This window comes from Alligator mississippiensis, chromosome 7 (genome assembly GCF_030867095.1).
Source record: "Alligator mississippiensis isolate rAllMis1 chromosome 7, rAllMis1, whole genome shotgun sequence".
Lineage (NCBI taxonomy): Eukaryota > Metazoa > Chordata > Crocodylia > Alligatoridae > Alligator > Alligator mississippiensis.
In genome coordinates this window covers 19,674,045-19,813,529 of record NC_081830.1, presented here as the reverse complement: position 1 = coordinate 19,813,529, position 139,485 = coordinate 19,674,045, and the positions used below count along the sequence as shown (strand labels likewise).

The following is a 139,485-nucleotide window of genomic DNA, read 5'->3' as shown; positions in this document are numbered from 1 at the left end:
TCCCAAGTAAGTCTGTCTGCGGCACTGGTGGCAGAGTTATTTTTGCCCAGCCTCTCAGTGTGTTCACAGAGGCGCTACGCCCCCATAAATGACAGGCTCTGTGTTTTGTTGGGGTAAGGTAAATTGTGTGTTAAGTTTAGCACAATAGGCAGCAAAGGGCAGTCTCCCCTTTGAGTTGCCAAGCACCAACATGATTTTCAACTGCTGCCACTTAGGAAGTACCTGGGAGTGATAAACTGCACCCTGAAAACGCAGCGGCACAGAAAAGGACGTACGTCTGCCTTGCTCCTCTGTAGTGATGATGAGCCTATTAATTGCCCCTGCTCCAGGGCAATCAGTAAAAGCCAGGAGACTAGTGCTGAAAGGAAGTGGTGCCGGCAGCTGCAAAAGGTAACAGCAATGGTTGAAATACAGATGGTGGCAGCAGTGGCAGTGGTCGACAAAGTGGTTATATCCCTGGTGACACTGGTAGGTATGGCAGCCAATCCTCAGGTGAACTCCCCTGGACTTCAGACACCACCGAAACAGGATGTGAGTATGAAAGAAAATCAGGCAACACTGTGTTAAAAGACCCATCCTTTTTCTCCTAGCTGAGCACCATACATCCCACTCCCCTGTCTGCCTCAAATTGCACTTAAGCAAACACAGGAGGAGGTTTCTCTCCACGGTTTCCTGGGCTGAGATGCCTGCTCAGATGTGAAAAGTGAGTAATAAACTGCTTTACTATTTCCAAACTCACAGCCAGGTCAAGGGAAGGAGTCAGCAGCTGCTGGATGGTTTTATGAGCTAATTTAATTCTTCAAGTCTATCAGCCTGCAGTTCGTATAAAGTCCCTGACATACAGACTGGACCAAGGCCTATAAACAGGAGTGAGTAAGCCTCCGTGTAGCTGCAGAGGAGGAGAGAATAGAGGTCTCATCAGGCCCAGAAAATAATCAACCCTCCATCGACTTGAATTCCTTACCTGGGCCAATTCTTGGGACACATCTGGAGCTGGTATGAAGTGGAACTATTCATACCAACTAATGCTCTGACAAGCATAGCCCTAATTTTTAGTGGGAAAGAAACTCAACTAAAACTCTGCACTGATTCTGTGGGGCTGGGGTGCAGGAGTGTGAATATGCCTGCAAGACTGTGAGTTACAGACTAGGGAGGGGAAGCTCCACCAAGGCCACCAGAGACAGAGGCTGGCACAAATTGTCTTATTTACAAATTGTCATATCCAGTGTTTTCAACATGCTAGCACCTAGGCTCCTCTTTCTGAGCCTGATCACTATTAGTCTGAATCTTGGCCAGTGTTCACTTAGAATCATAGAAAATGAGGGTGGAAGGGACCTCAGGAGCTCACATCTAGTCCAACCCCCTACTCAAAGCAGGACCGTCTACAACTAGATCATCCCAGCCAAGGCTTTGTTTAGCCAGGTCTTAAAAACCTTCAAGGATGGAGACTCCACCACCTCTCTAAGTAACCTGTTCCAGTGCTTTTACTACCCGAGACAGCAGAGGTGCTTAGGGGCTGCAACCTCCACACACAGCATCCATTCTTGCACTTCTACTGTCCTAAACTACAACTTTTTACTTCCCCAAGAATAGCCCGCGTGAAGCCCATGCGAGACCACCCAAGCAACTTAAAAGAGAAATTCTACATAACACGACTGTTGGTGGGGTTATGTCATTTCATGAAAGCTATAATTTTCCTGCAATTGATTTCCTAAAGATAACTTGTGGTTTGCGTGCAGCGAAAGCTAATTTAAACAAGACAGATGAGTCTCTCCAGCACACCTTGATTGGCAATCGTGATAAATTCCCATAGTTATTATTGACTCCAAGGAGGTTTCTCATTTGTTAAAAACATTGCCAAAATGACAATCCAGAAATGGAACAAAATGGGGAAAGCAGAAATCTGCACGCAGCTCCTGTGTTTGCAGAGTTACCCAGGTCTTTGACAATGAAAAGATGAACTTGTGGCCATCACATGGCTTTTTTCTCCTTGCCGGCATCTCTCATCACCTTTTGGGTTTGTTTGTTTTTTTCTAACAGGGAAGATTTAAAAGTGATTATTACTGCAGGGCTCTCTTGCTCACTGGCATGGGACACAACAACTCTTCTGTGCCTGTGACTTTAATCCTCAGGAGTAAAATATTTAGAATTATTAACCATTTTTGCAAGCTCACTACTGGCAACTTCTGAAAAGTGAGAAATTGAATTTAAAAAAACATTGTGAGATGAGCTTAAAAATCAAATGCGTTTCAGAATGACAACTTTGGGGCTCTTTTTATTTGCCTTCTAGTTTCTGGCCTTTAGAATTGCACTCATCTCACAGTGGGTGCAACTACATGTGCATGCTCCCTCAGACTCAATTAATCCAGCCGGCTCCAATGAGCTGTAATTACAGTGCGTTGGAGCAGCCTTGTTGCTCGTGTATAGGCACCCTAGTGCATCACAAAAAAGTGCTCTTTAGCTAATGCACATTAAAATAGGCTAATGTGCATTTTTCTAGTACCTCACAATGGTGTGTGGTAGGTGTGCCCAGTTTCAAGGATAAGTGACATGTGGGGGGGGGCACAGGGGGCACACGTCCCCCCAAATTTCTACACCGATGATGGGGCATGGGGCTGCAGTCTTGGCTAGAGCCAGGGCCCGACAGCAGCGGGGGCAGTGGCGCAGAGTTGTGCCCCCTCCACTGTCAACATTTATGCGTCATGTACGGTTTCAAGTGCATGTATGGTTTCTTTTTGTTTTCTCTGAAGCTTTTAAGGCTGAGATTTCCAGGACTTATCTTGGTTTCAGCAAGCTGAGGTTTTAACAAAAAACACCCGATATGATGAGACTCGCAAGAAAGTCACAAGAGTTGGCAGTGCTGAGAGCTTTCTCCTCTCCCTTCCCACCCGTACACGAAAGGTTCACAAAGCCTCGAAATACAGGAAGATTGCCCAGCTCTGTTTGAAAATGATTCTTGCTGCACTTGTGTCTCGGGGATAAAGTGGAACGGGGGGAAACATTAAAATAGAGCATTCCAGAAAGCATGCTTTGCCAGGGCAAAAACTTCTCCAACTTCCACTGTAAATTGGCAGGTTTTGAGCAGGTTGCCAAGGATCTGGTCCATAGGCCCTTGGACGTCAAGCAGTGTGGGGGGGGGGGGGGTCTCCCCTCTGACTACAATAGGACTTGGATAAAACCCCTGAGGGATACATTTTTGAAGGTGCTCGGGTCTGACTTAGGCACCAGAGTGTATTACTCACATTGGGTACTGAGTGCTTTTGAAAATCTGGCACCATGTCCATTAAAACAACTCGTCCCTCTCTGCCTTTCAGTGGTGCCCCACGGTCTGCTCCACTTTTTAACCTTTCACACACATGGGAAGTTTTAAAAGTGCAAGATATGCACTTCTTTGCAAGATGTACACATGCAAAAGGGCTAATCCTCAGTGGCCAAACCTGAGTACGTTGTGACCCTTTTTTATCCAAGCTTCCATTTATTAATACATTTCCATGACAATGAGGGGGCATAATCATATGCTGGAGAACTTTGCTGAATCCAGGCCTACATTTTCTTCCACAAGTATGTGGTCTCATGGTGCTCCATGATCCCTCTCTGCATCACAGTGCTGACCACCGCTGCACAATCAGTAATAGAGTCACTTTGTTAGCCCAAAGTGATGCGGCAGGCAGGCAATGTAGGAAAGAGATCTTATCCTCAATGTATTGATCAGCCAGGGGATGCCAAACTATGTGTTACCAGCCTGGATTGAATTGTAGACCCCACTGAACGCACATCTATGTCCTTTCTGAAACCTGCCCCTCTTTCTCCCCATCCTTGCATCACACTACATAAATGGTGACCCCCGCAATAAGTAAAGCATTAAAAGAATAATGAGGTTAGTGGGTTGAGAGACAGATCCTCAGCTGGCAGTCAGGGGAGGTGACTTAATTGAAGCCAGATGAGCTGTTCTGACTGATACTAGCTGAGGCTCTGCCCTTCTGCCCCTGAGTTCAAAAGAGTCCCTCTCAGATGGGCTGCACTTCTGCACCAGCTTGATTCGGCCAACTCCGACTGGAAACTGCATGCAGCCTCTTTGGCCTAGGTCAGCAATTCTGTTGGGAGAACAGAGCTGCAAGAACTCAGAGCTAAATGGAGTGAGGGGAAGATGGCCAGATGTTGCCCATGCCCAGTGAAGGTTCATCTGGGATATCAGCTAGAGGTTAGGTTGTATTTCTGGTCATGTTTTAATACACATTTAAGGAAAAGGCCTTTCCAGAAATTCATGCATCTGATATGCACAGAATTAAGAGTCAGGTTTTTCTTTCAAAAAGAAAGAAGAATACAGCAGATGCTTGCTCCCAGAAAGGATTATGGAAGAGAGAGTGAGAGACCTCCCTCTTCTGCATGGCACTCATAGATGCCATGCTGGGACATTGTAGGCCACAGATAAACTGTGTTCTGTATTGTAAATTGTGTCTCCTAAACCTGGCCGCTTGCGTGGGTGTGGAAACCTCAGCCAGGTGTCTTGCTACTTGCAGCCAAGAGGTACACAAAGCAGCAGCAAGAAAAAGAGCAGCAGGTAAAACAAGTGCTTTGCAGGAGACCTCCTCTCATTATTGAGGCGATTATTTGGCTCATAGGCTTTTCCTTTCTTATTTTTTCCCCTCAGAGGCTGAATGCTTAATGATAAAATACAGCTCTTATAAATGCAGAGCTAGTAATTAACAGTTGCAAAGCCATTATTTTGCACAGGATTTGGCTTCTTAAATAAAACAGGAAGGGAGAAAATGTCAAAGGCACAGCAGGTCCTGCAGTTCCCTCACTGCCCTGCTCTCTTCTGAGTTTGAAGGCAGTGTTGCATGTGTGCGCCTGTACATATATACCTATATGCAAAATTTGAACATTCACTCTTGCAAGCATAATCATGTATGCAACCACACATGAATACATATTTGCGCCCCTGCATGTGCAAAAGTTAAGATAAGCTGTCTTAGGCACGCAGGCATTCATGTACAAATAGGCACACATATGTGCATACTTAAGCACACACCTCATCACCCATAGCTAGATGCTCAAATGACCACAAAAGAATTAATGCAAAAACAAGTGCATGCCCTCACAATGTATGGCTGCTTGCACCTGCACACTACATAAATATCTCTTCTCATTTCAAAGACGGTCGAAACGCTGAAATGTAAAACACGTCAAAGTCTCTGATATCAGCTCTGGAGATCTGTGCTGTCTTTCCAGGCTGTAGCCAAAAGAACCAAACAGATGGATCATCCATCAAATGAAATTCTCTGCACACTATGAGCACCTTGGTGTGGATTCTGAACTGCGGAGGGCCTGCAATGCTTTGGATATGGCACAAGAGGCAACCAACTGGGCTGTAGGTATGCGCATAACAGATGCTGAACTCCCTGATAAGAAGAAAGTTCATGTCCTCCCTACAGAAATATAAGACAGAAACGGTCACAAACTGGAAGGATTTTGTGGGCAGAAAAATCACTGGAGTATTTCTTTCTTTCAAGAACTGTGTGGTCAGGAAAAGAACATCCCTTCCCATAAGAAGAAGAAGGTATTTTGATTCAAGCTCTTCCAGCGATTGCTGAGATTGTAATAGAGGTCCCAGCACGGGTCCTTTAGCACTTAACCTTTTCAGTTAATCAGTTATTATTCTCTACAAGCTTCGGCATTTCAGGCCTGGGACCTGTTATTTAAAGGGGAGATGAAAGCTTCTTTACTTGCCTAGACTTGAGATTTCAAGGGGCTGATCATGCTCCCACACCAGTTTTACACCCCTGGCTGCAGCAAAATGATTCCTGATGCACAAGTCTAAACAAAACCAGGGTTCAGGATGCTGTACCTGACCACAGATGATCTACGACAAGCCCTGAAGTACAAGGAGGGTCAGTTTTCCTCCTCCTGCCTCTCAGGTCTGTGACACGGTTGTATTTGCTGAATCAGGGCATAATTATCACAGGGGAAACCCACTCTGCTCTTGCTCCCAGCACTGCAAATCAGGAAAAGCCAAGTGGCAAGAGCAATATTGGTACAGGCAAAAGTTAAGTCAGGTCCAAGCTATCATCTCTGTAAGGAAATACAGAACCCCAAATTCTAGTTTCTTTGCACGTATCATGATCGATTGTTTTCTTTTTAACTACAGTCTTCCTTTTTTGCTCTTTAACTACAATCCTCCTCCCCAGCTGGCCTTTACTGACAGGATACATTGCATTTCCATTGCCAATACAACTCGCATCAGGACACGATACCACCCCTCCCCTCCCTGCCAGTTTTAACATCAGAGCAGCTCCATGGGTTTCCCTAGGGCTGCTCCCAATACATGCTGTTTTACGGGAGAGCAGGATTTGGCCCCATGTGTTGTTGGCCTAAGCTTTTCTTGGTACTGCAGTAAATTAGTTACAATAGTATTGCATTGTCAGAAAGGTTATATGCTTCTGGTCTGGTTCTCCTCTACAGTTGACTTTTTATTAGTGTCACTCCATTGGCTTGCTGGCTTGAGGATCCAGCCTGGGATATTGAGGGCCTGTTTCTGCATATTATTATGCACATGCTTGGCTTTCATCATATAAGCAGATACTTTGGAATCCATAGACCAGATGTATGGGAATAGCCAAATGGGTTTATATCAACTGAGGATCTAGCCAGTGAGATTGTTCATAGGCGCCTATATGCCTGCACGTTTGCAGACCTGATCGACAGAGAACACCCTCCGCTCCCATGAAGGTGGATGAAGGTTGGTATGTTCAACACTTCTAATAAGCAGGTTTACGGTGGGTCTCACGATGGACACCCAAAATCTGGCTACTTGAAAATGAAAAGGCCCAAGTCTTTAACAACACTGTGCTGGGCCTTTTTCTCCATTGTCTTCCTCCCTGTATGTCCTAATTTGGAAGTATGTACCTCTACTTTCTGCCAGTTTGAATGCTGCCTCAAAGTGCACGGCAGTGGAGAATACATGGATTCCCCCCGCAACGTTGGCTCTGTCTTGCATTCAAGTCACTACTTGATCATTTAGTCTGAGCTCCTGTGCAACGTGGCCCAGAGAGTTCCAGACACAGCTTCCTGCACCAAGCCAAGTGTCCCAGGGAGCTGGAGTTACAGGAGGACCCCAGGCCAAAATGAAAGAAAGCCCCCTGCAGGGGGCTTTCTTTCCTCCTGCAGGGGCCAAAAGGCATGGGGAAACATGCGCAGCAAAACCACCCGCGTGGTTTGTCAGCTGCGCTTATATCCAGCTGGGTCTGGGTTATGTCAGCAGGAGACGCCACCCAGCAGAGATAAAAGGCTGCCCTGAGGGTGCAGGAAAAGAGTGGGGAAACAGAGGCTCCACAGGGAAGCCCATAACCTGAAGGGTGCAGCCGCAGTGTCCGTCTGTCCGAGAACGCAGGGGCGGAGCCAACACTGGCAGAGAAGCTGGCAGCAGAGCCGGCACTGGTAGAGGAGCCAGCAAAGGCTCCAGAAGAGAAGGTGGTAGAGGAGCCAGTGAAGGCTCCAGCAGAGAAGCCGGCAGCGGAGCCGGCACCGGCAGGGAAGCCAGCAGTGGAGCCAGCAAAGACTCTGGCAGAGGCACCGGCAGGGAAGCCAGCAGCGGGGGCACCAGAGCCGGCACCGGCAGAGAAGCCGGCAGAAGAGCCGGCGAAGGCTCCGGCAGAGGCACCGGCAGGGAAGCCAGCAGCGGGGGCACCAGCAGAGAGGCTGACAGCAGGACCAATTGGCAAGCCAGCAGAGGAGTTGGCAGGGAAGTTGACTGGCTAGCCAACAGAAGAACAGACCAGCAAGCCAGCTGGGCAGCTGACAGGGAAATAAGCTGAGAAGCTAACGTAGGGAGCAGCCCTGAACGGGGCCCGCCACTAGGTTTGGGGGTACAGGGGCACCGGGATAACACAGTGCCCGCAGACGGATGGGTACTGCGTGTTCCTGTGGGGGACTCCGGGCCCGCTGGTTCCCATCGCTCCAGCAGTCACTGTGGTGGGGAGTGCATGGTGAGTCACGGTGTGGGTGAAATAGGGAGCTGGGCCAAGGGAGAGACGAGGCTAGGACAAAGGGCCTCATTGCCTACACACCTGAGCCAAGACCCAGGGCCACTGGAAGCCCATGGCCGGAGAGCCACGGGAGGCCAGGGTAGAGTCCGAGAAGAACTAGGGGCACTAGAGGGCCAGAAGACCCACGATCGAAGGTGGCGAATGGCCGGGGTGTTGGGGAGGTCGGAGTCCTGTGAGTGTCCGCCACGTGGCATGACAGCCCTGAAGGCTACCTCAAGGGGGAGCCCCTCCACTGAAGTTCCATTCAAAGTCATGGCAGGCGAGTTAAGGGGAACCCCGGACGTCAGCCAGGGTAGCCTTTGGGGTCCACCCCCAGGCCTGGGACAGAAAAAATCAATAGTCCGGGCCAGGGCTGCAAGAGAACACCCGATAGAACAGAGGCAGGCACAACAAGTAACCCGGGGATGAGCTACAATACAACTTTTGCAGCCATGAAACTTCAACTTAATGACTTCCAGTAACAGAGAATTCATCACATCCTGGGTTAGATGTTCCCAAAGGTTAATTACCCTCCTGGTTAAAAATTTGCACTTTACTGCCCATATGAATTTATCAGTTTCCAGCTGCTTGGCTTTGCTGTGCTTTTATCGACTGCATCAAAGACTTCTCTTCTATTAGAGATCATATCCGCACCTCGGTTTTTATAGACTGTAATCAAGCTACCTCTTACTATTGTCTTATGCTGCTCTAGGAGTGTAGGTTCAGATACTCACTGAATAAGACAGTAATAACAGGCCCTTCCTGTAGCATCTTTCATCAAGATTAATGAAGCCTGAAAACACACCTCAAATTAGGTCAGTATTGTTCTCATTTTAAAGACTTAGAAATTGAGGCACAGAAAAATATACAATCGCCCATACCAGTGACAAAGTAACACAACTGGGACAACAGCTCCTAGGTTATAGCACGCCACATATTCTCTCTATTCTCTCCTTGGAGATTTTAGTCCTTTAATAAAGGGGGCCAAGATATTAACTCTGCAATTTTCTTAAAATCCCCCAAAAGGTGCTTTCCAGCTATAGTCTGAGCCCCAGCTGAGAGCAGAGAATGAGATGCTTATATCTCAACAGTTACTCCCTGTGGCATGAGTAAATTTGGGAAGAAGGGAGGTGAGAAAGCGAAGAAAGAAAATATTTCCCCAAATCCTTCAGCTCTTCACTTGGACTCCGTGAATGAGATATTTAAATATGTTACCATGGAAACAATCCAAGCATGTTTTTTTTTTTGTGCATGTGTGTGTTTTAATAATCCCAAAGGGGGTATTTAATTGGAATCAACCACAGCTTTTTAACTGTGTTTTAAATTGGAGAGAAATAAAAACGAAGACGCTGCCAGAAGAACATTAAATAAAAGGAAAAAGAAACATGAAACAAGGAAAGGAGGGGGGAGAAAAATAGGAAATCAAAAGAATAAATTTACTGTAACCAGCAAAGGATTCATTAGGGTTATAACAAAGCCCAGTTCAGTTTCCCTCCTATTGACACCAGCGAGTTTGATGTAGGTCTGGCTTGAAAGCCGAAGTGAATGGCTCTCTCTTCCACTCTCTCTGCATGGTCCCCAGGGGACCTAGCAGCTGTCTGCAAATTGTTCCACTCTGGGGAATATGGCTTCCTTTCTCTCCTTTACATCTTGCTCCATCTAACCACACCTGCACTGAGCAGCCATTCCAGGAGCCTGCTTCATCCCTTCCCAGCCATTGCTGCACGCCCTCTCCTGTCCTAAACCTCTTACCTTGGATGGGCCTATTTAATTGCAAGTGATTCTGAGATGGTATTTGTTATCACACCCTAGCTACAGGATGGTTTGGACCACTGCCAGGGCTATTTTTGGTGCTAGCAACAGATCCCGAGCCTATTATTAATGATTATTATTAATACCAGTAATAATAATTAGGAGAGCTGCTTAAATGAAAAGCAAATCCTGGCACAAGAATAAATGAGAAAAAATGGCCATGAATAAATTTAAGCTGGAAATTAGAAGGTTTCTGACCATCAGGGGACTGAGATGGAGGAATAAAACACAAGGAAGAAAAACACTAAATGTCATTTATTTAAAGAGACAAGGTTCTTTGGGTAAATTTGATCTCTTTTATTTGACCAACTCAAATAGTTGGAAAATTCTTCTTTACCGAAAGAGCCTTGTCTGCCTATGTCCTTGGACCAACATGGTTACAACCTACACCCCTGAATTTATTTAAAGAGGAATTTTGATACAGTTAGGAGAAGAGTTATTTGCCATGGCTGCCTATGATAGCAAGACACTAGTACAATAACTTTCTGAGTCAAAGAGACAAACAAAACTCTTGGGTTAGAGGCGATATCTTTTAATAGACCAACTAAACAGTAGCAAAAAAAATGCTTTCTTTGCAAGCTTTTGGGTCCAAACACCCTTCATCAGGCTGAGGAGAATTCAAAGTTTGTAAAAGTTCTCCCAGGTAAAAAAGAAACTTCATTTTGCACAAGGGAGGTAGAGGCTGGAAGTTTTTTGCTCTGGGTTCCTCAGAGTCCTTTTGTGAGAGAGTTGCTCTGTGATCTGCTGATCAGATAGGCTTCTTCCCTGGAGGTATCTGACATCAGGCAGGTATGTGAAAATTCCTTCTTTAGGGTGTTTGGACCTGAAAGCTTGCAAAGAAAGGAAATGTTTTGCTACTAATTAGTTGGCCTAATAAAACATATCATGTCTGACCCATGAGTTTTGTTTGTCTCTATTTCTTAGACCAACATGGCTAGAAAATATATCCCTGAGTCAAAGAGTGGTAGTTATCCACTTTAGTCTGAAATCCGGCAGAAGGCAAAGTAGATTTGAACTTTCTAAGTCAGACTGAAGTTCCTATAGTTTATTATTGGAATGGAAGGAGTTGCCAAAGACCCAGAGCACAGTGGAACCTGAGTGTGCAAGGAACCACATGCACGCACATGCAAGTACACAGAGGAAGAGGTAGCTTTTGCCTTAAAGGCTAGAGACAGACATTCAAAAAGCCTGAGCCTGAATTGATTCAATCTTTGCAGGTTAGTCTGGCTAGGTTAAATCACTTTGTAACTGCACAGACATCCCAGACATGCAGGCACATGCCTGCAGTGGTTCAACCTACAAGCTGGGGGGTGGTGCTAGAGCAGCCCTCCCTTCCCTCGCACAGTAGTGAGCTGAGGGAGGCATGGCCAGGCCCTGGCAGGATGCTCTGATTAGCCCATCAGGGAATTGATAACAGTGTTTATCACCCCATTAAGAAAACAACAGAGGGACATTACCAGCTACCTGTTGATTCAACTGTTGATTCAGCATGGACCGTAGCCAGCATGTGGTCTGCTAGCTAATACACAGACACCTCTGGGCAAGGCAGAAGGGAGGAGGGAATTCCTGCTTAGCAGGGAGTGGTGAGGAGGAAGCAGGGGGAGCAAACAGCTCTTCTTAAACAGCTTTTCCGTGGAAGGACATTAAGCTACCTGTTGATTAGCTCCAAAAAACCTATCTGCCTTGGTTGTCTCCCATGGCACAAACTGTAGCCAGCATGTGGCCTGCTAGCTAATGCTGAGGTGTCTGTGTAAGGCAGAGGGGAGGGGGAATAATCCATGCTTAGCAGGGAAAAGCCAGGCAGACACTGCTGTGCCTGCAAGTCTCTGCCAAGCTGCAGCCAGGGAGCAGAGGGGAGGGGCCAGCCCTGCTGTGGAGCAGAGAGCCCTGCTCAGCCCAGAGAACATGCCAGAATGCTGGGGTAGTCTGGTTTATCTTAAACCAGCCAGGGGTCTGGGGCAGACATTGCATAAACCAGTTTGAGCCAAAGCTGATATACTACATTCAACCAGGTTCATCTCAAACAGGTTTCAGCCATTTTCAAACTGGTTTATATGCACTGAATATCTGTTCTGTTACAGGCTTAAACCAGTTTCTGATCACTTAAACTGGTTTATGTGTAATGTCTGTCCCTAGAGCCTAAAGAGACAAGACAGACCAAGGCTGCGAGCAGCCCAAAGCAGGGAAGTGGCTTGCTTTTTAATATTGTCTTTGCACCAGCTTCTAGAGAGGGAATAGCACAGTACTCCTTCAGACTGATCTCCTTTGTAAAGAGCTTTGAGGTCTGCGGATGGGAAGCGCTGTGTGAGAGGTAGGCATTACTATCGTTGCTGCTGGAGTGCTGGATGCAGCAATCCCCTGGTTAACATGGACAGGGAGTCGGGTCCCCAGACATTCAGCAAGGCATTACCAATTCAGCTTAGGCGCTCATTGGAAAAGTTATATTATGTTGCTATAACAACAGTAGTGGGAAGCCCTGGCCAGGATTGAAGCCTGTACGGTCAATGCTGTTCAAGCACATAGTAAGCAACTGTCCCTGGCCTGAAGTGCTCATAGTCCCACGCAGGCTCGATTCAAATTGAGACCCTCCTGCTTTGTAGGCAGCAATGGCATCCAGAGAGCTACAAGAGTAGAGTTGTGCCCAAAACCACTGTGTGAAACCTTTGTGGCTTTCTGTCCCTCCTCTATCTGGTCCCCAGTCCATTCCTAAACTAACACACCACCTCTGCAAGATGTACCTGACGATTAGAAATCTGAGTCCTTTTTGTTACCCTTATTGCAATCATACAGGCTCCGTACTCCTCCCTGCACCTGGTCCCCTCTTTGAAAAAGAATAGCGCGAAAGAAAATGTATAGCTGTAATAGATTTTCCCCTCTGGAGTGTACATTAAATTTAAGGCTTCACTCTGGACACTGAATGGTTGGTCATTAACGCGCCTCGAATCAGCAGCATAAAACAATCCTCATAAGTGCTGCCATGAAAAATGGTGACAGAGATCAGAAGTGATCAGAATGCAGACGGGAGCCTCTGCTCTCAGTGTAAAAATGATTAATGAAAAATCCCCAGCATCCTTTCTCCTCCTTGCACGAAGGGAAGCGAGCGAGCTTGACAAGAACAACCGCTCCTCGCGCGCAGAGGATAATAGCAGGAATGATATGTCTCCAGGAGATTCCCAAGGCCTCCTGTGCACATAATAAATTGCCCTTGTCACTTCCAGGAAACTTATGAAGAAAGATCGCCAGAGCCAGGGAGAGGAATGAGGACAAAGAACAAAAGATTCAGCCCAAAAGCAGCTTTGCCAGCGAGACGCTCAGGCTAGGCTCGCCCCTTACCTCCATTTGTTCTGCAAAGTGTTTTCTGAAAGGGAGTCAGATCCCCAGGCTCATCAAATACCTGTTGTCATGTAACAGCAAAGCAGCTTGCAACAAGGCTCTGGTCCTCAAACCTCACGCTGGCCAGACTGGAAGAAGCCCCTAAAATATTGCCACAGGTGTTTTTAGCAGTGGACGTTCACAGGCAGGTAGTGAGTCAGATATTATACACCTTTGCGCACTCAGAGCTGAGTTCAAGCTCTGACTCCTGTATGGCCTCAAGCAGGTCACAGTCTCTCTTGTGCCTCAGTTCCCCATCTGTACATGCTTCCCTTTCTACCTGTCTTGATTGTCATGATTTCCATTTTTTTGGGCAGGGGCTCTCTCTCTCTCTCTCTGTATGTACAGCGCTTGTACACACTAGCATGGTACAGATAATAACAGCAGTAATAGGAAACACCAGCTAAATACAGACAAGGTTCTTTGGGTAAATCCAATAGTTTGTATTGAACCAACTCAAATAGTTGGAAAAATTCTTCTTAGCAAGCTTTCGGGTATAAAAACCCTTCGTCAGGCTCAGGAAGCATCTGCGGTCAGCGTGTGCTCTTCCTGGATGGAAATACAGAGGATTTAAAGTCAGGGCTGGAAGAACTGGAAGTTTAGCAATGGAAGAAGTTACGGGGCTGATGATCCTGGAGCATTAAGGGCCTGATTTTCATTTACACTGAGGCCTCTGCTCTGCTATAGTATATTGCCACTGCCAGAGCATGGCAAAGGAGCTGTAGTATAAATGAGAATCAGTCTCCTATTTATCCACTAGATGAGTACAGTGTGGGCAGAGGCAGGACAAGCCTCCGCAGCCTGCACACATATACCATCCATCACCCAGCCTCAATCCAGACCTAGGGAGGTGATAGGAGCCAGAGCACATTTAAGTCTCTATGGTCCATTCACTCATTGCTACTGTGGCTGCTAAGTAAGGGGGGAAGTTTGGAGTTGTGGTTTTTAATCATTTGCTCCCTGAGAGCTAGACTGAGACCCCCTCCTCTCAAAGGAAGATGGTAGAAGAGCCATTATCTGGGTCATTTAAATCTAAATTGGATGGAGCACTAGGAAATACGCTTTAGGGAACCATCCTGAGTTGGCCAAAGGGGACAGGCTAAATGACCTAATAGGTCTTTTCTGGTTCAGGTTTTTGTGAATCATTTTGCATAAGGCGCTGAGCATATGCCAGGTGGCATTGCCTCTGGTCACACATACTGAGGCAGTAGAGGAGACAGAGCTCATGGACAGCATATTTCTTCCTCATGCAACTGGCTTCCCAAAGGAGTTAGTTATATTTTAAGAGAACAGTGTAGCACTACTAATAATGAGGAGGGTGTGGGTGAGGAATGTACCACCTCCCTTAGCTGCCGCTTTGGTGGAGGGGAGGGATTGGAGTTTACCACCATCCCATCCTTTGTCCTTCCTGACCTTTTCTTTTCTTGCTAAAAGTCACATTTGTACAAAAGCCATAGATGGGAAAAGAGCCTCTTCCTTCCCACAGCACCACGTATTCCTGCAATGGAAAGGTTATTCCTTTCAGAGCCAAACTGCATGACATATGCATTGGAGTGAGCTGCCCTTTCCTAGCCTAAATTATCAGCTCTAATATGTTTTTTCCCTTTTCTTATTATTTTTCCCCTGGAACAAGATGCTTTTACATTTCTTCTGTAACATCGCTTTCTCCATGGGTGGGGACAGAGAACCAAGTCTGAGGCACAAGTCATGTTACCATGAACAAAAAGCAGCAAAATGTAACAGGCTCTGTTGTAGTAACCCTTAAGAAGTTGCTTCTCAAGATGCCTAAAGTGGAGTGGAAGAGTAATATCTTGGAGTAAAATCCTGGCTTTTTATTGATGTCAATAGGAGTTTTGCAACTGAGTTCAGTAGGATTTTATCAGGAGTAATTAGATGACGTTTGTAAAGTGTTCTGTAAGTATTATCATCTCAACTCATCCTTCAAAGGACACAAAACACCTGATAGCATTGGGTGAATTTTTTCCAGATAAACCTTTTATTTCAGTGAGAAATGCAGATTCTAGGACGCTGAAATGTTCGTCGCTTCATCCTCATTTTGCCAAATTGTTGGAGCCAAAGAGGAAAAAAAATAGAAAAAGTCTAAATGTTTTGATATTTTCAAAACAAGATTTCAGTTTTTTGAGTTGAAATGATTTCCCCTTTCACAATTTACTTTGGTTCTATTTTAAAGGATGCAAAACCCTGCAGGGGAGGAAAAAAAGCTTGAATTAGAAAAAATACTGTTTTATTTTAGGTTAAACAAAATTGTTCGACCAGAATGAATTAGTTGCAACGTTTTGCTTTGCTTTGCTATAAGTTAAAAAAAAAAAGGTGGATCTCACCCAGAAATGAATTCTGGAATTTCCTATGAGGCAGAAAGCCAGCTATCCTGATTGATCTACCTTCAGGTGATTTCAGAGGAAGTAAACACAGGGGGTACTTTGATCTCACATATGTTGGTTTCAAATGAGTGCAACCTCATTGGCTTCAAAGGGGCATTTCTAATTTACCCAGCTGGAGGTAAGGAGCAAACATATAGCTTGGTTTTCTGCTCTACTGTAATAATGGAGTTATTTCAGATTTGCAGCACAGTGGTTGAGATAAGAGTCTGGCCCATTAGCTGGACATCCCTTCATCTCCTGTACATATTACTTTTATGCATCATCCGCCACTGCACGGGAAGCATGAGCCGGGGACTCTGGGAGAGCCAGGAATAGCCGGGCTTGACTTTTTTAGCTTGCAAATGCAGTAAGTTGTCATGTTACATCCTCACAAACCTTCATGCAGCTCGGGGATCTTAAGGAGCTATTTCTATTAACCCTTGCTCCTCTGCATCATCTCAGATCCCCCCAAAGGAGCTCCCTCCTTCACCTTTAAAGGAGCTGCAGTGAGCCTTTATTCTCTGAATCCCCAGCAGCTGCCATGGCTGCTTCATTCCTCAACAAAGAGATACCTTATCTTCTGATGGACACATACAACACATTCACAGTGACATTTAAATCTCCCTTTGTAGCCGACTCAGATATTTTTGCTGTTAAAAGAAGCCCGCGCAGTTGGGCGATTTCATTACTGCAAATGTTATTACAGTGAACGCCTGTTTAAAACATAATGTCATTGAAAAGGAAAAAAAAAGATCTAGCAACAAGTGGAGCCTTACCTTGGGCCTGAATTCATCAAAGAGTGGGAAAGGCTTCTTCAAGTGTCAGACCTGCTAATGCAACAATGCTTCCCTTCATCAAGCCAAGCTGCCTGCTTCAAAGCCCTAACGTGCTAGGGCTGGGAATTTCGGAAAAGGTTAGCACTAGATCAGTAGCCAGCACTTTCTCACTCTGTTTTTTGGCTGTAGTTTACATGGCAGCCAAACGGATTTAGGAGCCCAAATACTGTAGCCTATTCTGAAGGCACTAATATAGTAGATAGCTCTTATGCCATATCACGGTTTACCTTTTCAGATGGCTACACCAGAATGGCAGACAGACCGATGAAACCTGAATTAACAGATGTAACTTAACCCTGATTTACCTTGATTCCTTTGGGATAAGTCTTCACCAGATTGGACAAAGTAATCCTGGCTTACAGGCTTATGTCATCTAGTCGCTACTTTTCCACACCCATGTAATGCCAATTATCCCAGTGTAAATGTTTTGTCGGTCTATGAATTAAATGCAAGAGAACAGCGTACAGTCATGACTGCAAGATAAGAGGAATTATCAGACTAAGTCTCCTACTCAACAGCTTGATCCAAAGCCCACAAAGGTCGAATCTTCCCAGTGACTTTATTGAGCTTCAGCTTGGGTCCTGGTCTGCTTATTAACAAGACGTGAGAAGCTTTGGTGAATGCGGAGGCAGAAAGCATCCAAATTTTACATTGCATTTTGCTAGTGACTTATTGCTTCAGTTGTGTTTTTCTCCCCACTCCCGCAGCCCACCCCTCTCCTTGCGCTTCAGCGCCCAGGCAGCGCCTGGCATTAACAAGACAGTGGATGACAGGCACAATGTGTCCACCATCCTCTCAGAGCTTCCCAGCTAAGCAATCATAAACGTTGCAAGTTTTCTACAAAGCAAGCAGCTGTCTTTCTGCCTCGGGACAAAGTTTAAGAGGAGACTGTCTCCTTGCAAATGAAGGCTCCGCAAGCTTCGTGGCTTAAGGACAATGACTTTGGTGCCTGTTTTCTTCCCTTCTTCTCTTTCTTTTTTTAATAGAAAAGATTGCAACATTGCAGGAGAACACGTCAGCTCCTTCAGCCGCCAATCAATACTGCCAAGTGCCTCGGTTTTAACTTCTTTTCTGCCTGACGCTGCTGAAATTGGCACCACGGGATTGAATTACCTGGCCATCCTCCCATCAGAGGGGTTACTACAATCTAGCACATTTCTTATCGGTTTATTTGGGGGGGGGTTCATAACATCCTATTGCCGACATAGCTGGAGAGCATCTGTAATTCATGTGCTTTGGAGCAGTGGGTGTGAGGGTGAGGTTGGTAGAGCTCCAAGAAAAGAGATAACCTTGAGCTTCACTATTCCCTTCTAGAAAGAAGCAGCCTATAAACAGCCCTGAATGAGACACCCAACCCTAGCCCAAGTGTACAGAAGGAGAGAGCAACCTTGCAATGGAAATTAAAGAGAAACTATTGCTTCATTTTGGGACCCAGCACTGTCACTAGGGCACTTGCCTGGTATATAGAAAACCTGGGTAACTCTGCTTCCTTTTCCCCCCCTCTTGTCTATTTGGATTATAAGATTTTGGGGTCCGAGAAAAGATTTTGGGGTACGCCGCCGCATGGCTCATATGCATGTTCAGTGTTCACGCTGTCATGCATATTCACAACATCCACGCTGAGCACATGTGCATGATACAAATGCAAGATCACTGTGCCACCAAGATATGCACCACATGAATATATATGATGTGCACGTGTGTAGCTTGCACACGTGACTGACAGCCCTCACCTGGGATGCATTATACCTATGAATGTGCATAGTGGTCAGAGAAACCTTGTCAGTGCTTCCCAGGAAAGGTGGCAGAGGCTGTCATCACAGAATGGTTTGGGCCTCAATCCCAGGCAGAAACACCAATGCTTTTTGGTCCTCCACATTCCCAATCCTGCCCTGAGGGCATCCTGCATCCCCTCCACATCCCTGAGCCCACACAACACTCAGGTACCACTCCTGTCTTTCAGAAGATTTCACTCTCCCAAGTCTCTGGGGTCCCCAAAAAGTTCAGCTGCTTATTTCCCAAGGGGGCATCTTTTCTTCAACAAGTGACTCACATTCCTGGGAAATTCGGTCCAAACAGTAACACCAAACATAATGCAGTGGCATGCTCTCAGGCCTGAGGGAGCAAGAGGTTCTCATAATGCAAACCCCAGACTGGTCCCTCTGCAGCAGGGAAGGGGAGGAGACCCCATCATGCAGCATCACCTTAGCTCTTTGAAGCAGGAGGTCTCACACAGTGGGTCCTGACACTTATTTTCTTTGGCATCCTACTGCAGAGAAGACTGCCTGAAGGGTGGTAAGTCTGGTCCTGTTGGAAAGTGCTTCCCAGCCCTACTCTTCCCAGCCCCACTGCTGTCACAGGGTGATGGCAAACAGAAAGTCACTCAGACCAGGGCAAAGTCAAATGCTGCTGCAAGGACAATGCACGGATGCACAGAAATTCTTGGAAACTACAAAGCCTTCCCCTCTGCCAGCACTTTCCATCTCAGTCTTAAAGTTGTCAGTGGATTTTGTGACCTCAGCTTTGGGAGGTGTCGCTGCCCGTGCGTAGCTTTGCATAGTGGTTAAAGCACTAGCCTAGGAAGCTCAGGAAGCTTGTTTTCAAGCCCCAGCCCAGACTCTGCCACCCTCCAGCAGTATGAAGGAGTTAGTGGATTAACAGTAGGAGGGGGCTGTTGGTTTACTTGCATGGCATTGGTGCCCTCCTGGGACGTATCTGGTGTTTATAAGAGACTGCGTGTGCATCCATAGGCCTAGGAGTCCATGAGCAGGGTATTAGGCTGTCACTCCAAGCCCCTGCTTTGCTCTGCGGCAAACAAGAGCAGCGTCCATCAGTCATTCTGCTTCCATTTCCACCTCTCCACAGGCCCAACAAAGCCTTCCGTGACCTAAATCTGCAGTTTAATGACAATGACATGTTTTTCGTGGGTGGCCTCCCCTCTCCCTGGCATAGCTATGGGAACCTGCTTGTTTAAGCACTGACCTTGTCTGAGCACCTCTTGCCTGAACAAACATCAGCCTCTGCTATTAGGCAAGCTGGCGTGGAAAGCGGGGGAAACATCTTTCCCTTTCAGGGCCCTCCAAAGGAGCTGGATAAGGATGGGAGCAGGTCTCTTGGCCCTCAGCTGGGAAGTCCAGCCCAACATCCAACCGCGCACGGACATTGGCAGCAATCACTTCTCCCATGTTACTGATGTGGTAAGCCAACTAAATCGGCCTGATCGATTATTCCTGGACTTACCCAGCTGTGCTTTACTTCCCTCCTTCAGGACATGGCTGCCTCCCACTCCCTTTGCCCAGGGTGTCCTGATAGCACAGCATAGCAATGATCTGTCCAGTTGCTAGGCCATTGTTTTACTGTCACATGAAGGAAACAGGCCTTGGTGGGCTCTACCAATGATGCACCAAGTGTCCATTACTGCACCAAGCATGTTCTCTGCACAGTGCATTAGTCTACCCTGTTCATTCCCCCTGCCGTGCAAAGAAGACAGGGGCCCGGATCTTCAGATCCTCTTGCTTATCCTCTCTGGCCTTTGCTTGCACCCCATAAGAGACATCCAAGTCAGCGGCCCGCATTCATGCTGCTCTATTACCCTTCCCACACTCCCTGCCCTTTCTCTTTATTATACCTGCTTCCTAGCTAAGCCATTCACCTGCAGTGTACCTCGCTCCATTGCACTGCAGCCATTTATACCCTCTCCATTACTACTCTTTCTCTCTGCCAGCCCCCTTCTGTGATCAGTCTATCGGATGGCAGATGTTCAATGAAATATGTAAATTCTCTCTTGTTTATGAGTGAATATAATAAACTCTGGCTACTGCGCCTTCCAGGTGGCTGTTGGATGCACAGCGTTTAGCGCATAAATACCCAGTGATTGATCTCTGATCTTTAGAATAGGGCTGCAAGGACCGTGGTAAATCTGCATGCATCTGGAGTGTAAAGCCAAGAAGCAGCAGTTCTAAAACTCTTCTGACCCTGTTATTTATTTCCTTGTTTTAAGTTTCTTGCATTTTACTGCATGCCAGACAATGCAGGCCATATGATTTATGTATAACCAGAGCAGCCCCCAGTGGTTGATCCTGTGAACAATTCCAAGGCACCCTGATCTTAGTCTATCCAGCAGATTCCCAGTCTCAAGTATTTCTGTTAATCCCCGTTCATCCCTGCATAGATGTTGAGCCCCCCCTCAAGTAGGAAGGAATAAGGGAAGTTTGCTGCTTACAATCCCATCTTATCACTGTCCGGGGATGCTGGGGGAATAGTTCAGCCCACAGAGCAGGTTAAAACAGACATAGTGTCTTGATTACAATAGTTCCTCTGGGCCCTGCAATATCTGAGAGCAGTTCAGACCTAAGGATGCCCTAGGCACTCCTCGTCCATCCCTGCCAGCAGCCCGTTCCCTGCAGGACAAGAGACATAAATCATGCATGTCCCTTGGAAGCTTCCTCCCTCAAGTGATATCCTTCACAGCGTGTGGGCAGAGCCTGTCGGGCGTTTTAGGAGAAGCTGGGCTCAGCCTCCCTGTGACACACCAGCTGCCCTACCAGCTAGCTGCTCCTTATCTGCTGGGGACCAGAAGGCCCACTTCATCTTTCAGCTTCAGCTAAGTCAGGGTGATGGGCTGGCAAAGGGCACGGGGATTAACTGAGAAAAAGGAAGTGCAGAAAGGTGGGTGGTATTTGTGAATGAAGAGAGAATCCCCAAGCCCTGAGAGTCCATTCTCGTAGGACAGTGGGAAAGGACCGAGATCTAAACCAGAAAAAAACACCTTTTTCTTTAATGTTTCTGTAATAGGGTTGCTGTGACACCCCTTTCATGACCGCCTTAATACTGTCTGCCTGATCTCTCCCACCTTCATGTGGGTCGCTTTTGCATATGCCCCATGTGGGCTGGTTGGATTTTCCTCCCCCTTCCAGTCATACTTCAGCAGCCCCCACGACCTGGGTCCCAACAAGGGCATGTTCCCTAATCCTCCTCCTCCACTGTGCCTGAGGAACAAGGTCTGGGTCCCCTGTTACAGTTTCCTTTGGGGGTTATCACTTAAATTTGCTACATGTGTCTTGGCTGGTTAGCCCTGAGAAAGGCTGCTGTATTTCTGAGTTTATCTCGAAGCCTTGTGTAAAGAAGAATAAAGATTTCTGGGGAAACTGAAGCAAGATGAGCAGTGCTGGTAGAGCAGAAGGAGGCCAGCCTGGGCATGTGGCATCCTCGGTACTGCTTTCCAGCCTTAACATCCTGGTAGATTTTGGGGCAGAGGGGACACAGACTCCCCTCATTCTCCTTGGTACTATTTAGTACTATTAAAATCTGAAACAATTTGAGAAAGCTCTTGTGATACATCCAAGCAGGGCTCCTGAGCAAGACCTAAGTAGCACTGGACAGCTATGGAGTCCTTTCCTCTTTCCAGGAAGCACATACGAGCATAGGCAGCATGTCCCTCTTCATCCCTAGTGTAGCTCGTACTGACTCTGCTAAATTACATCAATCAAGCGGGAATGTAGTCCAGTGTGGCTGCGGTGTTGTGAAGACAACCTTCCAGCTGGTAGTGGATACTGGATTCTGTAGCACCCTCCTGCCTTTTCCTCCCAGCATCCATCAAAACACCAGGGAGAGGAACTTAGGATCCAAAATTATTACTGCTATTACTTTTTGCAGCCCAGGAGAAAATGGGGTGTCGCAGAGCACCTCGGTGCCCCTGCTCCTAGAGTGGAGAAACTGCCAGGGAGCAAGTGAGCGCGCCCTGGCCTGACATGACGAGCCCAGCTGAGGCTGGCTCAGGTAATGAGCGCAGCTGCGGGTTGCCTGAGCAACCAAGCGGAGCCAGCTGCCTGTAGGGGGCAGGGCCTGGCCCTTATAAAGCTCCGGGCTGAGGCCAAGCTGGCAGTTCTGTGCCAGCAGCTGGAGAGGCAGGAGCTCTCTCTGTCGAGATATGGGAAGGAGCATAAGTTGCAAGTACAGCTCATGATAGCCCTGGAGGCTTGAGCTATGATGAGGAGTTATGGCCAGGCGGCTTGCATTTGTGTTACAGCCTAGGGGCTTGTGGTTTTGCTTTGTGTTTGTATTATTACACCCGGAGGCTTGGGTGAGGCTGTAGGGGTTGGAGGAGGCCTCAATTACTCGCACGCCAGTGTGTGAGCAACTGGCGGCGAGGAGCGTGGCCAGTAGGTCGCGGGCGCAACCCGTAGGTTGCGGATGGGGACCTAGACCCCGGATTGCGTGTGGGGGAACATAGACCCCGAAGGCGCAGCTCGCACGCCACTGTGCAAGCAGCTGGCGGTGAGGAGCGCGGCCAGCGGGTCGCGGGCGCAACCTGTAGGTTGCGGACGGGGGCTGAGACCCCGGATTGCGTGTGGGGGGGGAACATAGCCCCCGGCCCCAGGAAAGGGGCGGTATTACTGAGTAGCCCAGTGTGGGCACAGTGAGCCCCAGAGAAGGGGGGAGCGCCATACTGAGCAGCCCTAGAGAGTGGGGCCATACTGAGTAGCCCAGTGTGGGCGCGGCGAGCCCCCAGAGAGGGGGAATGCCCTTGTATGTTATTGAGTAGCCCAGTGTGGGCGCGGCGAGCCCCAGAGAGGGGGAAGGCCATTGTGTTTTGTTGAGTAGCCCAGTGTGGGCGCACGGGCATAGCGAGCCCGGCCGCAGGCTAGCGCGGCAATACCTCTCAGACCAAGGCAGGGCGCTGCGGTTGCCCCTGAGAAGACGGGGAGTAGCAGCGCGGGGAGCCAGAGTCAGGGAGGGGGTCCGTGCGGTTGGCCTCTAGGACTGGAGGCCCGCTAGAGAGTCCCGGAGCGGAACCACACCGGCAGGGGAGGCCCAGAGTGGGCTAGATAGGAGTCCCAGCAAGAGGCTGGACATGAGAGAGGGAGCCCAGAGTGGGCCACATGAAAGAGGAGGCCCAGGAAGCGGGCGTAAAGACCGAACAACGTCCATTACATCTGCGAGGCTTGGGGCGTGGTATTAGGGGCTGGTAGGAGCCACGCATAGCCCATAAGGCTAGGGCGCTTGGGTAGCGCCCATTGTACAGGGAGACCCACGAGGGGTCCAGGAGCTGACAGGCCCGAGGAAACACAAGGCAGCCTCCCTATTACATATATTCCATCAAGACGTGGCGGGCGAGAATGGAGGGTGCCCTCGGGCCGGAGTAGCGCGGTGAGAGGGCCTCAAGGAGATCACGGCCCTCCGCGAGGACCCCGCCGTGACAGGGGTAAGAATGGGGGTGCTGTGTCAAGCACCTGAAAGCAGCTGGATGGGGACCAGGGCCAGAAGGGGTGGGCCTTACTTGATAGCGACCGCTGCTGCTGGGGTTAGCTCCCTGCACCCTGGGGCTGTTGCTGCCTGGTGGCAGCTACTGGTCCATTCTGGTGCCTCCTACAAACTGGTACCAGGGGCATCCCCTATCCCCACCCTAGTTGTGCTGCTGAGAGCTGTGACAGGACCCATGCCTACACTAGGGTTATCTGATCCATCCTAAGCAGCACCCAGTGCTGCTGCAGCCCTTCCTGGTCCAGGGCTGCATGTGTCCCCTGGAAACAGATATGTGTGGGGTCAGCTCCACATCCTTCAGTGGTCAGCACGCAGGGCTGAACTGGGAAGGGGCACAGTGGGGAAGCACTGGAGGGGATAAGAAAATAAATAACCCACTGGGGAATAAGGGACCAAATCCTTTTCTGCTGTAGCTCAGGGATCAGTGAAGGGTATGGGGGTGGCGGGGCATGCAGATAGCTCTGTTTTCATATTTAAGTGACTTCCCTTAACTTCGTCAAGTGACAGCTTGTTGACATTTTCAGTCTCTGAGGCTGCCCAGGCATTTCAAAATGCCTGAAGATTTCATTATCCGAGAGGCAGTCATTAGCTGTGCTGCGGACTTTTGGCTACTTTTCAAAGCATCTCCATTATTATCACTAGTTTAAAAACATGCAGAATGAAAATCCTCCCGTTTAAAATGACCAGGAAGTGCCCTGCAGACAGCATTCAGCCAAAGCATTTATCCACCTAATTTTATTTCTGAGATTCCTTTTTCTTTGGGTTTACACTTGAGTGATGGGCAGTAGAGACATTTCTTTTTAAAACTGAAGTGCACGCAACTAGAAATGTACTGCGTTGGTGGCCAAGGAGAGTGAAGGCCTCTCTTTATCCATACTAAAGAGACACCCCAGGGCAGCAAAAGTGCACGCTTCCCTTACAATGCTCAGCCAGTATTTCTCTGAGAGGTGGAGGAGCATCTCCAGGCATGAATGAGAATTTCCAACTCTACTGTGATATATGGCAGCACAGCCCTGACACAGAAAGACGTGTCATTTCCATGAAACAGCTGTGAGCAAACATCCTTCTATGTTGCTTGAGATCTGTCCTTGACTCCTTGGTGAGGCCGCAGCTAGAGTACTGCATCCAATTTTGGCTCCACAATTTAAAAAGGATGTGGAAAAGCTTGAGAGAGTCCAGAGGAGAGCCATGCACATGATCAGAGGGCAGGAAAACAGGCCTTATGATGAGAGGCTGAGAGCCATGGGAGTCTTCAGCCTGGAAAAGTGCAGGCTCAGGGGGGACTTAATGGCTGCCTATAGATACATGGGGTGTGCATCAGGATCTGGGGGAACACCTGTTCACCAGGGGACAACAAGGTCCAATGGCCACAAACTCCTGCAAGACCGTTTTAGACTGGACATAAGGAAAAACTTCTTTACTGTCTGAGCCCCCAATGCTTGGAATAGACTCCCCTGAGAGGCAGTGCAAGCACCTACTCTGGACTCTTTTAAGAAACATTTTGATGCCTATCTTGCTGGGATCCTTTGACCCCAGCTGACTTCCTGCCCCTGGAGAAGGGGGCTGGACTCGATGATCTTCTGAGGTCCCCTCCAGCCCTAATATCTATGAAATAAAGGCTCATGTGATCCAAGGCCAGGAGGGAAGGCCATATGAGGAGAGGCTGAGGGACTTGGGACTCTTCAGTCTGGAGAAGAAAAGGCTCAGGGGGGACTTGGTGGCAGCCTACAATTACATAAGGGGGGTACATCAGGACCTGGGACAACAGCTGTTCACCAGAGCTCCCCAAGGGATAACAAGGTCTAACGGCCATAAACTCCAGGAAGGCTGATTTAGACTAGACATAAGAAAAATGTTCTTTACGGTGCATGTGTCCAGGGTCTGAAACAAACTCCCCCCAGAGGTGGTGCAAGCACCTACTCTGGACTCTTTCAAAAAATAGGTGGATATATTTCTTGCTGGGGTCACTCGATCCCAGCTGACTTCCTGCCTATGGTGTGGGGGCGGGCTGGACCCAATGATCTCATGAGGTCCCTTCCAGCCCCTAATGTCTATGAAATCTATAAAATCTATGAATTCAGCAGGGTCTTCAATGCATGTGGGCATCACATAGATGGGATTATATACTGCAAATCAATATTGCCACAGTATTCTGGTCTTCTATATTGAGATTACCATACTTCTAGCCCTCTTCCTGGCAGACACTTGTCTACTAGGAACAGACATGCATATACCTATAAGCTGTGTCCAGACGAGCAGGGGTATGCAGTTTGTGGTGCCACAAACCAATCTGTGGCACCACATATTACATGTGGGGAATGTTAAAACATGCAGTGCAGGGCCAAAATTTGCTACTGCGAAATCCCGGTAGCAAAAAAAAAGTGCCAGAAAAAAATGTGGCATGGTGCATATGACAGGAGTGTGCACCGACAGAGCTTGGTCCTTCAGGGAGACACTGTGGCTGCCGGCCAGACCATCTCCACTTCTTCAGTTGTGTCCTGGCTGGGAGCCGGAAGGAGCTGGGCAAGGTCAGTTTGCCCAAAGCGGGACAATTTGTCCCTCAACAAACGGCACATACTGGGGCATGCGCTGCAGCAAAAAGTAGCAGAACAAATTTGTGCCACTACTATTTTTATCTCTCCAAGTGCACGTCCCCACACATCTGGACACAGCCATAGGGCCCCAATTGCTGCTGCATCTAAGCATTTCCCAAATATGGATGGATCTATCTTCCAAAATTAAATATTACTCTCCCTATTGTACAGATTGGAGACTGAGGCAGAGACAGACTGTGAGACATGCCCAATGTTATGCAGGAACTCAGTGGCAGAGTTAGAAACCAAACACAGCCCTCCTGAATCCAGTCCTGTGTCCCACCCATAACCTTGCCTTGCCTCCATGAGCTGATTTCAGTAACATCCCAGAAGTTGAGCAGAGGGTTACTGTTGTCATGCATTAGAGTTGAACCGGTGCCTTAAATGATAAGAACTCTATTATCCATTAGCAACTGAGCTGGGAGAAAAAAAAAATCAAACAAATATATATCTTTTTTCCAGTTGAGGCAACTAACACTATTTATGAACATGGCAAAAGTGTCAGCCAAAAAAACCAAAAACCCAACAGGAGACAAGTTGTGATAAAGTTGAAATGTGTTATAGTCTCTCCAGTCAACAGTGAAAGTAAGAGGATAGTTAACTGGCTCTGGAACCAGTCAGGCTATCGGCAGCAGGCTGTTGCAAGTACCATTTCGGAGTCAGGATATTTCCATTTCAGATTGATTTGGTCACAAATGTTAGTGATAGTGTCTGTAAGGATCCAGAAAGTCCTACCCAGACAAAAATGGCTGGGGTTTTTCCCCAAAAATATAGTTTAATTGAATCAAAACATTTCATGTCTCAAACTATCTCTTTGATCCACTTGGGCACCTTTTACCTTTTTTACACTTTAATTTCTATCACTTTTTAAACAGCAAAAAAACAAAAAAAATCTGTTTCCAAAGAAAATTTTGAGAATTTCTGGTTTGAAAATGCCAGAATCAAATGTTTCAGATTCAAAATGGGACAGTGGGAGCCAGCTGAAAGGTTTTGACATTTTGTTACATTCTTCCCATTTTTTTGAAAGTGCCTATTCACTCAAGTTGATCCAAATTTGCAAATTGCTTCAGTCTCCCTGAAACTCCATTTTTGGGTGAATTAGCCCCTAGCTAGTTCTGCCAGATGAACTGAAAGGAAAAAAGCACTGAGCTGAACCGAAATGGTTGAAACTGTGCGCGCACAATCATTTCAATAAGCACCGCTGCCAGCCAGATGGGTGTCTTTCTTTCTGTGGCTTGTTGCATACAGGCGTGTGTGAGAGAGAGACAGCACGTCAGGGTTGGGGGGAATTTATGGGAGTGCATTTGGATCAGTGTTATTCTGGCTGTATATGAGTATTTATATGCATGGGGAGGGGGGTGTGCATGTTTGTGTGTGGGGCTGTGTGTTGTGCCAGTCTCCCTCCTCTTCCTCTCTCCCCACCCACGCAGTGTGATCTAAACAAACCTGCCTCTGGACATGTCATCCCTTAAAATAGATGTTCATACATCAGCCTTTCCACGGCAGCAGCAGCAACAGCAGCAGCAACAGTATGAAGACATGGCCGATGGGATATGACTAGAATACTCACCCTGAACTGAGAAATCACTGTCTGCGTAAAGGTAGGGTAATGAGGGTGGGCGTCTCCCTCCTGCGTGTCTGTCTGTCTGTCTCGGTGGGGCTGGGCAGCCTGCTTGAGTGTGATAATGTATGTGCAGAGCCATGTGCGTAGGCAGGGCTGTCTGCCTCTCTGCTTCTCTCCTCCTCCCTCCCAGTGCAGTGTGAGACTGGCAGGGGCTGCAAAGACAGCCATGAACCTGTGAGGCATTGCAGGCTGCAGCCTGCTCCATGTTTTGCTGTGGGTGTGGGTCTCACACCACCTGGGAGGTTTCAGGAATAAGGATGTTTTGAGTGGGGATCTGCTCTGCTGTCTTGCATCTTTTGGGTAGCAACCAGTGACATTTTCCAGCTCAAGCCCCTTGTATCTGAGCATCGCGAGGGTGGGGAATTACATCCCAAACTGGATGTGGCTGGCAGCCTCTTACCCAGTCCCAGGTCTGTTTGTAGCCTTCTATTAAGAGCCGTGAGAAATATCGGACTCTTTCTCCTGAGCTCGCTCCTATGATCCACAGGACACGGACATGGGCAGGGCTTGGATGTGTTGCAGTCAAGGTCAGGCAAGGCTGGCTGTGTCCTGAGCAGATGGACACTGGTGACATAGTAAGTGTGTTGCTTGTCTTGGCCTCCATGTCCTGGCCCAGGGGCTTGCCAGGTATTTGTTTATTCCTGGAACCAGCAAGTTAAATGTTCAGCACAGCGCCAGAGCTGGTGCAGGGTCAAAAAAAGGATCATGGCACATGCTTGGGCGGTTCTTGTTACCTTCAGTGGCAGCTGCAGTGAGCCATGCCAGAGCTGGATTGAGCTTGCTCTTCCAGCACAGACCGGTCTGTAAACCACACAGTTATATTCAAGGCAGCATCTAACATCCTGCACCTGGAACAGGCCACTTTGGAGAGCGATAGTAGAAAGGAGCGTATATATCTTAGGTGTCTCTGGACCCACTCTGAATCTACAGGATCCTTGAAATGTTTCCAACCTCTCTGTCCTGTTGGGTGGGCATCTGGGGAGTGTTTCCTCCTGGACTGCTGCCTTCTGGCCATTGCTGGAGACAGGATGTCACAGCAAGTGGATGGATGGTTTGAGCCAGCCCAGTGGTAAATCTAAGGTCACTGAATTTCCCCCTCCTAGCTCCGGTGCTGAGCTGCTGATGGGAAGAGGGACTGGGATGTGACAGGCTGGACGTGCTCCCGAGTACTTGAAGCCGCTCCAAGCGACAGCTGAGGCAGTGCTGTTGGGGGGCAGGAGAGGGCAAAGTACATTAACGGTGGCGGTTAGTTGGCCGTGCTCAGGAGGACAACAGCAAGCAAGCAAAATGTTCCCACGGCTGAAGCTTAGCTTCTGGGTCTGGGTGAGATTATCTTGGGAGGCTCGCTGGTGGTGGGAGGAAGGAGGAGCATGGTCTGGAGCACAGCACGGCATGCTCTGGCTGGTCATCTTTAAAATAAGTCTCCTTGTGCTCAGCAATTAAGAAGCCTCCCTCTCCCCAGTCACCTCCTGTTCTTTCAGAGGGGTTAAAAGAGCTCCCAAAAGGGGTTAAAATTGCTTCTTGCTATGGGGCTGCTCTTATTGGTATGTGGCAAGACAAAGCTCAGCCAGACCCACGTAGCTCCATATGAAATCTTCCACCTTCTTTTCCTCCCAGCCCCAGCCCCAGCCCCTGGCAACTGGCCCAGAGCTCTCACTGCATGCCAGCTCCTCTGATCACAGGCTGGCACAGCCTGTTCCTGAACTGACCTCACTGTGCTGGCAGAAAAGCTTTGCGGTCTCTTCAGAGGGGGAAAGCAGCAGCTGAACAACTGCATCATCCCCTAAATACAAAACCACAGGTAGCCACTCCGGCCGGCGTGGCACTGCTCGGACATGGCAGAGCTGGAACATGGCAAATGGGGAGTGTGCCCAGGGGCAGAGGAGCTCTATGACCCTGCTCTCTCCTTTTCTTGCTTCTGGCATTATCAAGCTCTCCTAGGCAGGGAGGATGAAATATGATTCCCTTTCCTCATGTCAGGGACCCCTGGATGGAGAGTCCCTGCTCCCTACACCAAGCTCATGAGGTAGAGCTTGCTTGGTAGAGCCAACTGGCTGCTTTGCCATCTTGAAGGGTATTTTGATGAGGCAGCAGCTAACTCCAGTGTCAGTGGCCCCATGAATCTCAGCCTGGAGTTACTGGATCTGGCATCTCCTGGTGTTGCTGGCCCCAGGAAAAACATCTGGATCTGGGAGGGTTTCTAGGGCTGAAGCCCATGGGGGAGCATTTGATGATGTTTCCAAATGGAGCTGGTTTCCCTAATAGCTTCTGTTGCTTCCAGGACAAGACAGTGGGTGGCAACCGCAGCAAAAGCAGCACCCCGGCCACGGCCCGGCCTCGACCAGCCCACAGGGATGCATTGTGGGATACAGCCGCTCCAATGGCTTTCATGTCCAGGTTCTCCAGGAGCAGCTCCAGGTCAGCCAGCCGAGCGGCTCCAGAAGACCATGGCAGCCACCCCATCCTCAGTGTCTTCGAGTTGGAGAGGCTGCTGTACACGGGGAAGACAGCCTGTAACCATGCTGATGAGGTCTGGCCTGGACTGTACCTGGGAGATCAGTACGTATAACCCCAAGGAGACTCTTTCTTGTATCATATGGATGGATCCTGACAGGTCCTGGGGGTGTGGGAGCCCACAACTGAAATAGCAGGGGGCAGTAGGTTGGGGTCACCGGGCATTGGCTGAGTGGCATGGGGAGCCCAGCAATGGGAGAGTAGTGGGGGGCTGTGGATTAGGATTAAAAGAGTTACCTGAGGAACCCAGGCTAAAATCACATGGGGTTGCAAAGTGGAGACAGCTTAATTTACCTAATGTTAATTGTCCCCAAGGTAACTCCATCCCCTTCTGGATGCCCAGCCAAAAATATGCGGCAGGCCACTCTGACCTATACCCTCACTGCCTCTTCTAGCTGATGGTGCTTGCACAAGCCACTTCCAAACAAGCTTTGCTCCATGCCGAGTGTTGTGGAGCCTCCATGAACTTCCACTGCCAAGGACCCTGTTTTAACCTTTTGTCATCTCTTCTCTGCCTACAGGGATATAGCAGCCAATCGGCGTGAGCTGGCTCACCTGCGGATCACCCACATCCTCAATGCCTCGCACAGCAAGTGGAGGGGGGGTGCCGAGTACTATGAGGGCACCGGCATCCGCTACCTGGGCATCGAGGCCCACGACTCGCCCACCTTCGACATGAGCCCCCACTTCTACCCTGCCGCTGACTTCATCCACCAGGCATTGAGCGAGAGAGGAGGTGAGGGGTGGAGATGAGCCAGGGAAGGACCTTATCCAGGAGGGAGAGGAGGCAGTATTCAAAGTCCTTATTACCTCTTTGATCCCCTGTTTCCTCAACCCCAGGAAGCTGGAACAGAGCAATGACTCCCCGGTTTCATATCTGGCTTCCTATAGACTCAACTCCATCAAGGTTAACTAGTGCAGTGGTGCATCCAGATCACTGTCCCCCACCTTGGGAGGACACCCAGCCCCCTGTTCTGGACTGTTATCTGACCCCTTCAAGGGGTGTGCAAGGTGGCAGGCACATATTAGCAAAAAGCCATGGCCTGCTCCAGCTGATATTGGGACCTGACCCACTGTGAAGGTCCTGGGGTATGGAAAGTCAGGAACAGAGGTGTCTGTGGTTTCTTTCCCTGAGTAAGCAGAGCTGAGTCTGGTTCACAGGAGCTGTGGAATAGGGCTAGGTGAAACATGTTCATTAGCACTGCTTTTCAATGGAAAATTGGCTTTTCAACTAATTTTTCATTTCCCCTGGGAAATGTAGATTTTTCACTGAAAATTCAAGTGCCCTGAAAACAAAATATCCTGGCCATGTGTGTGTATGTGTGTGTGTGTATATATAGATATATATATATATATATATATCTATATATCACACACACACATACATATACGTGTGTGTGTATATAGATATATATATCTATATATCACACACACACATACATATACGTGTGTGTGTATATAGATATATATATCTATATATCACACACACACATACATATACATGTGTGTGTGTTTGGATTGAGAAAGCTGCTGTAGGCTGCTGTGGGAACTGGGATGTCATTGTCCTAGGCCCCTTCTTCCTCTAGGGACTATGACCCCATGGTGGACTTTGAATCATAGAAACATGGGAAGTGAGGGTTGGAAGGGACCTCAGGAGGCCACATCTAGTCCAACCCCATGCTCAAAGCAGGCCCAGTCCCAACTAGATCATCCTGGTCAGGGCTTTGTCATGCTGGGCCTTAAAAACCTCCAAGGATGGAGAATCCACCACCTTTCTGGGTAACCCACTGCAGCATGTTTTGCTTCAGAAGAGCCAGGGAAGGGATAGGAAGGAGACTTCCTCTTGCTGCACTTTGTCTCCTAACTGCTGAGTGCCTGCACCGTGATGAAAGCCCTGCTCCTGCTACTCATGTGACAGCAGGTTTCTGCTGAGTGGAAGAGGAAAGAGACTCATGCAAGAGGAAGCAGGCTTCCTTTTCCATGATGCACTGACTCTTATCAAGTGGATGGACCCTCCTGGGTCACTGGAGATATTGTCTGAGCAGTGCATTCATCCCAAAGACAAGAAAGAAAGCACAAAGCACCTGAACTATAGTTCCCACAAGGCATCATTTCTGAAGCAAAACATTTTGGTTGTCAATGTTGGGATGAACTTTCCTTGGATTCCCCTCCTGCTCCTCCATTTTCCACCTGGCTCTGCTACCTTGTCCCACGTCCTGTATCCTAACTAAGATTGGACTGTCTCATCAGTACTGCACTAGGGCACTTTCCTAGGTTCCCTTTAGAGACCCAAATCCTGCTATGATGTTGCCACTCTTCTCTCCGCAGGAAAGATCCTTGTGCACTGTGCCGTTGGGGTGAGCAGGTCGGCCACCTTGGTCCTCGCCTACCTCATGATCCGCCATCACATGACCCTGGTGGAAGCCATAAAGACTGTCAAGGACCACCGTGGCATCATCCCCAACCGGGGCTTCCTACGCCAGCTGGTCACCCTGGATAACTCTCTGAGGCTGAAGCGGAGGGTGTGAGGGGGTGCTGCACAGTGGATGACATTCAGCAGAAACTTGCTGTCACATGAGCAGCCGGTGCAGGGCTTTCATCACAGTGCAGGCACTCAGGGGTTAAAGTGAAGCAAGGGACCCCTCCCTAAGTCCATCCAGTTGCCTGGGGTCCTCCAGGAGCCTCAGCTATGGCAAGTGATCAAACAGATCTCTGCTCCCCCAATTGCAGTTGCAATGGCCTAATATGCAGCCTCCCCCCCACAAGCCTTCTAACCTCAGAGGTGCAGCTGATGAGACTCAGTCCCATGTCTCAGGCTGCTCTCACTCCCTGATGGCTCAGGGAAGCCCTCAAGGGTTGGTCCTCCTAGCCGGCAGACCCATTCACCCAGCTGGCCTTGCCCTTTCTTTGTTCCTGGCAGACCCGAGCTGTGTGTCCATGTCTCTGTGACCTGGGTATGGCCTGGGGAACAGACCCTCTATTGTAGAGTTTGAAAGTCCTTGATGTCAAACATTTACCTGTAAGAATAAAAATACTGCAAGGGAAACAGAAAGTCTAGCTGTCCCTTCTTGGCTGGAGCATCTTGGTCCAGACTGAGAGATGGAGGTGGGTTCCCGACTGTGAGTATTTAGTGGTCACTTCTCTTAGGGCTGCGGGAACTCCGTGTCCCTTGTCGCAGCAACAATGATGATGCAGGGCTCGGGAGGGTCCGGCCAGCAATTTATGATCCTCTCCCAGGCCCTTTGAGGTCAACTTAATGAAAAGGAAGCAAAATGCATCTGTATTAAAGCCACCACCCTACAGGGGTGGGTGAGAGGGGAGGAGGGCATTTGTTTCCCTTTATCTTGATGGTGGAGGCTTTGAATCATGCTACCAAATGGCCCAGCCAGCCTTTCTTCTCAGTAAGGCATGGGCACCATCATTCAGAAGCTGCTGGAGAGAAGGAGCCAGGGACTGTGGGACTAAACACAGAGCACTACAGGGCTAAACACAGACCTATACCTTGAGGAGCTAAGACATATCCATAACTATATCCATATCCATATCATTGGTTTCTTAACCCACCATAGAAACAAGCGCACCCTTTACAATATAAGCACCTGTGAAATGGCACCCCCATGCACCCGTCCACAAGGCATCATCTCCCTCACAAAACCCCTTGTCTCTTAGTCCTGTCCCTAAATACGGGGCTTAAAACTCAGTTCATTCACTTTTGCTTCCACTGGAAGACCGGCTGCTGCTGTTGCTGCTGCTGTCCTCATGCCTGTTTTCTGATCCTATTGTCTCGCCATCCTCTTCACTATCGCTGTCCGTTTCCCCACTGGGGGTCTTGAAAGAGCCTGTGCCAAGTGTCCCTCTGCCAGGTGGATAAGCTTTTTTTTTTTTTTTTTTTACAGAAGTTTTTCCTGTTCCAAGCCAAATCAAGTCCAAATCCATGAGTCAGTCCAGAACCATAAGTGGCCCTACAACCAGCAAACATCCTCTACCCGCACCTGAAGCTTCAGATGTTTCCAAGGTCTTTGACAGGCATCCTACACGCAGGCCCAAGCCCGGAGGCTTGGGGTGCAGATGCCCCGAAGTTTGCTTGCCCTCAACCATATGGCCACAGGAGTAAGCTAGGGAGGAGCCTCCCATTTCCATCAAATGGGCTTAAAGCCCCAAAAGCTCAGTGGGTACAAAGCCATGTCAGAAGAGCAGTTATCCCCAGGCACGCTTAAGGAAAACTGCCTTCATGGGCCCTGATACGTGGTGTTTCCCCTGCCAGGACCTTGAGCTTTTTTTTTTTTTCAATTTGTATTGAGGCCAAATCAAGCAAAACTAATTCCAAATTCACGAGTCCAGAACCATAAGTGGCCCTACTACCGGCAAACATCCTCCACCCGCACCAGGGGCTTCAGATGTTTTCAAAACCTTTGGCGGGCATCCTACTTGCAGGCTCTAGCCTCTGGGCTTAGGGTTTGGATGCCCCCGAGTTTTGCTTGCCCTTAGCCATAAGGCCCTCGGAGCAGGCAAGGGAGGAGACTCCCATTTCTACACATTGGACTTAAAGCCGCTGCACCTCAGTGTGTGCTGAACCACACCAGAAGAGCAGTTCTCCTGCGAGGTGGTTTAGGAAAACTGTCTTCTTGGACACAGATACATGGTATTTCCCTTGCCAGGGTAAGAGGCCACTACACTTGATCTGAGCTCTCAAGAGACCAGGATCTTGAGCATTTTTTTTTTTTTTTTGTAAAAATATATGTCTGTATATATATGAGGTTATATATATCTACACTCTGAGTATCACTCCACAAAAAAAACCTTAACCCATTACAAAAACCACATCCGCACAGCCCGTGCACCTGTGCAAAGGCTCGCTGGCCACCTGGACCCATTACAATATCTGTGTCACGCTCTACACGCACAAACAACTTCTGGTTTCACAGACCAGGCCACCCTTTTTTTTCCTCCTCACCCTGCTTGCGAGGTCACATACTCAGTTCATTTGCTGTCCGTGTTGCTGTCGCAAGAATCTGCTGCTGCTGTTGCTGTCCTCAGTTCAACTTGTCTCTTCCTTGCTGTCACCACGCCCTTCTCTGCTAGCGAGGAGTTGGAAGATCCTATGCCACATGTCTCTGTGGCTGTCCATACAGTGCCGATTCTCTGGTTAGCCAGTTGTCGCTGGTCACTGCTTCGCAGAGCTGCTTCACCCTTTTGCATACCTCTCTGGCGCAGGTACAGAGCCAGAGGAGGTGGTCGATCGTCTTGGTGGCTCTGTGGCAGTTGAGCCACGGGCAGCTGGGTCTCCCCAGCTGACCCTCTCTGTGTCTCTGGGACCTCACTGGCAGGGCTCGGTGGGCTATGAGCCAGTTCAGGTCCTTGTGGTCTTTGCCCAAGTTCTTGTGGTTGATGGGCTCCCATATGGCCTGGCATGTGTCACCCGGGAGCAGGTCCACGAGCGATGTGGTGTCCCTCAGCCTCACTGTCTCCTGGATCTTCTTGTGGTTGCTCATGGTCATGGGGCCTGCGCTCTGCAGGCTGTACAAGCTGCAGCACTGGTTCAGGATCTCATAAAACCAGGGTGCACCCATGATCCACAGCCTGTGGTTGGTCGGGGCTACACTGAAGTGGCCAGGGGAGGATAGGGCAGGAAGTCAATATTTATCCAAGCAACCCTGGACCCTAGAGTCTAGTCTCCAATTTGGGGTGAGCAAGGCAATTTGCAGGCGCCCCAGTGAGCAATAGCAGGAAGCTCTCAAGGCAGGACTCTCATTTACACATCCCCACAGGGATCTATCAGAATCAGAGGAGTTTGGAGGAGTCCTGAGAAGAGCAGGGAGAGTCTTAGCTCCTGCTCAGGCACAGACCTGTAGCAGAACATACATTGGATCATATGGAGAAGGGTAAGAAAGCAAGCTGGGAAGCCACCAAGCTGCAGGGATTTCTCCACTTGGAACGAGTGGCTCCCGGTGCACTCCCACATAGGGATCCAGCCCAGCTTTGCTCCTGCCATGTTTCCAGAGGCCTTGCTACTAGCAGCGTTCATTATTACAACCATTGCACAAGCAGGGCTCAGGGAGCCAGAGACACTGGCCACGAGAGGGCAGCACCGAATTGAAGAACATTCCTTGTGTTCTGCGCCAGGCACTTCATTAGGGCAGGACTTGCCATCCATGTGGGAACATGTCTGAGGGCCTCGTTACATGGTAATTTGGGGCAGCAACTTGAGCTCTTAGCCTCTGGATTGTCTGCACTTTAATACCTTAAAGCGGTTTTAAGCACTCGTTATGTGGCTCAAAATTAAGCCACTGCAGGGCAGGATTATCTCTGATCCGCAGTACCCAGCTCCTGTTCCATTAGTATGTGGCCGCTTCCCACGGATGTGCTGCTCAAGTTAAAGTCCTCTAGTATCCCAGGACCTCTCACACCCCCACCAGTAGAGCAGGAGTAGAAGCCTGTCCTGGGTCACCAGCCCTGTAGGGAAAACTCAGAGGTACATCTCCTAGTCCTGCCCCTGCTCACCAAGGTCTGGAACAGAAGTTTCATTAAACTGGTTTGACATAAATCAGGTAAGTCGGATGCTACATTCAACCAGGTTCATCTCAAACCAGTTTCAGCCATTTTGAAATGGGGTTATGTGCACTGAACTTCTGTTCTGTTACAGGTTGAAACCAGTTTCTGATCACTTAAACTGGTTTATGTGCAACTTCTGTCCCTAGCCCAGGCCTCCAGTGACAAGTCAGAGCTGTGCAGGTTGGGGACTGTCAGAGAAGGCTTTTACATGGGTGTTTCTCAACCCATGGGTCATGATTCAAAAGTGGGTCATGAGAACGCATGAAAGGGTTGTGAACAAACTTTAAATATGGATCAACAAACTTTTTTAAAAATGGCTTTTCCTTTGAAAGGAGAAAAACATGGGAAACTGTGGGGTTTCCCTTGAAGGCTGGCAGAGCTCCGGCCTCCGAGGCGCTGCTTGGGACCCCCCCGGGCCCACACAAGGGGTCCATACACTGCTCCATACACTGGGGAGCTGGGAGCAGCAGGCCAGGACTGAGGGGCACTGGGCCAGGACTGGCCATCAATGTTTACAAATGGGTCCTGATACAAAAAAAGGTTGAATTGAGACCCGCTGTTCTAGACTAAGGGTGTGACAACTCCAAACTCTAAGCTAGCACTAACATCAGTCAATGTTTGTGCCGCCTGCAGTGTAAGGTGCAACACGGCCCTGAAATTCATTTGGTTCCCATGAGAAATCCATGTTTGCCCCTAAAGCGGAGCTATGTGGACGGAGAAGCCAGGGAGCAGCCAGCCCAGTACAGCCAGTACATAACCTAAGTACAGTGGAAGTGAGAAAGGCTGAACCTAGTGTCATGTTTAGCATCTACCACCAGATGGAGAAGTTGCACTCTGCCAAAAGAAGTCGGGCCCCTGCCAGTGAAACCGGGACCAGCAAAAATGAACTTCCCTGCAAGTGATGGAAAGTCCTTTCTGCACCAAGAGGCCTGCTCTAGCCCATTCGTTTCTGGCGCACACCCTCACAGCAGGGACAGAGATTCAGGAGTCTGCGAGGAGCAAAAGGATCATGCACTGGGGGAAAGTTTTCTGAATAAAGGGCGTCTGAGCTGCTCTTCAAAGCACCCACTCTAGGGAAGCACTGGCTCTGTTTTGCTTGTCCTGCCTATGGGAAACCGATCCTTGCTCGGGCTAGGATAGCAAGTCGGCCTGTCGGAGAACCTCTTGCTTGGTTTGATGTGAAACCAGTGGCTAAGCCAGGCTACCTGAGTAAGCAAAGAGCTTACAGAGCCCTCATCTGTGAGCCTAAGAGCTGGAGAAAAAGAAAAAAAAAAACCCAACAGGCGAAAAGTAGCCCCTTCTTAGTCCTCCTCTTTTTTCCCCATAAGTTTCCCAGCCTGGTCCCTATAAGTAACCTCATCTCACTGTGTTCCTACTGACCACCAGAAGGTGCTCGAGGACCAGTTTTTAGGTGGCCAGGCAGCTTCAGTTTCCAGCTTTGTGGATCCTTTCTAACCACAGGGCACTCAGTCCAGAGATATGGGAAGCCAGAAGCTTGTTCATTCACCTCTGGGCCTCCTGAGTGCCAGGGGAAGGAGGGTACCATTTCAATTTATAGCTAGAAATAGGATCAAGCTGCAAAATGTGGGTCTAGATTTAAGACACTGTTTACCCCCAGCCCCCACAAATCAGGATTCATGTGGATAGTTTCATGGGGTTTGCTGAGGTCTGACTCAGGCTGAGGTTGGGTTGGAAATAGCTTGTGACTGAAAACCACTTGGTTTGCAGAGCTCCCACTGAGAGCCTGGAATATCCTTGGTCCGCTGAAGTCTAAGGGGAGCTCACATGCCGCATAACCCTGGGGGGCAGGAGGAGTGGGAAAGCTGGCAAGAGGGTCAGGAAGCAGGAAGAAGAAGGGTAGGAAGGGAGCATCCCAAGTTACAGCTTCAGTGGGCGACGTGGATGCTATTGTAAAAGGCTGTAAGGTCCAGGACTGAAACACTGCTGGAAGAGCCTATAAATAGTGGCTACAATACCATCCCACCCACCCCAGAGTAAGTACATGGAGAAAGTTCAGATCAAATTTAGTTGCACACAACTGGCACCACCGTGCTTCTGGGACTCATTGTCCAGCCGCTCTTAATATAACTCCATTCTTCTTCTACTTCCTGACACCAGTTGGCTGCTTGGGCAGCCCCGTATATCAAGAGCTCGCATCTAATAAACATGTGGCAATGAGGACTCAGAGCGCTTTGAAGGGCGATCTGCTCTGCTTGGATGTTAGCCAGACTGTCTGGGATGCCGCGGTGCACCTGGCTTAGTGTCTCAGCAGGCCTGAGCACCAGGCAAGTAGCAGGCTGGCAAGGTGCCTATCCTGCTTCCAGGGAGACCAGGAGAAATGCTTCTGTCAGCCTTTGTCAACAAGAGACACTGCTGTGTGAGACAGTGGGAGAGTGGGCAGAGGGTCAGGATTGGGGCTAACCATTTTTAAAAGGCATTTGACAGGGAGGGAAATCTCCTGCCCCTAAGACTTATATTATAGGCACTAGACATTCAGCATAAAGAACTGTCCAGAAAAGGACAATGGCACTGGCTCCAAATAGCAAGCCCAGGGCTTCTGGGTAACAAAAAATATGGGGCTCAAGCTGGGCAGGGCACAGAGGGCTTCTCAGTAGTATTGAATGTGGCTCTTCAGCTGAACAGGGCCCTAGGAGGTCCTGGGAAATGGGAAAAGGAATGGGCTGGGCAGAGGCCCCTGCAGCCAGATCCATAGGTGGGCAGGCTGAAGGGATTGTCCTAAAATGTCCCCATCTGATTTTGTAGTTTTACCTCCCATGCTATGGGCCCTGCAGCTGCACAGCTCCCATTGTGTGCCTGGGTGCTAATCAGGCCTTCAACTCAGGGCACAGCCATTGTTCGGTAAAGCCGGGATCAGGGAGGTTTGGAGCACGAGGGGAAACTTGTTTGAGTGAGGATCAGAAAACTAATCCAGAGGCTGAAATCACTGACAGAGCCTGCAACTTGGCTTGCTGTGCTGTGGAAGGGCCTCGTCTGTGTACGTGGAGCAGGGGAGACACGGTGTTGTTTGCCACGAGCCTGGCTCAGAGCAGCAACCCCGTGCCCCCCTGCACTAGGCTCTGTAACAGCATATAATGTAAAAAGAGTCTCTGCTCCAAAGAACTCCCCGTCTGAGCAATTGCCATGCTAAACCAAAGCTGTAGACCATGTATTCCCGCATCCTCTTTCTAATAGACCCATTGTTTGAGTGGGAAGGACAAGAAACCCCACACTAAACCATTAGTTTCCTCCTATCTACTACCACTCAGTTTCCTTTATTCTCTGAAGCACTGTAGCCCTCTCAAACTTTGTCTTCCTCACTTTTGCAACCGTGGTTATGTACACTAGATGCCCTGCAAGCGTACAGACCTATTGACCGGTCCTGACTTCAAACACTGCAAACGGCCTAGCAAGGGATGGCAAATACAAACTCTACAAAATACAAGAATCCTTTCTGGGTGTGTCTACACGTTCATTAATGCACCTTAGTTACTGTTCCTTGCTTAATGAAGTGCTAACTAAAAGTGCAGTAACTAGAGTTACTGTGCAGTAGCACCAGCACATGTTTTTTTGTGATGCTTACCGCACGCTAGCCTAATAACACTGCACGGTAAGCTATTAGCATGGTTTTTATCCACCACGATACTGTGCCGCATTATTAAGTTAATGCGCAGTAAGTGTCTCATGTAGACGTGCCCTCTGGGATGTGAGGAAGGGAATACATCATTTAGAGTTAAGCGTGCTGCTAAAACTATTCAGAGTGCATTTTATAGACTCCGCTCAGGGGAAGGGGCCCTGGGTTGATGGGTTCTGCCTCCGGTTTGATTTAGGTAGCCTTCAGTCACACCCAATGCCAGGATTTCCCATCCCTGCCTCCTGCTGGTGTCATAGGGACAGCTGGCACAGTGATCTGTTGGTCCAAAGCCCCGCATAAGAATCCACACTATTATATTGATAATCTGCACATAGACCGCTGAGAATAAGAGCCATCCAGCTTCTTCTGTGATGCTATTTTAATATAGTCCCCCTGTGAAAAAATGCATGTGCAATCATTAACTCTTAGAGGACTCCTTGGTGACCCTTACACCCATGGAAAGCAAACGGCACTGTGTTTGAGTTTGCTCCCAGGCTCTCAAAAAGTAATTTCAACTTGGGTTGTATTAGCTAAGTACATATGCAGCAAAGCAAACACTGCCTGTTGCCTGAGAAGCATAGGCTGGAGAGGCACTTCAGAACCAGCCTATCACACTCAATCTTTAAACAGAAAGCATAGTAATGAGGCAGGCAGCTCAGCCTGGGATTGGCTGTGTCTGTGGATAATAAGCCAGGAGGGGTGGGGTTTCATGGAGGAGGTTGCTTCTTGTCAGCCCCAGAGCCCTATACAATGTACTAGGGAGTAGGAAACAACCCCTGAGCAGCAGCTAGTGCCTTGCAATTGGAGCAACCAAGAGGCCCCAGTTGCCCAAGCCTTTCCCCCTCCAGCATCATCTGCTTTGGGATTTTTCTGTTGTCACCTCCAAGCCCATCCCTCCTGCTCCCTGGACGGCTGCTGGGAGGGAGCAAGCTCTTCTGGGTGCTGCTATGCTCCCCATCTCCTCGAGTGTCTGACGAGAGGAAGGATCCTCCTCCTCATTTCCCTTTTCCTAGCAAGAGGCATCCTTTGGGACTCATTGATGCACCCATTTCAGTGGTGTAACGGTTAGTATTTGGCATGGGCTGGGAGTGGAGGGGGTGTACGCGTGCGTGTCCGTGGGCATGCAGAAAGTCTCATTGTGCTGAGAGGCTGCGCCCCAGTGGATCCTGCTCCATGCTGAGATGGGCAAGGGCTCCTCTTTATACTGCCAGGCAAAACCCAAAGATTTTTCTACAAGGTAAAACGTCTGTCATTCCCATCAAGACTGGGAGTGGGGAATTCACGCTGCTGCCAAAACATGTGAAATACAAGCTGAGGCTTTGTTTCCACTTTCCTCTCTCTCCCTTTCTCTCTCCCTCTTGGAGGCAGGGAGAGAAAGAGAGCGAAACTGTTTTTCTAGTGCAGCGATGAAGTCAAAACGAAGTGAATCCACATCAGCCAGAGAATCATTTACTCAGTCTCGCTGTTACTGAGAAGAGGGTCATTGGGAGTTGATACTCAGATTTGGACTTCTGCAATCTTAAGGCAGAAACTTTTTTGCTTCTTGTTGAACGAGTTACCAAAATTAGCCAATTCAGTTGTGCTGCTTCCGTCTGAATGCTATCTTTCTCTTGATGTGTTTCGTTTTGGTTTTGCTAATAGTGACAGAAAAATATTTTGGATCAAACCTTTTACCCCTGGTTTTGCTGCTTCTATTTTCCTTAAATATATGCTTAGCAAAACAAATAATTTTTTTTTAAAAGGCTATCTGATGTCTCTCAACAAATAAGTACCTCTACTACAATTCCAAATCATTGTGGAGAAATCTTTTCCAGTTTACTTTTGGGAACTTTTTATTCCTTGTCTACTGTATTCTCCTTCTTGTCCCTCCTCCCTCCCCCCCCACTTTTTTTTTTCCTTGCCAGACTTGTGTTTTTAATAGCTAACAGATGGTGAATGCTCCATGGCTCTGCCTACGTATCATGGTTAATTATAAGAAGAATCCCTTCTTGGATATACTCATACCAAGCTTGGATCAATTATTTCAAGAGGCTTTTGTTTGATGGCTAGTTTGCATTGCATTTCCCCCTCCCTTAACTGCACATAGTCCCATGTAATTTAACTAACCCACAGTCGATTGGCCATGTGCTGCAAAAGACAATGGAAGGGAAAAAGAAGAGGAGTGGGGAGGAGATTCAGTTTTATTTCAAGTGCAGTGAATCCTGCTCAGCTTCAATGAATAAAGCCATTTACTAAATTAATTTGCCATGCATTCATTTTGGCTGCTGCTCATATTGAAAATCCCTCTTTCATGTGTCCATGCAACTGGAATAAACCTATTAAAGAAGGACCCAAGACAAGGCCCTGCATCTCTGCTGTATCCTGTTAAACATACCAAATGTACATGAAGACGGTCACGCATGCATACATTAGTTTGTAAAATAATCAGGCATTTAGTTTGATGGTGAAGTTGTTCAGAAACCATGGTGGGAATTCTCTCATCAAAACTATTCCTGGGTAATAAGGCTGGTTTCTTTTAATTCCTGAAGGGCTGCAAAGTTTGAAGCTTATTATAATGCAACCAGTGGTTTCCTCTTCCGTAACACAGATTCAGGTATTGTGTGTTCTTGTGCAATTTCAGGGACAAGAAGCCAGTATTCTTGCCACATGTTAACAGCTAATGTGTTTAAAATGCCTGCATTGCCTTTAAAATCAGATTCATGGAAATATACCAGGAGAAAATGAGTCCGGCTTGGATCCATCACGTTAGGCCCATAAAGCACAGTTGCTTTTGGTGGTTTTGAAGATTCACGGCATCTACTAGCTTCAGCAGCTGAGAACTGGGGACATCAGAAAACAAAGCCACTCTTATTCAAAAACTTACACGTGGATTTAGGAATGTAAGTGTAGGCACTCAGGTTTGTAAAATCTGGCTTTAGGCCCTGTCTTGACAAGCATTCAAGCATATGAATCCATCTTCATGAAGTTAAGTACATGTGTAAGTGGTGCAGGAAAAGTGCCTTAGTGGGGGTATGCTTCCATCCCAGTTCCCAGTTACATATTTTCAGCATTTTTCCTCTTGTTGAAATATAACTCGAATACCGACCTATATATTTTGTGTAGTCCAGTGGGTACATGCAAATCCAAGGGGCTACACATGCATAGCTTTGTTTGGAGGAGAGGATGCACTGACGCCCATTGTGGGCACAGAGGTCACTCTTTGGGGAATGTATATGCTCAGAAGACTGGTGTGGCACTGAGCAGATGTTGAGTTTAGTTTGCAAGCTCTGTCACCTTTCTGTGGAACTGGGGAACATAGCTTTTATATTTTGACCAGCTGCATTTCTTCTGTCATATTACAAAAAAAAGCTCTTGTGAGGTGACATGATTCATTTGGCTAGAGCCCAGTGAGTGTGAGCATAACCTTGCATTTCCCCTGAGTCTCTTGCTTTGATGAGGCTCAATGTTGCACCCACCAAAGTTGGCAGGGGTCCTGCCATGTAGCCCCTATTGTGTCATGAAGGCCAAGATTTTGCAAGTGGTCTGTCCATTGCTCCCCTATAGTACTGTACTGAAATCCTTCTCACTGTTGTTATGCATTGGTGAATATAGTCACTGTCCTTTCTATGGTCATATATGATAACTATAGATATAGATAGATATATAGATACCTATATCTAGATATCTAGCTATCTATAGATATATTTGTATCTATATATATGGTAGCTGTGGAAATCTAGTCCTTGACTCACAACTTGGAAGAAACAAGGTCAAAGACAGGGTTCCCCCCCCCCCCCCCTTGTCTCCCTCTTAGACTCTAGGAAGGAAAACCTCCACCTGTGCTAACAAGTTTGTTTTCTTGAGCAAACAATATGTTTTAAATAGGATTATTTCTGGTTTCCTTTAGACATTGAAAATACATGTCTCTCATCTCACCGCATCCTCGTTAGTGATCCAGGAATGGGCTGCACAGCTCTGGGACAATTATGTGATTGAGACTGTCTGCTAGGGGAGGAAGTATAGGGTGTTTTTTTCTGTGCTGATGGCCCTATCTTTCTCTGGGCTAACTGGAGCGGGGTCTTCTACATTACAACAGGAGTTTCCTTGTCAGAGAATAATCAGTTTTAAGTCCCAAGTACAAGCAAGGAGTAATTGAGGCTTTGGCATTGTCTATACAGCTTGGGTCTGTGTAGTTAAACTAAAGCAACCCTTACATAAATGCTCTTAATTCAATTTAAGAGCGCTTACTTTAGCCTTTAGCCTAACTCCTTCTGACAGCAGGAGCTAGGTTACTTTGGGGTGTGAAGAGGACAATTCATGACCAACCTCTTTGGCTACAAATAGATGTCACTTTTGTCCTGGGATAAACCATTTTATCCCAGGGCAAAGCATGGCTTGGGACAGAAGTTACACATAAACCAGTTTAAATGATCAGAAACTGGTTTAACTCTGTAACAGAATAGAAGTTTATTGCACATAAATAGCTGAAACTGGTTCAGCCAGTGCACATACGTGGCTGAAACTGGTTTAAGATAAACCTGGTCGAATGTAGTATCAGACTTGACTGATTTAGGTCAAACCGGTTATGAAACTTCTGTCCCAGACCCCTTCCTGGTTCAAGTTAAAACAGAGTCCCCCAGCATCCCAGCATTTTGGGCTGGGCTGGGCTGGGCTGGGCTGGGCTGGGCTGCTCTGTCGGCTCCAGAGAGGAGGGCTGTCCCCACCCCTCTTCTCCCTAGCTGAAGCAGTGAGGGCTGGCTCACTGCTCCTCCCCCCAACAAGTCCTGGCTGGTTTTATAGAGGACAGCCTGGTTTTCTGCTACTCTGTCCTATTGATACAAAACCAGGCACCTTTATTTTCCTCCACAGACTTCCACCTGTCTGACATAAAGGCATCTGGTTTCGTATCAATAGGACAGAGGACAGAATAGCAGAAAACTGGGATGTCCTCTATAAAACCGGATGAATGGCCACCCTAGTCTGGGACCAGGGAGGTGGGTTAAACTTCCCTTCCCCCAAGTACGGAGCTGCCCTACCCCACTTACTTAGTGCTGGTTGCAACTGTGGACTACAAATCCCAGAAGCACCTGGAAGCAGGAAGAGGGAGTGACAAGCAACCTGCAGAGTTCTGCTGCTGTGATTGTGGAATTCAAATCCCAGAAACCTCAAAGGCAGCAAGAAGAGGAAGTGAACACACAGCCCATGCAGGCTACATGCCAGAGAGCCATGTCCTAGCACCCTTCTGGCTTGAGCCACTGCAGGCATATGGCTGAATTTCCTGAATGAAAAGTGAATGTCTGTTTATTTGCTTATTGGTTGAATCTCTGCAGCTTAGACTAATCTGCAAAAACTGAAGCAATTCAGCCTCGGGCTTTTTGATTGTCTGTACTTAGCCTACGGGGTGGTTTTGCTGTACAGACTACAGCTTCACCACTGTGGTTTCAGCAACCTTTGCACATTGCCAACATACTAAGCTTTTATTATGCTGGGAAAATGCTTCTAATGTTGACAAAGCCATTGGTTCAGTTTAAACCAGTTAGAGAAAGGCTTATGCTGGGCCTAAGCAAGCTACTCTTGAAACTCAGCACGAGCATCTTCACATGTGCTCCTTGACTTGAACTGATGCACTCTCCATATAAACAAGGTCTCCTAGCTACACTAGGAGTTCAAACAGTGTGATGAGAATTCAGGCAAGCCCAGACCCTTACTGGCTTCGTTTAGGGCCTGTTCAGGCCTGCGTCACCTCATTGAAATGACACTTTTAGAACATGTAAGCTTATGTTCCCTGACAACACACACCTAAACCCCAAGCTACAGACATCCTTTTGCTGCTTGGAAAAGGGCACTCCCCAGAACCTGATCCAATCTCTGGCTATTCTAACAGGATCTCACAGGTCCCAAATGCCTATTTTTAAAGAATGATACTTGCAAAGTGGGAGTTTCTAAAATTAGTCCTGCCAGCTGTTTTATGGCTGGCGAGAGTAGGTTGATCCCACTCTCCCTTCAGAAAAGGGTGCAGGTTATAGTCTTTATAAAGTTCTTTTCTAGCTTGTTTCTCCTTCAGAAACGCCACCATTACTAGCACTAACTTAATGAAGTCTGCTGCTGCAGCAGCAGGGTTCTGCTATGGCCATATGCAGGGATGGGGCAATCTGGAGACAGAGAGATGCACTAACATGGGGGTGGACAATTATTTTGGGTGGAGGGCCACTTACTGAGTTTTGGCAACCCATCGAGGGCTGCTGACAGGCATCCAGGGGAAGATAAATATTAATTTTCTAAATTTTTTAGGGGCCCCGAGGGCTGGATAGAGTGACCTGGTGGGCCATATCCGGCCCCTGGGCCACATTTTGCCCACCCCTGCACTAACAGAAACGCAAGTTCTTTTAAGGGGTGTTCCATCCAAAGGGAACAAAGGCAAGGTCCCATCTAGACTCCACTTTTTTTCTATGGAAGAATAATGTCCCTGGCTCAGAAGCTTGTTCTGAGACCATCAGAGATTAACAGTCTCCTATGGGCACTCTGGTCAACAAACGGCCTTCACATGAAAGCAGTCAGGTTAAAGAAGTCAGCTCTTTCCTCTCTCCTTAGGAGTACCAGATTCACAAGCACCAACTGAGGGGATTTTCCACTGCCTATAGATGAGTGGTCAGTTAAGAGCCCAAGAGGCTTGCTCTCAAGCCTAGGTCATTTTAGACGATCAGTGATCACCTGCCAAGCAATTAGACTCCTTGCAACTACCCCCAGCTTGTAAGGAGATTTAGGTTGGCCAGGGACAAAACCCTCTTGAGAGTCCCTCCTTGCAACAATTCAAGGCAAGAGATGCCATGAATGGAAAGTTTTTGCTCTCAAACACCCAGCTAGGGTCAGGCTTTTTGGAAAAATGGCTGGATGTTGATGGCAAGAGCTGAGTGCCTTGAAAAACCAGGCCTGAGGTGCCTTGCATTGTCCAAGGTCATGCATCAAGTCAAAAACAGAGCTGGGAATTGAACCTACTCTCTATCCCACTGGTTTAACTGTAATGCCACCCTTCCTCTCTGGTACTTACAGGCCTCAGCCTGTCCTACCACACAGATTGATGCTGCATCTGAAAGCATAACAGAACTGCACAGCAAGCCCCTAGCATGTTCCCAGAGAGCCACTTCACATTCCCTTTCTCTGTGTAATTGGGTGGCAATTTTGTATGTGTGTGTGAAAACCTTTCTGCTGAGCTCCTGCCTGGGTCTAATAGCTGGTGCTTCCCAGCAGGTTCTGAGAATCTTACTCTGCTTCAAAATTGAACTGAGCTCAGCTGTGGACTTCTATTTTTCATCCTCTTTCTCATGTATTTATCGTCAATTATCATTATTAGTCACCACTCTTTTTTTGGCTGACTTCTAATGGGCCTTCCTGTATCCTGTAACAGCTGCTTTCATGCCCGAGTTCCAAATGACATACCACTATTATGTCATTTAGGGTTGGGGGTTTTTAAGTGGCTGATTTAGTTAGGTTTTGATAATTTCTGAGTAGTTTCCATCACAACAGAGAAAAGAGCCCACTTCTCTCTATTGTCTTTTCCTGCCTCTGATGCTCTGGGGTATAGGACTGTGGGCATTTTGGCTGGTTCTTCTAGGGAAAGAGAAGGGACAAGGGTCTGCAGAGACCACAGCTCTGTTGGGCCCAAAAGAAAATAGGTGAAGATACTAGACAGACTGAAACACAAAAGGAGGCAGGCACTGAATTAGATGGAGCTGCCCCATATCCTATTGTACAGGAACAGACCACCACTTTATATTAGCCTGTATTCTCTCTCTGCCACAAAAGGACAGAGCACTGATGCATATAACTAAGTACCCTGTCTCCTGCCATACCGGACAGTGCTCCATCAGGTCTGACAATTACTTAAAGCTTCAAAATAGCGCCCCCCAAAAATTGCCCTGTAAGGCACTCGGTTTGCAGTACAGTCCACAGTAGGGATGGTCCATGAAGTTTCAGTCTCAACCCCCAGAAAGATCAGCTTGCACCCTGAAGCATGAGACCTGACACTGCTTATTTTGGCTTGTAGAACTACAAATTTTAGTACTGGATGTATAATTATCCCTCCTGGTTTTAAACCCAGGTGCAGTCCTTGAGTCTGACCCTTGCGTAGTAGCAGTGTGAAAATGTGGCCTTTAGACCGCATGTTCTCTGGGACAGGAGCCATCTCTTCATGTGTTTATAAAGCTCTGGATATACCTGTAGTGCTCCAAAAATCTTAGCTTTGCCTTACATAGGGAAACCTGGGGCTGCAGAACAGGAGGAGCTGAACATTGTAGACAGCATCTTTCATCTAAGGACCTTCCAAACAGTTAGAAATGCTGATTTCTTCATTCCAACAATGCCTTTCTGCCAGTACAGATGTCTCATTATCCCTGCTCAAAAACAGCTGAAACCAAAGCAAGAAGCAATGACCTCCTTAGGTTCCCACAGTGAGTCAGTGTAAAATCTTGGCGCCACTGAAGTGAATTTTACCATTGGCTTCAAGGACACCAGGATCGTACACCATTCTCCTGGCTCCCAGTTCCCTTGTAGTTTTACTCCCCTCCCTGCTCGCAGTTTCTATCTTACCCCAGGAAGATGCACTGCTGCTCTCTGCAAACAGCTATCACAGCTCCTCTGTGCCCCTCAGCTGCCCGCCTGGGATCAGAAATAAGATGCCATGGTCATTCCTAGCTCTGGCCTCAGTGGTAGAGAGGAAAAGTTGCCCTCTTGCTAGAGGCAGGAGGAAAAAAGGTACTGAACTGTCTGTAATTAAAACCTTAAGTGTTTCTCTAGGAGGGTTTTAATGAGATTCAGCAGAGCAGGGACCCCAAGCACTGGAGTGGGAAGGCAGGAGGAAGAGGCACTTCAGCACGCAGATGGGGCCTCAGTTCAGAGACACAGAGATCTGGAAGGCAAGGTTCCCATTTTCATGGAGTCGGTGCTGTGTTCAGACATACAAAGACAGGGCTTTCAAATGTCAGGGTCTTGCTTTGCATCACTTTCCAGCTGAGCTTTGCCATTTCCCCGCGTTCTCTCTGTTGCGACAGGTTTTTTCCTGTCTTTCCTTCACATCATTGGGTTTGCATCCCTCCTGCACCATTACCCACCTCCCAGCATCTTCTACTCCCACTTAGGACTCCTGTGCTGTTGTCTCTGCAATAGGAGCTGTGTTGATGTTGGCCTGAGTTAGATGCATCTCTTGTGGAACCTGCAAGCATCCTCAGCAGAAGAGAATAAGCCTGTGAATATCATGTGGGTAGAGATGTAAAATTTCTATCATGTGGGATGAGCTAGAGGAGGGGAGCGGTGAGTTTACCTCTGTGCACTTGAGCGTATTAGGCCTGATCCAAAGTACCCTGCAGTCAGCTGAAAGGCTCTCATTGACTACCATGTGTTTCAAGTCAGGTGCACTCAGCAGTCCAGGGCTAGAAGTGGGAATTCATCCATTCCCCAGGATCTCTGAAGAAGCTCATCAGTCTCTGTTTCTGGCACTGGTATGCTAGCACAGTGCTGTGATGACACACCAACTGTCCCTGTTTTTCAAGCATTACTCTGTCCTTCCATAAATCTTCCATCTCAGCATGCTACATTTCTACGGAGATAAGGAGCATGTGCCTGTTTTTGTTGCAAGTGCCTGGATTGCTGGAATGATTGGTTTAATAAAACCAGGCCCAGGGGCACTATGGTCGGCATGCTCTTGGGAGATCTGCACCTATAACCCCCCCCAAAAAATTTGCTGTGCTGCAAGCATACCATGTAGTATCTACACTGTTGATGTGGCAGAGGTTTGCATCCATCCCAGCTATCCATGCAGCTGCATTAGTGTGAAGCTGTAGTGCAGTGGAGTGAAGAAGCTACTTACTGGGGGAGGTGTTTAGGGCATGGCTTGTGGTTTTGTTCTGTGTTTAGGCAATATTAGGGCCAGGTCTGTGACTGGAGTCTCCAGGCACTGCCACAGTGCAAATCCTAGGTGCTATTTATACTGATCGAGGTAACTCCTGCATGGATCTAGGGGAAGCTGGGCTAATACAAGTTGTGGCTCTTAGAAGTTTATCCCATCTAAAAAAGGGTTTGACATCAACGGCTGAAATGGAAGCAAATCCCCATTAAACAATTGAGCAGAATCAGGGATGTAACCTGAGGCTCAGGACAGGACACTGCGAATTTATGGCAGGTGCGAGGGATCACACAAGGCAAGCCAGTCCGCAAGCCAACTCCCAGGACTCAGATCACTGCCCCTGAAGCTCAGAGGTGGATGTGGGAAGTGCTGACAACAGTGCTAGGCTGAGAATCCAGAAGCGGTAGGAAAAAAGGTGTCTTTCTTTGGGTAGTCCCCAACAACCCCTGCCAGGTTTCACATCCCTTATGGGATGTTCTCATTGAGATGGAGGTATCATGTCTAAGGTGCAGTAATCATCATAAAACTAGCTGTAAACAGGATAGAGCAGGGCTGTGCATTTCTTTCTCGGACAACTTCAGGGCAGGACTCTTCCATTTACAGGTCGCAAGATGATGCTTGGTTTTATTTTCTGCCCACATTGCAAAGTCCTTTGGGGATCAAAATATCAATTCTGCTCCTCTGGTAAAGAGTCTGCCATGCATTGGCATGGGCGGTTTTTCAGAGGTTGCAGTAGGGCAGAACAGACACTAGTTTGCTCTCCTGTATCTGGGTTAGAGCTAAGGGGAGAAAGAGCCATGAAGAGAGCAGATGGGACTAGAGACTAACAGGATGCAGAGAGATGCCAGGGGAGCAGAGGCCAATTTTAGAGTCACTTTTCTCTGCCTACCTACTCTTTATGATGCAGTGAAGGGAAAGTCAAGGGAATAGATGCTCAAGGGCTAGAGGGAGAAGTAGGCCTGTCCTTCCCACAAACAGCGTATTCATCTCAGTGATGAGATACCTAGTACACCAGAGAGATGTGAAGGGAGAGCTCCCAAGACTGATACATGAGTCTCAGCAGACTGAGTTGTAGCTGGGTATCAGGGTTAGGTCCTCCATGTATCAGACCCAGTGAAGGACCCAACATGTGACAAGAGGGCAGCAATTGCACCTTCCATCCCATAAATTCTGTACCCCAAAATGAACATTAAGGCTTATATATTTCCCTTGTGCATGCTGCAGTAAAGGGTAAGTTTTCTTTGCCTCCCTCGTCTCTTCCGCATCCCTTTCTTGATGGTAAAGGCTGTTTCTCTCTCTCCCCGAAAGGATGCTTCTGCAGTTTGGGGCTGATTTATACCAATAAATCGTGCACAATGCCTCCGATCACCTTCCAGGACCTGCCTCTGAACATCTACATGGTCATTTTCGGCACTGGCATCTTCGTCTTTGTGCTCAGCCTCATCTTCTGCTGCTACTTCATCAGGTGAGCTGGGGAACTGCTGAGCTCTGCAGACACTCACTGCAGGAGGGTGCAGGGAGCCCATTTATCAGCTGGTGCTTCCTGGAGAAGTATCACCCTCGCCACTGTCTTTTGGGTGGCCTGAAGACTAGCATCAGGTTGGTTGGTTGGAAATTCTTATTTTAAAAAAAAACTGAGTTGTGCAGTCACGCATGACTCTAGGAAGTGGTGGGGCTTTGAGCAGAACTTCTGTAAGTCATGATCAAGCTGCAATAACTCCTGTCACTGCTGCCAGCTGACTTAGCCTTATTTTACCCTTGCTAATCTCTGACCCTAGAAAGGTCCAATTCATGGGGTCGGTTTGATATTCTCTCCTACGGAGAGGTGTGCTTCTCTCTCACACTTTGCTTGGCTATAAAAATGCCTTTCATGTTTCCTTACCAAACTCATCCTCCATCGCATGCACACACTCATTCATTACTGTAAGGGTCAGTAATGATTCCCAGCTGGTAGTGCTGCTATTTCTTTTTTTTTTTTTTTTTTTTTACAGAGCATGACAGCTTATAGAGGGAGCTACATTGCTCTTCCAGGCTTTTGCAAAAAGCAAAACAGAAAAAGATGGGTCAGGCACTAGGTCTGCTGCTGTCTGTGCCCTTTAAGGGGGTAGCCTTAACAAAGCACACTATTCTACCATTGTGTTTTGATGGGGTAACACCTGAAAAAATTACCTCCCCTCCTTGTGTCCCCCCACCCCTGCTGGGAGCCACTGGTTAAGAGCAATCATCCCATCTCCTTCTGTCCCCAGGGAACCAAATGATCAGCCCCAAGGTTATAAGGTCATAGATCTGTGTCTGTGGGGTAGAGAGAGACAGGGTGGCCAGCAAAGGAGCTGACCCTGAGGTCACCCACTCTGGAGAAATTCTGGATATAGCACTAGCTTCATCGGAGAGACCGGGGACTATTTTTAGAAGCCTCTAATAGACTCCCAAAGGCTGCCTGTCGCCTCCAGTCATATTCTGAGATCTATTATTTGTATTAAGCAAATTAGAAGAAATTAATCTCATGTGTGTCACTAGGGCCCATCAATCTGTCTTGAATTTCAGAGCATGGCTAGTGTTACAGATCTTTTGGAGTTAACCCTGTATTCCCCCTGGCCTGGCAGGTAGAATAATACCTGGGGGAGCTCTCCCCAGCAAAGGATGGCATCTGGGAGAGGGTTTCTGGAAGAGAATCTGGCAGGCATGAGGATTTTATCCCCAGGCTGCTCTCATCTCCAGAGCTGCCTGTGACAGCAGTTTCCCTTCTCTTCTTGGAGGTTTCTTCTGTCATCTGATCCTTCCATGTGTCACCTCTGGGAATGGCAGCTGTTCCTCAGCCCTGTACAACACACTGACACGTCCCATGCCCAGGGCCGGAAAGGAGCACTTCTCCTGCCTCAAATACAAATCCCCAAGATAGACAAGTAGCAAGAACAGGTGAACGGGAGCATCCCCTCTGTTGATGGCCACCGAGACAACTTGCATACTTATGTCCAAGGCTGCATGGACACATGAACCCATGAAAGAGGGGTGGGATAGTAGTTCCAGCCCAGATGTGAGAATCAGCACCCCTAGATTTTGTCCTGGCTGGACCTGGGGTAAATCTTTTAAGCTAGACTTTTCCAGCAGCTCCAGGCAGAGGAGCACAATTGGGAGCAGGAACATCTGTAGACCCAGGCAGTTCGAGCACCACATTGTCTAACCCTGCTTTGAGCAAACTCCTTGCCAGTGCCTCTGTTGTTTATTTCCGTAACCTGCTGGGAACCATTTGCCAGGAGCAGTCGCCCCATTCCCCCAAGGACCAAACAATCAGCTCCCTGCAGGGCTCTGAGCCAAGCCAAAATCCCAGTCTCAACAGGGCTCCATCTGAGTACAGAACGGACTGAGCAGAGCAGGAAACGGCAGGAAGGGGGTTCGTATTATTCAGGTGACCGAGCGAGATGGATGCATTGTTTATGAGGGAAGGGGGAGATGCTGTGGCATACAGTGAGAGGATGTATCTTTACATTACCCTTGCCTATTAAAAGCAGGCTATTTTTAAACACTAAGTGTAGCAGCAGCTGGGATTTCTGGAAAGGACTCAGCGGATTAGGCAATGCTGAATTCAAGACTTCACTGCTGGGCTCTACCAGCACTGCTGATGCTTCTTGCACCTGACTTGCCCCAGACCTCGAGACCCTGGCTTTGCACCCTTGTCCGGATCAGCAGCTATTTCCATCCTGGGCTCTCCCCAGCCCTGCTGGGCCCCTCTCTGTCCTGCAGCGATAGCTTCCTTTGTGGATGAGGTCCAAAAGAGTCTTTGTTCTTTGAAAGGGGGAAACCAACCCATAGGAAACCAAGGTCTCCCCAGCAGAGAGGTGGAGTCAGTCCACTCCTCAACCTTTGTGGCCCAAGTCTCCAGCCCCTGGCAGAGAAGTAGCTGCCTTTTAAATGTGCCCTACAGCCTCTGCACTGAGATTTGGTATCACAACCTCTTCTTCCCCAAAATCTGCTCCCTAGGGTGCTGCTTAAGGGAGCACTGTGCCTTTGGCTAGTGCTCGCTCATTGTAAGAGGCCATGGCTAGGACCTGTCCCTCTGCCCCAGCTTCTGCTTCAGCCTAGCGTTTTCATTCTCATTAATAAAAGCAAATAGACGAAAGGGCGCTGGGTTTGGAGGAGGTGCTGAGGGACTCCGGGCTTTTGTGGCTTGGATAATGAGCCTGGTTGTCTCATCTGGCTTGTGTGCGTGGGGGGTGCATGGGGACAGAGGTTGCCTGGGAAATTATTCTGGTTGATAGCGGGCTGTTTCTGCAGCTGTTCCTCTGCTCCCGATGGCAGCACATAAAGGACGTTCTGTCTGTGTGCGTGTGCACGTGGGGGTGGGTGAGAGTGGGGCAGGGGTTTTCAGGCCTTTGCTGCCTCACATTTACTTGGAGGCTGGGAATAAGCTAAGACCTTGGGAGACAGGCCTGCATGTAATGAGATGCAGCCAAGGCAGAAGCACACAACCTCGGGCCGGCCACCCCTACCTCTCCATAGGAATACCTGACATTTTGCTCCCCCAACTCGCATTGAAAATAAAGATGACCTCTGTACTGTTTTACGTCCCTCCTTCCTGTGGCTGGTTCACTGGAAGATAACAGCCTACTACTGACTCCCTTATCTCCAGATGTAGAGGCCTGGGCTCTGTGCAGGAGCATATATGGACTCCAGGCTCACGGCACAGGCACAGAGGACATGCATAGGTATGGACACGGGGGGTTAGATTCATGTTGTCAGCAGTGATCATCCTGCACGTGGAGGTGGTGTGAGCCAGGTAGTCCTGGCCCTTGTTTGCAGTTCGAGTTGTGGGTGGGAGATCTGTAACTCAACAGGGAAATAGTTCCCTGTTCATTGCAGGACAGCAGCTGGGGGCAAGTGAGAGTTTGATGTCCTAGACTAAAGAGAGCAGTGAGGAGGCTGTAAAAACTGGAGGACGGAGGGACCAGGTGCGGTGCCCTGTTCCACCCCAAAGGAGCTGGCTCCATGTGCATGGATCAAAGCAGGCGAGGAGTGAACAGGAAGAGAAAGCCTGCTGTCCCATGATCCAGGGGGGGTCACTCTGTCCCTGATACAAGTATTATCAGTTCACACTACATGTTCCCAGCCACTCGGCCTCCCCCCCACAGCCACTGGGTGTTTGCAGAGCAGCCCTCCTCTCCCTCTGGGGCTGGATCCAGTTTGCAAGAGTCTGGCAGCAGGAAGGGAAGCAATGTACAAATTACCGATACGGCTCAGTCGCTGGGGGAACGGACCTCCCAGGCTCCCGCGGTGCTCAACCAAGATAATGGAAGGGTATCCCCCAGCCAAGAAGCTTTTCCACATCTGTGGGGCTGGTGGCAGCATTTCTCCAGGCCTGGCTGGCAGGGGAGACAAAGAAGCGAGAAGTTTGCACTGGGCTGGGAGTTTCTTTTATCACCGCCATACATCGTGTCCCCCTGGAGTACTGTGAAAGTGCTGACCACCCCCATCCTCAGTCCAAGGTCAGGGCCAGGCCAGGCTTAGCGGCTGCTGGCGGGTCAGCATTGCTCTGGAAATACAGCGCTTCCTGGAACTCTAACTACTTCCTAAGCGAAACAATTAGGGCCGCAGGCTGCATGATCTTATCGGGCCCTGTCCTCCAATTCCTGATGATATTTCAGGAGACGCTAGGCTCTGATCAGTCATAAGCTGGCTGCCTTTGGAAAACAGAAGTGAACAGTGAATGCAAGCTCAGTGCCTTCCCCCACCACCCCTCCCAAACCCTCTGAGCTGCTGCAATGAAAAGGGGAAAATGCAAAGAAGAAATAATGACCAAAATAATCCCCTTCCTGGCAGCACCTTTGGCTCAGAGGTTTCTCTTTCAGAGCAGGGAAGGGACATGGACTCAGGTTGATTTGGCCAATGGAGAGTCCTGGCTTTGTGGTCCCTGTGCTTATGTGGGGTTATCAGTTCTGCTCCCTCTGGCATTGATCCCTACCCCCGACCTTAAACAAGTCCCCACAGCTACAATGCCACAGGCCAGTCTTTGAGTTTAGAGGCTCCTATTGCAAAGATGCCCTTCACGAGGCACCCAATTTTCAGCAAAAACTATTCTAGCTGAAGTGAACCTGAAATGCAGCGGCTGGTATGCCAGAGCAGGCCCAAGGCATCTCTCGTCAGGCTTCCCCAAATGGCAGCACCCTACACTGGAAGTATTTTACTGTTTCCACCTGGGGTTCAGCTTTGAGGAAGGCAGAGAGCAGGGTTGATCCTCAAAAGTGAAAAAAGTGACTTGTAAATGTTAACCGTGACAATCTGATTTTGAGCCAATTTAAGGACATGTGCAGCATGGGAGCATTAATATTGACTTTAGTATTGGCAAAGGGTTCTGGACTGACAACTCTGGAGTTGCCCATTTATCCATGGGACCAGTATTGAGCAGGCAGCATCCTTCATACTCTGCCCCTGTCAATGTGCCTCAACTGTGGCCCCTTGTCCTGTATGATAAAAAATGTCCCTTATTTGTCCCTTAAATGTCCCTTATTAGGCCTGATGTCCTATGACCCATATCCAGTAAGGCCCGGCGATGATGGATTTGGTCAGAAAGAGGTCTAGTCTCAAGCCAGGACTATGAAAAGGCTCATTCACTGTGGTTGCAGTGTAGGATTTTGCTCCATGAATAAATATATTTGGGGTGCCGTCACTTAATAAACACGCATTGTCCCACAGTTTTCATACAATTATCCTTTCTTTCCCTGGGTGATCATCTTGGTGAAGCCAGAAGAAGGGAGCTCATTCTCCCTGGCCCTTGGTTTCTCTGCCAAGTCAGCAGCAAAGGGGCCTGTTGATAGCAAATGGGAAGGTTATTTTTCTGTGAGATAAGCACTCGTCCCAAGATGAGTTGGACAGAGGTTACCAGATCCTAAACAGTTTTCATGGCTAAAGTTGTGATGTGTCATGATTAATTCTAACCCTGTCCTATCCCAGAGTCCAAAGCTGAGCTTCCCATGTGCCTCTGCTGGAGTTTGGGCAGATTTGCATCCATAGATTACTGCAGAAAGCAGGTGTGGCTGTGATTTTCTCATTATGCAGCTGAAATTCCCATGTCCAGTTAGACTCACCTGAAGGCCAGAGCAGCAAAGGTAGCCTGAATATAACTTTGCTGACTGTGGTCGGTTGGGGCTTGAGGGGGAACGGATGATGCGATTGTGTTAGTGAGTTTGTAGGTGATAAATACATTGTATTTCCTGATACATGCATTCCTGGTAGACGCTCTGTCTTTTCTGAGTTTTACTGGTTTCAGCTTTTATCAGTGTCCCTTAGCCTGAACCGTTGTTTTATGCACAGTGGAGTTTATAATGGAATATATTATTTTTTTCCCTCCCTAGCAAACTTCGTCATCAGGCCCAGAGCGAGAGATTTGGATACAAGGAGGTAAAGTCTGGGGTTGATTTCCATTTATTCCCATACAGTTTAGCACTGGGCCTGTGGTATTTACACATAGGTAGATAAGTGCCAGGGAGGGGCACTGGTCCGTAAGGAGCAGGACCGACAATTTTTATATTCTGCACAAGTCAAAAAGCCATCCAAGGGATAACATTAGTGCAAGACTGTTCCACACCTAGGGTTGCACTACCAGCTCCTGGGCTGCTTTCTGCTCTCCAGAGGCAGGGTCCCAGTATATGTTCTCAAGAGGATAAAAGTCACCCCTGCGCAGGGAACCCAGTGTACTTACATCCCACTTACCTCCTTAGCATGCAGGCTTTGTGGCTGCAGAGGAATAGTGCTGTAGTGCAGCCATGTATCAGCCTCTGGCTTCATTTAGGGCTGAGCTATCAGCTCGGCGAATGCCGCTGAGCGGGGAAAACCATCAAAGCTGAGCCAGTGGAAAGGGAAAACCGGCCACACTGAGAAACAAGGTCTGTAGTGGTACAGGCCAACCTATAAGAGACCTTGTTTCCCCTAGCGCCCCCCGGGATAACAAGGAATAATGGCCACAATTTGTTGGAGAGTAGGTTTAGATTAGACATCCGTAGGAACTACTTCACAGTCAGGGCGGCTAGGATCTGGAACCAACTTCCAAGGGAAGTGGTGCTGGCTCCTATCCTGGGGGTCTTTGAGAAGCGGCTCAATGCCTACCTGGCTTGGGTCATTTGAGCCCAGTTTCCCTTCTGCCCAGGCAGGGGATCGGACCTGAAGATCTGCAAGGTCCCTTCCGACCCGACTTCTATGATTCTATGATAATAAGCGATTACAATGTAAAGCAGGGGAGGTAAGCCAAGATGGCCAGTTGCTGCCCTCTGCAGGGAAAAGACCAGCTGTTTCAGAGGCTCTTTGCCCAAAGCCTGCTGCTCAGTCCCAAAAGCTGTGTTATTTGGGGAGAGAAACCAGGGACGGGAGCATAGCAATGCCGGCTGGAGTGGGCGTGTGGAGGGCAGGCCTCACCTGCAGCCCCACTTGCTGTTCAGGATCTGTGACCCCTGGCAGCTGTCGGTGTGCGGCCAGACCAGCTATTCTGGTTCTGCGATCCTGGCAGCATTGTTGCTTTTCCTGGTTCTTGACCTGCCACCCAACCTGCTCTTCCAGTCCAGGCCCTGTCAAGACTCGTGAGTCCTGCCCCACTAACTCCAGTCCCAGGGCTACCCTGGGGAGCAGCTGTGCGGCTCACCCTGGTTGTAAAATATGAATTTTCTTTTCTACCTTGGAGAACTTGTACAGTCCTTGCAATCTCCTATGCCTGATGAAGGACATGCATGCCCATAAGCTTGCAAATAAAGATTTTTTTTTTTTTGCAAATACCTAGTTGGCCTAAGCAAAGATATCACTTCTGCCACCCTCTTGTCTCCAAGACAGCTCCCCCACCCCAACACTCACTCTCATCACCACGCTGGCCTCTTTGCCAGTTGTTTCTGATACTAATCTGCTGCCTCCTTTCCCCTTGTGCCCTCCAGGTGGTTTTGAAGGGTGATGCCAAGAAGTTAAACTTGCAAGGGGTAAGTCTGCCCACCCTGAGCGGTGAGACTGGGGTTTCTGGCAGCATCCAGGGGGGAAGCTGCAGGGGGGAGTCCTTTGAAAGCAGGCAATGCTCTGAGACTGTTTCCTGAGCTTTGTCGTGATGCTTTGTCCTGCCTGTTCATCCCTCCCCTTCTGTTTCCCCACAGCAGACCTGTGCCGTCTGCCTGGAAGATTTTAAAGTGAAAGATGAGCTGGGAGTGTTGCCATGCCAACATGCCTTCCACAGAAAGTGAGTAGCTGCCAAGGACAGCCCACTGCTTGCTCTGGGCTCCCATGCCAGCAGGAGGCCTGCTGTTTGGTTACACCGCTCATGCTCACAATTAGGTAGAGGTCTGGTGCCACAGATGTGCTCCAAGTGTGCAAGAGGCTTGCTCTATGCCCCATGTCACTCCTGGGTGGTAACAGACCCAGCATCTGGACCTTGCTCCCTCTCCGGCAGCTGAAGAGCAGCCTTCAGCAACTTGGATGGAAAAAATTGGTTCACCCAATATTATCCTCATCATCCGCTCCCAGTCTAGCTTTTAGCAAGCATCCAAGCTTTCCCTGGCTGCAGACCCAGCATGGCCAACTCCCTGGGAGGGTTAAGACCCAGCCTGGTATGGTGATTCCCATCTCAGCTGCTCCAAATATCAGCATGAGAACGGACCGGGTTGGGCACTGGAAGGAGAAAGATTCCCCCGGGAGCACTGAGTCCCTGCTGTCCCCGGTGTTTCTTCCTCTCTCTGTGGAGCTCATTTCCAAACTAGTAAGAGGGCAGGGTGCTTCAGCAAGAGGCGCTCCATAGGGCTGACCCTGTCTGGTTAATATGCAGCAGCAATTTGGTAGTCAAGGGAAGGTAATGGAAGTAGAGCAGTAAGAAAGAAGGAACAGGCCCTCAGGGTGGGTACCTGTGAGTGGCAGGAGCCCCATGGGTTCGGTGACCTGGTGCTTGGGAAAAGAGCCCAGGGACCCGAGGAAGGGAGCGGGAGCCACCCACCCACTGTCTTTTTGCTTGTGGCCCACAGGTGTCTTGTGAAATGGCTGGAAGTGCGCTGCGTGTGCCCCATGTGCAACAAACCTATTGCAGGCCCCACAGAGCCCCACCAAGGCATCGGGACCCTCCTGGATGAGCTGGTGTGAGGGCTCCTCTTCTCCCCGCCAAAGCCAAAGCCAGCAGAGCATTTTCTGGTGATCTCTGCACTCGAACCCCACCACTGCATGGATGACTGAGCAGCCCGCAACAGGCCCCTCTGAGTGCTTGGGGACAGACATCTGCCATGCACACAGGAGGAAAGCAAGGCAGACTGGCCTTTCACCTCCAGTGCTGAAGTTGGATGACCCCCCTCCACCCCCCTATTCACACTGAGGAGGGGTTGCCTCAGCATTGGGATTGCTGGGGCCTAAGCATCATGAACTCTGTTGCACAAAGGGCCTGGGAGTCTAAACCTTCCTGGTGCTTGTTGCTGGTACCGAGTCCTTTGCTTCAGGCTTCTGAAATGGGAAGTTTCCCTGAGAAACCAACAAGCTGGAAATGTGAATTGGGCCGGGAGCCTCCCTCACCCCATCAAATTATAGCTTAGACCTAGATGCTCAGAGCCACCCATCACACTGGGGCTAAGCAGGCTAGATATAGCCCACTTGTAACACCAGAAGTGACTCTGGAGGCCCTAACCTCTTCCATAGGACTGCTTTTAAAGGGTGAAAGCTTTAGCATGGCTATAGCCAGACAGAGACCATCCCTGCCTTCTGGAACCACTGCACTGATTCTTCTCTCTAGCCCAACAGCGAGTGGTTTGGTCTTTTCCAAGAATAGCTAGTGTGTATGCATGGGCGAAAACACAAAAGCTGCAGAGGGCATTTCGTGCTAGATGGATACAAGGATGCGCATTTAGAGGCTCACATTCAGCCCTGGGTGCTCGCTTGGGGTGAGGGGGCGAGGAACTTTCCCCTTTGGTGGCAGCAAGGGGCAATGGTTTTGGTGGGGTGGAAGGGGAGAACAGCTCACATATAGAGTGCTATTTTTTTGTAAGAAGGGAAGGGGTTAAATCAGCTGTGGGTTTTCCTGCTCAGAGACTGCACAGATCAAGAAAAGTGCTCTGAGATCTTCTGTTTGCATATTGAAAGTGAAGCTTTGCTTGTGCAAGGTGGAAAGGGTGAAATGAGAGAGAGAGAGAAGAACTGTTGATGTAGTTAAAATCTAGCCCTGATCCCCTCCAACCTCCCTTTCCTGTTTCACTGTAAATAGTATTTTTGTATGTAATACTTTCCTAATTGTCTCAGGCTTTCTACACCCCCCGGAGGGTGGGGGATGTACAGTTTTATGTAAAACAATAATTAAACTGAAGACATTTCAGTCTGTTCCGGCTGTGACTGTTTCTAACAAGGAGTGTCTGCAAAACAAGAGATCCCAACACAAAGAAGTGTTTTGTGTTCATTCCTTCTCCACCTCCCTGAAAACATTGCATTACTTGTATTGTCCAAAAAATCACCTGTGGCCTGAAGCTCAGAGATTTCAGCCTACCATGCATGTTTTAAGGGAATTAAATGAGAAAGAAAGACTGATTACAGCAGCAGGGCAGGAAGCTAGGGCTCTTGGGCTCTGTAGCTAGCTCAGCTGCTGATTCATTGAGCAATCTCTTCGCCGGCCACAACTTCTTGGTGCCTCCATTTCCTCTTCTGTAAAGTGGCCACAACACTTACCTCATGGGGCCTGTGAAGTTCAATTTGTTAAATGCACTGGGAGGGACGTTACTGCCTTGCTGTATCTTACAGTTCACACTGGTACCTGGCAGGGGAGATAACATGAGCATGGTTTTGAGCCCAGGTGGTTTTACTTAGAGATCCCCTTCTTCTCAGCCTTGAATGGCATGGTGTAGTTGAGGGTGCATTGCCTTGTGAGCAGGCACCCCTGCCAGAGTCTACTAAAGCCTGCCAGTGGGAGGATCTCAGCTACACAATTTATGGTGATGTGGGGGCTGCTCTCGGGCTTTCCCTCTAGCTTGCTCCTTCAGCCTTTTGGCTCAGGGCAAGTGAAACTAGGGAGCATCTAAGCTCCAAGGCTTGGGGTCTGCATGTAAGATGCCGGCCATGGATTTGGGAGCCCCAGGCTGAAGAGTCTGGGAGGCAGGATACTTGCATCACACAGGCTTGAACAACCAAGCTCAATAGCATTCAGAACTGATTTGGCCCCAGACCCCAAATTTCAACAGCAAGAGAAAAAAAAAAACAACCCAAACTGGTTAAAAGATACCAGTCTGACAGGATATGGGACATCTGACTTTGCAAATGAAGGCGCCGTGGATGCGATGTGGACACTTGCTTCCTGCCACACCAGAAGGCTCTTTTTTGAGTTTTGCAGTTTGTCAGTTGCTGTGTGTCATCACGCACAAATAGAGACTCAAACAAAGAGAATGGAAAGGCCCCGTGAGTGTACTTTGATCGGGTACCGATCGTTACTTTGCACACAAACCTGTGTGCTAAGCCACTTGATGAAACGTGTCTTTAGGTCAGCGTGCCTCGGAGCTTCTGGGACCCTTTCGTGCAGGGTAATGAGATGAGGGGTTAGCAGCTGCTGGGATTGTTGCAGGATCCGAGTCACTATTCTCACCCTTCCTTAAATCAAACAAACCTTACCGTGCATTGTTTTCCCAGCTCTTCCAGTACTAGCTCTGGCTTTCATTTTTGTTGTGTGAGTGACAGATGAGAACAAGGGAGCTATGCAGGAGAGATGGGTTAGTCCTCTGAGCACAACACGTCCCCAGTGCTGTTCGCTGTATTTATGATCGCAATATTGCTGGCAAGGTTAGGAATGAAGTCATGCCTTCCTTGCTGCCATCTACTGGTTGTAACTGGGAACATTCCTATGTATTAAACATGCAATATATGGAAGAAGCCTGGTTAGCTCAGGAAATAAGTCTCTCTTGGGCTTTCTTAGTGGTTTGACACTGCTACATAAACATATCCAATAGAAACTGCAGGGGAAAACTGCAGAGACTCCCTATGCCTAAAGAAGAGTGATTGCACCCAAAAGCTTGCCAAGAACTTTCTCCCAACAACTCAGCTGGTCTAAAAAAAGAGATCACATCTACTCAAAGCAACTTGCCTGCCTATGTCCTTAGACTAACACAACCAACAACCCAGAGGAAAACTGCAGCATTCAACCCATGTAACTCGGGGGGGGGGGGGAAATCACCGAATTTAGCTACTGTCAAGAATGGTAAGTATTTTCTTCCTTTTACAGAAGTGAAAACTTGAGCGCAGAAAGGGAAAATGCCCTGCCCTATCACCCTTTGAAGAACCTACGTGGGCCAGAAACAAAAATCTTCAAATCGAGTCGCGGCAAAATTTTCCAAAGTGCATACGTGGTCTAGAAGTCTGAGTCCGAGTCTCTTACATGCTTAATACAACGGTGATCGTCCAATTTGGCATCTTTGAAAATGTTTCCCTTGGTCTGGCAGGGTAAACAAAGAGTTTGTAGTCAGGACTCCTGAGCTCTGCTAGTGGCCTGTATGGTTTGACCTAGTCATTTTTCCTGATCTGCAAAGAGGTCTCTGTGGAGACCCTTGAGAAGTGCTTGGAAAGGAATAAGCAGAGTCTGTGCTTATTATTCATAGATTCATAGAGAATAAGGGTGGGAAGGGACCTCAGGAGGTCACATCTAGTCCAACCCCCTGCTCAAAGCAGGACCAGACCCAACGGGCGTGTCCACACATGCAAGCACGTGTACTTACAGCAGCTCAAATAGAAGCAGTGCAAATTTGAGCCGGGGCTCTCTGCCTCAGCGCACGTGCTCGGACATGCACTTTGTTGTGGAACAAGTTGTGCCACTTGGGGCAAAATAACCCTGCCTGGCTCCTCCCAGATCTGCATCCATGGGGAGCTAGAGGCTGGGGCCAGCACCTGTGCTGTCCCCTGCAGTATGAAAACCTGCCCTGTCCTGGCCCCACCCATACAAAAAGCTGCCCTGGCAAGCAGCTTAGGGCTACTTGCTCTCAGGGGCTTCTGGGGCCCAGCCAATTGGTACCTGGGGACACTACCCCTTGTGCCAGCTGGACTGCTGCAGCAGCATCCTATATCCATTTTTAAAAATACCCCAAAATCCATGGTCTTCCACAGTTAAAACAAAAAACTACTCTACACAAACACACATGCACACACATCTATAGAGAGACAGAGAGACAGTGATCAGTTGGGCAATGCTTTATTAGTATATTTGCAATGTTACAGCAACGCGGAAGCCTACCAGTGTCTCTATCATCATGAAAAAACTAAATTCTAAATACCTATACGTATTGATGTGTGCTTTTGGTTTTCTTCACACGTGATGGGTGTGTGATGGGGGATGCGGTGTTTGCAGGAAGCGGGTGAGAAGGGGTGGGTGTGTGTGGAAGGATGTGGGTAGGTGTGGGGTGATAGCTGGGGGGACTGTGGGTGTGGGGGACCTTGTGGGGGGACTGCTCAGGAGGGGTGCGTCCCTGCTGGTCCCAGATCGTGCCTTGCACCACTCTATTGCAGAGTGTTTTTTTTAGACCCCTGCATATCCAGGGGTCTAATTTTCTCCCTGCACTGTAAACTTACAGCACGGGGAACATTTTTTCGTTCCCACACGTGCCTCTTGCCCTGCCTCAAAGGGGTTTGAGGCAGGGCAAGAGATACGTGCACGCTCGTCTGGATGCGCCCAACTAGATCATCCCAGCCAGGGCTTTGTCTAGCCAGGTCTTAATCATGTCCAAGGATGGAGATGCTACCACCTCTCTGGGTAACCTGTTCCAGTGCTTTACTACGTTCTGCAGTCTGTTATCTAGTTGCTACTTGAGAAAGAGCAGTAAGAAAATGGGTCAGAGCCTTGATCCCAGTGCTACCTTTTGGTGCTAGAGCAGGTTTACCAAAAGGGGTGGGAGGAGGATAGGACCAAAAGCATTCGAACACAGCGTGGTGTCACAGACTCCTCCATTGCATCATCAGCCCCTGTATGATCCTCACACTGCATTGAACACAGCATGACATCACAAACCCCTTTATTATGCCACAGACCCCTGTATCGTTCTCACACCACATTTGGACACAGCGTGACATCACAGACCCCTCTATTACATCATTAAGCTCTGTATCATTCTCAATTCTAAACAAGGGTTTAGATCCTCAATTCTAAATACAGGGGGTTATGATGCAACTCTATTACATCATAAACCCCTGTATCATTCCTCTAGACCAATACGGCTATAACTTGGATACCTGACACCTGGACGATATTGAATTTTAGCCAATTTTTTAAATGAAATCTTCATGTTTTCACAAGCAGGAATCAACTGTGACCACCTGGAACCTGAGATCCTGCCTTTGTTTCAAGGTAATTTGCATCATGACAGATCCTCAGAGGAGGTGAGAGGCTCCAGACCAGCTACAAACGGACTGCCCGGAGGAGTTTTCCATCTCTTGACTCCTCTGTGAAATCCTATGAAATATGAACTTTCATTTCTACCCAGGGGAACTTTTACAATCTTTTCTCCACTCCCTGCTGAAGGGTGTTTGTGTCTGAAAGCTTGCAATTAAAGAATGTTTTTTGCAAAAATCCAGTTGGTCTAATAAAAATGTCATCTCTACTACAAGTCCTGATTGCCTTTTCCTCTAGACCAATATGGCTGCAACCTGGATACTTTATCATTCTCACACATTTGAAAACAGCGTGACATCACAGTCCCTTCTATTACACCATAAAGCCCTGTATCGTTCTCACACCACATTTGAACAGTATGACATTGCAGACCCCTCCATTACATCATAAACCCTGCATTTTTCTCACACCGCATTTGAATGCAGTGTGACATCACAGATCGTTCTATTACATCATAAATCCCACATTGAACACAGCATGACAGCAGAGACCCCTCCATTACATCATAACCCCCTGTATCATTCTCAGGGGTGTGCTTGGTAGCCGTGTTGGTCTGAGACAGTGTGACATCACAGACCTTTCCATTACATCATAAATTCCTGTATTCTCACACCACATTGAACTCAGCATGGCATCGCAAACCCTTTATTACCTCATAACCTCCAGTACCTTTCTAATACCACATTTGAACACAGTGTAACATCACAGAGCCCTCTATTACATCATAAATCCCTGTATCATTCTCACATCTGAACACAGCGTGACATCACAAACCCCTTTATTACTTTCTAATCTACTATCCTTCTCATACCACATTTGAACACAGGGTGACATCACAGTCCCTTCTATTACATCATAAACCCCTGCATTATTCTCAGATTTGTACACAGCGTGACTTCACAAACCCATTTATTGTAACATACATCAGCCCCTTCCCTCTCGCTTCCCAACATTGTACTCCTAGAACCGTGACGCCAAAGATAAGGACAACGACGCCAAGAACCCCAGGTTCAGGTCAGATGGGTAATGTGCCCCGTCGTAACAAGAGGACGGCACATATCACGCAGGCGCGTGCCAAGCCCATTCATCACATTTCTGAACCTGAAGGATCGCGGTGTTTTTCCTTCACTATAGGAGACAGTCCAGGCCTGCAATTTGCAAGTTAGGGTGACTTTATGATAGCGGCATTTCCCCCATGCTCTCAATACGTCTCTTCATATTTTTCCAGCCCAGCGATAGGCAGCCGCTTCTGCTCGGTTCCGACCCTAACTTTGCCTCTAATCCTCCCCCGGACCCTCTAAGCGACGGACAGAGCCGGGGGCTCATTACGTATGCTAATATTATTCATCGTCCACCCCGCCTCTCCGCGGCTCGGCGCGGCGCGGCGCTCGCGCTCTGCTTTACGGCAGGGTTTGCGACTGTGCGGGAAAGTGAGGGGACCACGTGCGTGCCAGCTGCTGCGGGTGGCCGGCTGGAAGCTGGTGCCACCCCGCGGTGGGGCTGAACACCGCCCCCCGGGGGGATCGCATGGGGTCCCAGCTCCTGTCCTGCTGCAGGGGGTTGCTTCTGTGCCAGCCCCACAGGAGGGGAGCCAGGACCCTGCCCTGTAAGGGGACCAGGGGCTGACCCCAGCCCAGGGGCAGGGCTGGCTTGTGGGGGCACAGGAGGGATTGGGGTCCCCTCATTGCCCTGGTGCTGCAGGCTCCCTGGGAGCTCTGGGCCCACAGCTGTGACAGGCCTGGGGCTGGGGGGCAGCCACTCTGCCTTCAGGGCGATGGAGCTCAGCAGCCTGCTGGCATCCCTGAAGCTGGAGAGCCAGCAAGAGCCGGGAGATCCCGGGCAGCCCGGTTCCTCCATCCCGCCAGCACCACAGGTTTTGTCCCAACTCCTGCTGCTGCTCTCAGGCGGGGGAGCCTGCAGCAGCACCAAGGCTGGGATGCTCAGGGACTTGAGCACGCTCTTCCAGGCGGCAGACTGCCAGTGGCTCTTTGGAGGCGCCCTCCCACCCCCCAGCCTCAAAGTGCTGGGGGACGTGGTGAGGGCGCTGAGCTGCTATGCAGCACTGCCAAAGCTGGAGCAGGATGCCGGGGACCTCCCCGGCCACAATGCCTGTTACACCGCGGTGGCTGAGCGAGTGGCTGATGTTGGCTTGGTGTTGCTCAGCCTCGTTGCAAAAGTGGAAGCTGCCAAGGGCTTGGCATTGCTGGGTCCCACGGTGGTGGATCCAGTTCTGCGTGACGTGGCAGGGCCCATCTACGTCTTTGCTGCAACACATTGTATGAAGAGGCCGTGGACCAGCCCAAGGTCTCAGTCAGTGGCACAGGAGCTGCTGGCCTCGTTGGTTCGGGCTGCAGGTTGCGGGTCAGTGGCTGAGTTCCTCCAGGGAACGAATGAAGATGAGGCGGGGAGGTTTGCTGCGGTGATGGGGCTCCTGAAACCACAGCTGACCAAGTGAGTAGGATCACAGGGACCGGATGGCAGTCCTGAGGGGTTGCTGGGGGCATTGCAGGGACATACAGGGTGCTGCGGGACCTTAGTCGAGTTCAAAGTCTCTTGAAGCACAGGTGCTTTCAGCAATAAGCTGTATTCCAAGGGCAGGGCAGGGAGCGGGGGTCACTGGGAGCATCCAGATTAGAGAGAATCAGTTTCGGGCAAATACCGGATTTCCCCTAGGAAATATGGATTGGCTCCCTAGTGCAAACTGCTGGCTGCCTCTCTGGCCTGGTTTGGCAGGTGTTAAACACGTGAATAGTGTGCATGTCTGGGGCTGCAGTTCCCTTTGCAATCAGTGGAATATTTGCCACTGACTAAAGCATCCGTTTGCAGGAAACTAGGCCACAGCTACCTCAGACCCTCCCCCTCACCCCCGATTAAATTCCTCAAAATCATTGGTGGCTTGTCAGAAAAAAGAAGTGTTAGTATGAGGTTTACTTGGTGTCTCCTCTCTGTTCTCTTCTTGGAGACCTTTTCATCATTTTCTTGTTGGCTGAAGTGTGAGGGGCTCTGAAAAGAGCTGGAGCTATTTGTATTAACTAGGGAAATGGTTTGATTTAACTGGCTAAGAGGCCAGTCCCGGCTTATGGGCTGAATCATGGTTGATATGAGAGCTGCTGCAAAACACTCACGGTGATTGCTTTTCCCATGTTTCCAGAGAGACATGGAGATGCAACCCCGCCACAAAGCACGTATTCTCCCAGACGCTGCGTCAGGTCACCCGGCCATGGCTGAGCCGTTACCTGGAAAGTGTTCTCCCCCCATCATTGCTGATCTCTGATGATTACCGGGAGGAGAATAAAATCCTGGGTGTGCTCTGCCTGCACCACATCATCCTCAATGTGGTAAGGAAGGATCAGTGCCCAGCAGAGGAGAAACCAGGCTGCTGTTGGGGAACGTGGGGAAATTGGTCAGAGCTGAAAATTGTGGGTGGGTCAGGCCTCCTGATGCCTATTCCTGGCTCTACTATTAAGCTCTGGGATGACATGAGAGATGGCACACCATGTCCTCATTTCATCGTGCTGCAGTGCTCACACTGCAGTAATTATGGCAGCCAGGAACTATCCATATCCATCTGTGTATGAATCATAAGAAACCTGGGTGTCCATCAGGGATATTTATAAGTTGCCAGGCAAATCTCCAGCTGGTATCAGTTGTGTTCCCCATTGCCTGTGCTAGGTTTTGTGGGGTTCTCAGATTTTATGTTGGTTAACCTGGGGCTTTTCATGTGCTGCTGTCCATTCTCATGTGTTTTAAGCAGGAGCTAGAGCTCAAGTTTACTAATGGTAGTAATCCTTTTCTTTTCACTGGCATATTTCAAAGGACTTTGCAGATATATATTTCCCCTCTTACACCCCTGCTGAGCCAGTGAATGTTTTCCCAGTTATAAAAAGATTAAAAACAAAAGGCCTCGGTAATCCAGCAACTTGAGTGAGACCACTCAGTGAGTCAGTGGAAAGCATCGTTATCGTGGGCCCTAGGTCCCTCTAATCACCAGCTGTCTTGCTAACTTTGTCCCTCCAAGGTTCGTTTCCATAACCCAGCTTTGTAAAACCCAAATCTGCAGTTGCCATCTCCCTGTGCTCTGGAGCATGGCTGAGCAAGGAGGCTGTTCTCTTTCTGACGTGGCTGTAGGGATCAGCTTTGTGTGGATCTGCTGAAAGTGGTGCATGGGAATACATGCTTTTTTCCTCTGTTGCAGCCAGCTGCTGAATTGTGCCAGTTTAACAGAGCTCAGGTTGTGTACCATGCTCTGTACAACCACCTCTACTCCCGGGAAGCCCAGCTCATCCAGGTAAGCTGCTGGAATTGAATCTAAATCTTCATTGACTAAAATGGCAGCAGGACTGGCTGGCTCAGAGCATTGGGAATGGGCTCTGAAACTCCACTTAGACAACCATTTCTAATCTCACTTCAGGTTATTATTAAGGGTTGCAAAGTGAAATGAGTTGGATTGTGGCTAGTTCTCAAGGGTAATGTTCCTTCCTGATCTGCCTGCTGGCAGTTTCAGGTGAGAGCCCAGGAAGGGCAGGGCCATGAAGGGAACATCATGCCTTCCCCTGGTGCACAGATAGTGTAGAATACCAGAGCTGCAGCATACTGACTTCCTCCTCCTTGTATCAGGTGGTGCTGCTCTGCTTGCTGGACTTGCTGCCTGTACTAGAGAAATCTCCCCAGCAGCTGTCCAAGGAGACTAGGCCAGCTACACCTTCCGATGAGGTGCTGCAGCTGGTTCTGACCCACATGGAGGCGGAGCACCGGCTTGTACTGCGGAGAGCGTATGCCCACACCTTGCCTGCCTTTGTGGAGAGGTGAGAGCCAGCACCTTGCCTCTCCAGTGGCTTGTTGTGTGCCAGGGCAAGGAAGGGGTGCATGCACAGCCACCTCCTGCACAGACTCCCATCTCCAGGGTCCATTCCCTCCAAATTCCTGCTGCTTTGTCTTGGCAGACATGGCATCCTGATAGCACGTCATCTGAAGAGGCTGGAGCGGGTGATTGTGGCATACCTGGAGATCTGCGATGGGCCAGAGGAGGAAGCCAGACTGGGGATATTGGAGACACTGAAATGCACCATACAGCATGCCTGGCCAAGGTATCTTTAAGAAACAGTAGATGGAGGCAGCAAAAGGAGACTGCCTCCACCCTCCAATCAAGGGCAAACCCTGGTGCTAGTGAGGGATGGATCACCAAGCATGGTGCATAACTTGTACTTCCCCTCAGAGCTGTGAGATCACTAACAGATGTGCTCCCTAGCTGAGAAACATGTAGCCCAAGAGCTAGGTGAGGTCTTGGCCTGGTTCTTGTCTGCAGATCCTGTGATGAGTGGAGTGGCACTTCTGGTCCCTTGTATGCAGCTCTTAGCAAGGGCTACAAGCTCCCTCTGGCGGTTGTATTCAAACAAGCAGCTTCCTGTTGCCACTCTGTTATCAGCCGTAGGTTTGCCTGCTTTTGAGTAAAGTTCTCAAATCTTGTTAAATGTGTAAGAGGAAAACACTCTGCAGCTGTCCTGGAGAGCAGCTCCTGCCCAGGGCACACATGGCAGGTGCTGTTCTAAGCTCCCTTCACTGCTTTTCAGATGGCTTTTTCTCATGCCTTCTGCCCTCAATGTATTGTTTAACCCCCACTGGAGACTAATGCTTTGCCTGAAGTCAGTGGCTGAGGTATAGGTGACTGGGAGGCAGGCACTGCCTTGCCTTTGGTTGTTGCTGGCCAGCGGTGAGGCCAGGCTTGCACCAAGGCTGTGCAGAGTGAAGAGCACATGCTGTTTTCCACTGCAGGATGCTGTGCAGGCTCAGCGTGCTCCTCAAAGCCCTGCTCAGAGTGATGTGGGATGTACAGACTGACACAAGCCTGACACCTGAGACAGTGAAAACAGCCCTGCTCCAGGGTGCCACTGACTGCCTTATCCTGCTGGATCGTTGCTCAGAGGGGCAAGTCAAGGTGAGCGAGCGGGGACAGAGGCTCTAGCTAAGCTCCACTGACTCTTCTTGCCCCAATTTCTTACAAGGGAAAGTCAAATTGCTTGTAGCTACTAGAACAGACAGGGCTGTGGGCAGGGACTTTTTTTTTTTTTTTGCTTGCCTTCCTAGGATAGTAGGTAGGTAGGGTTGATAGCTAAACAGCCTGACCATATGATTGTCAAGCTTTCTGAGAGCCTAGACATGCAGTCTGCCAGTCCCTATGGAATGCTCCTGTCCAACTCCACAGCATGGAGGACTTGGAGACCTTTGGAAGCACAGGGAGGCTGGTTCTCATCCCTATGGTAACACCTGAGCCACATCCTCAGCATCAGAAGGAGCCTCTGGCAGTGACTGCTGCTTGTGCTTTCCTGTTTAGATCCTGCTGGATGGCATCTACCACAGCTGTGAGGACAACACCATGCGAGAGTGCATTAGGAGGGTGCAGGAAGACACCTGAAACAGCAGCTGCTCACCAGAGCCTGATATTTATACAGTAAAATATTTTTTATTTAAAATAATTGTGTGCTTTGGCAGATAAGAACCCCCCCCCCCCCCCCCCGAAGCAGGGTTTGTGCGTCCGACAGGAATACACTGTACAGTCCAGCCTTCGATTGGAATTGAAGAGGGAGCACTGGCCTCTTTTTAGTACGCAGTAACTCTTTTAAAGATCAGGCCACTTACATCTGAACACACTTAGGCCATGTCAAGATCCCCTCCATTTACAACTTTCACTCCCTTTCCTTCCTCTTCAGTAGCCACAGTTCTTTCTTGCTGGCTTTTGTCAAGGGCTATCAACAATCTTTTGTTTGTTTAAATAATAATTTTTAAAAAATCCTTGAACTAGATGTATTAGGAAGTATTCCACCCCCAGAGGTCCTTGAAAAGTGATGGATTCCAAGTCCAATTGTCCAACCCCAAACTCCAGTCTAAACCCGGCCAGGCAGGAGTCAGGTAGCTTTTGATTTGGAGGCAGGTTCTGTCTCTCGTTCATACTCTATTTCAACATAAGCTCGTTTTCTCCTGGTGGGGCCTTTCAGCGGGGTTTTGCCCTTGGATTTGGTGTGGCGGGCCTTTTCCTCCGTTTCCGTCTCTTCCTCTTCGCTGGAGGATTTATCATCCTCTTCGCTGCTTGTTGCCAGTTTATCCATGTCCTGGGCAGGTGGGGAAAGAGCTTGTTAATACTCATTGCAGAGTGGACCTAAACCCGCACTCCCTACAGAACTGTACATATTACTCTGATCTGATGTTTCCTAGCTCCCTTTTCTCTAACCTTTGGTGGCTTTGGGGCACTGGTGGGGACAAAGTACAGTGTGATCATATTATTAAACATGAATCCAGCTGCTCTGTTACTAATCCCAGCAACAAACCTTTGAAGCGGAAAGACAAAATAGTCAGTTGTAGGACGACTGCATGTCAAGAGGATTGGAGTCTAACTTGCACTCATTTGACATTCTGTTATTGTAAACTTTCAAATTTAAAGCTTCAGCTTCTAGTAGTTTCTAACGAACCTTTACAAGGATGTTGCTTTTCTCACGTGTGATACATAGTGGGATCTGCCCTAGCCCAGTGCTTTACATACCTCGAAGTCACTGAGGTCACTCTCATCTACTTCCACAAACTCCCTCTTGTCTGCATCCTGTAAAACAGCAGGTCAGAAACTGAGTGTACCACAAAAAGGCTCTAGGACATCATTGCTTAAGGGCTCAGGCCCAGCAATGGATAGGCCTGGATTGATCTTTATAGAAGAGCTCATGGCACTGTGGCTCATTTGCTACATAGAGAGACTACGAACAACAAACTAACAGCCATGCACCCGTAGCAATTAGCAATATATTCACCTCAAGCCTTTGCTAGGCAGCAAGTTACGTTCAGTCTTCAGCAGTGACATGCATTGTGTCACCTTCTGCAAAAGTGGCCAGTAGCTCTCGACCTGACTTGGTGGGCCTAAATCTTGCAGGTACTGATGTCCAAAATCATTTAGAAGTTTGAAAATTAGTAGGCAACCAGACCTCTGCAACAATGGATTCTGCAGAGGGCTCTGGGTCTGCCCTACAAACCAAATTATGAATCCAACTGTGATTTACTGCATAGCCCTCTAACAAAAAAAGCGAGGAAGGCTGAAAAGGGAATGGAGACACGGAGGAATAAATAATAGCTTGCAGTTGCCCACTCATGCACCCCTCTTCCGGAGAATTCACACTCCTCACATTACCATGCCAAGACGGGTTAATATTCAGATCCCACGCACAGATGTATATCGTGGATCCAACACCACACTGGGTGAATTTTAATCATCCTGCCTTGAACTATTTTTCAAAGCATTACCTCATCTTCCTCCTCCTCTTCCTTCTCCACATCTGAGTCTGTCTCACTCTCTGCATCCTGCTGCTCCAGAGCCTTGTCGAAAGCATGAATGGGGAAGTTGTAGATATCCCCATACTGGAAGGAAAAAAAAAAACAAAAACACAAATACCTGCTTTACCAGGTAAGTAGCCATGATCTATTTACAAATACCTGCTTTGCCAGGAAGGTAACCATGATCATCAGATGTCTGAGAACTGCGAACAGGTGCTATTGGTAATGCCCCTCTGAGGCTTAGGTCAAAAAGGAGGAGCTGGGCAGGAGCTGTCTATACCAGATAGTGGAAAAATAAGTTGTGTTGTACAACAACCTGATCTGTGCCTGGTCTGGAGTTTGGGAGTGATCTCAGGATGAGCTCAGGAGCCTGAGCTTCCTTCTTTGCTCAGAAGTAGAAAGCTGAGCAGAAGGACAGATTAAATTCAGGAGGTTTTAGTGCCTTCCCAAAGGAACTTTTTGATCAGTTCTAGCTCAAGGGCATATTCCTTGCTCTTCTGGCACTGCTGCAGGTGTTGAGTGGACCCTCCCAAAACGACGGCTATGGGGAAGCAAAGGGTTGGACTGCAGCTGGCAGGAGAGTCTGCTCAGCTTATTCACCAAGGCAGCTCTCCTGCATGTTTCTGTACCACACCATTACCTGCAGTCTGGGATTCTTCAAAGCTCTGCTATAAATGCAGCTAGAAATGTACATGAAGCTGAGCAGAGGTACTAAGCAGTAGTTCTGGTCTCATGAATATCACAGATTTCCTCATCCCAGCTGCATTCCCAAGGTGAGCAGCATGACTATATAAACAGCCCCTTCTTAATTCCCCCAACCTGAATGCACCTGCTACCCTAAGCAAACTCCTGCTAGCAAGGACAGCGGTGGGAGAACGGGCTGGGATCAGGGCAGCTTCGTGCACTCTTAGAAGGAGCACAAGATGGACGTGCCTCTGTGCTAGAAGACAAAGATGGCAGCAAGCCTTACTGTTTCCTGCTTCAGTCGTTCCAGTAATTCCTTCTCAATGGCATTATCCAGCTGGGCAGCAATCAGGGCTTTTTCCTAGAACCAGGGGAAAGAGAAGCTGGAGTCCATTCATTTCCAAAGGCACAGCGCAGAGGGGCCAGGGAATCGGGACACTACAGGCAGGGGTCACATTACCTCTCTCCTTTTCTCTCTCCTTTCAACCTTTTTGCTTAAAGGAACGAGCTTCCGCCTGTGAGAAAAGACAAAGAAGGGTACACTTGGTGAAACCGCAGCCTGCTGACCACTGGCGTACAACAGATGAGCAAGTGTTAACTCAGAGGCTGGACTTGGCTTGTTACAGGATGCTCCATGCTTCTTGCATGGTAAAAACTGGCCTCACAGAGGCATGTTATAACTCCTGCAGGGAAAGCAGGAAGGAGAGGGCATAGACTAAAAGTGGGGAGGAAAGAAAACGATATGCCCTCACTTACTGTCGCTTGAGTGTCAGCTTCCGGATGCGGATCAGGTACTGCGTGATCTTAGTGAAGCGCTGTTTGCATTTGTGCCGGATGAAGCGTGGCCAGTAGATGAGGTTCTCGTCTATCTCCTCTAAAGCTTTTTCGTAGTTTCTGCTCAGCCGGACCTGTCGGAGAGAGGGATAGCTGTCAGTATCCCGGCTTGAGAACCAGTCCCTGGGACAGTTTAAACAGGGAGCTGTTGGGTTCTTTTGTAAGAGTGGTTTATTATTAAAAGATGTCCCATATGCTAGTTGTATTAAGTCTTGATCTTGGTAGATTAATATAACCTTCCCTCTCACTCACCCGTTCCCAGAGCCGATTGGGGAAGGCTGCCCGCTCGATGGTCTTCATGTACAGGTAACATTGACCTAAAGGAACAATAAACGTGATCTCAGCTACACTGCAACCTGTAAGCCAGGTTTAGCACATCAAAGTCACTGCTGAAGCCCTCAGCTCTGGGACAGTTGCCTCTGGAGCAAGGCATATCAGTCTGAATGCAGGAAAGAGTTTGACATCAGCCTCTCATGGAGATCAGAAGGGCATGTGCTCCAAGGAGTAACTCAATTCCAGCCACCGAGCAGACCCATCTCCCAATACCCGCCCATCAGATCAAATGGCATCAGATCAACTTGACCACCTTCTTGGAGACCCCACTGGGTTCACAGGTGGATGATCTTTTCCCCACAAGGAGCATCACAGACTGCCCCATGGAAAGGCAGCCACTGCTGGGATGGAGTACAGCAGCTATCTAACATACAGCACTTCCCACATCTGGGAATAGCTGACTGGATCCTCTGACAACACGCGTGCATTCAAGCAGTGAGAAGCCTCAAAGGGACGTGCCAGGTGGGGGGAAAGGGAACAATGCTGTCTGTGATTAGAGTGAACAGGACCAGGACAGGTAGTAAGGCCCATGACAAAGCATGACGGTCTTACCCTTCTCTTCTTTGATGGTAGCATACTGGCTGTTTGCTAAAGGGCAGGATGACCGGTTGCACAGACCCGTCAAGTTATACTCATTGCGGCAAAAATTCTGGGTCTTTGTCCTAGAAGGAAGAGATTTTCTATGAGCCGCTAGCACTGAAGTATCTATTCACAGATCTCAGAGTTGTACAAATACAAGCACACTCAACTACACAACAGCCAAGGTGAGAATGAGGATCATCATCTCCACTTTACAGACAGGGAAACTGAGTCACAGAGGCACAAAGGGTTATACAGCAAGTCACGGGCAGACTTCTGACTTAGCCATGGCTTTTAGGATCTGTTGTAAGTAATTAATATCCATGTGCTATACTGAAACAAGCTTCCTTTCACCTAAGCATTACTGGGATGAGTCAAGGACCTATTTCCCACCAGTTCTGGATTCCCTGATGTTTGTCATTCCAAACTACTGCAAAACCATACCCTCAACCCCTCATTTGTGGAAGTGCTGCCTTCCTGAAGCAGCCTGACAGCTTAAGTTATTTCTGGGCACAAAACTAAAATGCTGGATAACAACCTATTCAGCTCAGAGAGCGTGTGTCCCCATGGCTAAGAAACTCATCCTTCCTGTAGCAACAAGGGCCTCATGTAGCAATTCGCAGAGCTGGACGCTAAAATACTCACTTGATTTTGTACGAGCAGAACTGCTTGTTTCCAAGAGTGTCCCAGACAACCTGCGAGAGGCAAAACTTGGTTATTGCATCCTGAAACATAACACATTGTGGTTCTGTAGCCACCAGCAAGATTATTTTGGGAGGCCTAGCTAATCAAATGCCACCTGAGCAAAAATGAGGCAGAGTCTGTGCTAACCATTTTGCAAATGATGCAACAAGGCCAGAACGAGGAGGAGCAGTGGTCTCACGCAAGGGAGGTTTAAGTTGGATATTAGGCAAAACTCTCTCACTAGGAGGGTGGTGAAGCACTAAAACGGGTTACCTAGAAAGGTGTTGGAGTCTCCATCCTTGGATGTGTTTCAATCCCGGCTCCACAAAGCTTTGGCTGGGATGATGCTTGGAGCAGGGGGTTGGACTACATGTGACCTCCTGAGGTCCCTTCCAACCCTTATTTTCGATGATACTTTGATTAAACCAAGGCACAGAAGAGATGTGCCAGGCAAGGAAATCACATCTTGAGACTGCTGCTTTGCACAGCCCCTACAGCAGGGGTCCTTTCAGAGGTGCGCACAGCTTTGCAACAGCCCCCTAGCAGCAGGGCAACTTGCTGAGCTATAAGCCAATGTGGCAAGCTGCTGCCAGCCCATGGCAATTAAAAGATGAGGTAAGAGCTGATGGGACAAATGCTTGCGATTAGCCCCCTGGTACCCTTTTGGACTCAAGCAGGCTCCCAGATCCAGGGCAGTGGCAGCAGCATAGACTCTGCAGCTCCCTGTGGAGGAAGACTAGAGGAATAGGTGCTGCCCCCCCAAGTCTCACAGCAGTCTCCCCTCCTCATCCAGGACCCTGCTCGCCTGGGGAGGGTGGCAGCATCCCCTCCTCCAGCAGGTGCAGGCTCCCCAGCAGCAGCACAGCATGGGGGTGGCACAGAGGCCCTGCAAACCCCACCAGCTCCATCCATGCACAGGCTGCTTCCATGGACCTCCCATCCCAGCGCCTTGCACGTGGGAGAGGGGCAGGGACCCAGCCGGACGCAGCCGAATCCACGCGAAAAGCCCGGCGCTGATTGGCCACGACGCAGCTGCCTGGCGGGAGCGGACGGAACCGAATCAACCCCCCGCGGGCTGGACACTCACCTCGTCCGAGTGCATCGCGCCCGCGTGTGTGCAGCGAGGAGGTCGGATCAGGAAGCCGCCATGCTAGAGGGAGGAGTGTGGGGCTCTCGCGAGAACAGTGGAAGGGGAGGGGCAGGGATAGGGCAAGAGATTTGTGCAAGGCGGGGGTGCAATCTCGCGGGGTGCGGGAGAGAAAAGTTGGGGTGGGGGGAGACAGCAGGGAAAGGAGCAGGGGGAGCTGCAGTTGTGTGCGTCGCTCCCCAGCCCCTCTGCTCCCTGGTGCCCAGCTTTCTGTCTCCCTGCAAAGTTTCAGGCTCTTTCCGAAGAGGTGGAGCAGCTCTGGCCGGCAGATAGCAGCAGGGAGCTGCACGCAGAGCTGTGCCCGCTTGGCCCCGGGTTAGAGAAGGAGCTCAGATGTGCTCCCATCCCGAGTGGAGGGTACAGCCCTGGCGAGTACTTTTCTAAAGGATTTCAACCACCAGAGAGCCCACTGACGGATGGGATTTTCCCAGAGTGGGTATGAGCTGTGCATGGGCAAACCCCAATGCAAACAGGTCCTTAAAAGTTGCTGCAAAACCCGAGCATCCCTCAGCCCTGGGTGGTTGCAGGGGGAGTCATCCTTTGCAGTTTAAGGGCTTGGATATTCAGGAGCAACTCCATGCAGGGTGGCCATCATAGAGGACAGTCTGGTTGTCCTCTATTGATATCAAACCGGAGGCCTTTATGTCCTCTATTTTTGTCCTAAAGAGGACATAAAGGCGTTGGGTTTCGCATCAATAGAGGGCAGAGTCGCAGAAAACCAGGGCATCCTCTCTGATGGCCACCCCAACTCCCCGCATGACCACTTCTATTCGTGGATAAGAAGTAGGATTTGCTTGGCAAATGGATTTATCTTTTAAGTCCAAACAAATCACGCTGCATCCACATGGGTATTCAGGGAAAAAAGCTACAGGGTTTTTAATTCCCCTCAGGCTAAAATAATTTTCAAGTGCAGACAGCCCCTGGATGATTACAGCTGGGAGGGGGGTTGTTGTGACTAGGGTCCAGTTCATGCCTCCACTAAATTCAAGGAATTTAGGAACAGCACAAGCCATCCGCAGACGGGCGAAAGGTGTTTGTGCCCAAAAACTTGCTAAGAAGAATTGTTCCAGCTATTTGAGTTGGTTTAATAAAAGATACGGGATTTACCCAAAGAACCTCGTCTGCCACTAAATTCAAAGGCGCTCCTCCGGCTCCCACGGCACGGGATGCAGCAATCTGCAGGCAGACGGGGCTGATGCCTTCAGAGCTCTCCTGAAAGCCCAAGACCTGAAACACTGTAGGTAAAAGAGGCTCAGACAATCATCCCATCTTTCGAACAAACAGGAGCCAGGCATCGAAGGCTGGTGTCCAGGATGGAAACATGCACCAGGCCCCTCCTCTGCTTGTTCAAGCTGCACAGATCCAGGTGGGCAGGAATATTTCAGTGCTTGGCATGTGATGGAGGCACAAGTAGGACTTGGGCTGGGTACTGTCCTCCTTGGAGACCAGCTCTCTGCAGTAGGGCTGCAGTCTGGACACGCTTGTACTTCTTGCTGGAGTCCTATTCCAGGGGTTTTTTTATTTTCCTTCAGTCCAGCTACTGCTCTGTCATTGTTGTGTTCCTTCAGCTGTGGCTCCCTTAGAGCCCACTTTCCTCCCCGCTGGCTAATAATAACTTGCTTTATCAGATGAAAGCAGCCGCTCTGTGCATGCAGCAGGGTGCTCAATGAAAAGCAGGAGGAAGTCTGGCTTTTTCAGGTCTGATGTCCACAGGCTGTTGTGGTCTAGATTAAAGCTGAGGGCTCAGCCAGTGTTATTCAGCCACTTTCAGTGATTCATGGAGTCAATTAGAGGAGGCCAAATAAAGGGATCGTAATATCTTATCAGCTAGGGGCTTGTTATTTAAACTGGCTGCTGTAATGGGATGAAGCTGAGTAGTGGAACATTTTGCATGAATGTTAGGGCAGTGTTTCCTCATGACAAGGCAGCTTCTAGACCATAAAATTATCTCCCGAAGAGAAATAGTGGCAGCCTCATTACATTGGACTGTTGGAAGTAGGTGGGACGAAGCCCCAGGGAACAGGAACAGAGTTGTGCTGGCCCCAGGGGAGGAAGATTTAGAGGGGCACCTTGGATTTCTGTGATTTGGTGAAATCCCTCCATTATCCTCTGCTTCGTTACTGACTGTCCCAAGAACGAAGAGGAGAATTAAGCTCTCTTTATCCAGGGCTTATTGAGGTGTCCAGAAAACTTCAACCTGAGGTTATAAGCACATCACAGAGCAGTGCAATGTGGCTATGAGACATGCAGTACCTTTTTAACAGAATAGACCAGACTGGTATGAATAGGAAACGGCTAGTTCCAGGTTTGAAGCAGAATTCTGAGTTAATTTGAAACTTCAAAGGAAAGGTAAGGAGGCAGGCTCAAATCGCACCGAAATGAGGTCAGGACGCCAGACAAATGCTTTTGCAAGGAATGTCAGGATTTTAATGACCTCAAGACACAGTTTTGCACATCAGCTGAAGAGCTCTCTCATGACCTTGTAGCACTCTGAAGGGATGTACTCCTCTTCTGCGCCATTAACCCCACTCCGCAGCATCTGGGTTTTCTATGCAGGTCCCCATCTGGGTGCTGGTAAAGCCCATCCTTTCTTAGCTTGTGTGATGTGACAGGATCACAGCAAAAGCAGATCTGGCCAGAGGCCATGGCTGTTCTGCTCAAATCAGAGTGCGTGAATGGAAAGAAGGAAATTGCAGCTGTCTCAGTGACAGACTGAAGAGACCGACTGATGCAATCAGCTCCTGATGCAGACTGATTCTTTTAATTCTGCCTCGGCAAACATACCACTGAAGCTGTGAGAAGAGTGTGCCTGCAGAGATCCTATTTGTTGCCCACCAAACCCCTCATCTCCCCTAGAGCATATTCCATCTCAGGAACAGCAGTAGAATCGGTGTCATGAACATGTATATTTGCTTTGCTTGTACTCTGTCTGTCTGTCTGTCTAACCAGCCATGGCAACCGGGTGCTCAGTTACCCTGTCTGTATAGAACGAACGCATTCAAGATGGTTTTGCCAACCCAATGGATGCAATCAGCTGTGTGGATAAAAAACTGAGCTCAGGCTGGCTGCAATTTTGGTCTTTACTCTGTCTAGCCTGAAAATGATTTAGCAAATGGCTGGTGGAGTTTGCAAACAGGAAGGACGTCTATTCCTTGATTTAATCCCAAGGATCTCTCTTTCCCTTTCTCCCAACCTTGCTGCATGTCCTCAAAGGAATCCGTGCCCATCTGGAATAGGGTCTTTTATTCTGTGCTGGGCTGGCAGGCTGCTTTTTGCAGCAACAACAAACATTTCACCCACATTTTCTCTCTCTCAACTTGGTTTAAGCTACAGAACAGTGGTTGGTGCCTCTACTGTGAGTGTACCCCATAAATGTGGGCATTTATGTTTCTATGATGTACAGTGCACTGCAGATTTATTAAGGTGATGATACCTTGAGGAGCAGGATTTGCAGCTGCTGTAAAGCCACTGTCACCCAGTGGGGATGTTATCATTGTTCTCTTTTTCTTTCATTTTGAAGGGCCACAGTCAGATCCTCTTCTCACTTACCCAGTGCAACACCATCCATTTCAGCGAAGCTACTACTACTTTGTACTGCCATAAAATTAGAACCAGGCCCTTTGCCTGTCCTTGTCGGTTGAAGAAGGAAGGGCAGTTCAGCTTTCAGAGTAGAGGCTGCCTATTATTATGACCCTGAGTGTACTTTGTCAGTGTACAGCAGCCCTTATTATCTTGTCGCCAGATCATGCACACTCCTGGGAGCTTCTGCTTGTGCAGATGTGTCAGATGAAACCAGAGCATGCTCCAGATGAGCACCTCCATCTTTTGCTGAGGGGGTGGGTGACATTTCTGTGGTGCATTGTAAAAAATATGAAGACGAACAGGAAGACTGTGCACACACCTTCACTTGATTATGGGTTCGGATACAAGAGGTTACTCTTCAAGTTCTTTTCATAGATGGCATAAATAAAAATGTCTAAACACGTGATAGGCAAGGTTTTTGAACCTTGTCTGCCTATGTGCTTAGACCAATATGGGTACAACCAACACCCCTGTCAACACATGATGCACAGGGAAGCAGAGTGTTATAAGCTCATCCTGGTTGGCTGGGGTGGTTTTCAGATTATCCTGATTCTTGCAGTCCATTTGCTCTCAGTTGAGAAGACCAGAACTAGAGATGAGGAAGGGTTCTGACTTTTGTGCCCCATTGAACCAAATGGTGTATCCCCAGCTGAGATGCCCAGAGCCTGTATAACTGAGGAAGAGCCCATTATGTTGGAGCCACTGATCTGGCTCATCTATATTCTCTCTGAGCCCCGTCAGGTACGTTTCCAGAGCAACCAGCTTCAGAATATGCCCACATGAGGTTAAAGCTAATATTTAACTGGGGCCTGCACTGGAGAGGTGTCAATAGATCCCAGCACAGAAAGGCTGCTCTCCCTGGGGAAAGCAAACACACTTTTCATTCAAAACCTTGGCAGAACAGGCAACCAGGTGCTGATTTTCTGGAGAACTGTGGAGGGGAACAGGAAGATGAAAATAGCTGACATCTGTGGATAGTATCTGAGCTAGTTATTCCTGCGGGGGCTAAGAAAGATGATTGCATCATCTTTGGGAGAGAAGAGGGGGGGAAATGATGAATATGGACTGATCTCTAGGGATGTACTTACAACAAGCACAGACTTTTAGTTGTGAGCTGCAAGGTACCTAATCTTTCCAGTGGTTATTTCTGCTCATATATCTATGACTGTACTCCCTGTCTTCTTGCCAGCAAGATTGCTAGCCTCGTGCTCTCAGGCCCTTGAGAAAGGTACATCAGCTGTTCCTTTTGGCATGTGAGATGGGGAGGGAGAGCATTACACAGCAGCTCATTCGAAGCAGAGAAGAGCTCATGCTGCTAAATTTGGAATTGGATTTTAACACTACCCAAACTCCAGGTTTTTAGTTTGGTCTCCTTCTTTGGAAGAAGATGACATCCTGCTTGACGTTTACTGACCATTACATAATATAATAGCTTAAATTTCTCTCTCTCTCTTTATGTTCCTGAGCCTCTTGGGATGATTTTGTTAAATCATTATTACAGTTGTGTGTACAACACCCAATGAAAAGGGATCTGTGTCCATGATTGAGGCTCTACCATAAATTGTTCATAATGAACCCGAACCCTCCACCGGGTCTCATTTCCTTCAAATGATTAAAGGTCTGGAGGAACTTTTATAAGCTGGGGGATTGGAAATCAAGGCAGTGCTTTAGTCTTGTCGAGGTCAATGCTAAATGCAGATTAAGTGAGGTACTGGATCAAAGCCCCAGGACTTTCAGAGCACGAACCAGAGGAACGTCTAATCAAATAAAAGGGCAACACATTTAGAGATGATGGGGCAGACTGCAGAAGGTTAATTCACCTGGTTATTCTCCTTGCCTCTGCATATTACTGAGGCTAATAACTGAGCTCACAAAAGGGTTAGTCATTGGTGTGCACATTGAGAACTTTTGCTGACAAAAGCTGACAGTGGGGTCCTAAAGCATGTAGCACAGGAAGCCAGACTGAGAGAGTGGTCAGCAGGTGTTTTTATTTTGCTACGTTCATGCAACCCAGGGGCACATTCACTCTACAAAGGTGTCTTTACTGTCAGCGCTGGCAGTGGTATAGAGTGATAGTTCCATGACGTTACAAAGGAAATTCATGCTGGGGATTATGTGGGGTCCCCAGAGAAGAAAAACCCTGAAGATACAAATAGCTGCATTTTAGCCTTCTCCAGTGCTTTTCATTGTAGGAACATAAGCACTTTGAAGTACCCAGTACCCCTGTGAGTTAGGCTGACATTATCCCATTACAGAAGGGTGGAGTGTCATAAGAGAATGCAGCTTTGCAAGGGCTGCCTCCAACTCTTTATAACCCCCTGTTTATAACATGTAAAGAGGTAAAGTGACTCTCCTTGGGTCACATAGCAGCTTAGTTAGTGGCTTAGCCAGGGATAGAGCCCAGGAGTCCTGGTTTTTGGTTGCCTGCTATAGATTATGCGGCCGCTCTATAGCTTAGGAATGGCTGCACGGTGGGGCTGGGACCCCAGGGTCCTGTTGATCCTGGAGGTGATCGAGTGATTCCTGTATGATAATACATCTGTGGTTCTGTAAACACTGCACAGGTTCAGAGCGTGTAACTGCTCCTCCTATTCCTCATTCTCCACCTCCTCGTCGCTGCCGTCAGTGAGAGGGAATTCCCTCAGGGGCTTCTGAGTGGCATAGCATTTGGTGTGCATGGGGCATTCCTGGTTCAAAATGGCCTGGGAATAGAAGAAAACTCATATCTCAGTAACAACAATACCCAATAATTAGCATAAAGATCCTATTTCAGCACACGACAGGTTGCATCCTGATGGCAACCTATCCAATAAGAGATGATTTGATTTTGGGGTTGCGTTTTTATAGGAGAGGGTTTTTTGTACTCCAGCTTCTTCCTCATGGCGCCTTCCTCCTTAAGCAGATACCCACTCTTCAGTGCATAGAAGAATCATTTATATCCTGAGCAGGGCAGAGCTGGAGCAGCTGAAGTATCATTATTAATACGAACAACCAAGATGCAGACTCTGTCATGCTGAGGCCGGTCCTGATACATAATAAGAGGTGTCCCTGCCTTCAGCTACTTGCAATTAAACTGGACAAGAGGTGGAAAGAAGGACAGGCACAGAGAGGTGAAGTAACCTGCCCAGGGGCACCTAGGAGGTTGGTGGCAGAGATGAGGATACACCTTAGGTATCCCTGATCCCAAGCCAATTCCCTGAGCTACCACCATACATACGGGTTTCACTTTTACTTGTCCCTTAACATGCCTGTCTCTCCAGCACCCAGCACCATTTTTTTTTCATTTCCCTGAATTCAAGCAAAAATCCACATCTTTACAGTGCCCAGAATTGAGGATAATATTCCAGGCATGTATGCACCCTGTCACATGTAAAACCTCTGGATTATCAAGACAATATACACCAAACTCACAATCTTCTCCTCTTTAGCCGGGGGGCTCCGCAGATACCAGCAGAGAGGGGCATAAGCTATGTTGATCACTCCAATGATGACCATCAGCCAGGGGAACCCAATGGCCCGTACAATTGCACCCCCTGTGGATGGACCTGGATATCAAGAATGGGTAAAAACACTTATAAATGGTTTCATTGCCAGTTAAGAGAGTTTGGTGTGATTGGTATAATTTATTCTAGTTGAGCTGTGTGCTCTGCGTTTGATGCCAACCCCAGGGCAGAGTAAATAATCTAAAGTTAACCCACTGGTAAATCACCATGTGTGCTGTCCCTGCAGGTAAATGGTAAGCCATACCAATAGCGAAGCCCATGCAGAAGGCCACATCAGCTATAGCGTAGACGCTGCCATAGACGGAGGCATGGCGGAGGTCCACCAGATACCCCATAATAGGCATCATCGAGGAGTCCACCATCCCTGCCACAAGCAAAACCAGGATTAGACATTGCCTTCTCCAAGCAAACCTCTTCCAGGCACAGCCATTCCCCACTGCCTTTCATTCAAGGATCTCAGCACACTGCATGTTCATTGGTCCTCAGTCTCCCTTTGTAAGATGGGTAAGTATTGTTATCCCCACAGGGAGAGAAATTGTGCTACCAGGGAAGCCTGGAGTAGGGTCCTGGTGTCCTTGCAGGACCTGGGGCCACCAAGATCTCTCTTGGGTGTAACATCAAGATTCGTGCCAGTGCAGCATTCCAAGAGGAGAGGAGATGCTGGACCCACGCTATAGGTTACAGGGCATCCTGGGAGTCCATTTATGGGCTGGCGGTTCTCCAAAGTCACATTATAGAGAACTTGTCTTCAAAAGAGGAAGATTTGAGCTCTAGGTAACTGGGCTTGCCTTCATGACTTTTATACAAAGCAAACAATCACACTGATCTCTTACCTATGGCAAAGCCAAGCCCACCGTTGGGACCAATCAGTCCATAAATATTTTGAGCAAGAGGCACCTTAGAGGGAAAAGAGAAAAGATTTGAGTGAGACAATGGGGGTGACCTTTGGAGATCTGTCTTTGCAGGGCACATAAGCTAGCATGATAGATAAACCAAGGAGACATTGGGTTTCTAATATGTGCCAGGCACATGAATATTAGAAAAATCACTAAGGACCAGACTGGCAAAGATATTTAGCTGCAGAGGGTTGCAGAGAGGGGCTTAGTAGGATTTTCAAAAGCACCTAACTGGGGTGGGTGTCTAATTCCCACTGAAAATCCTGTTGAGCACCCATTTGCTGTTTAGGTGATTGAAAATCTGGCTCCCAGTATAATATGCTGCTGAGCTCCAGAACAAAACCCCAGCCCGAAAAAAACAAAAGTCTCTGTGGCTACTAAAGAAGAGGTGGTTTTCCTATTTGCAGATCCTGGAGGTGATCGAGTGATTCCTGTGTGATAATACATCCAGAATGAAGAAGATGAGACACCAGTATTGCTTCACACAGCACTACAAGCACACCCTACTCCTGCTCTGCCAACACTTCTTAATTACTGTATAAGTAATGGCCTTCTTGTTAGTCACGTATCCATGCTCCACCAAAGCACCTTGATTTCAATTGGCAACATCTCTGGGTAATTCTGTAGGCTCATTCAGGAACCACCTGTCTTGGGTTTATAACATGGAAAAGTTCTGTTATGAATGTGATTGACATGTCTACATATTAGTTCATGCATGATGGGGCAATGGTGCATTTGTATTGCCTGGCTAACTTCTGATAATCCTTCAATAGGGAGGTCGCAAGGAGAGGTGGTGTTCCCATACTTACACAAAGGAGACTGACCCCCACCACAATCATTCCAATCAGGGAGCAGAGCCACCTACAATGAAGAAGGAGATGGGAAAAGAATGACACTCTGCAAAGCATTGGACCTCATGAACCTGGTTAGAGTATCAGTCCCTCCACACAACCACAGAGCCAAATAAAGACATAAGGTAAGGGATCTAGAGGAACAAGAGGCAAAATCAGAGTGGAGGGGTAGAAGACAATGAAGTTTCCTTACCTAGCAGGGATCCTCTCCTTACATGCATGGTATTTACTATACAGACCTGCACAGTGGAAGAGGTTTTCTTCCTGACCATAAAGGTTACACCCTGAAGCATGAGACTTGATTACCCTGATATTACTCTGAGTACACAGAAGTGCTGTGATTGGCATAAAATGATTCAACCTTATAAGAAACCTAAAAAAGCCCACCTAATTGACTCAAGTCCTGCAACATAGGTCCATAAGTCATTTTACTCTGTGCAATAGTAAATCTGTACCTTGGTTCTCAATGTACTGCCCATTTCTTTCATCTACCCACACTTCCTTGCCAACATCCTGTGTTATAAGGGTACAAATAAACTGTGGGGAAGGTAGGGTCCAGGTGTCCTTGCAGGGCCTGGGGCCATCAAGATCTCTCTTGGTATAAGCATCATGGTTTGCAACCCATTGGGTTCCACTTACCGCCCCATTTTGTGAGCCAGCACCCCAAAGAGGTTGGTGCCGATGAGGTAGGATATGCTGGCGGGCAAGAATGCCATCCCTGCAAGAAAAAGAGTAGGATTCCCCATGCATATACATGCTCTCCAATGTGGGCTTGCCAGAGGACAGCAGAGACACTTTCTGCCTCCACAAACAAGCTTGGAACCTATGTCCTTCAAGCGCTCCCAGCTAGATGGCAAGCTTTCAAGATGCTCATCTTTTTTTGCCCTTATTACTGGTGAAAGGTAAAAGATCTGGGCCCCATACTCTCAAAGAGGCCTTTAAAAGGTTGACTATGTTACATGCACATTTGCAAGTTACTCTCTCCAGTTATAAGCCCCCTTGTGAAGGGCTCCAGGTCCTTTGGGATTGGGCCTCCCCTTAGTCTGAATATGCCTCCTAACCAATCTTGTTATCACACCATCAGTCAGACAACACACACTTGATTGTGAGCTGGAAAGAACAAGTACAGCAAATGCTTGTGCAGCACAGAGCTACAAGGCAATCTGTGTGTGAGCCCTGTGAAGCAATGGTGACCCTCTTTCTTTCTTCTGTCGTTTCTTTACTATTTATCTGTGTTCCAGTCCCAACTAAGATCAGGGCCTCACTGTGCTAGATGCTATGGAAACTTATAGTAAAAGAGAGTCTCTTTCCCCCCAAAATTGAGATCTAGATATCCAAGACACAGCAAGGTGCGAGGAAAGAATGGCTGTTATTTCTATTTTACAGCTGGGAAACAGGCACAGAGTGACTAATTAGTTCCTGTGGGGTGTGTGCATTAGACCCAGGAATCGATCCTAGACCTCTTGATTTCAGTTCTTTAACCACTAAACCATCCTTCTCTAGTTTCTCTTTCTTCCCCTCCCCCTTTCAGCTCAGAGGGAGAGGAAATAAAAAAATACCACATAATTGAAAAGCTCATAGATTATAATTAAGTCAGAATCAAATATTTGTCTGCCTGCCTATTTACCAGCTGTTTATTTTTAATATACTCTCCTCCAGGCTATAAATAAATCATGGTCAACTCTCTCTGCCTGTTTATTAAGGCAGCTTCCTTATTGAAAGACACCGATTTGTCTTTAATTTCCTTTCCTCTTATAATGCTTATAAAGCACTGTTGACTCTGCCTGGGGAAGTCCAGGCTATTTCAGCTTCTACAACAAACACCAAGTAGGCAAAATGAAACAAGGAAATAAAAAAATCTGCCTTTATAATTGCTCTTAAGATGGATGCTGATGAGCTGGCCTGAAGCCCATAGTCCTATTGGTTTGCTGAAAGCAATACAAGGTACCACTGTATCCTGTGCAAGGTGGAGAATCAAGCTCCCTTAGACTAGTGCTTAGCGTTGGCACTTGAGAAGCATGCTTATGGGGCTTGTCTCTGGAGCCCCAGGCTTTTAGGCCCTCTGGACCACACTCAGCCCTGGGAGATCGGGGAGAAAAAAAGTCTGCTGTAACATCCTCCACCCTTGCTTAGTCACTCTTTCTAGCCAAGGCTGCCTGGTCCCTTATCGGGATCAGTCCTCCTGCTTATGGAGGTAATAATTTGATTTAGCTGCTCTCACCAGCACTGCTGCTGCCAGGTACAATTCAATTTGGGTTGTAAGTGTAGCTTGGAGCATTCCCCACGGTCATTCCTCAGCTAATTGGATTTTGTCATCATTTTGGGGGGAGGGTGGACAATGCTATCTCCTCATCACATTTCTTAGACAGTGGGTAATGAGCAGGTACCCTGCTGCCTCCTGGGGGCTCTCCAAATGGCCTTCTTTTTTGCAACCCATCTGGCCAGCTATGCTTTTTCCCCTGTCTAATATGACTTATCAGTGCTACCACAAACAGGCAATCTGGCCAGAACCCACCAGGCTTGCCACTACAAAACTGGCTTTTCTCCACCCACTTATTGCCTTTGTAGGAGGTCTGACCATTACACAGCTTGTGCAGTCATAGGGGAAAATCTGTTATGTGGCCACCACCGTAAGATCTGTATGGGGCCATTGCCCTCTGAAAATAGCCAGGTGCTTCACCTAAGAAAGCTGCTTCTTAAATCCATTTTAGAGCCCAGGGCTTGTTTTCACTTATGCTGGTAACTCATCTGCTTTGCCATGAAGGCATAAACCAAGTCACTCCAGTGCTGAAAATCCTCCAGTGCCTCCCCAAAATTTGCCCCATCTCATGCAGAAGGATAGATAAGATCTCCCACAAATCACTGGAAAATAATCATAGAGCCCTAGAAGTGCTAGGTGCCCATTTCCTGAGTGGAAACTGCATTACTGTGAATCCATCTGCAAGACAGTTTGATTCCCATCCTAGTTCTGCTGTCTTCCCAGTTTCACTCCACTGCCTTCAGTGGAATGGTTCCTGAGTTACAGCAGTGCCTATGTGAGGAAAATCAGACCCCAGGTATTTCTGCATCTTCAGTCAGGAATCACTGTATACTCTTATTTGTATGTGGCAGGGAATGGGTGACCCTCCTCCAGAAACATCAACACATCCATTTCCCCATCTTGCAGTGTTGCAACAATCCATAATCTGGGAGCACTTGTCCCCTCAAAGGCAAAAATAGATCTAATTTCTTGCTTATTAGCAGGAAGGGCTAGTGAGCAGCATCCTCAGTTCACTGTACAGATGGCTTCTCTGAGCAGATTTGATTTGGATGTGACACACATACAAGTTGTTCAGTAACTTGTAGACACGTGCAAAAAGCTGCAAAGCAAGGAACCTACCTAGCTGCCACTTCGGGGAGCACATGGTTTGCATCATCCAAATAGGCAAGGTGGGTTCCAGCATTGCTACCCCCATGTTAGCAAAGCAAAGGGCTCCTAGGTGGGAGAAAACAGAAGGGAACACTCCAATGTAACTGTCCACATTTTGATACGTCTGCCTGATTACAAACACAGCAGAAGCCCCTGGTGAATATTCTTAATGGCAAGATGAAGATGTCTAATGAGGCACTGGAGGACTTAGCCACCTCTTACCTGCTGCAACCAGGATGTAGGGATCTTGCAGTAAAGTAAACACTGGGGTGCCTGTGGTGCTCTGTATAAGACAGAAAGGGCAGGGGTGATTGCAGCGAGCGCTTTAGAGGAAGTACGCAAGTCAAATCAGCTGCTAGGCAAGTGCATGGTCCAGATTGTGAACCAGCCTGTGTGTGTATAGGTGTGTGGCCCATGCAGGGAGACTGACTTTCTGCATAAAGGTGTTTGGCAATATTACCGTGCAGTTGTGAGAGCCAAGATGGAGAAGCCCCACAAAAAGCTGGTTACACTGATTGATTTCCCAGGGGCTGGTTCCCAACTGTCCCTTTGCACACTTGTGTCCAATGTCTCTGTGTTTATCTTAGCATCTTTTTCAAAAAGTCATGATTCAAAGAGCCTGTGTGTCGACTCAGTATACCAGACTGGATTTTCCAACCATGATATTTCTTTCATGCACTGTTACTGTGACATCAGCCTACTCAGTCCTAGAAAAAAATTGTTTCAGGACACTCCTCACTCAAACAGGGCGAAGGTTTTGGGGTATTTTCAGATCACATAGCTGCTTAGAGACTACACAGCAAGTCCTGTTGTCACTGACTAAGTTCACCTATGTGGCTGGCAGCATCTGGAAGGCGAAGCATTTGCTTTTCCCAGTGCATCCTCTGGACCCATAGCAGAATTCAGCCAGTTTCCCAGGAAAGGCTGGATTTCTTTCTGTTGCACCAAGTCAGACTTTGCTGTCAAACACACTAGTGCAAGCCTGTAGCAGCATGGCTGATGTCACCTAAATTTCCTCAGATTTGGGCTGAAGTCACTGAGATCAGCGTGTGGCCCAGTAAGGTAGTAAATACTCCTGTTAAGATGTTTTTACCAGTATTCAGGAAGGTCACTACCCAGGCAATCCCCATCACTCCCCTTTGCCAATGCATTCATTTCCATCACAGCCATCTTTCAGAACTAGCAATGTCACTTCAGTCTTCCTCAGTAGGGAAATCCAGGCTTGTATTGTTCACGCTATCTAGCACAAAGCCATGCACACTCATGTTTGTACTTACTTCAGGGGAAATCTTAGAAGGCTGCAGTATGCACAGCTGTAAAGCTAAGAGAACAACAACATTATTTACTTATACCTTGGCATGTCATCTCATTACACCATTACTTCTTGTCTCATGTGTAGAATAGGAGCCCCTTCATTGGCACAAGCCCCAGTAATCCCATGTGTGTGCCTACGAGGTGCTCATTCAATGGCAGGGGGAGTTACGCCCTTGTCCTACTTGCATTAAAACCAGTGGCAAAGGAATAAATTTATCGGGAGCAGGATCCGGGTGTTATACTGAGAGCTGCTTTAAACAACCAGAAAGCCCTCAAATATGCAAACAAGCTATGGTGAGCTGAGAGCCACTTCGTAAGCAGCATCAACTGGGGTGTGTAGGAAACCAGAGATAGAAAAGACAAAGAGGAAGATATTCAGAAATTCCTGAGACTTAGCAGCCTTGGTTTCATTTCCAAAAGACTTCTCCATGCTTTGATCTCTTCTGAAAATGGGACATGACTAAGTTGCTTTTGAAAACTCCCCCCCGTTAGATGGATTGCAATCTTTTTGTGGCAAGGACTGCCTTTTCGTTATAAGAGTGTGAAGTAATGGGGCCCTGATCCTTGGCTCAAGCCTCAGCACAAATAATAAATTATAATAGAAACAGGATCAGGTCATCGTGGCCATTCTACCAGCCAGTGTAATGTTCTTAGGGATTTTATTACAGCTTGAAATGGCAAAATATTACAGGCAGAGCAGTAATGATGGCTGTAGTAAAAGATGCCTAACACTTTTATTACATATAGCAGGAACTAGTATGGATGTCTCTAGTTCTGTTGCCCTAACATTTGCCAGTACAGGATGGGTTTTTTTCAGTTTATAATTTTTTCATCATATTCTGGAAGGTACTATATAGCCTGCAGCACAATGTAGTCATGCTCTAGTGAACAAGGAACCCCGTTTCATTTTAGCAAAGGCCAATTTACACCTGGCTATAGAAAATAGGCTGCATGCAGCACCAGATGTATTTGTTAATGGGCGTTACGACTTTAGCCAGTGCAGAGAGCTCTTAACTTGTACATCACCGAACATGTTATCCATGCCAGAAAAACAATCAAATAGTTTATCGGGGCTTGAGGATCTGTATCTATAAATCACACATCAAGGAGGTATGTGTCACAAGGAGGTGGGAAACAGGACACAGTATTTAAGATCATATGTTTCTGAATGCAGAACAAACAAATATAATAACTAATGATGACAATAGCACCAGTTGCATATTACCCTGTCTGTTCCTTCATACAAGCCTGTGAGGTTGCCTCCTAGCTCTGCCTTTGCAAACATCTGAGTTTGGGGTTGTATTTGTCTGTGGAGTCACGAAGCCCAAACTGGCTGGCAGATTCTGTTACTCACCTCCATCCAACAAGGCCAAGAATGCCAGGATCAGAAAAGGGGAAGATTTTCCAACAAACTCATACATCACACTTCCGAAGGGGGCCCCAACTGCAAGGGAAATAGCTATGTCAGTGAGTGCAGAGGACATAGGGAGGAAAGGGTATGATTTCAACAGTAATAGACCTGAGGCCAAAGCCATGACCCATTGAAGTTAGTGGAAGGAGTCCTGACAGTGCCAGTGAAAGGCCTGTATTAGAACCTGGTGTCTTGTCACTCTTAAAGATCTTTTACTTACACTGTGTTATTTGCCATGTTAAATTAAAGATGCTGGGGGAGAGAGGATGGAGACATTTTATACTCAGTAGCTGTTTTCATGGTGAGAAAAAAACCTCCCATCAGCAGAAAGGGGCTCCGGGGGTTTGGCACGGCAGAGAGGATGGGACTAGGAATGAAAATAGAAGAAGAAAGGGCAGCCGTGCCTTTCTGAAAAGAGCCAGCTTTGAACGTGAGGGGCGACAGGTGCTGTGGCAGTGCAGAGAAGGGCCTGGTGGAGCCAAGAACTAAAGTCTGGAGAAGGATCAGAGTTTTCACTGGAAGCTCTTTTGGGAGCAGAGTTTACTTACCAAGCACCCCCAAGGCCAGGCCCCCTAATGCTATCCCCATCGCATTTCCTCTCTCGTAGTCGTCGGTGTACACACTTGCCAACATCCCCAGGCCTGGAAATGGAGGGTAAGAAGCGTTGGGTTGGATTTGACTTCTTGCATTTCATCCCACCTGGATTCAGGTGTGTCTCTCACTCCTGGGTTCCACCCTTCCTCCCTCCTATGGCTTGTGCTCTCTATTACTGTGCTCTTTATTAGCATCTGCTTGGGTGACCAACCGAGCCGTGACGAAGGGGAGAGGGAATTCTCAGCTCAGAGACTCCAAGCCTCACCCACTAAACACAATGAAATCTGATTCTCAGGCTGTGGGTTATAACACCTGAGGTCTGTTTTGAATGGACTTCCTTTCACCTGCTTCCTCTGCTGCCCAGTGTTGCTACACTCCAGTAGGAGCTTCTGGGCTGGAGAAAAGGTCCTTGTGACCCTCCACTCTTTAAACAAGCCACCAAATTCCTCCTCATTTTCTATGGCTGGTGGCTTGAGAGGCACCTTATGAACCCAGATAACAGTTCAGAAGCTGTTTGTGGGGTACCATTCCTCCCAGCTGCCTAACTCGCACCTCTGCCTGTAAGCTAGTGCATTTACCTGCTACTGAAGAAAAAGATGAGCCAATGCCTTGGAGAGCTCGAGCCACAAACAGGAGGGTGTAGGTGCCCGAGAAAGCAAACACTGAGGAAGGAGCAGAGAACACAGAGAAAGATGGAGTTGTATTTGCTTCAGGCCCCAATTAAAATCAGGTCACACTATGCACTATACACTATACACACAGACCTATACACTATAACTATACACACCGACTTAGGTTCTCTGAAGGGCACTTATAAATCTTTCCTCATTCCTGGTCCAGAGGAAGGGAGGTTATGACTTATCTTCTTCAGAGACTTTTAAAAACTAGTTGTGCTGCCTAGGTCCATCAAGGGCCCCAAGAAAACAAGAATGCTGCTGCAGCTCAAATGCCATCATTTCTGGGCAGGGAGTAGGCTGCTTTTCTCTATCTGATTTCATGCATGGGAGCCCTTGGTTCCAAGCTGGTTTCATTGCTGATTAGTACTGGATCACTGTAATGTCCCTCGGGTAAGCAAGTAAAGGCTGGAAAAAGGCAATACTCACTGACTGTAGAAAGAAACATAATGATGAATCCAATGAACATGGGTATGTGGTATCCTAGCCTAAAAAAGGGAGAAGACAGTCAAGAACTCACAGAGGATTTTTTATGCACGATCAAGAATTTGGAGCTAGTGCCCAGCAATATGGCATGTGTGCCTCTGAATATTTCCTGTCTATGTATATGAGAGTGACTACATGAGAAGGGGGGAATATAGATATACATATATATTGGTGTATAGCATATATAGTCATATGTATGTGTGTAAACATTTGTATGAGTACATAAGACTGCATTTATTATGTGCCTGTGGGTGTGGTGAGTATGTGTGTACATCAATGTGTGCGTGTTTTCTTTGGGAAAGTGAGTGTGTAACACCACTGGATGTGAGTGTCAGCAGATATACATGTATGTGAGTGCTTTTATATGGAAACTGAGGTGCATCATTGTATGTGTGTGCAAGCATGTGTCTCCACGTAATACTGTAATAAGTTCTAGACTCTGCACAGAGGTGCAGATATATTTTGCTGACTCTTCCTGCCAGCTAGACTAGGTGATTCCTGTCCTGGCTCTAAGTCAGAAATGTCTCTGCAGAGGTGGAAATGGGGCACAGAAATACAGAGGTTCTGCAGGGAAATCACTTGGGAACACACTAATTCAGGGGGAGAATCACATAATACATTGGTGTCCTTGGACCAGCCACAAGAGTAGATTGCAACATGAATTTTGTTAGAGCATTACAGGACATCAGTTCTTTTATAGCCTGGATGATGACTTACCTGTTGGTAAGGAGACCTACAAAGGGATTGACTGTGAGCTGTACAAGGGCTTTGGAGGCAAAGAGCAGTCCAACGCGGATATTCTCATCCATGAGGAACTCCTCCCCATCCACACAGCTGTTTTTCGGTGGCATGCTGGTCCCATTGAGCAGAAGTAGGCTGGTGCTGGCAATTCTGCTTGTTCCCTCCGTAGTATTGTCAACAGTGTCATATGAGACTGTCACTGTAGTGTTGTCAAAGTAAGAGAAGACTGAGAAGGGATCAGCTGCAGAGGGCATGGGGGTTGCCATGGTCTGGGTCTGGAGAACAGAGCTATTGGTGCCTTTATATTCAGTTGCATAGAGGAAGGTGGGGATGATTGGCACTGGAAGAAAGTTAAGGGAGGAAGTTAACTAGTGTTTTATGTAGCATTTCCTTTGTACAGATGGGAATTAATGATAGGCTACTTGTGCTGGCTAATCAAATGCAAAAGCATCCTTTTTTCCAGACCTGTAGCTCCAGCTATGACTCGAAGGTGGGATGGAATGACCAACCCAACCCGCTTAATTCATTTACTGATTTTAAAGGAGCCTGAATTCTTACTACATGCAATGGAGGACAACCTGACCTGTACACATGCACACACACAACATACCCACAACAGTGAGCAGCATATTGTCCAGCAGCAGAGCAACAAACACGATCACCAGCACCAGTTTCCGGGACTCCCTCCCCTCCTTCAGCCACATCCAGGGGCTCCATCCTAGAGGCTCGGGCATGGCTGGAGACCTCGCAGTGCTGCTTTTGTCTTTTGGCTCCTCTCTCTGTCCCACCTGCCTTTCAGGGCTGAGGATGTTCTTTAACCTTGAAGAAACACCATTTGTAAAATGTCCAGTAAGATACAAAGGGCCTGATCTTAACAGAAATCTTTGCATCAACCTCAGGGAGCTTCTGATAATACCCATAATGAGCGAAAGATGAACACATGGCTCATCTTCCAAATGCCAGTCACTTCCATTATCTCTGGACCCATTCTGCATTTAAAATAGGCGCCTAGAAGTGAAATACTTTTTTATTTATTAGTTTCTCAAAGTACCCAGTCCCCCTTTAAGGCGCCCTTTAAGCCTTGATTTCTCCAAAATTTTGGAAGCTATCAGCAAATATCAAACTAGTAGGTTCTCGATAACAATCTCTGCCTCTTCCATTCCACATTCCATCTTTGGTGACTAAATCACGTTTCACAAAGGCATTTTATTTTCCTGACCCATCATTTCATTCTACTGCATTGAAACGTTATAGCTAAACTCAGGACTTACAAAACAACCAAAAAATGGAAAAAAAGAAAGAATTAAGAACAGGGCCTATGAGGGACTGAGGAAGGAGTGAATAAATTAATCACAAACCTGTAATGAATTTGCACTGAAACAAGCCAACAAAAAAACCCAGTCTGTTTATGCTAGGCTGAGCCATTATACCATAGATGAAACAGGAATAAAAGAGGATGTGGGTCAGAACTAACAGTTCTCCTGTTATCCACTGGTTGATTTATGATGTCTTGTGCAGTGGCACTTCTCTTTCTACACAGATTGTTATTAAAGCATTTTTTTTCTGAACTCTAAGCTAGGAAAGCCACCCATCAGTCGCTGGGCTCAGAACTAGGGAATATATCCTCCTGTACCTCCCAGTAAAAGAGAACAAGGAAACACATGTCAAATGAACAACCGAATGAATACAGAAGAACCAATATGTAAAGAAAGAATGTAAGGGAATCATATATATATATATATATATATATATATATATATATATAAATCATATGTATATATATATATATATATAAACTCAGGCTTTAAAATAGATCTGATCATTCTGTTCACACATCTACACACAAACCTGTTGCATGGAGTAGCGAGGAAAAGACTTACCACAGAGCACATCTTGGTCAGTGGAGCTGGCTGCTGCTGGGGCTGACAGTGTCACTGTTCTCTGAAATGACTGCGCCCAGTGAATTTATTATTGCCTTTTATCTGAGAAGGATATGAATGTCCCTCTTCCATGAAGATTTAATTGGAACTTCAAACAGGGTCCATTCAGTTCTGCAGCTCCCTCTGCGTCAGAGGCAGGAAGATGGGGTGGGGTGAACAGGGGAGGTGGGAGGATAGAGTTTATCTGCGGCAGTGAGGTCCCTGTTCTTCACAGCTTTTCATCAATGCTTATCTCTCATCAAACACCTTAACTCTTGCGTGGACTCCGGCTGTTCTGTGGCTTTCCAGCTATCCTCTTCTGTGGTGCAAATGGGTGCTCTGTGTTCTGAATGGCCATTTCCACTCTACGGGCTGTAATAATAACAACATTAAGAAGATCACATTATGGGGCAGAAGCCAGAAAATTAGTGCCATTCTTCTGAGTTCTGAAATAATGACCAAAGGGACAAATAAGGCTTCTCACATAAACTGAAGAGGCAGCAAAGAGCCCATTTAGTTCCTGCTTGGTTTTCACCAGATTAAAACAACTAATGCAAAAAATTATGAGCTCAGAGGAATCATCTGGATGGGTTGAAATGGAAATGGGAGTTGCAACTTCTTGTTTCCGATTGCTGTCTTCCCTGTTCAAATATTGAGTCAACATTAGCCAACGTCACTGCAGAAACAGGCAGATTTCACCGGCTTGCTCTCTTGCGGCGCAGGGCTTGAGGGTTAAATCTCACGCATTGTTCTGAGAGTAACATTTTGAAAAGGGCATCGGTGTCTATTTTAGTGTCAGTGTTTGTTAGGGAGGCAGGAATTGCGTCACTGTTGAGCGCAGGGTTGGTGGGTATATGTGTACAATAGGTGCCTCAATATGCATGTGTGTGTGAGCTTATGCCAACATGTGGATTGAGGTCAGTACGTGTAGATGCTACGTCATTGGGCTTGTGGCCAGCGCTGTGTCACAGCCTGGGAGAGAGGCTGTGCACATGTGGAAAGCTGCATATGGTTGCTTCTTGCAGAGTGTGTGGGAGCTTCTCTCAACGTGTGAGGGAGAGCGCTTCATCAGGGTGCAGGTGCAGGGAGCTGCATCAGTGTATGTTGGCTAAGGGGACTGTACACACTTGTATATATAGGGAGATCTGCAGACAGGGAAAAGGTTGAAGTTAACCTTAATCAAAAAGTGAAGATAATAGTAATGCTGCTTCTTCTGCAGAGTGAAGAGCAAAGAGTCTTTTCAAAAGGCTGCCTGGAAAAAGAAGCCAGTGCAAAGATATCAGTCCATAAAAGAGATATGCAAATATGAAGGGTATGCCCTTTGAGAATTGGTTGTAGGGGGAACAACAAAATCTACCTATCTGTGAAAAAAGGCAGGCCAAAATAAGACAGTCAAAGCCATGGGGACCAGTAGAATAGCACAGCTGATCAGATTGAAATGCCCCCTCTGTTCATTATTGATGTGAGGGTGATATAGCATGGGTTACTTGGAATGTGCTTTATATTACAGCGAGCACATCTAAGGAGCTGACTAATTAGCTCCACAGTAAAGACTCAGCATCTACATGTGTGGCCCTGTTAGGCCGCAGTAAAATAAACTCAAGTGCTATTCTGTGGCGGAGTTTAGTGAGCTGCAGTGCACTTGTATGTAGACGCTGATGGGGCCGGCTGGGGCATGAGGGTGCTTTGGTGTGGGGGCTGCCATGGGGAGGATCCTCGTGCCCCTGCCAGCTCCTCCACAGCATGTTGAGCCAGGGCAGAAGAGCCCTGGGCTGGCAGGCTGACCCCCCACCCCAGACCTCCTGCCAGCTGGGGCTGCTCCAATCTTTCTCAATGTGCTACAGTCCCAGGTGCATATGCAAACACATAACCCGGGAGCAATAAATTGTGGCACAATATGTGCCAGCATTTATTGTGTTGCATTAATATCAAGTGTAGATGCACAATACCAGAGTTTATTGTGTTTAACTAATATCACATGTAGATGCATCCGGTTTGTATTTTCCCAAGTGGACCCGTCTGTCTGATCGGGCTGGCTCTCTGGCAGCGTTGTCAAATATTTTGGAATCTGGGTTTCTAAATTCTATTCCTGTCTTTAGCAGTGTCTTTTTACTGTATGGATTTTTATAGGTAACTAAGTGCTTTTTGCCTGAGTTTCTCAGTCTAAAAATAGGTGTATTGCCTATTCAACTCAGACTGGTGTTGGTGTGGTGTAATATTTCCAGATGCCATTATGGAAATGAAACATTCTCAGAAAGGTTTCTTTGGCCCACACTTTCGGCGAAACAAAAATGACTAAACACTTGCCTTTGACTAGCCTGAAGTAATAAAGTTTAATTAATATGCTTGATACTCTAAAACGATGCTCTTAAAGTGTCTGTGTGATGTACGTCATTCTAAGTGGTACCTCATGCTAATTCCAGTAATCCTGAATTTAGTTTGTCAGTGGGGTTTGCTGTGATTGGATTGCCCTCTGCTGTTGACTCGCTTTGAAGCTTCAGTAACACATTGGCTCCGAAGCAGCCTGTAATTGCTGCATAGAGGCCTAGAGTTCTCTATGTCATCAGTGAGCGCATCTACATGTGTGCATTTACTGAGCTGTAACCAAAATTACCGCGCAGTACGAGTGTGCATCTACACATGCGCACCTGTACTGCACAGTAAATCTGGTGGTTTACACTGACTTGAGTGTAAATATGATACCTGCAAATTTATATCCGATTAGTTACTACGCCGTAATGCACATGTAGACACCTTACTACACAGTAACACTATGTGTGTGGACTGACTTGGGACTAGCTTTAGTCCCAGGTCAGTCCACACACAGCATTAATGTGCTTTAATGCATGCACGTGTAGATGCCAGCCTATTCTCATTTAGTGCGCAGTAAATTTAAGCCAGTGTAAATGCACGTGTAGACACACCCAGTGTCTGTCACAGCAGCATGGGGGAAAAAAGGCCCTGGGCAGATGAGACACAAAGCTTAATGATACCACATTGGCAGCTCTGAATCAGACAAATATTACCCCAGAAACAGAGATTAGAATAGGCAATCCCAAAACAGATGGTAAACTTGCCTAAAATTTAATTTCTGGTAATATGTCTTTTGTTTTTAATTGAGAAAGCATTGTATTATTTGAGACATAAAATGATTGCCATGTGGTTATTGGCATAGGTAGGCTGATGCTTTCCACTCAGAAAATAGGTGAATTGGTGATGCTGCAGAATCTGTAGAAAATGGTGGGACTGCTATTTCTGAATGATGAGGTTAATACTCTCAAGCACTTTATTAAAAATTCATGACAAATATTTAGAACATGAAAGAATTCTCTTATCTCGAGTAATTAGACTTTATGTCCATGAAATGCTTTTAGCAACCATGAAATGCTTTAGACAACTTGAAACAGTTACCGGAAGAAAAACGATGACCTTTAGAACAAAGTGCCAGGTATCTATTTGGCTTTGTTTTCTATCTAACAGCAATACTTTATACAGTGCTTCACAGACATTAATTAAACAGAGCAGATAGGTCATTCACTCAGGACACCATTGTACATTAATAGCAACATGGGAACCAAAGCTGTTAGACTTTTACTACCATACTTAGTTCACTAGACAACATTGCCTTTCTCTGAGGAGTGTTGCATTCCCCACTTAGTCATTCTTTAGCTAAACTAGACATAGCCTGATTGTTAAACCTTTCCCTTATATCAGACTCCCCAGCCTCTGATAGTTCATTCTCTTCCAAACCCACTCACTCACACTTGCCAATATCCTTATGGAAATGTGGTGCCCAAGAAAGATTTCTGCCTTGTGTGTGGAAGGAAGTAGCATGATAGATTCATTTCTTAAAGCGATAATGACAGTCTTTCTTTCCCATCAGTAAATAAGGAGGATGACGAACAGCAACTGTTAAAGCTAAGCATAGGGGTACAAGTGATTTGCACCAAAGCATATTAAAAGTCTTGGCTGAAAGAGCTTCCAAAATCACTGGTGTTGACTTGTAACCGTGTTGGGACGGGAGCTTTAGAGGATGGGGCAGAGCGAATAGTTTGTGATTGTTTTTAAGGGGTGAAGGGTCTTTCCAGGTTAGCTGTAATTTGGTTATTTTCAGATCAGGGAGGGGAGAACGCAGGACATCGCAAGCAAAGAATAAAAGGATGGTGGCATAATCAACAATGAGCGGCAAGGTTTGACGGAGAGCAGGTCTCATCGGATGCTTTTGACATTGCTGAAACGGAAAAGATGGCAGCACCTCCGGCCCTGCTTTCGAGGCTCTGTAGGCACATCTACACACGCGCTTTAATGTGCAGTAGACTATTTTACTGTGCATTAAAGCAGTGTGGAAAAAAAGCGCTACGGTCAAAGCTCTGTTACCCAGCCCCCGTAGGGGAATGGGGGGGTGCCGGTTAGTCAAATATGACAGTTATCTGAGAGCTTATGACAGATGCCGATGAATAGAGCATACCGAGTGGTAAAGTGCTGGATTGCATCGCTTTTACCGTATGACACTCGCGCGCAGGAAAATAGGCTGTGCGCATTAAGCATCGGCTAAAACGCGCGTGCTTGCACTACCGCACGTTAGCACAGCCCTAACGCGTACGTCTTTTGTACGTCACACTGGAGGCACAAGACAGCCCCCTGCTCTGGGACGGTTGGAGAGCGTGGCAGGGCCCTGCGCCTACAATGCAGCAGGTGATGTTTCGGGAACAGCTGCATTGGCGCCACGCTCTTGCCCTACCCAGGGCCTGTGGGTCATAGGGCACTAGGGCTGAAGCACCTAACATCCCCTGATTTCCCCCTTGTCGCTGCAATGCCTCAGCACAGCTCCGCTCCATTTGTCACGAGGACAGGAATATTTCTTGCAGCTAGGAGCAATTTTTGAGGGGGAACACGAAAGTTTTCCAAATTGCAATAATATCCCCCTCCCCCCACTTCTGCCCTTCCCAGCCCAGCACGCTGGCCAGCTCCCACCCCCTGCCGCTCCCATTGGCTGCCCGTCGCTTCCGGGTTACGTCACGGCGGCGGGCGGGGGAGTGGGGGGGAGGGCCTATATCTGCGCGTGCGTAGTGGCGCTGCGGCGCGAAGCGGACAAGATGGCGGCGCTGCGGGCGATCCGGGGGATGGTGAATGGCGCCGTGTCCGAGCTCACCGGCGGCGGCGGGGCGGCCCGCGAGCAGGCGGCGGCGGTCACCCGCGACTACCTCTCCCAGCCCCGGCTCAGTGAGTAGCGCGGGGCCGCCGCCACACCCCCCCAGGAGCGGGGCCCTTGACGCGCTTTAAGCCCGTGGCCCGCACGTCTGTCAGCGCCGCTGTCGCGCCACAGGCTCCTGGCGCGCTGTCTGCCCCGGCCCTTGGGCTGCTCCTGTGGAGGAGACAGCGGGCAGGGTCCTGGGGTGTGTCTGGCCCTGGAGCAGGGTGGCGAGGCGGCCTGGAGGTGGGAGAGGTCCCCTGCCGGGGGAGCTGGGCGGCTGCTTTGGGCATGGAAGGAGGGCTGGCTGTGGGGTGCAGTAGGGAGAGACTGTGAACACCCTTGGACATAGGATTGTACCAAATAAGGGTTGGAAAGGAGCTAGTCTGGCCTCTTGCTCAAAGTAGGACTTGCCCCAACTACATCATCGCCACCAGGCTTTGTCTTAGTGTGGTCTTCAACACCTCTGAGGATGGAGATCCCACCATCTTGCCACTCTCCTAGTGAGAGAGACTTTCCCAATATCTGACTTGTTCTGTTGTTCTTCACCACCGAGGACAGTCCGGCGCCATCCTTTTTCGGACCTCCCCCCTCCCAGTTGAAGGTGGCTATTAAATCCCCTCCTATGTCTTCTGTTTTGCAGACTATATAAGCCCAGTTCCCCCCAGCGATCTTCTCACAAGTCATGCTCCCCAGCCCCCGAACCATTTTTATTGCCCTCCGCTGGACTCTGCCCATGGCACCCGTGGGGTTGGTATAGCATCGCTGTCTGCTTTTAAAAAAAAGAAACAAAAAGTGTTTTACTTTAAACTCGGCACACTCCTGCACCGACCCCAGTTTGTGCCCACAAGAGGCATCGTGTTAGTTGGAACCCGTCTCATCCAGCATCTGTAAATGGGACACTTTTTAGTGGGGCTTTTTTGGATCTAATAGCAGATTGAACCGGCTTTAGATAAAACTGCCGAAAAGTCCCAGTCTCTACAGATGCTGTAGAGCTGGGTTGAACTAATACGCTGCTGCTTCTGGCGAAGCATGTTGCGTGGTTGGGTTTTTTATTTGTTTGGGGGGGGTTGTCTTTTGTTTTTTGGAGGGGGGGATGTTAACGTGCTTCTTGGCACAAATGGCTGCTTACACATCTTGCTTGCAAGGGCGTACTACGGCCTTCCAGTTTGCATATCCGTGGAAGAGGTTCAGCAATGGGCACAGTGTAGCTATGCCTTCTTTGAGGGGATTCTGAAAGAGCCAGAGCTCTGTCCTGGCTCTTGCTGAATGTAATTTTGGGCTTCCTAGCACAGGGGACCTAAAGGGATTGTGAAAGAGTTCTTCCTGTTAGGTGACTAATCTGTGCATGATCACTTTCAAGGCCATGTGGGAACCTTGAAAAGGGAATTTGCCACACAAATGTGTAGAGTTGTCTTTCCTTCAGAGGGTTTCAAGTAAAGCACGGGTTTCTAAATGTTCGCCTGGTTGACGTTTTGTTTCTGTAGCTTATTAGTGAGTCCAGGTAATAGTGGCCTTAGAGACTACAGAAGGTATTTCATTCAGAAACCTGCCCTAAATAGAAGGGAAGATATTTGGGGCCTTTTTGCCAACTACAAATATATATTTTATAAAGTGGGATATCATTTTCTGAGAAAATGGGTTTTGCCAGAGAAGGAGGAAGCTAATGGAGACCCTGTCACCTGAAGCTGTCCACCTAGAGCACTTCCTTGATAGGATGGGGAGGAAATTAAATGGTGGGCCTATTGCCCCCTTACCAGTTACCTTTCAAGATTCTGTGGCCTGCATTTGAGTAGTTGAAAGACAATCTCATACGAGTTAGTGAAGAGTTTGTCACCGAGGTTGTATGGTGAGTTTCTGCAGCTGAAGTCTTAATAATCAATGTCTGGAGGTAGGGTTGATCCTGCTGCGTGTAGCTGTCAGAATTGAGGCTGCAAGAAAAACAAACAAATGAGGGTTTTCTTGGCTGCAGAGATTTAAAGTGCTGATTCAAACATTTGAATTTTAAAATTAAGCTTAGACTTTTGCCTGAACTTAAGCGTGGATTAATCTGTCAGCCTTGGTTACAGATCAGTCCAGACCTTTTTTTTGTTTTTGTTTTTGCTTTGGCTACCTCTTCCAAGTGTAAGAGATTTGCACCATGACATGCATATTGGGGAGGTCTTGCATGTTTTACTGGGGGGGGAAAGGGTGGGAAGTAGAAACATTTCATTCCTAAAATATAACTAAAGAATTTATGCAGGTGACTAAATAGCAGTGTCGTTTGGAAAGAGTTTGGTGTCTTCTGGATTTAATCAGGTCTGTTTAGTATTCCCTTGCCTGACAAAGATGTTCCACTTTTTCTAAGAGGAACTAGACATTACTGTAAATGGAGTAATATGAAAGAGGGTGGGGAGGAGGAGGAGATGGTTATTATTTTCTTCATTAAGCTTGAAATTGTGAAACTTGAAGTGGAAAAAGGGGAAATACAATGATCCTAGTAGGCAGTACTTCTGCTGCAAGACCTCTCTCCCTGTACTGCAACAAAGCAAAGTCAAAATTAATTGGACAGCTTTTCCAGAGCTCTTTATGTTGGCTCAAGCAATCCTGCAAAAAAGAAAAATCTTTAAATCCTTGCCCGGGTTGTATAAGTGGTGTGAGCCACCTTAGACAGTGTAGCAATATAACCCTTTGTGGTGGTTGACTTCGGTGTTAGGTTGTTTCAGTTTGAAGTCCAAATCAGTCGTTTTGATCTGTCATGAAAACTTTTACCCAAAAATAGAAGGGAAAAATATGCAGCCCTGGTCACAGCTTGTGATAGTTCAGTGATCTCAGTATATTTGGAGCATGTGTTCTACTTGCTGCACTTGAACTGAGGTTTTGTCCATCTTTTTAAAGTTTTTTTTTTTCGTGCAGTCGAATGTCGGTCATGGATGAAACAATTGAAGTGTCCCTGGAGAGCAGATCGGCATGGACAAACCCATGGTCACCAGTTGTAGTCAGCACAAGTGTGTTTTGAAGTTTTTGCAAAACCCTCTTCTGATGCTAGATTCAGCTGACTGCTATATCAGAAGCTGCAGTCTTCTGAAGTGGAGGCATTCACACCTGGCAAACCTTTTGGGGTTCTTCTGAGTTTGCTAGCATGCTGTGTCAATGAAATAACATGGGAGGGGGCGCAGTTTGGTTCCCGTCAACCTTGCTAGTGTTGACCAAAACATTACTAGAAACTTTTTTTTGGGAGCCAACTTGCTATGCTGCTTCTAAAATTCAAAGCAATGTGGCTTAATGTACTAATTTCCCATCCAAAATGTGACTGGGCAATGCCAGGAAGTATACTTCTTATGTTTTGGATCAGTGAGGAAGTGCTGATGAGGCTGTCATAAGTTAGACGGTGGTGTTGCTCAAGTTCTCTCCTTGTGTTTGCAAGTGGCTGGCTACACCCAGGCCCTTTTCCAACTGATCTAAAACCATTGTCTTTCAGATAAGACAAAAATACTTCTTTGAATAGTTTCCTGTAGCTGGAATAAAGTGTTCAATTCAAAGAACCCCAGAGCACATATCTGTCTTGGACTGCAAGGCTTTTTTTTTTCCTCATGAAGGAGGAAGGAAAATATGCAAAGGAGGAATTTTTTTGTTTAATCCTTTTTACCCAAGTTCATACAATCTTAAAAGTTGGGGTTGGCAGGGACCTCAGGAGGTCACATCTGGTCCAACCTCCTGCTCAAAGTAGGGCCACACCCAGCTAGATCATCCTGGCCAAAGTTCAGTTCAGGTTTATTCTAAATGTGTAGTTTCAAGGTTGAAAGAAGCTTTATCTAAGCAATGGTTATTCAATATGTGGTAGTATCAGCACCATGACGTTGACAGTTCCCAAACTGACTAGCTCCTGCTGGTTTTGAGGGCTTCTAATAGTTGATTCCAGGTTTTCTATTGAACCTGGCATCCAGTGAAAATGCCTGACAATAAGGGGAAGTAGCAGTCCTTTAAGTCACTAGCTTTTGTGAGCATTAAAGCATCTAAAGTTGCTTCCCTTTTGCTCTGTGTTGCCAGTTATGCAGTAAATTCGAATGCAAACTCACTGGAATGGATAGTGGGGCTGAGCGATGCTGTTCACTAAACCAATGGACAGACAAAGGTTATGTAAGCAATAGGCAGATACAGAGAGCTGGCTAGTCGTGCAGATGCACCCCGCTAACATGCATAGCCCAGCAAATTTGATGAGACGGCTCCGATATTAGCCCATATAGTATCTGGTATTTTTGACCCTTGCAGGTAAAATCACTTGATGATAGTGTCACAATAACAGCTGGCAGATGAGGTTCTTTGGGTAAATCTGGTATCTTTTATTAGACTAACTGAAATAGTTGGAAAAATTCTTCTTTGCAACGAACCTTGTCTGCCTATGTCCTTAGACCAGCACGGCTACAACCAACACCCCTGAAAAAATGACAACTGCTAGCTTTTTTGTTAACAGTATAAATAGAAGAGCTGTGACAAGAGAGACAAAGCATGGTTTGAGCGCACGCTTTGCAGTGTGTACAAAACTCAGACATCTTGTCTAGTGTTACTCTGAACATTTTTTTTCCAGACTTGGGTCCAGTGGAACTTGTGATGATCTTAAACAAATGAATGCCACCAAGTAACACTTTTCTCTTGATCATGTTGAACTTAATTTTCCAATTCTAGAAATAGCTTGACTTGCTCATCCTTTTTTTTTCCCCCCTTAGGGCAAACTGATTAATGCTTACTCTTGCTTACAGTCATCCCTCGTGATCCTGGTAAAGCAGGGACTCAAACACTTGCTATAATTGCAGATGAAATACAGCTGAAGTTTAATGTGGGATGCTGCACAGCCCTTGTGGAAATAATCAGGGGGTCTTTCCCATGCTCATAAAGGAAGAGTTTGTACTATCACTGTATATACAATGTCCATTTTAAAGAGCAGCAGTAGTCTTACTACCAAGAAGATACACCAGTCATAAGGTTGATGAACAATGGTAAAACTAATCCTGTGACTTCCTGGGCTCATCTTGTGACACAGTTTGGTTAACCAGTGTTTAGGCCTTGCAGACTGGAGAAACTCTGGAGTTTCTGTGTGGCTAACAAAGTGCTCTGGGGAAAATCAAATCTGGGTTGGCTCTACTTTCCCTGCAAAGCAGGTTTTGCTAGGTCTACAAATTACTTGGAGATGGTGGAGGGGAGGGGGTGGAAATCCTACTAGGATGATCACAGTAGGACAGGGGTGGGCAAAGTGTGACCCGGGGGGCCGGATGCGGCCTGCCAGACCATTCTGTCCAGCCTGTGGGGGCCCCCCCAAAATTAAGAAAATTAGTATTTATCTGCCCCGGCTGCCTGTCATGCGGCCCTCAATGGCTTACCAAAACTCAGTAAGCGGCTCTCCGCCTGAAATAACTGCCCGCCCTTGCTGTAGGAGGACCTTGATTGTTGTGGTTAGCAGTCATCTTTTGTTTTAAAATGCAGCCTTTTATTAGCTAGTCTTGAGGGAGATGGTATTTCAGGCTATGGTTTTGTGACACCATATTGTAATGCTGGTGCAAATTAGCTCAACTTGTCTTGGCTTTCTTTGCTTTGAATAATGTGAGGACTTCCTAGCCTTTGTCTGCTGAGGATGGGGGTCGAGGGAAGGTTGCTAATCCCTGTGATTCAGTGTGCCAGAGAATTCACTTGCCTAAATTGATCTTGTGGATCTTTGCTTTATAACCCATAGCTACATATGAGTTCTGCTTCTGTCCAGAGCTTTGGCTTTGCACACATGCATATTTCCACTCCTTAAACATTTGAGACAATGCAGCTTAAATGAGCCATGGTAGATACCATCTGGTTTCTGGGCTACTGATTAAAGTGTAACTCTACCTCTTGCAGTGCAGTCCCTTAGCCATACACGGATGAGGAATCTTGCTCTTGCTGAAGAGCCACTAATGTAAAATGAGTTCAAAAAAGCCCTTTTTCTTTTTGTCACACTGATTGGGGAACCTTAGAGCATCATCCTCTGCCACCTAAGGGAAACAATAAGTAAATTATTGCTTGGGGTGTGTTTTTTGGTGCATTTATCTCTGGACATAGATTATAACAGTACCCTTTGAGCTCCTTTTTTCCTGGTCCGTAGCTGAAAAATCTGCTCCTACTGTTGTGGTTTCATAGTTGTTAGGGGCTGGAAGGGACCTTACAGATCATCAGGTCCAGCCCCTCTGCCCTTGGGCAGGAGAGACTGCTGGGTTTGTCCCAAAGGGGCTAGTGAGAACAGCATACAGGACCTTATACTATGACTCGCTGGTTCAGACTCACCACAGATCACTAGTGTCTGAGCAGACAGGAGTCCCTCTCACAACACCCACTGACACAGACCCACTCAGAATAAAAAGGCCCTATAACTCTGAACTATGCATCTCTTCCAGAGGCATTTCCATCAGGCCGATGTAGAGGCAGTCTAGCAGAGTTGCTCAACTCTGCTGCTCTCTAGCCTCTGCTTGCTGTTTGGAGAGAGGATTTCTGTCTCCATGGCTGTCCTCCCCTGACCCTTAACCCACACTTGTTTCACGGAGTTTAAAAAAAATTGTAAATACTTGAATAAAAAAACTACCCTAAAAGTAACTATTCACCCACTGCAAAATGCCAACAAAATTGTCCCTTATTTCCTTCCAACTGTAATCACCAATCCCAGCTGCACAATCTGGAACTGAAAGTCATTTGACAGTAATTACAGGGTGCTGGGTTGGAAAGCTGGGGGGGAAGGGGGGTGCCGAGGGGGGCTTTGCATGCAACCGACTTATCAGCAAGACGCAGCAACGCAAGATCTTGCAATTAACTGTATAGAGTGTTATGAAATTTGCTACCTGTCTGAGTTGAAATGACAATATGGAGCAGTTCAGGATAAACCTATATTTAACCGATTTAATGAGGAACCTAGGTAACATTTGGATTAAACCTTGACCACATCAGATGGATATGCACTAGGCAGCTTGGCAGCTTGACCACAATTGACCTTTTGGCAACACACTGTGCAATACTATGTTAGGATGCTGGCCACGTAAAGCTTTTAGATGACCACTTTATTCAGCAGGGTATGTTTAGCCTGCTCCTGAATATTTTGTATGATGCATCTTGTTTTGTGTTTCAGCATATAAAACTGTATCGGGAGTTAATGGTCCACTGGTAATATTGGATCAAGTGAAGGTAAATATTGCTCTTCCTGAAGTCTTTCTGATTTGAAGGGAGAGGAGAAATTCAGTGCAGGAAAGCTGGGTTTGTAATTAGACATGGTTTGAATTATTAGCTCTATTATGGATGTGGAGCCTCAGTTTCATGTTAAATGCAAAATCTTATTTGCTTGCAAATGTATAATAAGTTAACATATAACTCTAAACAAAGTCCTGCAAACTGGGAGCGTCTGTAAAGCATCCAAGATTTTTAAGGGTCAGATGAAAAGGAGAGTAATGATTCTCCATCAGTTCAACTGATGACTTATATTTGAAGGCAGGGAGGAGACATTGCAATGCCTTGTACAGTTATAGATGTCTCTCTCTTTTTTTTTTTTTAATCCAAAAAGTGGATTAATCGTTCGAGCTTCGTTGTTTTCATGTGATAAATTAATAAAGGGGGAACTTCCTTCCCTTGTAATCTGCTGAAAGACTGGGGCTGAATCTATTTCATGGAGGGTATATTGAAGTTTGCCTTGAAGTGACATCAGGTTATTTCCTCTCAAAAAAATTTGGTTTATTTGAGATGTACCTCCAGGCAGCTTGATGGGCACTATACAGCTTTGTGTAAGTTGGCACAAACATCACACTTGAACAAAATTATAAACACTTGAACTTTTCCATAGCCTATGTGCTAAATCTTCTGCAGGGTTCGAAGCTGTTTTTGGGCAGCTTAAGCTGATGGTCAACTTGAGTTGTTTTGGATTTGGTTTAGATTGTGAACTCTACAAGCCTTGTAGCTGTTGAGCTCTAAGTGAACTCTAGATCTTATGATGTCTAATGTAGACTTAAAACTCTTTTCCCACTGTCTCACTTTGAATATCCTCTGCAGTTTCCTCGGTATGCAGAAATTGTACATTTGACGCTTCCTGATGGGACCAAGAGAAGCGGACAGGTTCTAGAAGTCAGCGGCACAAAAGCTGTCGTTCAAGTAAGTTAAGAATGGAGCAGTCCCTCAGAAAGGGTGAAGGAATCCCTTGGGTGGACATAAGTCTTAGATCTAGGTTTGTTGCCTCAAAGCCACAGTTAGGTACAGAGAGAGTGTACAGACCCTTAGAATAACTGGCAGATAGGTGTGACTAGCACTAATTTCTTGCTGAGGCAGAATTTCTAAGGAAGGGGCCTCCAAGGCCACATCCAGACATGCAGTTAGGTGCAGTTTGTGGTTCCACAAACCTCTTGGTGGCACCACAATCCACATGTGTGGAACATTAAAACATGGCCTGTGTTGCAGATTTGCAGCACAGGGATGAGATTCCCTACTGGGATTTTTTTTTGATGTACAGCATGTAGAAATAGCATGTGCTGGAACAAATGGAGGCTTGGTCCTCTAGTGAGACACTAGCTGGCAGCCAGTATTCTTGCTGCACCATTTGTATCCTTGCTGCTTGAGCACACCGGAAGCCAGGAGGAGCTGGACAACAGCAGTTTGCCCAAAGTGGGACAGTTTGTCCCACACATAAGTGCACATGCAGGGGCATGTGTTGTGGCACAAAGTAGCGGCACAAATTTGTGCTGCTACTATTTGTGCTGCTGCAAGCACATGCCCCTGCACATCTAAGAGCGTAATATGCACCTGTCTTCAGCTTTGATTGCTAGGTTCCAGATCTGATCTGGTATCCCACAATATCCTTGTGAGAACTAGAAGATTGTGGGCTCAGCTGCTCGACGGTTCAGTGGGTGGGAAACTGGCTACAGGATAGGACCTAGAGAGTTCTCATGAACGGATCTGCATCATCCTGGAGTGAAGTGGCCAGTGGTGTCCCTCAGGGATCCGTGCTTGGACCGGTGCTTTTCAACATCTTTTATCAATGATTTGGATGGGGGAGTGAACAGCTCACTGGCCAAGTTTGCGCATGGCACCAAGTTATGGGGCAGTGTGGTCATGTCAGAAGATAGGTCGTAGATACAGGTGGACCTAGACAGGCTTAAGAGTTGGGCAGACTGGAACCAAATGAAGTTTAACACTTCCAAGTGTAAGGTGCTCCATGTGGGGGCAAACAACCCTTAACCTACGTACAGGCTCTGTGGTGACAGCTTGACCTGCACCACAGCTGAAAGGGTCCTAGGGGTAATGATTGACTATCACATAAATATGAGCCAGTGCGATGCTGTGGCCAGCAGGGCAAACAGCACGCTGGCATACATCAACTGATGTATCTCATGTAAAAATAAGGAAGTGATACTCCCGCTGTACCGGCCCTGGTGAGACCACAGTTGGATTACTGTGTCCAGTTCTGGGCGCCGCATTTCAATAAGGACATGGCAAAACTTGAGAGCGTCCAGAAAAGAGCCACCCGTATGATCAGGGACTTTCAAGGCAAGCCATACGAGGAAAGGCTGAGGGCCCTGGGCATCTTTTTAGCCTAAAGAAGAGATGGTTGAGAGGGGACTTGGTAGCGGCTTACCACTGTATCAGAAGATTCATAGATGTTAGGGTCGGAAGGGACCTCAATAGATCGAGTCTGACCCCCTGCATAGGCAGGAAAGTGTTGGGTTTAGATGACCCCAGCTAGATGCCTATCTAACCTCCTCTTGAAGACCCCCAGGGTAGGGGAGAGGACCACCTCCCTTGGGAGCCCGTTCCAGACCTTGGCCACTCTAACTGTGAAGAAGTTCTTCTTAATGTCTAGTCTAAATCTGCTCTCTGGTAGCTTATGGCCATTATTTCTAGTAACCCCCAGGGGCGCCTTGGTGAGTAGAGCCTCACCAATTCCCTTCTGTGCCCCCATGATGAACTTATAGGCAGCCATAAGGTAGCCTCTCGACCTTCTGTTGCGGAGGCTGAAGAGGTCCAGGTGCCCTAGTCTTTCCTCATAGGGCTTGGCCTGCAAGCCCTTAGCCATACGAGTGGCCCTTCTCTGGACCCTCTCCAGGTTATCCACATCCCGACCAAAATTGCACGCAGTATTCCAACTGCGGTCTGACCAGTGCCCGATAGAGGGGAAGTATCACCTCCTTGGATCTGTTCGTCATGCATCTGCTGATGCACGATAAAGTGCCATTGGCTTTCCTGATGGCTTCGTCACACTGCCGACTCATGTTCATCTTGGAGTCCACTAGGACTCCCAGATCCCTCTCCGCCTCCGTGCCTCCAAGCAGGTCATTTCCGAGGCAGTAGGTATGCTGGACATTTTTCCTCCCTAGGTGCAGCATTTTGCATTTCTCCTTGTTGAATTGCATCTGTTGTTTTCCGCCCGTATGTCCAACCTGTCCAGGTCTGCTTGTAGTTGTTCCCTGCCCTCTGGCGTGTCCACTTCTCCACACAGTTTTGTGTCATCCGTAAACTTGGACAGAGTACACTTCACTCCCTCGTCCAAGTTGCTGATGAAGACATTGAAGAGTATCGGTCCAAGGACCGAGACCTGCAGGACCCCACTGCCCACACCCTTCCAGGTCGACACCGCCCCATCCACTGCGGCTCTCTGGGTATGACCCTCTAGCCAATTCACCACTCATTGGACTGTGTAGTCATCCAAGTCACAGCCTCTTACCTTGTTCACCAGTATGGGGTGGGATACCGTATCGAAGGCCTTCCTGAAGTCTGAGTAAATGACGTCAACCCCTACTCCTGCGTCCAGGTGTTTTGTAACCTGGTCATAAAGAGAGACTAGATTAGTCAGGCATGATCTACCTGCTACGAACCCGTGCTGGTTTCCCCTCAGCATAATTTTTCCTGCCAGGCTCGCAAATGTGAGCCTTGATAATTTTTTCAAAGACTTTGCCAAGGATGGAGGTGAGACTGACTGGCCTATAGTTGCCTGGGTCCTCCTTCCTCCCCTTCTTGAAAATGGGGACCACACTGGCCCTTTTCCAGTCCTCTGAGACCTGGCTCGTGCGCCACGAGTGTTCAAATATTCCCACCAGTGGCTGTGCAGTGATGTCAGCCAGTGCCTTCAGTACCCTCGGATGGAGCTCATCCGGTCCTGCCGACTTAAATGCATCCAGTTCCTCCAAGTGCCTCTGCACCATCTCAGGGTCTATGCTTGGTAGTCTGGCGCCTTGCTGCTGCCTCTCTACAATCCCAGTGAGAGCCTTGTCTTGCCCCTCGCTTAGGAACACTGAGGCAAAGAACTCGTTGAGGAGTTCAGCCTTGTCCCCCCTGTCTGTCACCAATTGTTTATGCCCATTTAGTAGGGGTCCTGTTTCACCCTGGGCCTTCCTTTTACTCCCTATATATCTAAAAAACAATTTTTTGTTATCCTTAAGAGTGCATCAGGAGCTCGGTAAACAACTGTTCACTAGGGCAGCCCTGGGGAAGACCAGGGCCAATGGATACAAACTCCTGGAAGGCCACTTCATGCTTAATACCCTGACTGAAGGAGTTTTTCTGGGTATCCAGACTGTGGAATAAACTCCCTCCAGAGGTGGTGCAGTCACCTACCCTAGAGGTTTTCAAGAGGAGACTGGACAGTCACCTCGCTGGGGTCACTTGACCCAAGTTGTCTTCCTGCCTAAAGCGGGGGCTGGACCCGATGATCTATGAGGTCCCCTCCAGCCCCTAACAATCTATAAATCTGTTTCTGAGCTGTTGCATGTCTGTGATGCACCTATGCATTTTTTTTTTTTTAATTATAAGCAAAAATCAGAGTTAACACTGACTTTATGCAGGTGAAGAGGATTATTGTGCAGGTAGAAAATATTCTCAAACATTAAAGGAATAAACCAACTTTTTACAAGTTTTGGTTAAAACACCTCTGTTTACAATGCTGCTTTTTTAATATACCCATACTAGTGAGCAGATTCCAAATGGTCTTGGTAGTAGGTGCTAGATTACACGCGCTGAGTAAAAATTATTGCTTGCTGTGTAGTGCCATCCCATTTTGTTATAACTATGCCTAATGGTTATATTAACCTGCACTATGCAGAACACTAATTTTCATCCCATTTCTTCTTGCTTTGCAGGTATTTGAAGGAACTTCAGGTATTGACGCTAAGAAAACATCTTGTGAGTTTACTGGAGATATTCTCCGAACCCCAGTATCTGAAGATATGCTCGGTATGTACCAAGTCTTGATTTGATGGCTAATGCAGAGAAGGAAATGGGTAGAAGAACAACCAGGTAGTAGCTGTACTCTTCATATAATCTTGTTATCCTCACAGGTCGTGTATTTAATGGATCAGGAAAACCTATTGACAGAGGCCCCATGGTCTTGGCTGAAGACTACCTTGACATCATGGGTATTCCTTTCTTTTTCTTCTGGTAGATAGTTGTGCTGCTTTTGAATTTATTGTGCAGCAGTGGGTTCCATTCAGCTGTAAGAATGCTATGTGGTAATAGAGGTTTCCTGAAAAACATTGAGTACTTGTACTGAGTAAATTACCTGGTAGGCTAAAAAGTACAATCAAAGTGGTGGTAACTGGTATAACTGAGCAAGTAAAACAAAACTGACTTGCACTTTGTCTCCTCCCCAACAAGAATGTTTCAGAATCAGTGTGCTAAAGCAGGGAGAAGATAAGAAAGAGGCCTCTGGAGCTGCACTGTTCTGAGCTGAGCGGGCTTTAGTTTCTTTTTTTTTTTTTTTTAATAGAGAATTCTGGTTCACATACCATGTGCCTTGGACGCATTGCTGGTAGAAGGAAGAGGCCTGATTTGATTTATTTGACTTTCTTTCCATTCTGTTTACTACACAAGGAACAGTAATTCATTTCCAGAGGTGTCTGCAAATTAAAGCACTTGCAGTGAGATCCCATACATAGAATGGGAGAATAAGGGATTAAGCTTCCATCAACTCTCCAGAAAGACTTTTTTTTTTTTTTCCTAGAAAGTCAAGATGAGACAACAGGGCACACAGTCCTGGCCTGTTTCTTTCCTGCAGTCTACTTGGCAGCTTTTATTAAAGAGAGTGCTTTGATAATAGTGTTGTCTAAATTATAAAAAGATTGTTACTTTTTCCCCTAAAGATACTAGGCTGTTAACTTGCTTTTAAAGAATAGGATGATATTGTCCTATCTTTATTGTCCATCTGTGCAGTTATCAATGCCAAATAGATATTAATCATGTGAATAAGAGATTTCTCAACCAAAAAAAATTTGGTGGTTCTAAAATGCATTGGTTTGAGGGTTTTTTTTAACCTTTTAATCTTCCTGTGAAGCCTTGCTGATCCATCTTTTGATCAATGCATATTAATGTGGTTTCTTTGTGGAAATAATAGGTCAACCAATCAATCCCCAGTGTCGAATCTACCCGGAAGAGATGATTCAGACTGGCATTTCTGCTATAGATGGCATGAACAGTATTGCCAGAGGACAGAAAATTCCCATATTCTCTGCTGCAGGCTTGCCCCATAATGAGGTGGGTGCTTTAACAGAGAGCTTTGTGATGGAAAAAGTAGCTGCTGAAGCCTCTGGTTCAGGGCGGTATTATGAGCTACATTATGCAGTGATGGTCTTGGCCTTCCCCTCCACATCGCAGTGCTCTTTTTAATATATTTTAGATATTTTATATGGACACAAAATAAAATAAGTGCAAACTGGGACTTCAGTAAACCCCAGTGCTCTAGATACCACATCACAAATGGGTTTAATTAGGCCAGATAAAGCGCTGCAGTGTAAATCTTCAAATACCTTTTGGTCTCTTGGAGTCGGTGGCAGAGATTTGGAAGGCAACAAACCGTATTTACCCCTGTCAAAAATAAAAGCAACTTGACAATTGTTTTGTGCCACTGCATCATAGAAAACGCAGAATACGCAATTTAGTGCAGAGGGATTATATCTTTCTTTCCTCCTCAGATTGCAGCTCAGATATGTCGCCAGGCTGGTTTGGTGAAGAAATCCAAAGATGTGATGGACTACAGTGAAGATAACTTTGCTATTGTGTTTGCTGCTATGGGTGTAAGTGGCATGAATTTCAGGTACAACATGGAAAGGCAGCTGTACTAACTGGTTCCTTTTGTAACTAGGGCATGGGAGCAAACTTTTAATGGTGGCAAGTACTGTACTTTTTTAGCATGGCTCGAAGATGCTCAGATTCCAACTGCTACCAGAATTGCAGAGGAGCATTTGGGGTAGAAAGCTTTTTCTGTTGAACTTCCTCCTAGGAAGTATACAACCTCAAACACCTGTCCTTTGTGGGATGTGTCTCTCTTACTTTCACATGATGAAACCCAGTCATTTTGATCTTTTTCAAGCTATTCCTGAGACACGCACATTAGTGTTGTTTCACCCTGTAACAGGGTGAAGGCACGTACCCAATTTTCTGGAATCGCACAATGCATCTCTGAGCCTGAATATTATGTTTCATCGCCTGGGTAGAGATCATGAGAACAGGACAAGACTCTTGATGTATAGCAACTCTGCCAAGCTGAATTATGAATCAGGTCCTGGTAGGGTACTGTTCAGCTGTGGCTAGACTGTTGAAGATCTTTGCTTACAGCTGAACTGAAAGCAGAAGTAGTTGGTATCTGGCATTCCTAGTCCACAAGGGAAATAAAACTTAAGGGTAGATTAGAGTGTATACAAGTCATGGTGCTGTCTTCCTGTTTTTGTAAATTACCAAACAATATTGTTTTTAGGTAAACATGGAAACAGCTCGATTCTTCAAATCAGACTTTGAGGAAAATGGGTCCATGGACAACGTGTGTCTCTTCCTGAATTTGGCCAATGATCCAACGTAAGTAGGTAAAATGCCGTCTCCAGCAGGGGTGAGGAGAAGTGGTGTACTGAAGAGAGGGATTCTGACCTTGACAAGCTTTTGAAACGGCAAGTTCTGAAAAACATTTTTTTGGTTTGTCAAATGTCAGTGGCTATGGAGCTGGGTATTGAATGCTTGCTTTACAGTTGGTAAGTTAGTTAGATCTTACAGGGTTTCTAAACTGCTTCTCTATCTTGAATTGTGCTGCTCATGGTCAAATACAATCTCCAAATATCCAGCAGAATGCCTATAACTTGCTGTTTCTGGTTTTTTTGCAGCATCGAGCGTATTATCACACCTCGTCTAGCCCTGACCACAGCAGAGTTCCTGGCATACCAGTGTGAGAAGCATGTATTGGTCATTCTGACAGACATGAGCTCCTATGCTGAAGCCCTGCGAGAGGTACTTGTTCCTGTGTACTAGATAGATGTGTCATTGTATGTTCAGTGTTTCTCAGAGAGTGAGAGATTCCAACTTGACAAATCTCTTAACTGCTCACACCTTTCCTGTAAAGGATACAGTAGTGTAGAAAGATCCTGTCTAGGTTTTTCTGATTTAAGGAAGAGGCAGCGTTCGAATTTTGGACATAACCAAACAGCTGTAATTGGGAAAGTTAACCAAGTATGCCGAAGTCTCACTTAATGCATGCAATTGCTTCTGGCTTGTGCTGGAAATGATATGGGTTTTTTGGGGTTTTTTTTTTTTTTTTTTTTTAAGACTTGCTGATGTTTGCAAGCAAACGTCTTTCCATGTCCTGTACACTTCTGCCTGGGCACAGCTCTGGCCAGCCTCTGGAAGAGTACTGCAAAAAGATCTTGTGTATATATATATGAATGTCAAACTAGTTGGCAGAAGAGACCTGATTCTCAAGTTTCTTGTTCACGTCTTCTCTCGTCAGTGTTATAAGATCTGGCTTTGAGGCAAGTCCTTCCCTATGCCTGGTTTGTGGTGGTGCTATAGTTTTGTTGTTTTTTTTTTTTTGAAGAATTTGAGTAGCTATATTTTTGGCACCACCAAATGGCAGATACTTTTGATCATGGGAAATTGCAGCTTTGTGCAAGCTGTGCCTGACAAGTTTGGTCATGTGCTTGATTCAATTTTGCCTGGATTGTCTGCAGGTGTCTGCAGCCAGAGAGGAAGTACCTGGTCGCCGTGGCTTCCCAGGTTACATGTACACTGACTTGGCCACCATATATGAGCGTGCTGGGCGTGTGGAAGGCAGGAATGGCTCCATTACTCAAATTCCTATCCTTACCATGCCTAATGATGGTGAGTCCACTGACTGCTTTGCACGTACAGACGTGTAGTATAAGTTGTCACATGGCTCTCACATTTGGACATATTAGTTGTGTGTGCATGCCATGGGAGGATACCCAGCTGGCTGACAAAACTCTGTGAAGGTCGAAAGTACCTGTTGTGACTTCCTGTTATTGGCTTCTCCCCCAGTGGGGCTGGAGATGTATTTAGATGCTCCAAAAAGTCATCCTCTCCCAAGTAAAGATTTGCATCCTGACTACTGGTGCAGAAGAGAAGTTAAACCATAATATATATCCTTTCTCACATGTGCTGATAGATGTACAAAAAGAGTTTTCAGTAGCTGATGGTCTCGGTTATGACCAAAGGCGAATTCCAGCTAGTGCAGGAAATCTATTCCAAAAAGTTTGAGGTGCTCTAGATATTTGGAAGGAGCTGGGGACGTTGTCCCTGAATGAGCTGCATCTCTCTGGAGCAACAGAAATCCACTTTATTAACATGCATGCCAAATGCTTTACAAAGCTCTACATACCACTTAAGAGCGAGGAATAATTGTACCTCATTTCAAACAGTGAATGAGGCACAAAGAGAGGTGACTTCACCACCTAAACTTTTCCCTGATAAAACGACTGGATGTCCAGCCAGTTGGGTAACTAGCCAATCTCAAGAAGGTTTCCACAACAGCCTTCTTACTGTGAATGATTTTTTAAATGTCCTCTTTTGGTTAATGGAAGAAAACCTTGGATACCTTATTCAGGTCCTCTTGGTTTGTTTTACCTACAACAGGAGCAGCTCAATGTATTGCTCTGTTTTGTAGCTCTCACCTTAGCAAAACATGAGATTCCACTCTAACTTGAAGGCATGTTAAATGTTACAATTGCAGATTATCATGGTATCTGGAATGTGCTGCTTCATCATTTGAAAAGCCTGACATGTCCCTGCTGCTTTGGTTTGAATGGGTATAAAAAAGTGGAGTCAGAAAACTAAATACCCACTTTCCCTTTCAGATATTACTCATCCTATTCCTGACTTGACTGGATACATTACTGAGGGACAGATTTATGTGGACAGGCAGCTGCACAACAGACAGGTATTTCACCATTGAGTATTTTGATCCATCTTACTTTTCAGAACTTTAAATCTTAGCCTATGTTTTCTGGCAGCTGCTTGTATAATGGTTCTGAGCTAAATGTGGAACACCTGTAATAGTAGCCAAGTCGAGGACTTTGAGGGGGTGGAAAGCCTTGTATTAAAGACCAAGTCTAAAGAGTGCCCTCTTAAGTCGGTTAAAATGGCCAGAATTTGTGAGTATAAGGTATATGTGTTTTATCTTGGCTGTGAGGTAAACTTGGCAAGAAAACGGATACCAAAGAGATCTCCCCCCCCCCGGTTATACAACACTTGAATCCCGATGAACATTGCTGGTACAATGCTCTTGGATTTATTTATTTTATTTTATTTATTTTTATTTTTTTGTGAGATGCTGTTGCCTAAGCTAGGAACACTGCTTTAATCTGTCTCTTCCGTCATGCCCAGGTATTAAAATTTTAATCACTTGGCTTTCTGGACTGAACTATAAATACTACCTGCTTTGTCAGTTTCCCATACTGTCAAGAGTTTTAGGGCTTTCTGGGTATTAAGAGTGCCTAAAAGTTAAAGATGTGTTCAGTAATGAAGACCTTCCAAATGTGTCTTTTGTTTTGTTTTTGTTTCTTTAAGTGCTTCTAACTTCTTGTCTTCCCTCCAGATTTACCCACCCATCAATGTGTTGCCCTCCTTATCTCGACTGATGAAGTCTGCTATTGGAGAAGGCATGACCAGGAAAGATCATGCAGATGTGTCCAACCAGCTGGTATGTGTGATTTATTGTTTAACTAGAGTAGTTTGAGAACATATGCCTCTGCTTTCATCTGACATCCTGAAAATGAGCGTACGTGATCAGCAACTTTAAATCCAAAGCAATTTGACCCACAAACTTGAGTAGGCTCTAGTCTGTAGTGCTGTTGAATGCCATTTGCTTTTGCTGACAGTACAAGAACTCCTTATAATAAGGGAGGGTGGGTAGGTGGGTGTGTGTGGACTAGTAGTTCTCAACCATTTTAGGCTCAAGGCACCCTTTGGAAAATGCCAACTCCTAGTTTTCACTCTTTTGAGCCTGGAAAAACAATAGAGCAACACTATATTGCAACACTATGAATTCTTATTTGAAATCATTGGACACTTATACACACACTTTTTTTGTCCCGCAACGTGCCAGAGATCCGCTGCTTCGGAGCAGACTCAATCGAACATGTTTACTTGTGAATCCCGTTTATACACCTAACAGTGCTAATATTGTGTGGCATCCCACAGCACCCCTGAAAGGAACTCAAGGTTGAGAAACACTGGTGTAGACCATTGGTTCACGAGCAGTGCATTGAAGAATATTTATTTTTTTTAGGCTCACTGCAACAAATGCTATTTGCTTACCGTGCCATGCCACTCTGTTCATAGGGCGTTTTCTTCTTTTGGTTTTTTGGGGGGAGTTTTCCCTGCAAAATGTCTAGAATTCTCCAGCATTTGCTTTGTAAGCAACAGTCCAACATAAGTTTCCTCTTATTGTAGTCCAAATACCACTGCATTAAGGATTTTGTACTTCAGCTATCACTGTCAATGCTGTACTGCTTTTTTGCTTTCGCATCAAATGCATTGGCACTGCCAGGAGTCTCATGCTCTGAGCATCGTCATGGTTGACACTTGCTCTCTGCTTTCTATTTTTTTTTTTTTTTTTGTTCCCCTACTAGTATGCTTGCTATGCTATTGGAAAGGATGTGCAAGCAATGAAGGCTGTAGTTGGTGAGGAAGCTCTTACTTCAGATGATCTTCTCTATCTGGAGTTTCTGCAGAAGTTTGAAAAGAACTTTATTGCTCAGGGTAAGTGTAACATTTCAAGTGTTCGGTGGTGATCTACTTACATTTGTCCTAACACTACGAGAACGCACATCTTATTTGGCCATTTACTTAAAATGGCAAAGTGTGATCAGTCTGCTGTTACCTCTTCAGGTCCTTATGAAAATCGCACTGTTTACGAGACTTTAGACATTGGCTGGCAGCTGCTGCGTATTTTCCCCAAGGAGATGCTGAAGAGGATCCCGCAGACTACCCTGACTGAGTTCTACCCTCGAGACTCGACTGCGAAGCACTAGCTGCGACTTCATCTCTTGCTCCGTACTCTGTGAAATGCTGTTCGTTTTCTTCATGTGTTGGTGTTTACTTGTCACCCCATCATTAAAACCAGAAAAAGTGACACCTGTGCCAGTGTTCCTGATGTTTTAAGCTGATATCAGAGTTTAAAATATCTCTTTCCAAAGGCTGGATCTTCAGGGGTTTAGTAAAATGCCTGCAGGGAGAAGCTTCAAGGTCACTTGTCTATACAGATGTGTGTAGTTAAGGTACTACTCCTACCTGGCATACTTAGGTTTTTGGTGAGCTGACTTCCTTTAAACCCTGTCAAGAGAAATTTACCAGAAGCTTCAAATCCTTTGGTCTCAGACCAGGAACCCCCCCACTAAATTCCTTAAAGTTAAGGAGCAAATGGCAGCCTCCTTGTCTTGAGCATTTGCTTTCCATTTGATCACGTGCCACTGTAGCCATGCTGCTTAGAACAGATGGCATTCTCTGCTGACCCGCTATTGTGATTTACTAGATAAGCCAGCAGAGGAAGGTTTGCTACATGACTGCATACATCTTAACACAGAATGCAAGTTGGTAGTGACTTTAATTATGGCTAAGGATCCTTCAGGGTGTGTGTTTGCTGCCAGCACTCCATGGTTACGTATGCATGAAGTTGCAACATTTGCACAGGATCTGCTTTTCCCGTAGCACAAGAAAAAAATCCTACCTCTTTAGCACTACTGAGCACTGGGTTGCTCCTTGAGGAGCCACTTTTTTTTTTTTTCCCCCTCTTGGACTGCTAACTCCATCAACCTGTTCATCTCTCTTTTTGGATAAGTAAAGAGTCGGCAAACTTGCTTCATCAATGCCACTCCAAGAAAAAACAAAGAATGTCACATAAATGAAGTAATGGCTAAAGCCATTCCAAGGCCTTGTTCTGGCCCGACTCAAGGAAATGCTTGAGATTCAATGCTAGATTGTTGAAGGGTTCAAACTGCATGCCATCATGGCTTCCCCGTAATGTTAGAACAGTATGCCAAGTCTCTAATGAACTGTGATAGTACAAGTGGACCACTCCTTTAACCTAGCCTCAAAATAGTATTGAGGGGACAGTGTTTTTGTCCTATAGGAATGGATATTTTGAATTCTATTCAACTTTTTCTCTGCTGACCCTGGGTCTTGAAGGATGTGTAAAGTGACCCAAGTCCACTTCAGGCATAGATTTTGCTAGCCAGGATGAATCCAGCCAAACAGTGCAGTGTTACCAAAACACTTCTGACCTGGTTGGTGAAATGAGTGTTTTGAAATGGATTTAAATTGGGCTTGGAGCCCAGTGCAGGCAGGTTTTGAGAGTTCCCTTTTTTTGTTTGCTTTCTAGGCTAACCTAATGGATCCCAGCTCTCTTGCCCATCTAAACATGAGTTGCAAACTATGTTAGTACTTTCCGAAATAAGTGGTTGAAGGCTGTGTAGAGAGATGCAGCGTGGCTCGGCTACGCAGAGTACTAACTTTTGGCTTCTTCCTGGCATTGCCCTACAGTTCTGTTCTATGCAGATCTTTCTGTTTTGGTGTCTGTGTTCTCTGTAGCTTGGGTGCAATAGCAATTCCTTTACTTTGGTGCATTCCATCTTAAAGCTTTATCCAGTTCTTTTTCTTGGGGGTGGGGTCTGAGCATGAGAATCATTTCATGTAGAAAATGTGATACCTGAATTTAACTATGGAAAATAAATGTTGAAGAAAAGGAAAGTCTCAGTGTTTCTGTAGTGAGATGCCACTTAGCTTGGGCTTTTCTGAGGCAGGCTTAACTTCATCATAAATTTACCTGGGATGGACGACTGGAGTCCTGGGTCCACTGAAAACAGTTTTGCAGTGTTACTGCAAGCAAGTCTTAAACTCTGCCTACAGTTTTACCAGTAGGTCCTCTTAATCATTCTTGCAAGCAATCTTCACGTGGGACATGGCATGCTGCTTAGCTCTCCAGTGCCCGTTGGTATATTATTGCCGGTGCATAAATAAATATTTCCCCCAAAAGAGGTCCCTTTCTAATAATAAAATATCAGCTCTGACTTACCCTAAGCGTTTTATTTTTATAGCTTTGCCAAAGAAGATGCATAACGCATGTTTCCATTTTGGTGTCACCTGAAGGTTAATTTGTCCAAAACACTATATTAAGCCACTGTAGCCAAGATCTGACAAGCGTAATCTGTAAAACCATCAGCGAATCTTCCAGTTCCTAACCTTAAGATGTAAACTTCTCACAGCAGCTGCTTTTTAGAACAAAGATGAGGTGTGCAATGGCAGGAGACAAGTGGGTTTTCCTCTCCACTTCTCTTCTGGAGCGTCTTCTATGACTGCTAATAAAACAATGGGCTGGCTGATGCCTTCTGATCCACAACTGTACTACCCTGCAGGGCTGTGCTGCTGCTTTTAAGGGGGAGAGGGATCTGTGCTTGCTTTTCAGGTTGGCTCTAGCTTGCTTTGCTGGCATCCCCACGAGGGTCAGAGCTAATGTAACTGGCTGTAGGTCACTGTAGAGGCTAATGATGATAGTTGGCCCAGTGGTTTCAACTATCATGGCCCTCCTGCTGTTGCCACAGGCAATGGGAGAACATTAAGCGGAAAGTGTAAGTTCCTGGAGTAGACTTCAGCTGGTGTACAAGCCCAATGATTCACACACAATCCAGCCCAGGGGAAACTTTCCTGACACTTGCCATAAAATATGGAGAAACCCTTCTCTCATTCAGGTTACGTGAGCAGCCTCTAAACTAGTTAACTCAAGTATTCACAAACCTCCTATTCCCCTTCTCCCCTATGTTGTTGAACTGATGCTACCAATTTGGGTATGTCTTCTGGAGCTGTGACTGCAGTGCAGAGTTCCTGAAGCCTCTGCTGGTGCCATTGCATCAGTCTAGTGCACAATGTACTATGTGAGCGTAACCCCTTTTGCATGCATGTCATGATTAACAATTACTACTTACTGTCCTAGTTTCTGTGGTAGTTGACAGGTCCTTGCTACAACCTGCTGGCCAAAGTGGAAAGACAAGTCTGGAGGATGTGCCATTGCTTGTGTCTGAAGTGGGTGGCTGCAGAAAGGGAGTGACTTTTCTCCTATGCTTTAGGCCCGGAGCCTACATTGTCATATTGTTAGCAGTACAGTGGGTGCGTCTACATGAGCTGCCTTAATGTGCAGGTGGCCTACACATTAGCACATTGCAGCAAAAACTCTGCTAATGCACAGTAGAATGAGTCGACTGCATGTTAAGCATTCCAGAAAAAAAGTTTGCCTTTGCTACTATGCATTAGTGCAGCTACTGTGCCTTTATCTAGTTACTCATATTAGAAGTATTAAACAATGCACCATAGCAAAGGCACACTAATGAGCATGTAGACACGTCCAGTGAGCCTTAACTTTAGGATTAACATTCAAGTGAGGTGTAGGGTAGGTGAGGGTGGAGTTGCCACTATCAAAGGTTTCGGAAAACCTGGGATAATTGGTGTTGGTGTCTTTAAATCACAGTGGCTCGTTTGCCCAGGAAAGCTGAAATAAGATACCCCAAATTCTCCTTAAACTTTCAGCATAAGTGATAATCCATGGCCCCAGTCCTGAGCACACCATCAGACAGACTCTGATGTGTGATCTACACAATGCTTCATTATAAATGTGTATGTTCATGGCAGGATAAGCCCCCTCATATGAGTGTGATTAGCCAGACCAAGTTTATTGTCCTGCCTACATTTGAGTAAGTTGTGTTCATGTAAAAGTTTCCATGCTGGAAAAGGAGAGGTGGTATGATCTAAGATTAGAAATGGAAAAATCCCCAAGTAATGGGACTTTCTATAGTACTCCTAAGTGAGGAAGCAATCACATGAATTGGCTGCTGGAGAAACTAGTTTGGAATTAAAAAAAAAAAAAAAGGAACATTTACGTTTTTTGACTAAATGGAAACTCACAGCACATGAAGAAAACCATTTATTTTGGGAATTGCTGGGATGGCAGGGGAAAAACAACTGGAATTAAAAAATAAAACCTTAGACCACTGATACAAACAGCAGCTTGCATTTGCTGAAACTTCTTACAGGGATTTCTTAATGAGCTCAGGTCTGCACTGGAAGAGGTTTGCTGATATAGCCCCTTAGCTGCAACTTGTTTTGCAGGGGAGATGCAGCTTGTAGTGACCTAAAAGAACAAATCAAAACCAGTGCTCACAGGGTAAAGCTGACTGTAGTGGGACACCCAGGCCCCAAGGCTAGGTTTTAGCTTTCCTCCAACCTTGAGGGTAGGTGTAGAGACATTGCTATCCTGTAGCTCAAATGATGAGAATGGAAGCACGCAATATTTCTCCTGTAGGAACTTTTGTTTTTAAGGCTTTGAGGCTTCCTTTATACAATGAGATGGGGAGAGTGCTTTGATTTTCTTTGCTTTACCAAGCTCTGCAGCATTTGTAGCACGCCGTGACTCTCTTCCCCCATAAACAAAGCTTTCCTGAGAAAATCCAAGACCGTCATCCATTACATGTAATCTTTCTCTTACAAAATCTGACAAAGCCATTTGAGGTATGAAAGGACATGAAAGGCCTGGAGGTAGATGAACATGTTAGTTAAATGTCCAAGCTGATTCTCAGCAAAGGCATACCTTTTCCCAGAGAGACCGATTGAAGCAGCCAAGTTATTAACTCGAAGAGAATGGAATTTATAATGGAATTGCCACAACTGTGGCTACACTGGACTACCAGGGAAACAATTTAGAAAGAGTAATATTTATCTGCTGCTTGTTTGGAGAAGGGAGGAGAGGCCGGCTAAGATTAGTGGTTGTTCTTTGCTCAATAACTGTCTCCTTGGGTGACCTTGGTTAACATAATTTGTATGTACCTTGGTTTCCCTCGTCTGTAAAATGAAAGCAGTGACAGCTTCTTCTGCACAGCGTTTTAAGCTGGTTGGATAGAAAAGGGGAAGAATGGTCTCGTGGCTGGGGAATGGCTTCGTCTCTTAAAAAAAAGGTCTGGATTCAATCTTCAGTTCTGTCAAAAAATTTTTGCATGCCCAGGTTGGGGCCCTGCTATGGTAGGGGCTCTATGCACGCAGAAAGAAAGTCTGTTCCGCAGAGAGTCTCAGTAGACAAGGAGGGCAAAGCAGAGGAGTGTTAGTTTACGGAGGCCTGGAGGGATTAGCTGTCTGGGCTAAAGTCACACAGGGAGCAGTATTACCAGCCCTTTGCTTTCAGAAGTCTTGTCAGGTCTTCCAGAGATTGTTTCAAAATTTTATTGGCAGCACACATGAATTTTGACCCAGCCCCGGGAACCTGGATGCTGTGCAGTTCTCTTGAATCTCACTCTTGCATCTTGATTACAAAGATTTCAACCGTGACGGCATAAGAAACCATCTGCCACATGGAGAGGACTTAACAGGCCTTCACCTAGTGGATTTTTGTTGGTTTGGAGATTTTACTAACAGAAGGTAAGTGAGATCAACATAATAGTCCAGGTAACACCCAGGCGGTGAGCTAATCCCTGCAACGCTCCCTTATGGTGCAACAGAAGTTGAATAAACAGCCACAGAGAGACGTGTTTGTCTATGGAGTGAGGCAGCTGCCACTGCAGAGACAGCTGCCATTAAATCTGAGCAGCAATGTGAGGTTCATTAAGAAACCAAATACAAGAAATCCTGTGAACACGAGTGTATTAACCGCAATTAAGCTAGACTAATTTGCATCCCATAATTTATTTCATGTAACGGGGGTCCCCTGTCAATCAGTCGCTCGCTCACCTGCCAAAGTGTAAGTGGGATCAATTTGCTGACTAACACAATGCGCTACAGTGGTTTCTTGTTTGACAAGCCAGCAGCCTCCTGGTGAAAGAAGTTCCCTTTCTTCACCTGGCACCTTCTTTGTAAGGCAGGAGGAATGAGCAACATCAATGCCTTTCAAAAGCTAATAGCTGGCTGGTGAAAGAGGTGCAAACTAATTGGTGAGGTTTCACCAATGACAGTCCTGCTGATCTGGCCAAGATAAGGATAAAGGCTTAATTCAAGTGATCTTGGAGCAGGCAGGCTTTTTTAGCTACTCACATGAGCAATGGCTATGCTCAGGGATATGTGGAGGGTGGTAAGAAATGTATTGTGCTGCCAGTCTACTGAAGGTTAGTTTCTTTTTTTTAATGTATGCAGTTTTTTTCCTCCCTTTTTTCTTTTTATGGCTGTACCTTTTGTTGGCTGTTGATTGACCTTGTGAGCAAAAGATTTTTGAGACTCTTTAAAACCTTCAACGGCTTCCTAATCTCTTACCATGGACCTGGTAGACTTTTTTTATTTTATTTTATTTTATATATTTGACTAACTCCTAGAGTTAATGTGACAGTATTAAAGTGTCCAGATGGAATATGTGACTAATTAAATTAATTGCTAGGCTAAAAACTTCTGAAAGTCAACTAGTGACTACTGGGTGGGACATGCCTTAAAGTGTAGGTGACTTTTTTTTTTTCCTTTAGGTAGAGACTGTTCTAGTGGTTGTGGAAAATTAGATCTCTGTAAGGTGTTTTATGTGGGTACTGAAAATCGTCCAGAGTTCCTTGAACTGGACTGGCATCCAGGCTCCTGCTCATGTCTGTCTGTGTGTGTCTCTCTCTCTTGACTTTTTTTTTTTTTTTTTTTTTTTTTTTTTTTTTTTTTTAAAGCTTAAAATAACTTCCTATAGGTCCTGCCACTGTGGCATTACCTCTCCTGCATGTTGTTCTTCACAAAGCTTGTGCAACCTGATTTCTGCAAACTTGGCCTAAGTGCATGTGTGTGAAATCTGTCTTCCCTTCCACTTAGATGCTGTCGTGGAGCCCCAGAAGAAGAAGCAGCTTCGTCCGACTGTGTCCGATGTTCCTGTCTGCTCAGAGCATAGCAGAACCGAGGTACGACTTGGAGGGAAACCATTGTGACCTTCATTTAGTGGTCTCTCTTTTGCTGAAGTTAGAGACTATTCTGAACTGTTGTGTTTACTTAGAATAGGCATTTAAGGGGGCCACTGAAACAAGCTGTTGAGGGTGGCTTCATCTCTTAAAGTACACTGAAACTCTGAATCTCCTAACACAGTGCTGAAAATACTTGCCTTGGGGATCAGATAGTGTTAAACAGTCTCTTTCCTCTGTCAAGGCCCTTGGGAAGGATTCTTTCTGAATAGTTATCAGACCTCGAGAGCTTTCATCTGATGTGAAACCATATTTGTAACTTGACCCCAACTAAATATTGAATTGGGGATGGGGGTGTTAGTTTCTGTACTATGAACCATTCACTTCAAACAGCCAGGCTCTCTATCCCGGTGTTTCTACAGAATCAAACAAGTGATTTTTCCTTGACTCTTGTCTCTCCAAGTGCCTAGTTTATTCTTCGCTTGGAAAAGAGATTTTACATGAGAAACTTTTAACTGGCTGCAGTAAATGAAGATTAGGATAACTTTGTAATTAAGACACTGAACTGGACTATGACTTGGATCCAATGAGATTATTGGTATGATTTGGTCATACAAGTTGTTGCCAAAGAGTAAGCACTGTAGACCTTTTGAGAGAGTGAAGCAGTCCTTCAGTCTCCTGGTCAAGAGAGCCACAGGCTATTCAGCCATCTCAGCCAGTGTCTGGAGAGGCCAGTTCTCTGCAACGACCCTACTTTACAATGCTCCATGGAGCAACGCTTAAAATAAAGTGCTAACGCAATGTAGCCACCAAGTGGCAGTATAAATCTGTAGTTTGGTTTGCAGAATTGCTAGGCCAAATTCAACCTTGCAACTCTTAGACGGGCCGGAGCAACTAAGTGTAAGTGACAAATGTTACAATGTGGCTGGCCTCTTGTACAACTAGAATTAAACTAGTGAAAACATTGGTTTTGGGTCATCTTGTTCTGGTTTGTTTTCTGTGGACTGGCCTTCCTCCTTTGGCAGCAGGCAGTAAAATAAGGTCAGTGCAAGATCTGGTCTATGAGCTCTCACACTGAAAGGATTTTCAGTTACGGGTGACTCTTATTGAAATAGCTACATGGGTAGCAGCAATTTTACCATAAAACATTCCCTTTCCTAATGAGAACTAACTTTACCAACATGAGCACTTTTGTGCAAGTACAACTGTGCCAAGAATACAAGGGTGTGGTAGTTTTAGGGGTCTTTGATTTTTTTTCATCTGTATTTTTTTTGTGAGCAGGCCACAGGAAATTGGTGCCCAGGAGACTAGTTCATCTGCCATCGAGTGCAAACAGGATAGGGAAACTAAACTCGCTAAGCAACAGTGCTCTGTTGCAGTCCTGACATAAGGTGCTTCTCTGAGCTTCCCTCTCCTCTTTGGTGCCAGATGGCCCCTTTTAGTTAATCATCCTCCTGAAAAATACCGCAGTGATGAGCTATAGAAAAAACAAAGATGCAGAGAGAGAGAGAAAATGGCCTTGTTTGGTAGGAGTATTACAGGAGTAATCTCTGTCCTTATGGCATTCTTGGAATGCCTCTGGTCGGGCATTTTCTACAGCCCTTCTCCACTTGGATTAGATGTGAACTGTGCAGGGTCATGACTAGTGAGTTAGTTTCTAGCAATGCAGTTATCCGCACAGTGAATTATGCAGCATAAGACCTTGAATGGGATCTGGAATGCAGAGGGTAGCTTTGAGCTACTGTAACTTATAAATATTTTTTTCCAGGTCCCAGAGCCTCCAGTCCAGACCACTACAAGTTCCCAGCTTGACAGTCCCTTTCCTTCTGCCCAGCTGGATCCTGAGACCAGAGATGTAGCAAGTCAAGGTGTTATAACATCATATCCAGAATGCCTTCATGGTAAGCTCCCTTTTTGTCCTGGGATAGGTGAAAGAGCATAAGTATTTTGGGTGTACATAGGGATGGTCTCCTACTTCAAATAAATCTATACTTCTCTAAAGTAAATGCCTCTGTGGAGCTTTGGGACATGCAGCACTAACCCACTAGCATAGAAAGAAGAGGCTCTAGACATCCTCTGTTGCTACCAAACCTATGGTACTGACTTAGCCCAGCCAGATAACATGGTGCCTTCCTGAGTTTCTTCCTTAAAAATGAGGGGCAGTCTTTATTCCTAACTCACTGCTGCTCCATGGTTTTGAGAGCTGCCAGCTCAAAAGCAGAGCTGGCATCACTTAAGCAAATCCTCAAGTGCATCTTTAGAGGTGGCAAATTTTAGTCTATGGTGATTCTTGGGGCAGCTAAAAATGACACTGCCTGTGAGTGACAGCAAAATGGGCAAGAGTCCCTGCTGATCTGCCATCTCCTTTCAGATTTGGCAGAGGAGCTGAGATGTTCCCAGTCCTGGACCAGAGAGCTTTGGTCTCGTGTCAATGATCTGGAGCAACTCCTGGGGCCAGAGGTAGGTCAGATGCTTGGTGGATCATGGGAGTGCTGGAGAGACCTGGATTTTGGGGCTGCTGACCTATTTACTTCCCTCAACTGCTCTTGGTGGTACAGGTGGAGCAGCGAAGCTCTGTGCAGCCCCGCCAGAGTGAGGAGCTGCAGATAGACCTAGAGCGGTCGCTGGTGGAGGAACTGGAGCTGGAGTGCGGAGTTCTAAGGGCCAGGCAGATCATCTGTGATATCCAACGTAAAGGTAAAGGATCTGACATGTCGGATTTGGGGCCAAAGGGTACCGGTCTCTGTATTGCTCTTGTCTGTCCTTCAGGCTCTGAGCAAACTCCCTTGGAGGTGAAAATGTAGCCAGTAACCCAAGCTGCTCCAAACCTCTTGCTGCCTGTGTTGGGGAAAGGGTGTGATAGCACTGACTGCCCTCTAGTATGGTGTTTGGTTGTGATCTAAATACCCACATATGTGCAGGGAAAATAAGGCATGTAACATGGGCTATTGAAGTGCTCTGAGATGACGACAAACGAGGGGAACCATGTCTCCCTTAGTCACGTCCCTTCAGTTCACTCATGAGCATTATGTCGGGGCCAGGGCTTGTATGCCCATGTCTTACTGCCTCTTCCCTTTTGGTCTAATGCCTGACAGGTGGCATCAGAGCAGATGCTTAGTGAAATAACTCTGGCAACTATCTGACTCTTGCTCCCTCTTTCTTTGTAGTGGTGATTCTGCATAATCGCCTGCAGGATTTAGCAAGCTCTTTCCCTGCCTCCAGATCTCAGGCTGTGCCCATGCATCTGGCTCTTCCGCCCTCATCTGTCCTGTCGCCGCCTGTGCCTTCTACCCCACTGCTGTCTTCTACGGTTTGGTAAGCTTTGTAGTGGGGATCATACTTTTCTACAAGGAATTTTAAGCTCTGCACTATAAGTTTTTTTGGAATAAGATTAGTGTCAGGAGGAACAGGAAAAATATGAAGATGGTCACTGAGTTTGTAACTTGCCTCTGGGCTTCAAGCCCTGTACTGTACTGTGGCAGGCAGTTCTGGGGCCAGAGCAGTTTACTTCCTGACTGCCCTGGCTGTACCAGAGCAGCTGTTCTGTGCCTGGTATGTGGTGTTTTTTGGTGGTTGTTTGGGGTTTTTTTTTTTTTTGTTTGGTTTTTTTTTTGTTTGTTTGTTTGTTTGTTTTTCTTCAGCAGAAGTGGCAGCCTCTGGTCTCCTGATGGCATCAGAAGGCAAATATTTTTTTTTTTTTTCTCCCTAAGGACTGAGTCTCTGCACTGAGCACAGTGCAGAGCTGTGCCATGCCAGGGGGGCCAGAAATACTTGTCTTGTCCCTTGCTGTGCATAGAGACAAGGGGCCTCTGTGCAAAAAAAAAAAAAAAAAAAAAAAAATCTTCCAGGCCTTAAAGCTCATACCTGACATGCTCTAAACTGCTTCCCTGTCTCTAGGCACTTGTTCTCTAAGATCCCAAAAAAGTCGGCCACAAAAGCAGCTGCAGAGACCTCACCACAGAGAAAGAAGGAGGCTCATGGTATGTGCCAACAATATACCTGTACCTGGCACTGGGTAGTGACCAAGGGCTGGGGGTGAGGAGAAAGATCTGGCTAGTAGACGCCCTGTCTCGGTGGCACATGTAATGCTCCCAACTGGAGTGCCTGCATGGCCTGGCCCAACAGAATGAATTTTTCCTGAGAGGGTTTGGATGAAATAACCTCAGCAAAATGAGGCTAGAAATGTGGTGAGAAGCAGCTCGAGTTCATACCTCACCCAAACCAGAAAGCATTTTTCATCCATGCAGGCTTTGAAAGGCCCATGTCCAACCCTACCTCTCTGTCCTACAGGAGAACCTCTCTCTCCAAGGCAGAACCTGATGAAGGAAATGCTAGAAACCATCCGCCAAGGTGTCTCTCTAAAGCCAGTGTGCTTATCCAGAGAGGTAAGGGCTGGAATTACCCTGGGCCTATCTCCCACAGAGCAAACTTGATGGGCCCTGTTGCTAGATGAGGGCAAAGCCAATACAAACAGAGGGGATGACAAAGGAATTAAATGGCCTTCAGTCTACTCTGGGCTCTTCACCAAACAAAGGGATGCTGCTAACAGTAGGCAGAAAGTATGGCATTGGACTCTGCCCTGACATCCTGCTGTCCTTTCAAAGGATGCAACATCCCAAGTGCAAGATACATCCTCTTTGGAACATGAGCAGGAGTCTCTGAGCAAGGAAAGGAGCTCTGAAACAGGTATGCATGAAAGGCATGCTGCTAAAACTCACAAGGGTGGTATGGACAAGCAACTGTTTTAAAGTGGAGACTCCATTTAGGAATATCCTGGAAAATGGGTCTACTATCACACTGCCTCATGGGTGCAAAAAAGTTTGTGCACGCTGGTATCAAGAAACCCTGCTGTCTTGTTTGCAGTTGCCCCACTGGATTCTTGCAGCAGCCCAGCTGGTTCCAGCCAAACTCCTCAGCCCCTTGGGAGCTCCATCCAAAGAACTAACAATGCAGCCTCTCCTGGTCTGCCTACTGCCCGGGCTCACAGTGAAATCGGCTGCCCAGACAGGTAAGACAAAGCCCTGCAAAATACCCGCAATAGATGTCTGACTGATGCTTGTGGCAAGAACTGGTTTGGCTGAACCTTCATATGGACAGCTTCCAACTAGCTTCTCGAATGTAGAACAAATGTCTCTTGGAGTGGGTTTTCCAGAGAGAATGGTCTTGGCTAATGCCTGCTCTTAGTCCAACTCTATCCACATGAGTTTGCTTGTGCATTGATTTCTCTTTGGGGAAAAGGAGGTACATGAACACAAACGCACTCTCTCTCCTGGCTGATTCGTGCTGCAAAAATTTACAGATTTCACAATGAGTAGATGAGCACTCTTTTATGGGGTAGGGAATAGGTTTACATGTTTACAAGGAAACTATGCAATTTAACGGTCTCCCTGCAGAAAGCTTTTGGCTCTTTCCTCATAGAAACTAAAAGCAGCCCAAGTAGCTCCACTTCCTACTGAGAATCGGTGCATGCCTAACTTTCCCCTGTATACCTCTGAAATCTTTCTCATTTTATTGAACCTCTTTTATCAAACTGCATGTTTAAGTACGCAAAGTGTTCTCCAAAGCTGGCTGGAAGTGGTAGACACCCCATCAGATGAGTAGGACTTGCAGCTAGACTGTTGCATCCTCATCAGTGAAAGTGTCCAAAGGCTAGGTCCTTCGTGCAGTTTAATACTTGAAGCTGACTTGGCTGAACCATGTTCCATTTTGCCAAAGCTGTATACTATAAATGTGCTGTGAACCCTCTCACTCCAGGACATGGGAGAAACCTGGCAGAAGATCTCAAGACGATGATAACAAAGGTACCGGTGCCCTTCTGCAAACCGCCCCTCAAGGGGAAGGGGACCACCTCAAAGAAGAGAACTCTAGCAACTCCCCAACCAGCTTGGACACCATTCGTCAGACACCGGAGGATGCTGAAGCAATGGACAGCAGCACATCTCCAAGCAGCCAGGACCATCAAGCTGTGGAGGAGGAAAGCTGCAAAGATGAACCGCATGCAGAAGCTGTCATGGCTGGTGAGATGTGGGAGGAGATGCAGAGTGAAGCCCCAGCCAGCGTGATGGCTAAACTTCTTGGTGAAGGCTCTGGGGAAGTGGATCATGGAGCAGGCAGGGATCCTCTGAAGATTGCTGAGCTTAATGCCTGCAAGGATCTGTCCCTTCACATCAGTTGCTCAAAGGTGGATCTGCTGGAGGATGACAGAGGCCAGGACATGCGTGGTGCAGTAGTTGTCTCCTGCCTGGATGATGCTGATGCTCTGAGACAAAGTGCTGAACCAACCCTGCCTGCCCAAGAGCATCCCAGCCCTGTGGTCTCCACAGGAACCCCAGGAGAACAGCCAGCCTTGAACCCTCTGGTTGCCTGTGATGTAGAACCTAATACCTCTCCAGAGGGTGGAGACCTTGCCAAGGGAGAGCCTGTGCTTCCAGCTGGTTCCCATGTTGCTCTGGAAAGGAACTCGCCAGAGGGAGCAGAAATGGTACTGGAAGGGGGAGCTGGGGTCAGTGCTTCAACAGAACAAAGCAGCTCCCTAAAGGATAGCGCAGCTGCAATGGCTCTCTTGTTACCAGGAGCAAAAGGGCAGCCTCCAGCAGAGATGCAGCTGACTGCTGTGCCAGACCTGCTCTTGGAGGCTGGCCCTGTTGCCTCCTCTGACTCCAAGACCAGCCCTGTGGTCTTGGGCTCTCCTTGAGACTATGGGAGAAGTGTGTAGCCTAGAACCAGAGCAACAGCTCTCGGCAGTAGCAGCAGCTCAGCCTGGTTCTGAGACCTACTAGGACTGGGGGGGAAGGGATGGGAGTTGCCAGTTTGTGCAAACACTAAGCTATGCAGTCCTGAGGATAACAGAGGCACCACTAACTTAAGACCCTGTTTGCTGTAGAATGACTGGACTTTTCTTAGTAAATCTAAACTTGATCCAGATGCACATGCCATGGAAAATAGTGATGGGGAAACCTTGGCCTCCTTACTGGATGCTTAAGAGCATAAAATGGAAACACTGTGCCAGTTCAAAGAATTAGTGGGCTGAGGGGGAGGAATCACTGGGGCTGGTCTCAACACTTTTGGCCTTCTAATGGCCCCTACAGATGGAAAGGCGTGTGCATTTTTAACCAATTAATGAAGCTTTATGCAAGCCCTTCTGGGATTTAATCAAGTTGGGGACCCCCTGGTTTTAATTCTGCAAGATGGTTGATTGTAGACTATGCCCGTCTTCTCAATGTAGCATTAAGCAATCCTTTATTGGATTCAAATAAAAGGTCTTTTTACACTTGTGCTTTCTCCCTGTCTCTTTAAACCTTCCTGCGCTAGGTTGGCTTGCTTGCTATCCCAGAGCTTGCCACTGTAGGGTGCTGCTGTCTTTGAATTGGTGGGTGTGTTGCTTAGCTCTAAATCTGTGGTGGTGTTTAATCCTTCCTGGAATTTCTGGGCATATCTGAGCTTGTGGACAGTGAGCTACTCAATGCAAAATGTCACTTCAATACTGAGACTTCTAGAAACTTGCTAGGGCAGGTCAAAGGCAGGAGCTGTCCTCATTCGCATAGTAAAGCTGTCAATTCTTATTCGGAACTGAGGAGTTAGGCAGTAGGTCCATCTTACCCAGTCTCCTGTGTCACACAGGGCGCACGCACATACACTGTAATTACAGTGCATTTAGTACAGGTAATAAACTTAATCCTCTGTAATCGGCGCTACTGCGCATTACTGCAGACTAACACTTCTTTATGTGATACATGATGCCCATTGGACTAATGTACTGCATGTTTGCACAGTTTTTGTCAACCACGCTAATGTGCAGTAGAAGTAGTCCAGTGGGCACTAAGTGTCTCGTGCAGATGCACCTATTTTGGTAGAGAGGATGCTAAAGGGAGAGTGAACAGGGTGGGACCAGGGTTTGCTTTGGTTTTGTTTTGGGTCTTCCCCCACTATTCCTTATCCACTTACAGCCTCCAGCATTTAGGGTCTCGGAAGTTTTGATTCAGTGGCTCCAAACTCGCACGCTCAATAGCTATTCGTGCACTTTCTCCAAAAATGTGTCCAATCCCACTTTGAAGCTGGCTAAACCGTCGACTTCCATAGGGAGACTGATCACTGCAGCAGAAGAGACTTTCTGCTGCTGATGGAGGACAGGGTGGGACTTTGAGGGAGGGAGCTCTGCCTTGGGTATAACTCTGCTGACATTAAAACAATTGGGGCAGTAACTGTAGCCTAGTATTAAGGTGTGGGAGGGATGGTCACTTTGTTTCTGGGCTTCACTGCCCTTACCAGTCTGTTTGTGTTAATAAAGTCCAGTGTTGCCAGTCACTCAAGCCTTTATGTCCTCTCTACCTCCAGGGGAGAAAAAAAGCGAGTTAATAAACACTGATTTTTAAAACTCTTTGCTTAAGTCCTATTTTTCTCTGCATCTACAAATGCAAGACTTCCAGCAGTGAGTTTTGGGAATGCTACCTGATGTGATTCTGTAAATACATTGTCTTTATGCTACGGCCAAGTCATTGCAGTCATCTCTTCAGTAGGATGGTATGCTGACAGCCACTACTTGTCTAGATTAAAAAATGATATGGAAACAAATGACTTGGTTCTAGGGTCTGGTGTTCACTAGGCCTAGTTCCTTCCAACCTCTTGTGTCTTTGGGAGTGATGCCGATAGAGCAATAGAGGCAGAGGCACTGTCAGTCAGCTGGACACATCTGATCCCTAACTGCTTCCACTTCAACCATACGCTTACTGGTGTGTATGAAATCTCTGCCCTAGTAGTTAGCATGTGAGCTAGTAAGTCTGGCTGTGTATGGAAAAGCCATGCTGGCTGCTAGACAGATACTGCAGCTTTGCCATCAGTGGAGAGAAGTGCAGGGGGAACACAAGACTGTGATCAATACCCAAGCAGCTTAAAAAGCCCATGGAGGGCACATGCAATTTGAGGCTTTTTCTCCAGGTGAGAGACACCTTTCTGCAAGACTGCGAAGAAATATCCTTTCAGCCCTAGCTTGGTGCATCTGTGAGGAAGCCAGGGAAATGCTGTGAGCACCAGTGTAAATGGGTAATGCTGTCCCTCTTTTCTTTGCACAGCCCCACAAAGCTGCCTGAGCCTCTTAATATTATTTCTATTGCCTCATTGAACAAGTGCATTACAGGGAGGGTGCTTAGCAGGATGCTAAACAAACAGCCCAATATTTCATTGCGAGGAGACAGCAGGTATCGTACTAAATGGGACATGCTGATCTTGCAGCTGCTGCCCTCACACATTTACATGCTGGTTTCTTAATATTTTTTTTAAAGTAATGATTAATGAAGGCTGCCCGCGGGTCTTATCCCCTCAACCACCTGATTTCAGCCAGTCAGGTTCCTCCACGAACCAGGGAACAGCTGTCGTCTCATTTAGGGAAGGGACAAGAACAAACATTCAGCCTGTTTTCCCCCACACCCTCCCCCTAGGGCTTTGGGTTTGTGCTAGCAGATGTAAGGCAGGGGATGTTGATGGAGGGGGCTGGTGGCTTAGGAAAGTGGCTGCAGGTTATTTGCACATCAAAAGGCTTTGCATTCTGCCCTCTATGCTATCAAGGTGGTTCACTTTTAATTGCAGTTTCAGTCTTTCTAAAGTGAGGCTGGCCATCTCCTTACTTGGGATCAGTTCTGATTCAGCCCCTGGTGATGGCCACCGATTGGTGTAGCTGAAGCAGTGCAAGCATGGCCAAAATTAGACCAAAATTAAAAATCCCCATAAGCTGTCACCCGCCTCAGAAGCCAGGGCAGCTCCTGTGGTGCAAATTTATAGCTACCCTTCTCCATGCAGCGAGCACTAGTACAAGTGTAGCAGTGGCTAAATCTGTGTAGGGGAGACCAGAGAGAGTGCTGAACACAGACCCTTCATGAGAATCTTTCTGCAAAATGCGCCAACACTATTGCAGGTAGTGCCAGCATGCTTTGCATGCAGATTTAAACTAAGCCTTGCTCTCTGACTAAAGTATGCTTCACTTGCCAAGAGGCTTAAGGACTCTAGAGGTGAACTGATGCACCTGTATCATCCCTAACTGCTGAGCCAACCAGGTGGGAAGTGCCTGGCCACAGTCAGCCCTGTCCAGTGCCAAGTCTTTGCAAACGGTAAGGAATCCACACGCAGGGGGTGGGGGGTGAGTCATCTGAGCAAGTTGCTTGCCAAAGAGATGTGTGCACAACTATGGTGTATGTCAGCATAAAGCAATAAAGCTCCCAGCACTGCTCACCTTGGTCCTCTCCTCTAACCATTCTCCCAGGGGGCTCTTGCATGTGCTTCCACTGCCACAGAGGTTTCATGCACCTTGGCCTAATTACAAGAGGATTACTGATGCCAGGGAGCAGGGTTTGCTTTGTAATGCTGAGAGCTTCTGTGGAGGGAACAGGCTCCAGGAGCAT

General features: G+C 47.2%; 7 protein-coding genes and 1 non-coding gene across 11 annotated transcripts; 5 read left to right on the top strand and 3 right to left on the bottom strand.

Annotated features, from left to right (window-relative positions):
- Positions 1-23,346: 23,346 nt before the first annotated feature.
- Positions 23,347-33,407, top strand: DUSP26 (dual specificity phosphatase 26). Of its 4 annotated transcripts, XM_059730698.1 has the most exons (5): positions 23,347-23,629; positions 27,760-27,883; positions 30,188-30,465; positions 30,942-31,156; positions 32,749-33,407. In XM_059730698.1, the coding sequence occupies exons 3-5, from the start codon at positions 30,287-30,289 to the stop codon at positions 32,946-32,948; spliced, it is 594 nt and encodes a 197-aa protein (XP_059586681.1). In that variant the 5' UTR covers positions 23,347-23,629; positions 27,760-27,883; positions 30,188-30,286; the 3' UTR covers positions 32,949-33,407. The 4 variants fall into 4 exon arrangements, with proteins under 4 accessions (XP_059586681.1, XP_019347086.1, XP_019347085.1 ...); XM_019491541.2 differs by lacking the exon at positions 23,347-23,629 and having other exon boundaries at positions 27,566-27,883; XM_019491540.2 differs by lacking the exons at positions 23,347-23,629; positions 27,760-27,883 and adding an exon at positions 29,167-29,229.
- Positions 33,408-41,333: 7,926 nt separating this feature from the next.
- On the top strand, positions 41,334-61,785 carry RNF122 (ring finger protein 122). Its single transcript, XM_006265497.4, has 6 exons — positions 41,334-41,667; positions 51,789-51,945; positions 57,827-57,872; positions 59,390-59,431; positions 59,600-59,682; positions 60,458-61,785. The coding sequence occupies exons 1-6, from the start codon at positions 41,643-41,645 to the stop codon at positions 60,570-60,572; spliced, it is 468 nt and encodes a 155-aa protein (XP_006265559.1). The 5' UTR covers positions 41,334-41,642; the 3' UTR covers positions 60,573-61,785.
- Positions 61,786-66,839: 5,054 nt separating this feature from the next.
- Positions 66,840-66,936, bottom strand: LOC132251955 (small nucleolar RNA U13). The gene has a single exon (XR_009463700.1). It is a non-coding gene; the product is annotated as a small nucleolar RNA U13 (small nucleolar RNA).
- Positions 66,937-67,236: 300 nt separating this feature from the next.
- TTI2 (TELO2 interacting protein 2) lies at positions 67,237-75,848 on the top strand. The gene is made up of 8 exons (XM_006265503.4): positions 67,237-68,277; positions 68,978-69,164; positions 70,022-70,114; positions 70,444-70,631; positions 70,770-70,913; positions 71,599-71,761; positions 72,158-72,274; positions 75,322-75,848. Exons 1-7 carry the CDS (start codon positions 67,601-67,603, stop codon positions 72,236-72,238), a joined length of 1,533 nt encoding a protein of 510 aa, XP_006265565.2. The 5' UTR covers positions 67,237-67,600; the 3' UTR covers positions 72,239-72,274; positions 75,322-75,848.
- MAK16 (MAK16 homolog) lies at positions 72,267-78,438 on the bottom strand. Its single transcript, XM_014603443.3, has 10 exons — positions 78,338-78,438; positions 77,212-77,261; positions 76,540-76,649; positions 75,907-75,971; positions 75,577-75,728; positions 75,281-75,335; positions 75,107-75,181; positions 74,107-74,220; positions 73,361-73,417; positions 72,267-72,932 (listed from the first exon to the last, which is right to left on the bottom strand). The coding sequence occupies exons 1-10, from the start codon at positions 78,350-78,352 to the stop codon at positions 72,729-72,731; spliced, it is 897 nt and encodes a 298-aa protein (XP_014458929.1). The 5' UTR covers positions 78,353-78,438; the 3' UTR covers positions 72,267-72,728.
- A 5,507-nt stretch (positions 78,439-83,945) lies between these two features.
- Positions 83,946-98,013, bottom strand: SLC18A1 (solute carrier family 18 member A1). The gene is made up of 16 exons (XM_006265496.4): positions 97,739-98,013; positions 96,469-96,677; positions 95,835-96,198; positions 95,061-95,119; positions 94,536-94,619; positions 93,912-94,004; positions 93,307-93,396; positions 91,916-91,959; positions 90,861-90,921; positions 90,609-90,704; positions 87,869-87,947; positions 87,188-87,239; positions 86,316-86,379; positions 85,727-85,846; positions 85,391-85,524; positions 83,946-84,681 (listed from the first exon to the last, which is right to left on the bottom strand). The coding sequence occupies exons 2-16, from the start codon at positions 96,590-96,592 to the stop codon at positions 84,568-84,570; spliced, it is 1,578 nt and encodes a 525-aa protein (XP_006265558.1). The 5' UTR covers positions 96,593-96,677; positions 97,739-98,013; the 3' UTR covers positions 83,946-84,567.
- A 4,838-nt stretch (positions 98,014-102,851) lies between these two features.
- On the top strand, positions 102,852-122,337 carry ATP6V1B2 (ATPase H+ transporting V1 subunit B2). Its single transcript, XM_006265501.4, has 14 exons — positions 102,852-103,000; positions 110,086-110,141; positions 110,997-111,095; positions 115,070-115,163; positions 115,268-115,345; positions 116,320-116,459; positions 116,897-116,998; positions 117,679-117,776; positions 118,076-118,199; positions 118,916-119,066; positions 120,059-120,141; positions 120,799-120,903; positions 121,835-121,964; positions 122,094-122,337. Exons 1-14 carry the CDS (start codon positions 102,874-102,876, stop codon positions 122,234-122,236), a joined length of 1,530 nt encoding a protein of 509 aa, XP_006265563.1. The 5' UTR covers positions 102,852-102,873; the 3' UTR covers positions 122,237-122,337.
- A 2,785-nt stretch (positions 122,338-125,122) lies between these two features.
- LOC102576065 (uncharacterized) lies at positions 125,123-136,364 on the top strand. Its single transcript, XM_059731812.1, has 12 exons — positions 125,123-125,137; positions 127,643-127,658; positions 129,012-129,097; positions 130,863-130,995; positions 131,466-131,554; positions 131,653-131,791; positions 132,262-132,409; positions 132,992-133,074; positions 133,385-133,479; positions 133,699-133,780; positions 133,958-134,102; positions 134,849-136,364. Exons 1-12 carry the CDS (start codon positions 125,123-125,125, stop codon positions 135,786-135,788), a joined length of 1,971 nt encoding a protein of 656 aa, XP_059587795.1. The 3' UTR covers positions 135,789-136,364.
- The last annotated feature ends 3,121 nt before the right edge of the window (positions 136,365-139,485 follow it).

What these genes read in the sequence shown, in the direction of transcription:
- DUSP26 (XM_019491540.2), top strand. Translation starts at nt 29,194, where the DNA reads ATGTTCCCACGGCTGAAGCTTAGCTTCTGGGTCTGG. An exon ending in AGCTTAGCTTCTGGGTCTGG is followed by an intron (nt 29,230 to 30,187) that starts GTGAGATTATCT and finishes TGTTGCTTCCAG; the next exon opens with GACAAGACAGTGGGTGGCAA. An exon ending in GGACTGTACCTGGGAGATCA is followed by an intron (nt 30,466 to 30,941) that starts GTACGTATAACC and finishes CTCTGCCTACAG; the next exon opens with GGATATAGCAGCCAATCGGC.
- RNF122 (XM_006265497.4), top strand. Translation starts at nt 41,643, where the DNA reads ATGCACCCATTTCAGTGGTGTAACG. An exon ending in CCCATTTCAGTGGTGTAACG is followed by an intron (nt 41,668 to 51,788) that starts GTTAGTATTTGG and finishes TCTCCCCGAAAG; the next exon opens with GATGCTTCTGCAGTTTGGGG. An exon ending in CAACATGCCTTCCACAGAAA is followed by an intron (nt 59,683 to 60,457) that starts GTGAGTAGCTGC and finishes TGTGGCCCACAG; the next exon opens with GTGTCTTGTGAAATGGCTGG.
- TTI2 (XM_006265503.4), top strand. Translation starts at nt 67,601, where the DNA reads ATGGAGCTCAGCAGCCTGCTGGCATCCCTGAAGCTGGAGAGCCAGCAA. An exon ending in CTGAAACCACAGCTGACCAA is followed by an intron (nt 68,278 to 68,977) that starts GTGAGTAGGATC and finishes CCATGTTTCCAG; the next exon opens with AGAGACATGGAGATGCAACC. An exon ending in TTGCCTGCCTTTGTGGAGAG is followed by an intron (nt 70,632 to 70,769) that starts GTGAGAGCCAGC and finishes TTGTCTTGGCAG; the next exon opens with ACATGGCATCCTGATAGCAC.
- MAK16 (XM_014603443.3), bottom strand. An exon ending in CCAATCGGCTCTGGGAACGG is followed by an intron (nt 75,729 to 75,906) that starts GTGAGTGAGAGG and finishes TCTCTCCGACAG; the next exon opens with GTCCGGCTGAGCAGAAACTA. An exon ending in GTGACCTCAGTGACTTCGAG is followed by an intron (nt 72,933 to 73,360) that starts GTATGTAAAGCA and finishes CCACCTGCCCAG; the next exon opens with GACATGGATAAACTGGCAAC.
- SLC18A1 (XM_006265496.4), bottom strand. Translation starts at nt 96,592, where the DNA reads ATGCCCGAGCCTCTAGGATGGAGCCCCTGGATGTGGCTGAAGGAGGGG. An exon ending in ATCTTTTTCTTCAGTAGCAG is followed by an intron (nt 94,005 to 94,535) that starts GTAAATGCACTA and finishes CTCCATTTCCAG; the next exon opens with GCCTGGGGATGTTGGCAAGT. An exon ending in TGGGCTTGGCTTTGCCATAG is followed by an intron (nt 85,847 to 86,315) that starts GTAAGAGATCAG and finishes TGCTTGTGGCAG; the next exon opens with GGATGGTGGACTCCTCGATG.
- ATP6V1B2 (XM_006265501.4), top strand. Translation starts at nt 102,874, where the DNA reads ATGGCGGCGCTGCGGGCGATCCGGGGGATGGTGAATGGCGCCGTGTCC. An exon ending in GCACAAAAGCTGTCGTTCAA is followed by an intron (nt 111,096 to 115,069) that starts GTAAGTTAAGAA and finishes CTTGCTTTGCAG; the next exon opens with GTATTTGAAGGAACTTCAGG. An exon ending in AGTATCTGAAGATATGCTCG is followed by an intron (nt 115,164 to 115,267) that starts GTATGTACCAAG and finishes TTATCCTCACAG; the next exon opens with GTCGTGTATTTAATGGATCA.
- LOC102576065 (XM_059731812.1), top strand. An exon ending in CAGAGCATAGCAGAACCGAG is followed by an intron (nt 129,098 to 130,862) that starts GTACGACTTGGA and finishes ATTTTTTTCCAG; the next exon opens with GTCCCAGAGCCTCCAGTCCA. An exon ending in ATATCCAGAATGCCTTCATG is followed by an intron (nt 130,996 to 131,465) that starts GTAAGCTCCCTT and finishes ATCTCCTTTCAG; the next exon opens with ATTTGGCAGAGGAGCTGAGA.